At 48.8% G+C, this 107109-nt stretch overlaps 1 protein-coding gene and 1 pseudogene across 7 annotated transcripts; one reads left to right on the plus strand and one right to left on the minus strand.

Annotated features, from left to right (window-relative positions):
* Positions 1 to 15255: 15255 nt before the first annotated feature.
* LOC120364996 (keratin, type II cytoskeletal 8-like) lies at positions 15256 to 16768 on the minus strand (annotated as a pseudogene).
* Positions 16769 to 23450: 6682 nt separating this feature from the next.
* On the plus strand, positions 23451 to 104728 carry TSPAN11 (tetraspanin 11). 7 transcript variants are annotated; one of them, XM_039472371.2, is made up of 8 exons: positions 23451 to 23736; positions 58511 to 58605; positions 71560 to 71751; positions 86929 to 87003; positions 88225 to 88329; positions 91415 to 91573; positions 91947 to 92033; positions 92193 to 104728. In XM_039472371.2, the coding sequence occupies exons 2-8, from the start codon at positions 58522 to 58524 to the stop codon at positions 92229 to 92231; spliced, it is 741 nt and encodes a 246-aa protein (XP_039328305.1). In that variant the 5' UTR covers positions 23451 to 23736; positions 58511 to 58521; the 3' UTR covers positions 92232 to 104728. The 7 variants fall into 7 exon arrangements, with proteins under 7 accessions (XP_039328305.1, XP_039328306.1, XP_039328303.1 ...); XM_039472372.2 differs by having other exon boundaries at positions 95748 to 104728; XM_039472369.2 differs by having other exon boundaries at positions 100705 to 104728.
* The last annotated feature ends 2381 nt before the right edge of the window (positions 104729 to 107109 follow it).

Below are 107109 nucleotides of genomic sequence, written 5' to 3' on the forward strand. Positions count from 1 at the left end.
CTAATCTGTAAAATGGAAGCAATGAGAGTACCTGTCTCATAAAGGTGTTATAAAGATTAAAATCATAGAGGATGTAAATCATTAGCACGCTGTACCTCATAATAAACATACAATAAATATTAGCTATTGCTGAGAGATTATGAAAAATAAAAGCAGATAATTGAGAATTTGACATATGGTGTTCAACTGAGCCAGTCATGGCTTGGTCACTCCACTGGCTGACTTCGGAGTGAATAAAAATTTGTTTAAACCAATGGCTGTCGATGGGAAGTGGTATTACCTTCATGGGAAGTTTGAAAGAAGTTGTCATGGTGCCTAGAAAACTCCACCGGTGCTTAATAGTTGAGGGCCAGGGATGATAAATACCCTCCAGTGAGCAGGAGAATAAAGTGTCATCTAAAACACCAGAAGCAGCCTAATGAGAAATCCTGGATTCAGCTCTCCTTGGGATTCCATTCCTGTTTCCATTTCCCCGGCCAGATTGCTTCAGGTGTGGACATGGGCCTGTTTTGGCCAACAAGACATAAAAGCCTGTTGAGATTCTGAGGAAACTTTTCTTTGTGATTAAAAAAAAAAAAAAAAAATGCACAACCCCTACGAGGAGCACTTGGGGCCTCCGCGGCTGACTTGCAACCAGGAGGGGAAAGTCCAGAGCCACAGAGAACACCCAGAGCCCTGACATTCCTGAGACGCTGATGTAGCCAACCTTGGAGCTACCTACCTCCACGTATCTTGCAGGGCCAAAAAATTCATTTCTTTCAATATAATCAAACTTTAATCCAATTTAATCAATCATTTGCAGCCCAACACATTCTGAATAGTATATTTGGCCTAAAGAAGGTGGAAGAAAAAAAATCGTAAGATGAAAGCTTTAATCCCATCTGTTAGGGCTCTGCCCTCATGACTAATCACTTCTTTTTTTTTTTTTTTTTTTTTTTTTTTGAGATGGAGTTTCGTTCTTGTTAACCCAGGCTGGAGTGCAATGGCACGATCTCGGCTCACCGCAACCTCCGCCTCCTGGGTTCAGGCAATTCTCCTGCCTCAGCCTCCTGAGTAGCTGGGATTACAGGCACACGCCACCATGCCCAGCTAATTTTTTGTATTTTTAGTAGAGACGGGGTTTCACCATGTTGACCAGGCTGGTCTCGATCTCTTGACCTCGTGATCCACCCGCCTCGGCCTCCCAAAGTGCTGGGATTACAGCTTGAGCCACCGCGCCCGGCCGACTAACCACTTCTTAATGCCACCACATGGGGATACCAACACAGAAATTTTGACGGGACACAAACATTCAGCCCATAGCTGACTTGCATGCTAACAGCTACAAAGCACTGTTGGAAGAATCAAAGATCTAAATAATGCAGAGACATACTGTGTTTGTGGTTTAAATGACTCAACAGAGGAAAGATGCTCATTGTTCCTCAAATATACGTACAGGTTTAACACTATTCATCACAATCTCAGCAAGGTTTTTATAGATATCACTTATTTTAAAATTTACATGGCAAGACAAAGGAACTCGAATAGCTAACACAAATTTGAAATAGAGGAATAAAGCAAGTGGAATTAGTCTACTTGATTTCAAGACTTCTCGTTTTGAAATATATCGCTGCAGTGACCAAGACTGAATAGTATTGAAAGAGCGATAAGACACACAGCTCACTGCAACAGAATGAAGACCCCAGAAGTAGACTTGCACACATATGCATGAGTGATTTTTAGAAAAGGAATAGAAGCAATTGGATGCATAAAAGAGAACCTTTTCAACAAATGGTACTAGAGGAATTGGACGTTTACAGGGGGAAAATAGTTTGCCCTACTATTTATTCGGTATACAAAAATTAACTCAAAATATATCATGGACTTATGTACAACTATAAAAATTCTACAGAAAAGCACAGGAGAAAATCTTCATGATATAGGATTAGGCAAAGAGTTGTTAGACTTGACATCAAAGCATGGTCCATAAAAGGAAAATTCGATAAATTGGACTTCATCAAAATTTGAAACTTTTGCTCCATGAAAAACTCTGTCAAGACGATGAAAAACAATCCACAAATAGAAAGAAGTTACTTGTAAACCAAATATCTCACAAAGAATGAGTATTTGTAATATATAAGAATTCTTAAAACTCAGCAGTTAAAAAAATTAGAAAATAGGCAAAAAATAGAAACAAATATTTAATCAAAGAAGCTACACAGATGGTAAATAATATGAAAAGACATTCGACATCACTAGTGATTAGGGAAATGCACATTTAAACCATTAAGATATCATACACACTTAGCAGAGTGACTAACAGGTAGCTCTAATGAATGCAGCTGAGGACATAGAGAAGCTAGCTCTCTCATACACTGCTAATGAAAATTAAAATGGTACAGCCACTCTGTAAAACAATGGGGTGATTTCCCTAAAAACTAAATGTACAGCTGCCATATGACCCAGCAATTATACTCCTGGGCATTTATCCCAGAGTAATAAAAACTTAAGTTTACACAAAAACCTGTACACAGGGCCCGGCACAGTGGATCAGGCCTGTAATCCCAGCACTTTGGGAAGCCAAGGTGGGTGGATCATGAGGTCAGGAGTTTCAAGACCAGCCTGGCCAAGTTGGTGAAACCCCATCTGTACTAAAAATACAAAAAAATTAGCCCGGCATGGTGGTAGGTGCCTGTAATCCCAGCTACTCGAGACACTAAGGCAGAGAATTGCTTGAACCCAGGAGGTAGAGGTTGCAGAGAGCCAAGATCGTGCCATTGCACTCCAGCTTGGGCAACAGAATGAGACTCCATCCAAAAAAAGAAAATCTGTATACAGGTCAGGCATGGTGGCTCATGCCTGTAATCCCAGCACTTCAGGAAGCTGAGATGGAAGGATTGCTTGAACCCAGGATTCAAGTCCAGCCTCGGCAACATAGTAAGATCCCATCTCTATCGAAAAAAAATTTTTTTTTAAATTAGCCAGGTGTTATGGTGCATGCCTGGAGTCCCAGCTACTCAGGAGGCTGAGGTGGGAGGATCACTTGAGCCCAGCAGGTCAAGGCTGCAGTGAGCCATGATCTTGCCACTGCAAGCCTAGGTGACAGAGCAAAACCCTGTCTCAAACAAATAAACAAACCAAAAAACCCTGTACACAATTGTTTATAGCAGCTTTATGCATAAAAGCCAAAACCTGGAGACAGCCCTGATGTCCTTCAATGAGTGAATAGTTAAATAATCTATGGTACATCCATACAGTGCAATACTGTTGATACAGGCAACAACTTTTTTTTTTTTTTTGAGACAGAGTTTTCGCTCTTGTTACCCAGGCTGGAGTGCAGTGGCGCGATCTCGGCTCACCGCAACCTCCGCCTCCTGGGTTCAGGCAATTCTCCTGCCTCAGCCTCCTGAGTAGCTGGGATTACAGGCACACGCCACCATGCCCAGCTAATTTTTTGTATTTTTAGTAGAGACGGGGTTTCACCATGTTGACCAGGATGGTCTCGATCTCTCGACCTCGTGATCCACCAGCCTCGGCCTCCCAAAGTGCTGGGATTACAGGCTTGAGCCACCGTGCCCGGCCTAACAACTTCTTTAATCTCCAGAGAATTATGCTGAGTGAAACAAAGAAAGTCAATCCCAAAAGGTTACATACTGCATGATTCCATTTGTATAGCTTTCTTGAAATGACAAAATTATAGAAATGGAAAACAGATCCGTGGTTGCCAAGGGTAAAGAAGGGGGCTCGTAGGAAGAAGGGAAGTGGGCGTGGCTATAAAAGGGCAACAGTGATGGAAATGTCTTCTATCTTGAACACATCAATGTCGATATACTGGTTATGGTACCGTACTATAGTTTTATAAGATATTACCATTGAGGGAAACTGGGTAAAGGGTATGTGGAATCTCTTTGTAGTATTTCTTACAACTTCATGTGAACCTACATTCATTGCAAAATTAAAAGGTTAATTTCAAAAAACCCTGCACCACAATCAACAAGTCTGTGGAGCCATGCAGCCCAGAGCGGTGTGGCATGCACTTAGAAACAAAGGCAAAAACAGGCCCCTCCGGTGAATAAGAGGGAGGAAGCCAACAGCCCCACACGGGGTCGAGATAAATGTTCATTGATATTACATTTGCAGAAAGAAGAAAGGAAAGAATCACCATATGAGCTGATATACAAAAGAATCTTCTTTCAGCCTGAATCCATCTGAAGCCAGAGATTCTATTCAACCTGGCACACATTCAGATAGCAAGTCTGCCTGGTGCAGAAATCAGGCTCTCCTACTCACGCTGAGTAATTTGATCCATTTACTCCAAGTCAGCAGTTTGGACATATGTTTGCAATCTGAGGGCTTCCTGTGAGGTACACAGACCCATAATAACATTTTTTACGGGAACTTTCTGGTTTTGGATGCCAGGCCAGACTGGAGTTGGATTGAAGTCATGGTTGGATGTAAACAAGGGTTTTAAAGGTCAGTTCTCCAGCCAGCAGGCTGGACTGTGTGGACCTTGACGGTGGGTGGGGAAACTGTTCTCAATGGGTTTTCTCATAAAAAGATCATTTCTATGTGTTTCCTCATATCAGAGCAGAAAAACCCCACAGGACTTTTCCACTTTGCTTCTGCATCTGATGAGAGGCAGAGGAAGTGGCACAAAGCCAGTACCCCCAACCTTCGCCCCCAATTCTCCCAGTGCAGCCTTGAGAGAAATGCCAGCACCCTGGGTCCCACATTATGCAAAGCCACTGCCTCGCCTCCCAGCCCCTTGGAGAGCCACTGCGCCCCACCCACCCTGGCTTTTGCACAGGGCCAGTTTTACATAAATCACTCCTAAAGGAACAAATTATCTTCCCAATGTGCTCCTCAGGCATTTCAAGTGATTCTGTAAACCACACGTTAAAAAAGTAATGTTCTCATGTATTCATTTGACCAATACTCCATCGAACATGCCCCTACTGCTCTCAGTTTATTCTGCCAAACACAGGCATCCGGAAAAGCTCATTCTTCCTTACTCAACACTAACACCCTTTTAACAATTTAATCTCTTCCTCCTGCTGCAGGAAATAAAAACTCAGAGTTTGAAGGGAACACTCCCTTAAACTGTAGACACAAACACTGCCTCTGTCTGTGGCCTTTGATCAGGAGTCCTAAGCCCTCATGCCTCAGTCTCCAAAGGGCTGTCCTCAAAGACGAGGGGCAAAAGGAAGTTGACTAATTTGACAAGAGGCTCTTGACCAGGGATTCTTAACTCATCTGTGGCCTCTCCAGCCCCCCAAACTAGAAGTCTACAGGATTATGGGGAGAGTATGAATATGCACGTCTTCCACATATAAATAGATCTTTCTCATTTCCTATGTTTCTCTTCAACGAGGGATGGTGAAGGGCACAGACAAGGAAAACACAAAACAGATCAAGAAAGCAAACTGCCTAAATAAGTAAGAAACGTCGTGCCAGAACGGGTGATGAATTCTGAAGTCCTGGCTCCCGGCTCACAGGAATCAATCTCATGTCCCAGCGAGTTGCGGGGAGTGTCTTCCTGAGCAGGTGAATGGGGCAGTGGTGTGGCTGCTCATCACCGTTCATCGCCATACTGCGAAGGTCACATGCAAGACAGGAAAAGCCACAGAGCAGTTGAGCTGTGGGGCCAAGAACACTGAAGCTGGAGGTTCTCACTGTGGGCTCAGCTGTGTGATTATGTGCTAAGGCAAGCGCATTGTCCTTCTGTGCCTCAGTTTCCTCATTGACAGGATTCAAATGTTAATACCCATCTTAGGAAATGAGTGTGAGGAGTCAATGTTAGAAATGTGTTCTGCTGCAAGTAACAGAAAGCCCAACAACTATACCTAAACAAATTAGGAGTTTGTTGTTCTCACATCAGAAGTCTAAATGTAGGTATTCCAGGGCTCAGATACCTGTACAGTTTTCATTGATTCCAAAACACATTGTTTTTCACATTTGAACATCTTGGGAATCTGATTGTGTCTTAAACACAAGTCAAGTTATAGCTTAATTAAGAGTATTTTGTCTCTCCTAATGGTACTTCAGTACTGCTGTGTCTTATAATATTGCTTATATATGCAATGAAGACAGTATCGGGGGCTAGACTCTTTCTAGCATTCATCTCCAGCGTCCTTAGTCTGAGAACACCTTGCTGCATCCTCAAAACCTCGTAGTTGCAAAATAGCTGCTGCATCTCCAGGAATCACGTCCCTATTACAGGCAGGAGGGAGAGAGAAGTGGGAAGAATACAAAGGGTTTTCTCTTCTTGAAATTTTTTCTTTTAGTTGGAAAGAGATGCCCTCTCTACCAACTTTCACTTAACATATTATTGGACAGAGCTAAGCCACATGGCCAGCTACTGAGTGCTGGGAAGTTGAGAGTTTAGATTTCCAAGCTCTCTAAAAGAGGAAGGAAGGCAAGGGAGGAAGTAGGTGTTTGGTGCTGGTGAGCCCACCTATTGTGTCTGCCACAGTATTTAAAGTACCTAGCACAAGTCTCTGGCATGTATCAGATGTCAAGAGAGAGAAACCCTGTATTTACTACACACACACACACACACACACACACACACACACACACACGTGATTTGTTTTGGAGATGAGGGAAGCCGGCCCACCAAAAAACTTCATTTCTTGGAACACTACAATCAACACTCTGTAGGAATGCAAATGAGGTTTACCCAAGAAAGAGCGATAAACACACTTCTGCCCTTTTCAATTCTACAGAGCCGTTTCCATAGCCTCATGCACCAGAAGATTCTGGCACAACATAAATTAAAAAAACGGCTTTGCTTTTCTCACACGTGAAGTTTTTTTTTGTTTCCCTCCACCAAGCTGAGGTTATCGCTCCCTTCAGCTCTGCAGCAGCCAAAGCCCTGCAGCCCCTCTTGCCCCAGTGGGAAGCATTTACAAGCTGGCATCTGTGAGCAGGGGGTAAGCATTTCTATCTGCCAAAACTGCATCTCAGAGAAATTAGGAACACATTCAAGGTCATCCAATTGGTAAGTGAGGAGCCAAGACAAACTGAGGTCGCTCTGGTGCCAGTACCCTTCCTTGTACATTTCTTTGCCCCCGAAGGACTGCTTTCTGTTTAACTCTCAGTTTCAGGCCAAAAATGTCAGGCATCTCCCCAACATCAGGATCCCATGGCAGGGTTGTCATAGTGATGATAGAAAGTAGAGGCACTATAGGGTTTTCTCTGCCCCGCTGCTCCGGGATGAGCCTGGGGTCTACAAGCCGCCTTGGGACTCTCCAAAGACATCTGAGCAGCAGAGTGCATCTCTGGGGGCTCACCTAGGGACTCCAGGGACCGTGTGCTTCTTTCTACTCAATAGATGGGAGACACGGAGACTTTTGCCAAGAGAAGGCAATGCCCAAGGTCCTAACAGGACTGAGAGCCTGTGTGAGGGCCAGACCAAGGGCTTCATGCTGCCCTCTGTCTGGGACTGAGGGCTGCACTGGCTCCTGTTTTGTCCTTGATTAGAGATACCAGCTCTCAGGCTTCTCAGGATCACAGACAGTAGGGCTGAGCTTGGAGGCAATGGGTTGGGAGGGAGGGAGGGATACTGAGCTAAGACAGTGAGTCCTTGGGCAAGTGTTTAAAGAGCAGCAGGAGAAAGGAATGAAGTAGGGAAGTGGTGGAAGTGTGCAAAGAGCCACGGTCCTTGGCAGTTTTTGAGACTTCATCAGGGAGGCCTACCCCGACCTCATGATCTGAATGAGCCTCTACTTCATTATTTCCTCTGTTCCTTTCCACTGTAGCCCTCATTACAATTTTCTTTGTGTGGGTTTTTCTTGTTCATGTCTGTCTAGGCCACTAGACTCTAGAGTCCATGAAGGCAGGAAAGACATTGGTTGGTCATTTACCCAGAACCCAGCAGTGCCTGGAATATAGTAAGTGCTCAACAAATATGTGATGAGAAAATGCTTTTGAGGTTTGTTTCTCTTTTAAAATTCCTGATTCAGTTTGGACATTGATATGAACTGAAATATACGACCACTGAATAGCTGCAACTTTTGTCTGTGAGTACTCACCATTAGGTACAAGTTTAAAACAAATGTAATCTATTATAAAAAGTTTTTTGATCATCTGTGGGTTTTTTTAGTGCTGAGGCAGATAATAAAAGATTAGGCTGGGTGTCGTGGCTCACGCCTGCAATCTCAGCACTTCGGGAGCCCAAGGCAGGAGGATCACTTGAGCTCAGGAGTTTGAGACCAGCCTGGGCAACATGGCAAGACATTGTTTCTACAAAAAATAAAAGTAAGATTAATATATTTTCCAATAGACATGAGTTAATTAAAAGTACAAGATTATTTTTGATCTTATTATTTCTCATATTTACTTCACAGCATAATGATCAAGTCTGGCACATAATGATTTGTGGTCTGTCTTACTTTTGTGTAGAAAATGATGTTAAAGGGGTTTTCATTTTGCTTCTTTGACATGAGAACATAGGGTAGAAGGTATCTTTGAGCTTCATAACCCAAAACCCCCAGGCCCGCTACACACAGCCTCAGATGGTAGTGTTCCTACTGTGCTCAGGTGAAAGGCACCCCTGCAGTTGAGCAGTGTGCACCCTGCACAGCCCTGCAGGAGCAGCCTTGTGAAAACCCAAGCTTGACAGCTCATCTCCCTGTTTTTCGTCTTGCCCCTTTCTGTTCTTTCCATGACATCCAGAATGATCTTTTCAAAACTTAAGTGAGAGCCTGGGATTTGTCTCCTTAAAATCTTCCAGTGACCTCTCATTGTATTGAGAACAAAAACAAAACCCCTCTCCTGGCCCTCGGACCCCATGGAATCTGCCCTTCGCCTGTATCTCCTACCTGTTGCTTACCTCCCTCTCTCCTTTGCTCACTGAACACAGGTCCTCGGTTAGCCAAGTTCATACCTGACTCAGGGGCTTACACCTGTGTGCCTTCTGCCTGAACTGGGTCTCCTACCTGGCTTTCTAGCTTTGACTAATCTTCATTGGTGTATTAGTCTGCTTTCACACTGCTCTGGAAGAACTGCCTGAGACTGGGTAATTTATCAAGAAAATAGGTTTAATTGACTCACAGTTCTGCATGGGAAGCCTCAGGAAACTTAGTCATGGTAGAAGGCAAAAAAGCAGCAACGCACATCTTACATGGCAGCAGAAGAAAGAGAGCGAGATGGTGGTGAACCACCACACGCTTAAACCTCAGATCTCATGAGAACTCATTATAACAAGAAAAGCTCGAGGGAAACCACCCCCATGATCCAATCACCTCCCACCAGGTCCTTCCCTTTACACATGGGGATTACAATTTGAGATGAGGCTTGGGTGGGGACACAGAGCCAAACCATATCAACTGGCTATTTTCTTCTCATCACTCAGATCTCAGCTTAAATGTCACCCCAGGGGGGCTCTTCCCTGACCCTGATTCTGAAGTGCACTCCTCAGTCATCCTCCATGACACCTCTGTGTCTCTTCTTTCCACAGAACTCATCCCTATCTGAGATGTTCTTTTCTCTCTACATTTATTCACTCATTATCCGTGTGCTTCCCCAGACTTTCAGCTCAGTAAGAGCTGGGGCATTATCTTTGTTGTTCTTTGTTACAGTTCCAGTGCTGAGAACAGTGCCAGGCCCTTGGTAAGTGCTCTAGAAACATTTACTAAATGGAGGAATGAAAATCCACAAGAGGACTCGGTGGTTGTGGCTCCCCAGCCTGGCTTGCTGACCAACTGGGGGAGTCCATCTGAGAACTCAAGAACCAACAGGATGTGCTGGAAAGAGTCAAGAAGTCAAGAGGCCTGAGTCTCCTGCCTTTTCTTGACACAGCCGTTAGTCTCTTTCTCTCTCTCTCTCTCTCTCTCTCTTTCTCTCTGTCTCTCTCTCAGAACTTCCATTTCCTCATCCGTCTTGTGAGACATTTGGATTGGGAGGTCTCTGAGGTCAGAGGCTGCATATCTTTGGGGTGGCTAAGTCCCTAACTCACCCGAGCCACTGCAGGCCCTGAGCCTGGGACAGGGCCAGACCACACGCAGGCTTCCAAGAAGACACAGCTGCAAAGTCTGTGTGCTGGTCCCTTCCTCAAGGCCACAGAAACAGGTGCTTGAGACAAATTGAGGAACAGGATAGGAACTCTGTGGTTGAAGAATGTGTGGGTTTGGCGTCTGGGCACTGTATTCAACACTCAGCCCATTGTGAGTGAGTCTCCCACTGCCTCAGTTGTTGGCCTCCACTCTCAGCCTCTATCCCATCAGAGTCTGGCTGATATTCTGACTCTTTATTAACACAAACCCAGCAGTGCCCATGTGGTATTTCCAGACAGAGGCCTAGCTGGCGCTCAGCACTGCCAACCAGGGAGCAGATAGACCTTGCTGTTATTTCCTCTCCCAAACCCACCTGGGTTCAACTCTGCCATCTCTTAGGGTAGGATTAGGAAATAGCCAAAGAGCAGCTGGGGATAGGCAGGAAGAAAAACTGCCACAGAGCTGGATAAAAGGAAGGAGTAAGACACACACATAACCACAGGAGGGAGAAGGAGTTTCCAGAGGCTATTCAGCCAACATCTGACCATGAGCAGCCCCTCCCTCTCTAGGGATCAGTCTCCTGATTGTGAGATTAGACTAGTGACCTCTAAGGCATCTCCCAGCCCTAGAATTTTCCAGTTCTCAGTAAATGCTAATTTCTAAAGCTGTGCTCCTCACATATGTGCTATGTAGGAAATGGGGCAGGGAGAGAGACCACAGGAATTCCTGTCTGATAAGAGGAAACTGCATTGGTCAGCAGACTCCAGGCTTTCTTTCAACGACACCACGTTGTTAAAGGCTAATTGAGAGTTTAACATACTCCCAGGGAGTTTTGTGGACTTCAGCACAGATGCAAAGGATCCAGGGTTATGCATGATTCTTGGAGGCTGGGGATTAGGGGTTGGGGTGACAGCTATAATATTTACCATATCACACTAGTGTACTGGACACATTTAAGAGCCACTTAAATCTGCACCAGCAGACCAGATTGGAAAATGTACGTTAACAAGACTATAAACCAGGCCCAAATCATGTTGCACACCATCAGCAGAGTGTCTTGATGGTTTTATAATTTATTCTACATGTATTAAGTTATCTTATTGTCCAGCACTGTACCAAGTGCTACAGAAGTAAAGATGAAGAGAATCCAGCCCTTGCTCTCTAGCAGTTCCCAAAGAACCTGCTGTGGCATCCAGGTTTGCCCAAGCCAGAGCCCCCACCATTACTCCAAATGATACCTTTTGTGCAAATTTTAAAAAGGCCTGCCTTTGGGATGGATGCAGCCCTGGGTGCACACAGCCAGGTAAGCACATTAAACTGACCAATGGTTTCCCTTTTCCCCTCAACTGAGCACCCTGGTGCCGTCAACAATCTGTGAATTGATCCTGGTGATCACGGTGGGCTGCGAAACTTCAATTAATATCTGACATATTCCTTCATTCTAATGGGATATACATGTTAGCAGTGTCTGTCAAATGGAGCACAGACCCAAAAAAGTCATTATCGCAGTGGAGCGTGGGCACGTAAGTTGACTATGAGGTAAGAAATATAAAATCTGGAGCATAAAAAATCTAACGGAACAGAAAATCAGTATTAAAGAGAGACCAAATAATAGTGTGGTAACAGTTGGATGCTTTTACAGTTGCTTTGAAAAACCATTCATACCGTAATAGTAATTGCATTGCAATGATTCCTGACTTGTTTAGTGTGTTTTAGTATTTTAATGCTGTGACGTGCACACACACACACGCAAAGTTGGGAACCATCACGCTAGTGGTTATAGTGGAAAAGAAGTATATAAACAGGTTCTGTTCCATGAGTTCTTAGAGATATGAGACAAAAACGAGCCACTTAACTCTACCTAGAGACGCCAGGGAGGGCTTCCTAAAGGAAGTGATAACTCAAGCAAAATTTGAAGATTGTATAGGAATTCACCAAGCAGACAGGGTGGGAAAGGGCACTGTGAGCAGTGGAAACCACTTGGGCGCATGTGTGGAAGAAAGGACAGGTTGTGTGTACTGAACTGCAAGCTGTGATATGGACTGGAGAGGAAAGCATGAATCAGAGCATCAGGAGGTGAAGGTGGAGCCAGCACATAGAGTCCTAATGGATGTGGCTCTGGTCCTAATCCTTCCCACAAATTCAAACCTCCCACCATCGCCACCAATTCTGAAGTAAAGGTAAGAATTTTCCCAAGACACATATGATGTGTTTTCGCTTTGGGCTCAGCAAAATGCCACAAGCTTTAATCTTTTAACTTGGGTAGAAAAATGTATGACACTAGCTAGGTGTTTCGCAGAAATACCAAGGACCAGTACAAAATGAATACATGGAGCCTCTTTTTCAAAAATTATTAAGAATTTCAAGATAGCAACAGCAGAGCATTAAACGAAGTGCTCGGCCCCTCTAAGTGTGGGGCCTCGTGTAACTGCACAGATTACACACCCATATAGCAGGCCTTGTCTGTAGTTGAGGGCAACCAGGAAAAAAGAAGAAAGAAAGAGTTGGGTGGGGAGGAGATAGAAAGAAAGAGAGGAAGAGGGAGAGAGGAAGAGAGATTGAGATGCTAATTCTAGGCAGTCAAAACCTTTTTTTTTATATTGAACTTCCTATATTTTGTCCTCATAGTCTCCCTAGTAACAAGAAGGATCCACAGTAGAGCAACCGTCCACAACCACATAATTGATTTGAGTTCTTATGTCACTGAAAACTATTTTGCATGAATTCTTCATAGTGATACATCAGTGTTTAACATGAAAAGTGTCTTTTGTAAGGTGACTGGTTATGAGATAAATCTACAAAAACGTATGTCTCATGATAGATCAGGAGGTCAGAGTGCACACCAGCTTCTACATCTTCACCTACACAAAGCACCATGAAATAGCAGAAATTGTATTTTGAAAAAAAAAAAATAGATTTATAACATGGCTGGAAATCAAGGAAGAATGCTACCTGCAGACTAGAAATATTGAGTATGATTTTTTTTATAAAGACAGGACTGAATTGATTTTTAAAAAGAGAGAGAGAAGGAAAGAAAAAAAAAAAACAGCAAGCAAAAATGAGCAGGAAGAACTACACAAGGCAAGAATAGTTCCAGAGCTCACCAAGCTAAGAGTCATGAGATCCATGTGGGGAAGAGAGTCTGGGATCTCAGTGTTATCAGTTGAGTATTTCAGAATAGCTGAGCCAGTCAGGCCTGTCCCCTTCCAGGCCTCCACTAACATGGAGCCATTTGTAGACAGGGCATTTCCTCCTAGGCTCAAGCTGTTGTCACTGCACTCCGAAAGAGGAGTTCTGACTCAACAAATCTTGTGAGTAGGACCTCTGGTGCCATGGACTCCGGAGAGAGGTAGAGAATCCCTGCCATCAGGGTCATGCTATCTGCAGACCCCACCTGCATAGACACCTCCCCATAATTGCTGGGGAGGGCAACAGAAATTGGTATAGGCAATGGGGATTTCCATCTGAGTTGGGAAAAGCATTGTGGTTGGATATCAGAACCTCTGCCATAGCTAGTTTTCAGATATTTTTGAGATCTTCTCATGGTCAGGTGATTGATCAATTTATAAATATTGTGTGACTGAAAAGAACATAAAATCTGATAAGTCAAAATGTTTCTTTTTTATAATTATCCCATATTTGTTATTTGTGTTCATTTAAATCCTCTTCAGTGCTGTCCAATAAAAATACAATGAGAAACACGTTATTTCAAATTTTCTAGTAGCCACTTTAAAATAAGCAAAAATAAACTGATGAAATTAATTTTAATAGATCTATTCATTTTATGTTGCAATCTTTGTTAACTTTTATTTTAGGTTTGAGGATTCATGTGAAGGTATGTTACATACGTAAACTCATGTCGCAGGGGTTTGTTGTACAGATCATTTCATCACCCAGGAATCAAGCCCGGTACCCAATATTAATCTTTTCTGCTCCTCTGCCTCCTCCCAACCTCCACCCTCAAGTAGATCCCAGCATCTGTTGTTTCCTTCTTTGTGTTCATAAGTTCCCATAATTTTAATAGGTTTTATTTAACTCATATCTAAAGTATGATCTTTTCAAAATATAATCAATATTTAAAATATTAGAGCTAGTTTACTTTTTCATACCAAATCTTTGAAATTCAAGGTATGTTTTACACTTTATAGAACATTTCAACAGGGAAAGTGGACTAACTATATATGAAGTATCAAATAACCTAGTGACTATCAGCTATGCTATGTGGCCAGTGGCTACTATATTGGAAAGTGCGCCTCTCAATCCTTGGTTATTTTTCATCTACTTGTCGTATCATTTTTGCTTTATGCATTTTGCTATGCACGAAGGTTCGTGGGTGGACATGAACAAAATCAAAGGTCTTCTTTGGCCGGGCACAGTGGCTCACTCCTGTAGTCCCAGCACTTTGGGAGGCCAAGGCTGGTGGATGAGTTTAAGTCAGGAGTTCGAGGCCAGCTTGGTCAACAAGCAAAACCCCATCTCTACTAAAAATACAAAATTAGCTGGGCATGGTGGCATGCGCCTGTAATGCCAGCCACTTGGGAAGGTAAGGCAGGAGAATTGCTTGAACCTGGGAGGTGGAGGTTGCAGTGAGCTGAGAAAATATCACTGCACTCCAGCCTGGTGACAGAGCAAGACTCCATCTCTAAATAAATGAATAGTCTTCTTCGACCATTAATTCTTTTGGCTTTGGATTCATTTTATTTCATACTTATATCGGCACACCTACTTCTTGGTGCCAGCATTTCATTAGTTAATGTATTTTTTCCACTCCTTTATTTTGAAACTTTCTGTGTTGTTTTTGCATGTGTCCCTTTTAAGCAACATATAAATGCATTGGTTTTGTTATCCAGAGAGTTGCAGTCTTTTAACAGACACATTAACCAAATCATATTAATATAAAATATGGGCATATTTGGACTTATTTGTCCAGGTGCTTGTACTTTTTAGTTACTGTGTTTTCTTGCCTCTTTTATTTTTGTCATTTCTTGTTTTGTTGGATTAATCAAGGTTTTAGGTGTCCGGGTTTTTTTTTTTTTTTTTTTGACAGTTGTCCGAGCTAGCTGAGATTTTATTTTTATTTTGGACCAAAAAAAAAAAAAAATTGAATTGTTTTGCAGCTGGAGGCATGGGCAAGGGGGGGTCCCCAGGCAGTAAACTCCCGGCGGGTGGGCTGAGCATCGGGTGGGTGTCCTGTTCCCTGTGGTCCCCTGCACAGCGGCCTCCCTCCCGGGCTCTGGGGCAGCCTCAGGAGGGGCAGTCTGGGAGGGGCTGTTACAGCTGTTCACTTGGGCAGGACGTCAGAGGACTCGGACACCAGTCTCCCATCGTGGGTCTCAATCTTCTTCACAACCACAGCCTTGGTGGAGCTGGTGCGGCTGACGAAGCTGGAGCCCCCACCAGAGCCAAAGCTGGAGCCCAGGCTGTAGCTGAGGCCGGAGCTTGTGAGGACCCCATAGGCAGAGCTCAGACCACCTGCATAGCCGCTGGTGGTCTTCGTGCGGATGCTCATGTTCTGCATCCCGGACTCTAGCCGGCTCTCCTCGCCCTCCAGGAGCTTGAGGTAGGTGGCGATCTCGATGTCCAGGGCCAGTTTGACATTCATCAGCTCCTGGTAGTCACGCAGCTGCCGTGCCATGTCCTGCTTGGCATTCTGCAGGGCGTCCTCCAGCTGCTGCTGCTTGGCACGAGCATCCCTGAGTGCCCAGCCCCTGCGATGCTCAGCATCTATAATGGCGGCCTCCAGGGAAGCCCTCTGGCCTTTGAGGCCCTCGATCTCAGCCTGAAGCCGGCTGATGTTCCGGTTCATCTAGGAGATCTCAGTCTTTGTAAGCTGCAGGCCATCCCCGTGCTTCCCAGCCAGCATCTGCAGCTCCTGGTACTTGATCTGGTATACGCTCTCCGCCTCAGCCTGGCTGCGATTGGTGATCTCCTCGTACTGCGCCTTGATCTCAGCGGTGATGCTGCCCACGTCCAGGGAGCGGCTGTTGTCCATAGACAGCACCGCAGATGTGTCAGAGATCTCGGACTGCAGCTCCCGGATCTCCCCTTCATACAGCTGCCTGAGGAAGTTGATCTCATCAGTCAGTCCTTCCAGGCGAGACTCCAGCTCTACCTTGTTCATGTAAGCTTCATCCACATCCTTCTTGATGAGGACAAATTCATTCTCCATCACTGTACACTTATCGATCTCATCCTCCTACTTGCTCTTGAAGTCCTCCACCAGCCTCTGCATGTTGTCAACCTCCGCCTCCAGCTTCAGCTTCTCCTGGCCCAGATTCTCCAGCTGCCGCCTAAGGTTGTTGATGTAGCTCTCAAACATGTTGTCCATGTTGCTCCTAGCCCTCTTCTGCTGCTGCAGGAGGCTCCACTTAGTCTCCAGCATCTTGTTCTGCTGCTCCAGGAACCACACCTTGTCCATGAAGGAAGCAAACTTGTTGTTGAGGGTCTTGATCTGCTCCTTCTCCTGGGTACGCACGGCCTGGATGTTGGGGTCCATGTCCAGCTTAATGGGGTTCAGCAGGCTCTGGTTGATGGTGAGGGCGGTGATGCCTCCCATGCCCATGCTGCTGGCTCCAGCATAGCCTGCACCCAGGCCACCACGCGGTGATGCCTCCCATGCCCATGCTGCTGGTCCCAGCATAGCCTGCACCCAGGCCACCATGGAAGCCAGTGCTGCTCATTTGGGAGAAGCTCAAGGAGGTCAAGCAGGCACTGGGTGTGAAGAAGCAGCTGCTGAAGACCCCGGGGCCAGACGTGGACACATTGTAGGACTTCTGGGTCATCCTGATGGACATGGTGGAGGCAGGTGGGTTGAACCAGGGAGTGATTCCAGGAGGAGCGGAGAAGCTGTTTCTTGGACCTCCTTATTTCTTCTTTTATCAGTTTAACATTTACACATCCTACTTCTATTCTTCCAATAGTTACCATTAAGTTTTTTCAGCAGAGGAAGCAGATTGTTTTATCTGCAATGATGTGTGATTGTCACTTGATAACTACTTTATCTTGTCCATTTTTGGTTATTGTTACCCTTTAACTAATTTTAAGTTAAACATATATTTTCTCCCTGTGTAAAAACTAATACATTATAGGTTTGGTCAAATTTCTTTGACTGCATCCCCAATCCCAGTCTTTTCTCAAGAAGAACTATATTTAAGTTTAAAACATTATTTTTTATGTGTGTCTATATGTACATATACATACATATGCATCTGTACGTGTGTATGTGTGAATGTCTACACATACATACATATATGTCTACATGTATGTATGTGTATGTGTGAACATATCTATATGTGTGTGAGTGTGTGTGTACAGCTACCAAAAGAAATACTTTCTGTGACTCACTCTCTAGGAATTTGCCATAAATAATTGAGTAAGTAGGCAAGTATATACATGAAAGAATATTTCATAACAATATCATCAACATTTTTTAAAAATTAAAAACATCCCAGCTAGGCACGTGGCCCATGCCTGTAATCCCAGCACTTTGGGAGACCACAGTGGGTAGATCACCTGAGGTCAGGAGTTCGAGCCCAGCCTGGCCAACGTGGTGAAATCCCATCTCTACTAAAAAATACAAAAATTATCTGGGTGTGGTGGTGCATGTCTGTAACCCTATCTACTCAGGAGACTGAGGCAGGAGAATCAACTTGAACTTGGGAGGTGGAGGTTGCAGTGAGCCAAGATCATGCCACTGCACTCCAGCCTGGGCAACAGAGTGAGACTCAAAAAGAAAAAGGAAAGAAAATATTCTAAATATTCATTCATAGGATATTGGTTAAATAAATTGTGGTATACCCATATATAACATTTAATATGATGTATTATATTCTTAAATCTATTGACATAAAAAGCTGACTATAGTCTCAAATTTTAAAAAATCAGATTACAAACACATATTCACAAACACACGATTAAAAGATATTCACCAAAATACAATAATACAGTGATTTTTTTTTTTTTTTTTTTTTTTTTGAGACGGAGTTTCGCTCTTGTTACCCAGGCTGGAGTGCAATGGCACGATCTCGGCTCACCGCAACCTCCGCCTCCTGGGTTCAGGCAATTCTCCTGCCTCAGCCTCCCGAGTAGCTGGGATCACAGGCACGCGCCACCACGCCCAGCTAATTTTTCGTATTTTTAGTAGAGATGGGGTTTCACCACGTTGACCAGGATGGTCTCAATCTCTTGACCTCGTGATCCACCCGCCTCGGCCTCCCAAAGTGCTGGGATTATAGCCTTGAGCCACCGCGCCCGGCTACAGTGATTATTTCTGATAGGTAAGAGTTCAAGTGACTTTTTACTTTCTCATTAAATATTTTATACTGATCGAATTGTCTAAATGAGCATAGGTAGAAGTTAGTTACACTTCTGAAAATATTTTTTTAAAATGTAATCCCTTCTTTCCAAAAAATCTTACATAAAATCTTAAATAGAATAGTTGCTCCAGGAAAATTCATGATATTTATTCAAAGTGACCTTGGGTCCAGAGAACCTGCCTCCTTACAGAAGCAGGCTTTAGAAAGCTGTAAATAATTGTCATTTTATATGTTATTTATATATTTGCTCAGCTGTCTATACTTATGTTTTTTGTATACTAGATGTGCTTTTCTGTTTTGCCTTCACTAATGTTCTCCTGGGAAAGAACCAAGCTGTAAGTTCCTTCATGTAGAATGCCAAGAGAGCACAGACATTTGAGCAATGCTTTTGACACTGCTGATGAAGATCAATATTTCAAGCACTAATTAGTGCAACTAATGTTCTTGGTATGATTGGAAGTATGCCTGAAAACAGTTGAAAAACTTCTACTTGTAACATCTTTCTCGTGAGAATTATACCTGAGACTGTGAGGTTCAATTCCGTAGTCATTTCTTTACCTATTAAGCCCCAGGTATTATTGCAAAAATCAGCAGGCTCAGTCATCAAGTTCATAGCCAAATGCAGGCTGCATTAAAGATAAGCCTAGCTGATCAATATTTAACATCTGTTCATTCCCCAGTCCTTCCAGAAGAAAGACATGCTGAAAAATGGCTTTTTAGCTCTATTTTTCACATGGATAAAAAACCAAGGCTACTTTCTACTCTCTAACAGAGAAGAAAGAATCTTAAGAGGAGTTTCTCCCCATGTTAAAGATGGAGAAGCAGGCTGAGACTAGCTGTCTCTGATGTGTCCCCTGAGGGGAATGTTTTTATTAATGTCTCCAAGAACCTAGCTGTTCCCCCTCAGAATGGCTCAGTCGAGAGTTTATACAGCGTACTTATTAAGGCCATATCAGGACAGCAGCTTAACCAAGCATGAATGTCAGCCAGGCAGGAGTAGCTTCATTTCCTTGCAACCCTCCTAGGTTGTGACTAGAAATTGTTTTGAAAGACAAGCTTGTGCTCAGAGAATGGAGAAAAGCAAGTTTTACAGTTCCTGACCTATGATGATTTACTGTATAACCTGAATGCCAAGTTAATGTGCCATATATCCTGGGGATGCCAACAATAACAGATCATTCTCCTCACTGTCCTCTGTGTATGTGTGTGTGTGTGTGTGTGTGTGTGTGTGTGTGTGTGTGTAGCCATCCACAAAACAAGAAATGGTATTTTCTGTGACTCCATTTCTAGGAATTGATATAATACTGTTGCTGGGTAGAGAGGCTATCAGGCCCTGTGCTGGCATGGAGCAGGGTCTCACAAGATCTACACTGTATCACTAAGTAGCAATAGATGTAGGTCATTTCAGATAAAAAAAAAAAAAACAAAACAAAACAAAAAACAAAAAAAAACAAGGAAGTCTAAGTTTTGTTTTGTTTTTTTCTAAATTTCTAAAGGAGTCTCTACAAACTTTATCACTACTGCATCCACTGGCAGATCTCCCTATCAGACATAAAGGCAGGGAAATAGTGCCAGAGCATGACCTAAAAGCAGAAGCTGCCAGCTCCCAGCCAGGGACAGAAGATGAGCTACAGGCCTGGGGCTGTCTTTGTCAGTTTGTGTTGCTATAAAGAAATATCTGAGGCTGAGCAGTTTATAAAGAAAAAGGGTTTATTTGGCTCATGGTTCTACAGACTGTACGGGAAGTATGGTGATAACATCTGCTTCTGACAAGGGCCTCAGGAAGCTTCTACTTATGGGGGAGGGTGAAGAGGAGCCACATATGCAGATCACAAGTTGGGAGAGGTGGCAGAGAGTGTGGAGGAGATGCCAGGTTCTTTTCAACAACCAGTCCTCACGGGAACTAACTGCAAGAACACTCTCGAGAATGGCACCAAGCCATTGATGAGGGATCCACCCCCATGACTCGAACCCCTCCCACTAGCCCCTACCTCCAACACTGGGGAGCAAGTTTCAACATAAGACTTGGAGAGGGCAAACAAACCATATCCAAACCATAGCAGGGGCACAGGGGCATAGGCCTCCATTGGATTAAAACTCTCCTTTGAAGGATTTCACTTAGCCCCTTCCATTTTTTGTCCAAATAAGGGATTACTCTTCCCATTTTGCCAGTGCAGGAAATGAGACCCAGACTTTGCCACGTCCTAGGTTTGTGATTCAACCAATGCTCCATGCTCATGAGAAGCTGCTAAAATGGGACACTGTGCAAACAGGAGTTGTTCTGTACATTCTCACAGCTCCATCCAGTCTCTGCAGTACTCAACCTGGCAGATAAACCGCCTTCCTCATAAGACCCCAGAACAACAATCAAAATGGAATCTTTCCAACTCCTACCTCATCTTCCTCAAACTTTTTCTAATCCAAGCTGAATTCCTATCTCTGTTTTCATAGATGGTGGATTCTCAATCTTCCCCCTTACCTTCTTCAAGTATGTTTGGTGAAATAAGATGGAATAGGTTAGGATATTGTTAGTGGTGCAATTCTGGTAGAAGAGGTTCATTCCTTCATAAAAGGTGAGGACAAAAGAAAGCCAAATCAAAAGGTCTAGGAATTAGAATTCTAGACCTGTGTGGTCTGATAAGGTAGCCACTAGCCACACATGGCTACTGAGCACTTAAGATGTGCTACATGCAACTGAAGGGCAGGATTCTTTATTTCATTTAATTAACAAACAAATTTTAAAACTGACCATTGGATTAGATTGTTGGAAAGCCTAGGTATGTATGCAGCAACATAGGCTTGTAATTCTACTTCCCCAACCACAAATACTATGAAATCTAAATGCACATTGAATATTTCCAACGAAAAGGTAGTGTCTGAACTTAGATGTGCAATACACATAAAATATAACCAGAGTTGAAAGACTTAGTAGGAAAAAATGTAAAATAGCTTATTGTTAATTTTTCCTATTGACACATGTTGAAATGATATTTTAGATATACTGTATTAAATAAAATATATCATTACGATTGCTTCCACCTGTTTATATGCATTTTTTAAACGTGGCTCATGGAAAGTTTTTAATTACATATTATATTTCCACTGGTTCTCCACTCCAGATGTTTAATGTCACTGGGGATAGTGCTGGAGAGGGAATACCCTAGTCCAGAGCTTCATTCCTCACTCACCCTCTCCTACTGCTAGTCACTCCAGATCATTTTCCAATCCTCACCTTCCTCGGTTTTTATATTATTAATTATGGTGAATATTGACTTCCCCTCACCCTTACCCTCTTCCAGCAATCCTTCCCTCCTAAGGCCTACTCCAGTCTCCTCTCTTCCACCTGGCTTTTGAACATTCATATTCTATAGGAATAAGCTTCCTCTTCGCTCCCCTTTTCCCAGGCTCTTCCCTGCACACTACCTTCTCTGAGTCTTTCTGATCATCCTGTTTAAACTGCTCCGTTAGAGGTCAAGGGGAGCGGCATCCGGGCATGTGCTCATTCAGGCCTCCACTCCCACAGGCACTTGAGGGGTGGGTTTTACCTCCATTCCACCTTTTCTTTGTCTCCCGTGCCCTTTCTCAGTGCCCCCGTACCTTAGGTTGGATTTCTAGGAAACAGACTCTGCACGGAGATGAAGATCGGCACGTGGGAGGTCTCCTGGGAGGTGCTCTTGGGAACACCACCTTGGGAGAGTGAGGGAAGCAGGATTCGGCAGAACATACACTTGAACGGTGCTGCTTTCCACAGAGGCCTCCGCGGATCCCTTGGGAAGCTATGGAGCTGGGGTGGCCCTTCAGGACCCTCCCTAATGGAAGGAAAGAGATGAACCTTTGTATCCCCGCATCAACCAATTGGATCCAGATGCCTCCCCAACCCCGAAGGAGTGGCAACCTGGTTGATACAACCCATCACTCACATAGTTATCTTGAACTTGCCCAGAGATCTCCTAATTTCTAAATCTAAACCTGTTTTCTTTGGCGTCCTCCTCTTTGGTGTCCCTGCAGCTCGGGCCCCCATTGAACACCCCTCTTCTCCTGGGCCCTGTCACCCCGCAAAGTCCTGACCCTCCCTCATGGTTTCTCCTGATGGTTTCCGTTCCTTTCCTGGGCCTCCTCTCCATAGACCGAGGTTCTGTCTTCAGCCCCGTTCTCTCTACCTTTTCTACCCTCTCCTTCCACCTCTCGTGTCTGCCCACCTTCTTTCCAGACGATTCCAAAATTTGCAACTCTTGCCTCAGCCTCTCCCATGAACCCCAGAATCACCTTTCCAATTGCATTTGCTGGATATCTGTCCCTGGAAGAAGGTGGCTTCTTCTCCAGTCCAACTTGCCCCACACTAAACTCAGGCTCACATCACTCCAGGTTCTCTTCCAGGCTTACAGCCCGTGTGCTCCTCCCGCACCACGCGCAGCGAGCTCTGTAGATTCTCCTTTGCCGCAGCTTCCGCACTGATCCCCCAGTTAAGGTCTTCATCTCACGGGACTATTGCAATCATCTCCTTTCCGCGAGGCCCCTCTGCGAAGCTCTTCTCAGCAGCCAGCCCGGGTATTTAGAACACTGGTGCTCCAGGTGCAGTGGCTCCGTCAGCATTCCCTGCCTCCCGTGGCTTCCCTACTCTAACAACTTGCTAAATAGGTAGTCTTACTCACTGCAGCTGAGTTTCAAAAGAACTCTGTTGGATAAGCACGAGGCCCTTGTTACTTTGAGAAACACGTAATACATGCCCCACTGTTAGGGCCGGTCCAGTTAGAGCCAGCTTTGCACCGCCACCTAGGCACAGCAGGGACAGATGGCCTCTCCTCTCTGCTCTTCCTTTTAGCTTCAGAATAGAGAGACCTTGATTCTCCCCGGGGCCCAGAGAATGTAAAGCTGATGGTCGACAGGACTCCGAGAGGGACAGGGCAGTGATGGGGGTGGTGACGAAAGGGAATGGAGAGGCTCTCTCTTAGCAGACAGGCTTTGGGAACCCCCAAAGGCCAACCTCTCCCAGGGGCCAACAAACGTAGGCGGCAAGGAGACCTAAGCCGGGAGCTGAGGAGGGCGGGGATTTTCAAAGCCGCTCCGCTGCCCCCCGCAGGGATTCCCCGGGCAACCACACAGCTGCCTCGCACTCTTAATTCCCTCCGCGTGCTCTGAATCGCAGAAAGCCCAACTCCCAAACAAAGAGCCGGCAGCTCGCGTGCGGGGCTCCTGGGCGCGTCCTGCCGGCGGGGCTGGGAGAGCCGGCGCCGGTGCGTCGCGAGCGCGGGCGGGGGAGGCGCGAGGGCCGCAGGAAGCCTCCGTGGGCGCGGGGGCGCGGGCCGGGCTGTCCGCACGCTGACCTTCCCCGGCTGGGAGGGACGAGCACTGGCTGCCAGCGGTGGGCGGCTGGGCGGCCCCGGGAGCCTCTGCTCTCCGCCTTTCCAGGCGCTGCTCCCGTCGCCGCGTCCGGAGCCCCTGGCCGGGTAAGTGCCGACGCGCGCCGGGGGAGTGGGGGCGCCGCGGGAGAGGACTGGGGACCTGGCGAGGCGCCTCCGCTGCCCGCCCCGCCCGCGGTGCCGACCAAGATAGACTGTCCCGAGCTTCCCCTGGGCAGGCAGAGGGGAGCCGGCTGGGGATGAGAAGTGGAGGAGGCAGGAACGCCTCGGACGCTCGCGGGGCATGGGACACTCAGCGCGGCGCCCGTAACTACGCGCCTGTGTCTGCTTTCTGCACTTGTGCTTTGGGAGAGAGCTCTGGGCCTCTGCGGGCCTCGTGTCGTCCAGCGTGCCTGAGGTATGTCTGTCCTCTTGAAAATGTCATTCTTTGTCCACCCTAGCGGCCGCTCATGCGGACACCAAGATGACAGACCCAGCGTTGTCTTAGCAAGACGCTCACGGGGGCGGGGGACCTTGCCAGCGTATGCAGGGGTTAAGTGCTGGCAGCTGCTGTATCTGGTGCACCTGGCTTTCAGAGGGCCTGTCTGCCTGTGCAGGGGTGTCCCCATGTTCCCTGGGCATATCTGTGTATTTGTGACAACATGGCTCTGTAGGCCCTGTCACCTGTGTTTTTGTGCCCATCCTTGCACGTGCAGTTGGCCGGCTCCATGTGAAAAGAAGGTGTGGAAGGTTCTGGGGTATATCCTTTTCACCAGCGATATGTGCAGTGTGCACGTGTGTGAATTGGCAGGAAAGTCTGAAAGGGAGGCAGCCCAGTTGCCCTGGGCGGGACAGCTGTGTGTGCAGGAGGAGTAAATGTTCCAGAGGTCTCCAGTTGGTGGCAAGTAGTGGGAGGTGGGGAGAAGAGGCAGCTTCTGGAAAAACTCCTAAGTGCACTCTGGAGCATAGGGTGTGTGCCGGGCAGAGCGTAAGGAAGAGAATGAGGGTGGTATTAGGCCAAAGTGGGTAGTCTGTGTTCAGTTTGTGGGCAGCTGGATTGTAGTGGAAAGCAGCAGTTGAAGGCTGGAGACAGGTTTGAGTCAGCACTTAATGGTTGTCACTGGGTCAGTAGCATTGTTCCCTGGACAGGTAGGTCATCTGGGGTTCAGTTGCTTTGCGTGCAAAATGAGAGTAATAACCACTGGCCCACCAGTCTCCCAAGGGACTGAAGGTTCCAATTACTTAATGCCAGGGAAGTGCTTTGATGGTGGTTAGAACTCTTAAGGCGAGGGGCCCTACTGGCCCACAGGTGCCCGGTTGGTGGTCTGGCTAGTGCTTAGGTGGCCCAGAGCTGTTTGGTTTGTGGGTAGCAGGGGGAGGCATTTACATGCTGCTTCCCACAATATTCAGCACAATAGAAATTTTACACCCAACTTTGGACTCGTGTAAAATATGTACAGGCCTGTGTGATTCCCCATAGTTCCTGTGTGAATGCCTGCTGCAGAACGAGAGGAAAACTGGCTTTGATGTCTTTAAGTCTCCCTAGAATACCTTGAGTTTCCAGAGAGCCTTTCTCCAGATGAGCCCAGGCTGTTTATACTCACCAACTTGCTTTTATCTTTATGCTGCCAAATGAAGCGGGAAGGAGCACCCTCCACAGTTTGCAGTTTGCAGCCAGAGACAGGAGATAAAGAAGCTTTCTGGCCAGGCATGGTGACTCATGCCTGTAATCTAAGCACTTCGGAGGCCAAGGCAGATGGATTACCTGAGGTCGGGAGTTCAAGACCAGCCTGACCAACATGGTGAAACCTTGTCTTTTATTTAAAAAAAAAAAAAAAAAAAAAAAACTTTCTCAGCCAAGCTCACAGGTCTAGGCTGTCCACCACAGAGTTCTGTCTCTTGGGTTACAGCACCTTCAGACCCAGGGCCAACCCTGGACTGGGCTGAAGAAGGAGTGAGGGCATGCACAGGCAGGGTACGGTGGCTCACACCTGTAATCCCAGCACTTTGGGATGCCGAGGCAGGTAGATCAAGATGTCAAGACATCGAGACCATCCTGGCCAACATGGTAAAACCCCAACTTTACTAAAAATGCAAAAATTAGCTGGGCGTGGTGGCGTATACCTGTAGTCCCAGCTACTCAGGAGGCTGAGGCAAGAGAATTGCTTGAACCTGGGAGGCAGAGGTTGCAGTGAGCTGAAATCTCACCACTGCACTCAAGCCTGGTGACAGAGTAAGGCTCTGTCTCAAAAAAAAAAAAAAAAAAAAAATGTCGTATACAGACAGCACCGAATTCCAGGATGTGGTTGGGTGGTTTGTCCACCCTCGGATGTCACCTGTCACTGAGACTTCTTTGCATGTGGTAGCTGTGTAGTAATGTTCGTAAAGGGAAAGATCATTGGGTGGGGGATGCTGGCAACCCAAGTCAGGTCCCAGCTCAGCTCCCTGCCTGGAGAAGGTCACATCACCTCTCTGGGTCTGCTTCCTCTTTGGTCCAAATCAGGGCATCTTTCCAGATTATCATTCCAATTTCAACTGTGTTTTGCTTCCTCAGAGAGGCCTTTCCTGATCCCCCATCTAAAGTAGCCACCTCACAGCCATGATGACATCCTTGTTCCCTCGTAGCTCTTGCGACCTGTCTGAACTTAGCTCTGCCACATCCTACTACAACGTGAACTCACTGGAAGTGGGGCTGCCTTTGTGATGTTACCTGCTGGCTCCACCTAGAACACAGTAGATACTCAAGAGATATTATTGTGTGAACAAGTGAGTGAACAAATTAATAAGGGGGTGTGCATGTGTGTTTTTCTTTTTTTTTTTTTTTCTTTTTTTCTTTGAGACGGAGTTTTGCTCTTGTTACCCAGGCTGGAGTGCAGTGGCGCGATCTCGGCTCACCGCAACCTCCACCTCCTGGGTTCAGGCAATTCTCCTGCCTCAGCCTCCTGAGTAGCTGGGATTACAGGCACGCGCCACCATGTCCAGCTAATTTTTTGTATTTTTAGTAGAGACAGGGTTTCACCATGTTGACCAGGATGGTCTCGATCTCTTGACCTCGTGATCCACCCGCCTCGGCCTCCCAAAGTGCTGGGATTACAGGCTTGAGCCACCGCGCCTGGCTACATGTCTGTTTTTCAAATTGTACTCCCAGAAGCTTTCAAGGTCAAGAGCAAGATCCATTGGCAGGCCTCCAGGTCCCTCATACCAGCAGTTTGGGGTCAAATTAAATTAAATTACATGTCAGCTTCCAGATAGGATCTCCTTTGAAGAAAGGGCTCTCCCACTAAAATAAAACTAGAAAACCATTGCACTAGAAGACTTAGAGGGGTCTTTCAACTCCAAGTAAAAATAACAAACAGTACTGCAGTTGGAAGAAATGGACGCTTGGCCCTCAACGAGGATTATAGGCAGGATTCAGATGTGCAAAGTAGTTATTCCACAAGCCATTTCTGCTTAGCCATGGAATTCATCCTATGGCTTTTTTATTTATTTATTTATTTTTAATGACGTCTCACTCTGTTGCCAGGCTGGAGTACATAGTGCAATCTCAGCTCACTGCAACCTCCATGGCGCGCGCACGCGTGTGTGTGTGTGTGTGTGTGTGTGTGTGTGTGAGAGAGAGAGAGAGAGAGAGTGTGTCAATCTCAGTCACCAGGCTGGAGTACAGTGGTGCCATCTCAGCTCCTTGCAACCTCCATGGCCTCTGCGTGTGTGGGGTGAGGAGGGAGAAGGGAAGGAGGGAGGGAGGGGGAGTGGGACTCAGTCTTGGTCACCAGGCTGGAGTACTGTGGCGCTATCTTGGCTCACTAAAATCTCTGCCTTTCAGGTTCAAGTGATTCTCCTGCCTCAGCCTCCCGAGTAGCTGGGATTAGAGGTGTGCACCACCACACACAGCAAATTTTTGTATTTTTCGTAGAGACAGGGTTTCACCATGTTGGCCAGGATGGTCTCAATCTCTTGACCTCACCACCCTCCTCCGCCTCCCAAAGTGTTGGGAGTACAGGCATGAGCCACCACTCCCGGCCTCTTATGGCTGTTTTTATGCTGCTGGTTTAATTTCCTGAATTTTGGTCAGAGTTAATACAGAAATTTTGCTTACAACACAGCAGCAAGGGCTATGTGAGAACTCTGACCCATCTAGGTGTGAGACAGGTACTAGATAGGGAGGACACGGAACATCTGCAAGGTGGACCAGGTGTGCACCAGACATTTGAGAGCTACCTATCTGGGGTGACTCTGTTGTCATCCTCTGTTGAGGGTATTCCCAGACATACTGCCCCGACGTGCCTCATCCCCAGCAGATGCCCACTCAGCATTGTTTTTCTTGAGTAGTTGGTGTGCAGAGGAACTCTGGTCTCTGAGCGATTGCTGAGCCTAGAGAACAGCCACATGACAGAACCTGGCTGTATTTACACATGATGCCCCTGACCTGTATTTATAGCAGCCATGCTTCCTGGGCTTTCCAAGCTCTCCTCCACATGAAACAGTCTCTTGTGTTGCCATTCCCTAGAAATACACTGGGCAGCAGCAGCACAGCTGCTGTGTTCAACACCGTGCCTGGGTCTGGGGCACCGAATCTAGATTTACCACCCTTTTCTAAGCCCCGCAGGAGGAGCATTAGTGACCATACCCATGATGGAGGAAGTGGTGGTGTCCTGTTTGGTTGGCTTAGGTGGCTTGTTGAGGAGGGAGACTGGAGAGAAGAGTGGGCAGTAGAGAACTGGACCCTCCGTTCATTCCTTTTGTTGCTGCCCTTGCTTTGTGTAGATGCCCTGCTCTGACTCTGGTGGGTTTCTGGGTTCATAAGGTTTATACCCACAAGACAGCACTCCACAGGGTAGAGAGAGTTGGGGAGGGGCAGCAAATAGACACAGTACATGTGTGTTTTCCAAGTGCCTGCTGCGAGCTTTGAACCTCCAGGCCCTGACCTCTGAGCACTAGTTGCTGAGGGCATTAAACTCATTTCCAGGACGGACGAGAAAACAGCTGAGTGCGGACTAAGTGGCACTCACCCAAGCCCCAGCTGGAGCTCTGAGAGGGAACATTGTGCAGAGAGTGCAGGCAAAGGCTGCCCGCAGCAAGGGTGGCCAGAGAGCCCATGTCTGGGGCCAGATGGTTCAGGCACAGATCCTGGCTCTGCCCCTTCCTCTCCGTGTGACCTTCTGTGTGTTACGTGACCTTGTTAAGCTTCAATTTCCTCATCTGTAAATCGAGGAAATGACCTCAGCTCCTAGCAGGGTGCATGGATGCCTGCCTAAGCTGAACTCAGGAGAGGGGTACAGAGCACCCAGGTGTCTGATGACCACAGTGAATGGGTTTGAAAATGGGCTCATGGCAAGGAGGGGCCTTGAGCGGTCGGTGACTACTGTGGGACCTTGTCTGATGCTGGTCTCCCCTGTAGTAGTCAGGTCCGTGGCATCCTGCTGGGTAGGCCCCAGGCCAGCCAAGCACTCCCTTTCTCCCTGGGGTGCTTTTCCAGCTGGCCATGGGAGCTCCACTCACAGCTATGGAGAAGAAAGTGGCTGCATCCTGGCAGCTTCTCCCTCCTTCTCTCACTGTCCTGCACAGTGAACAAGCACATGGTCCTGCCCAGAGGCTTAAGGATCTTTGCCGTAAAATACCAAGAACTGGGGATGTTATAGAGGTTCAGGAAATGAGAATTGCTCTGATGGTTCCCTGGTCTGTTTTGAAGCAGGGAGTAAGGGACCCTCCCTAATGATAGTGTGGGATAAACACCCCAGTGGTTCTCAGCCGTCTCGACTTAGGTATTCATTCTTTTTTTTAAACATATACTTCATGTTTTGTCCACCAAACTTCAATATACATGAGAATTTGTTTATCTTAAAAAGATTAATAATCAAAGACCCTATAACAGATAGTTTGATTCCTTTCTGCGTGATAGATACCAGTTGAGGTCATTCGCTAGCAAATGCTAGTGTTTAAAAGGCTCAGAAGGAAAAAGGACAAAGGACAGAAGCAGACTGGTGTTGTCTAGTTTGTCTGAGGTCTGGAACAGTTAGCAAACATTTAATCACAGAGCTTGTGTGGTAGCTTCACTGAAGCCTTTTTGTCAGGTAGAAGTTCAGGTTTCTATAAGCATTCTTGAAATACTGTAAAGAGATTTCTCTCTCAGAGCTGCCTTTTGTAGATAAGCACTAGGGTTTTGACAATTGGAAACCATGGTCTTATATTCTGCTTTTAGAGTGCTAGGAAGGGTGTGGTGGCTCATGTGTGTAATCTCAGCACTTTGAGAGGTTGAGGCAGGCAGATCTGAGGTCAGGAGTTCAAGATCAGCCTGGCCAACATGGTGAAACCCCATCTCTTTTAAACATGAAACTTAGCTATGCGTGGTGGTGGGTGCCTGTAATCCCAGCTACTGGGGAGGTTGAGGCAGGAGAATCATTTGAACCCAGGAGATGGAGGTTGCAGTAAGCCAAGGTCACGAACCACTGCACTCCAGCCTGGGCGACAGAGCCAGACTTCGTCTCAAAATAAATTAATAAATAGAAGAATTGGAGTCCTCATCCTATTTGAGAATAGAATTATGTTTATTGACTTTTTATCCCTAGCAACTAATACAAAGCTTGGCAAACAGGAGTTCAATAAATGTTCATTAAATGGACATTTCAGGAAGGAGCTCAACAGTCATCACCGAGACTGTGCCTTGAGGAAAAGTTCCTCAACCAGAGCCAGATACGTAATTTGTGGGATCCAGGGCGAAATGAAAACATGGAACCCTAGCTCAAAACACGGGAAAAGATACCATTAAAGGTATCTATACCTCCATAAATACAAGTCCCTTCCCTTCTTCCATGATCTTTCTCTCAACTTGTCATGTGGTATTTTAATTTACTATTTAAGGATATTTAAAGAAAAATTAAAATTTTAAGTTATTAGCATGAATTTTACTGTTCATCCTTATGTTGTGCAATTCCAGTTTAAAAGACTATGAGCATTTAACGTGTAGAATCGGCAAACTACACAATTCCTATTTCATAGCTCACATATGCACATGTATTTTGTTCTTGTCAGAACAGTGGCATTGCTATGCTCAACTACTCATCAATGCACTCAACATTGCTAACTCAACTGCTTTTATGTCACTTCTGGATACCCAGACATTCTACCAACACTCTCTACCTTCAGCCTAATGTTAGGAAGGACTAAAAGGAAAAAGAACTATCCAAGGCTGTCTTTTCCGTCTATGTCACCATTTGCATGTAAGTAGTTGGTTATTGTGGGAAGTAACACAAGAAAGTATAGGACATGGCCAGGCACAGTGGTTCATGCCTGTAATCCCAGCACTGTGGGAGGTCAAGACAGGCAGATCACTTGAGGTGAAGAGTTGAAGACCAACTTGGCCAACATGGTGAAATACCATCTCTACTAAAAATACAGAAATTAGCCAGGGGTGGTGGTGTATGCCTATAATCCTAGCTATGCAGAAGGTTGAGACATGTTAATCACTTGAACCCAGGAGGCGGAGGTTGCAGTGAGCCATGATTGCACCATTGTGGTCCAGCCTGGGTGTCAGAGTAAGAGGAAGACTCTGTCTCAAAGAATAAAAAAATTTTAAAAGGCCAGGTCAGTGGCTCACACCTGTAATTCCAGCACGTTGGGAGGCTGAGGCAAGCAGATCACATGAGGCCAGGAGTTTGAGACCAGCCTGGCCAACATGGCAAAACCCTATCTCTACTAAAAATACAAAAATTAGCCAGGGCCAGATGTAGTGGGTCACCACGCCTAGCCTAGGACTCTAAAAAAAGACCCGTAATCACAGCACTTTGGGAGGCCAAGACAGGCAGATCACTTGAGGTCAGGATTTCAAGACCAACCTGGCCAACATAGTGAAATCCCATCTCTACTAAAAATATAGAAATTAGCCAGGCCTGGTGGTGTGCGCCTGCAATCCCAGCTACTTGCGAGGCTGACGCAGGAGAATCGCTTGAATCTGGGAGGCAGATGTTGCAGTGAGCTGAGATTATGCCACTGCACTTGAGCCTTTGCCACAGAGTGAAACTCCATCTCGGACAAAAAAAAATTAGCTGGGCGTGGTGGTACACGTCTGTAATCCCAGGTACTCAGGAGGCTGAGGCACGAGAATCACTTGAACCTGAGAGGTGGAGGTTGTGGTGAGCCAAGATCGTGCCACTGCACTCCAGCCTGAGTGATAGAGCCAGACTCCATCTAAAAAAAAAAAAAAAAAAAAAAAAAAAAAAGTATAGGATGTCATAGTGTTCCTTGTTTTTTCATGTTTCTTAGAATTTGTAACTTACTTTCTGCATATGAACCAAGTTCTGGTTCCAACCCAGAGCATGACATGCTTTCTCTGTCACAAGCAGATACCCTGCCTTTGAGGCTCTGAGCGCCCGTGCATTGCGGATCCCTAGAATTCTGTGCTCATGGGCATCATGAACTCTATATGCAATTCACACAGCAAGGAAGAATGGACACTCATGTGCATATCTCCATTCATGTTCGTGTCCCACTGTTCCATTGGACTTCACTTTCAAAACACGCGTTCAAAGATAGAATTATTAAGAATTTCAGCCAACAGCAGGGCATTAAACCAAGGGCAGGGCCCTTCCAAACATGAGGCCCTTTGAGTCTACACAGGTTGCACAGCCATGGAGCCTGCATGGCCTCAACCCTTGGCTTCCCTTTGGGGTCAAATTTTTGGATGGTGGCCCAGTTAGAACGATTCATTTCAACAGATGAGCCATTCGCAAGGCTTAGGCTTTCAGTTGTTTTTGTCTTTGGAAAATGGTAGACACTTCGTTTCTATATTCAGGTCTTCACTCTTCTGCTTTACATCATTTATGTTTTGTAAAAGCTTAGGTGGTTTACTAACAGGTGGTGTGTTTAAAAGGCTCAGAAAAGAAAATGATAGGAGTAGAGGTGGATATTGTCCATTTTGTCTGAGGTTTGGAACAGATTGAAAAGCAGAGAACTCCTAGGAATTCTTAGGACCATTCAAAGATACCTGCTCACTGTTCTAGGCTTGATCATTTTTATACCAAAGCTGAGCAGATAGGTTGAGATGAAGGAGGAAGGGAAAGAGTGGCTTAGTTGTGAAAGGAGTGTCCTTTGGTGTGGAAAGAAGAGAGGTACAATGAAGAGGACATGAGAAAGTGCCAGGTAACTCTACATTTTGGGATGTTTTTTGCACAGAGAGGCTTAGGGCAGCCAGGCCTTCCAGAAGAAACATCCTCCTCTGTATGGGAAGAGAGGGTGAGACAGGAAGTTAGGACTAGAAGCACTGGGAGGGAATGAAATGCTAGAAAGGCAGTTAACACTTTCCGACAGCGCTGAACAGACAGCTAAGGGCTTTTAACTTGGCTGGAAACCTGAAGTTCCTTGAAAGTACTAGGAAGCAAGACTAGTACAGTGAACTGCAAAAGATGAAGGGGTGCAAGGAAACCCCTCCTTGTCTTTTGTTAATGTACAAAGGAGAACTGGGTTAGGAAAGCAATGAGGAATAACAACAGTAAAAGTTTAACGGCAGCAGCCACATTTGCATTGGACCTTTAATTCCTTTAAATAGCTCTACATTCTGCCTTGGTTTTAATTTATTGTGTAAATAATGCTAATTGTGAGTGGCTATTTTCATCATTAAATTTGATAGATACGTGACTGGCTGATGCACATTCTCCAAGGGGCCCACAAACTGTTTCTACACGATGACCTGGAAGCTAAGAGTCATTTTTTAAAAACCTATTTAAAGATTTGAAACAAAAAGCAAAGAAAAATATGCCACAGAAACCATATATGGCTTGCAAAGCCTAAAATATTTACTAACTGGTCCTTTGCTCACTGCCCTCTAATCTCTCTACCCTCAACCTGGATGATCAACAGCTAAGTGAACCCAAAGCACTGAGGCTGCTGCCACTCTGGGTACCACCCTCTGAGATCCCAATTTAATTTGCCTGGGGTGCAGCCTGGGAATTTTTTTTTTATTATTAGGTGGTTCTAATGGACATCTGAGGTTGAAACGTGCTAGCTGAAGACAGTAGTTCCCTCAGTGAGGTGTGAGACCAACAGCATCCATGTGGCCCAGCTTGTTAGAAATGCAGAATCCCAGGCCCACCGCACACCTGCTGACTCAGAAACTCTTGGCTGGGGTCCAGCAAGAGTTCAGAGTGATTCTGAAGCATGTTGGATTTTGAGAACACTGCTTTAAGGCTTGGCCTTTCACACCTAAGCCTGCTCATGGCAGGCAAACCTCACAAATGGGTTAGGTTGAAAGCCTAGGAGGAAAGGCAGAAGCTGATGAGGGAGAACGGTAAGGCCTCGGGTCTCGGCCTGAAAATAACCACAACTGTTCCTTACACGAAACTGAAACCCTGGGATATGAAGTGAGCTGCAGGAACCCCAGCCAGGACTAGAAAAACACTGCAAACAACAATAATGAATTCCTCCCCCCCGCCAAAAAAAAAACCATGTATAATAATTGTAGCTTTGGGCCCTTTTTATTTTTTATTTTACTTTTATTTTATGGTCTTGAGACAAAGCCTTGCTGTGTTGCCCAGGCTGGAGTGCCCTGGCATGATCTCTGCTCACTGCAACCTCTACCTTACAGGTTCAGGCAATTCTCCTGTCTCAGCCTCCCGAGTAGCTGAGACTACAGGCGCATGCCACCACAGCCAGCTGATTTTCGTTTTTTGTGTTGTTTATATATTTTATTGTACTTTAGGTTCTGGGGTACATGTGAAGAACATGCAGGATTGTTGCATAGGTACATATATAGCAATGTGGTTTGCTGCCTCCATCCCCATCACCTATATCAGGCATTTCTCCCCAACTTGCTACCCCACACTGTCCCTCCCCTAGTCCACCCCAATAGACCTCAGTGTGTGATACTCCCCTCCCTGTGTCCTTGTGTTCCTATTGTTCAACACTTGCCTATGAGTGAGAACATGCAGTGTTTGATTTTCTGCTCTTGTGTCAGTTTGCTGAGAATAATGGTTTCCAGGTTCATCCATGTCCCTACAAAGGACACAAACTCATTGTTTTTTATGGCTGCATAGTATGACAGGTATATGTGCCACATTTTCCCTGTCCAGTCTATCATTGATGGGTATTTGGGTTGGTTCCAAGTCTTTGCTATTGTAAACAGTATTTCAATGAACATATGTGTGCATGTGTCTTTATAATAGATTTATAATCCTTTGGATATATACCCAGTAATGGGATTGCTGGATCAAATGGAAGTTCTGTTTCTAGGTCCTTGAGGAATTGCCACACTGTCTTCCACAATGGTTGAACTAATTTACATTCCCAACATTAGTGTAAAAGTGTTCCTATTTCTCCACATCCTCTCCAGCATCTGTTGTCTCCAGATTTTTTAATGATCACCATTCTAACTGGCATGAGATGGTATCTCAATGTAGTTTTGATTTGCATTTCTCTAATGACCAGTGATGAGTGTTTTTTTGTTTGTTGGCCTCATATATATCATCTTTTGTAAAGTGTCTGTTCGTATCCTTCACCCACTTTTGATGGTTTTTTTTCTTGTGAATCTGTTTTAGTTTGTAAATTCTGGATATAAGTCCTTTGTCAGATGGGTGGACTGCAAAAATTTTTTGCATTTTGTTGGTTGCTGGTTCACTCTGATTGTTTCTTTTGCTGTGCAGAAGCTCTGGAGTTTAATTGGATCCCATCTGTCTATTTTTGCTTTTGTTGCCAATGCTTTTGGTGTTTTAGTCATGAAGCCCTTGCCTATGCCTATGTCTTGAGTAGTTTTGTCTAGCTTTCTTCTAGGGTTTTTACGGTGTTAGGTCTTATGTTTAAGTCTTTAATCCATCTGGAGTTAATTTTAGTGTAAGGTGTCAGGAAGGGGTCCAGTTTCTGCTTTCTGCACATGGCTAGCCAGTTTTCCCAACACCATTTATTAAACAGAGAATCCTTTCTCCATTGCTTGTTTTTGTCAGGTTTGTCAAAGATCAGATTGCTGTAGATGTGTGGAATTTCCTCTGAGGCCTCTGTTCTGTTCCATTGGTCTATATCTCTGTTTTGGTACCCAGTATCATGCTGTTTTGATTACTGTAACCTTGTAGTATAGTTTGATGTCAGGTAGCATGATGCTTCCAGCTTTGTTCTTTTTGCTTAGAATTGACTTGGCTATACAGGCTCTCTTTTGGTTCCATATGAAGTTTAAGATGGTTTCTTCCAGTTCTGTGAAGAGGGTCATAGGTAGCTTGATGGGGATAGCATTGAATCTCTAAATTACTTTGGAAAGTATGGCCATTTTCATGATATTGATTCTTCCTAACCATCAGCATGGAGTGTTTTTCCATCTGTTTATGTCCTCCCTTATTTCTTTGAGCAGTGGTTTGTAGTTCTCCTTGAAGAGGTCCTTTACATCCTTTGCTGGTTGTATTCCTAAGTATTTTATTCTCTTTGTAGCAATTGTGAATGGCAGTTCATTCTTGATTTTGGCTCTCTTTAAGTCTCTTATTGGTGTATAGGAATGTTTGTGATTTCTGCACATTGATTTTGTATCCTGAGACTCTGCTGAAGTTGCTTATCATTTTCAGGAGATTTTGGGCTGAGACGATAGGATCTTCTAAATATGCAATCATGTCATCTGCAAATAGAGACAATTTGACTTCTTCCTTTCCTAACTGAATACCCTTTATTTCTTTTTCTTGACTGATTTCTCTGGCTAGAACTTCCAATACTATATTGAATAGGAGTGGTGAGAGAGGGCATCCTTGTCTAGTGCCAGATTTCAAAGGGAATGCTTCCAGTTTTTGCCCATTCAGTATGATATTGGCTGTGGATTTGTCATAAATAGCTTTTATTATTTTGAGATACATTCCGTTGATACCTAGTTTATTGAGAGTTTTTAGTATAAAGGACTGTTGAATTTTGTCAAAGGCCTTCTCTGCATCTACTGAGATAATCATGTGGTTTTTGTCTTTGGTTCTGTTTATGTGGTGGATTACATTTATAGACTTGCATATGTTGAACCAGCCTTGCATCGCCAGGATGAAGCCTACTTGATCATGATGGATAAGTTTTTTGATGTGTTGTTGCAGTAGGTTTGCCAGTATTTTATTGAAGACATTTGCATCTATCTTCATCATGGATACTGGCCTGAAGTTTTCTTTTCTTGTTGAGTCTCTGCCAGATTTTGGTATCAGGATGATGTTGGTCTCATAAAATAATTTGGGAAGGATTCCTTCTTTTTGGATTGTTTGGAATAGTTTCAGAAGGAGTGGTACCAGTTCCTCTTTGTATATCTGGTAGAATTCAGCTGTGAACCCATCTGGATGTGGGCTTTTTTTGGTTGCTAGGCTATTCATTGCTGTCTCAGTGTCAGCCCTTGTTATTGGTCTGTTCAGGGTTTTGACTTCTTCCTGGCTTAGGCTTGGGAGGGTGCAAGTGTCCAGGAATTTATCCATTTCTTTCAGGCTTACTGGTTTATGTGCATAGAGCTGTTTGTAATAATCTCTGATAATAGTTTGTATTTCTGTGGTATCTTTGGTGATATCCCCTTTATCTTTTTTTATTACATCTATTTGATTCTTCTTTCTTTTCTTTTTTTTTTTTTTTGAGACGGAGTTTCGCTCTTGTTACCCAGGCTGGAGTGCAATGGCGCGATCTCGGCTCACCGCAACCTCCGCCTCCTGGGTTCAGGCAATTCTCCTGCCTCAGCCTCCTGAGTAGCTGGGATTATAGGCACGTGCCACCATGCCCAGCTAATTTTTTGTATTTTTAGTAGAGACGGGGTTTCACCATGTTGACCAGGTTGGTCTCGATCTCTCGACCTTGTGATCCACCCGCCTCGGCCTCCCAAAGTGCTGGGATTACAGGCTTGAGCCATCGCGCCCGGCCTCTTCTTTCTTTTCTTATTAATCTGGCTAGTGGTCTGTTTTGTTGGCCTTTTGAAAAAAACAGGTCCTTGATTTATTGATTTTTTTTTAAGATTTTTTTTTTTTTTTTTTTTTTTTTTTTGGTCTCTCTCTCCTTCAGTTCTGCTCTGATTGTAGTTATTTCTTGTCCGCTGCTTGCTTTTGAGTGTTTTTGATCTTGCTTCTCTTTCAATTTTGATGATAGAGTGTCAATTTTCGATCTTTCCTTGCTTCCCATATGGCCATTTATTGCTACAAATTTTCCTCTAGACACTGCTTTAAATGTGTTCCAGAGATTCTGGTATGTTGTGTCTTTGTTCTCATTGGTTTTGAAGAACATCTTTATTTCTGCCTTTGTTTCATTATTTATCCAGTCAACATTCAAGAACCAGTTGTTCAGTTTCCATGAAGTTGTGTGGTTTTGAGTTAGTTTCTTAATCCCGAGTTCTAATTTGATTGCACTGTGGTCTGAGAGACCGTTTGTTATTATTTCTGTTCTTTTGCATTTGCTGAGGAGTGATTTATTTCTAATTATGTGATCAGTTTTAGAGTAGGTGTGATGTGTTGCTGAGAAGAATGTCTATTCTGTGGATCTGGGGTGGAGAGTTCTATAAATGTCTATTAGGTCTGCTTGGTCCAGATCTGAGTTCAAGTCCTGGATATCCTTGTTAATTTTCTGTCTTATTGATCTGTCTAATATTGACAGTGGAGTGTCTAACACTCTCCCACAATAATAGTGGGAGACCTTAAGTCTCTTTGTAGGTCGTTAAGAACTTGCTTTATGTACCTGGGTGCTCCTGTACTGGGTGTGTATATATTTAGGATCATTAGCTCTTCTTGTTGCATTGATCCTTCTACCATTATGTAATGCCCTTCGGTGTCTCTTTTGATCTTTGTTGTTTTAAAGTCTGTTTTATCAGAGACTAGGACTGCAACGTCTGCTTTTTTTTTTTTTTTCTCTCTCCATTTGCTTGGTAAATCTTCCTCCATCCCTTTATTTTGAGCCTATGTGTATCCTTGCATGCGAGATGGGTTTCCTGGATACAGCACACCAGTGGGTTTTGACTTTTTATCCAATTTGCCAGTCTGTGTCTTTTGATTGGAGCATTTAGCCTATTTACATTTAAGGTTAATACTGTTATGTGTGAATTTGATCCTGCCATTTTGATGCTAGCTGGTTGTTTTGCCCATTAGTTGATGCAGTTTCTTCATTCTGTCAATGGTCTTTACCATTTGGTACAGTGTTGGAGTGGCTGGTACTGGTTGTTCCTTTCTATGTTTCGTGCTTCTTTCAGGAGCTCTTGTAAGGCAGGCCTGATGGTGATGAAATCTCTCAGCAATTGCTTGTTTGTAAAGGATTTTATTTCTCCTTCTCTTATGAAGCTCAGTTTGGCCAGACATGAAATTCTAGGTTGAAAGTTCTTTTCTTTAAGGATGTTGAATATTGGCCCCCACTCTCTTCTGGCTTGTAGTGTTTCTGCCAAGAGATCTGCTGTGAGTCTGATGGACTTCCCTTTGTGGGTAACCCGACCTTTCTGGCTGCCCTTAGCATTTTTTCCTTCATTTCAACCTGGTGAATCTGATGATTATGTGTCTTGGGGTTGCTCTTCTTGAGGAATATCTTTGTGGTGGTCTTTGTATTTCCTGGACTTGAATATTGGCCTGCCCTGCTAAGTTGGTGGAGTTCTCCTGGATAATATCCTGAAGAGTGTTTTCCAGCTTGGATCCATTTTCTCTGTCACATTCAGTTACACCTATCAAATGTAGATTAGGTCTTTTCACATAATCCCATATTTCTTGGAGGCTTTGTTCATTTCTTTTTACTCTTTTCTCTCTACTCTTGCCTTCTCATTTTATTTCATTGAGCTGATCTTCAATATCTGATAGTCTTTCTTCTGCTTGGTCAATTTGGCTATTGAAACTTGTGTATGCTTTACGAAGTTCTCATGTGTTTTTCAGCTCCATCAATTCATTTATATTCTTCTCTGCATTATTTATGCTTGTTAGCATTTCATCAAACCTTTTTACAAGGTTCTTAGTTTCTTTGAATTGGGTTAGAACATGTGCTTTTAGCTCAGAGAAGTTTGTTATTACCTACTTTCTGAAGCCTGTTTCTGTCAGTTCATCATACTTGTTCTTCATCCAGCCTTGTTCCCTTGCTGGTGAGCAGTGGTGTCCCCTTGGAAGAGGAGAGGCATTCTGGTTTTGGGTGTTTTCATCCTTTTTGCACTGGTTTCTTCCCATCTTTGTAGATTTATCTACCTGAAAGTCTTGGTGACTTTCAGATGGAGTCTCTGAATGGATGAACTTTTTGTTGATGATGAAGTTATTTCTTTCTGTTTTTAGGTTTTCCTTCTAACAATCAGGCCCCTCTGCTGTTGCACTGCTGAGGTCCACTCCAGGCCCTGCTTGCCTGGGGATCAGCAGCTGCAGAACAGTAAGGGTTGCTGCCAGTTTCTTCTTCTGTCATCTTTGTCCCAGAAGGATACCTGCCAGATGTCAGCCTGAGCTCTCCTTTATGAGGTATCTTTTTGGATATATGGGGGTTAGGGAGCTGCTTGAGGAGACAAGTCTGTCCCTTATATTAGCTCAAGTGCTGAGCTGTGAGCTCAGTTGTTCCTTTCAGAGCTGCTGGGCAGGTTCATTTAAGTCTGCTGCAGCAGAACTCAGAACCACCTTTTTTTCCCAGGTGCGCTAGCCTGGGAAGGTGGGGCTTTATTTGTAACTTTCTGATATGCTGCTGCCTTTTTTCAGAGATGCCCTGCCCAGCAAGGAAGTAGAATAGTCACCGTCTACCAGCAGAGGCATTGCTGAGCTGCCATGGGCTCTGCTCAGCTGCTGTGTGAACTTCCTTGAGGTTTTGTTTACAGAGGTATACTTAGAACTGCCTCGGTAATGGTGGTCTGCCTCAGTAATAGTGGACTGCCTCTGTAAGGGTGGACTGCCTTGGTAATGGTGGACATCCTTGCCCCCCACAGAACTGGACTGTCCAGGGTCCAGGTGTGCTTGCTGTGAAACTCTCAGTTCAGAGCGTTTCAGATTGCTGGTCTTTGTGGGGGTGAGACTGGCCGAGCCAGATCACCTGGTTCCCTGTTTCAGCCCCCCTTTTTTCAGTTGAATGGGTGACTCTGTCTCGCAGGCATTCCAGGCACCAGTTGAAATGGTTGCCCACATTTGTGTGAGTCTTTTGTGCGGAGACCCACTGTGCCAGCTGAAACAGCCATGCTGGAGACTCATGGCACTTTTTCGCCTGGGCATCTCCTGGTCTGTGGGCAGTAAAAACTCGTTTGGAAGTAGTTGAGTGATGAGAAGAGGATGAGTGGTGATCACTCATCCTCTGCGTCCTTGCTGGGATCTGCACTCCAGAGCTGTTCCTATTCAACCATCTTGGATCGAATCTCTGTGGTTCCTCTTTTGTTCGCTCTCCAGAATTGTCTCACACTCCCATCCTTCCGTGGTCTTGGCCAGCAAAAGCAACTCAGTGGTGCAGATGGGCTCTGGGTATAGTGGACTTGGCAGGCTCTGAGGTGGTGACCGGTGGTGACGGAGAGCCTCGCCTACCGTGGCTGCCACTGGGGCTCCTGTTTCTGTCCTGACAGCAGGACTAGGCGTCTCCAATTCCAAGCTGCATCCCCCCATCTCTCTTTCTAAAAGAAAGAAATGTAATAGAAGTTATACTGAAGGCCTACCATGTGCCAGGCACTGTGTGAAGTGTTACATTATCTCCTATAATCATCACAACCCTATAAACTCAATGTTATAATCCCCATTTAATAATTGTGGATATTAAGTCATAGAGAGGTTAATGACCTTCCCCAAATCCCACAACTGATAAATGGAAGAGCTGAGATTCAAACCTAGGGAGGTCTGGCCTCAAAATTGATGGGGTTAGAAGTGGGGAACCCTGTTCATGGTTAATTATAATGTGACATTTCAATACATCTAAACGATTGAGCCTGTGAATGTCCAAAGCAATCATTCCTGGCTCTCCCAAGCCTTGTCCATTTTATTTTGTGCCCTGGGCACAACATGAGCCCACACCATACAAAGGTTGGATTGCTGATGTGCCCACCTTAGAAAGAATCTAAGGACCAGAGGCATACAGGGCAACCAGAGATAAAGACTTCATCCAGGTTGTCTAAAATGCAGTTGCCATCAACAGAGCTATGTCCTTAAATTCCTCCTCCTCCATTTTCAAAAGTATCAGTCAGAATGATGTGTCAATATTACATCTGACCATCTCCATCAATAATATTGAGGTATCCTTTTAGAGCTCCTTGTGTCTCCAAAGCATTGCATGTTTATTAGCTCCTGATGTCCTGGTATTTAATAACGCTCATGACTTTGTTACAGTCAGAGGCAAGGATACCTGAGAGACCAGGACTGCAGGGGTCAGCCCTGTGAGTCTACAGCTCCCCTACATCTGTAGCACTGAGCTGAGAACCAGAGATATAGATTTGAATCTCAGCACTTAAAAGACTTGTTAGACTTGAGAGTAGAGGGAGACATGACTTGCACCTTCTGGGCTCCCCAGCCAAAAGATGGGAGTGGACCGATTTCTACAGTTCCTTCCCCAGGTGGGACATGCAACCAGTTTTCAAAACCTTGGAAACAGGGGGAGCCATGAAGGTGGTGATGCTGTAACTAGGACATGAAGAGGGGGCCAATTAGGGCAATATCTAGGGTGTTCTGATGCCAAGTCCATTTCTACAACATCCCTCCTCAAGAACTCATGGAACTAAAGTTCTTCTTTTTTTTTTTATTGCATTTTAGGTTTTGGGGTACATGTGAAGAACAATGCAAGATTGTTGCATAGGTACACACATGGTAGTGTGGTTTTCTGCCTTCCATCCCCTCGCCTTTATCTGTCATTTCTCCCCATGCTATCTCTTCTCACCTCCCCACCCCCCGTCCCTCCCCCATTTTCCCCCAACGGGCCCCAGTGTGTAGTGCTCCCCTCCCTGTGTCCATGTGTTCTCATTGATCAACACCCGCCTATGAGTGAGAACATGCGGTGTTTGATTTTCTGCTCTTGTGTTAGTTTGCTGAGAATGATGGTTTCCAGGCTTTTTTTTTTTTTTTTTTTTTTGAAAGAATGAGGCGACAGTGTGGGGTTGTTGGTTAGTCGCCAGGTGAGGGCACAATATCCTTGCCCAGAAAGGTCAAGTATCTATTTAAAAGACAAGTATCTATTTATGCTTGGCTCTCTAGCAAGGAGAAAATTCTAATGCTTTCCAAAGGGATGTATAAGTCCCTAGAAAACATGTTTTCCAGACCTGAGATGGAGAGCTTAACAGGGAGCTTAGCAACTTCCAAGTGCTCTTCAATAAGTTATATCAGTTTCTGGACTTAAGACCTAGCAGATTTATGTCCAGGTACCCTAGTGAACATTAGAATTTAAATCTGGATGCAGGCGTCTTCTCTCCTTGCCCTCATTACAGATTTATCATCTAGGTGGTGTGGGAGAAGGCCAGCTAAGCCAGGAGCCCGGACACCTAGGATACATGGCTTCTAGCTCCAGCTCTGCTTCTAGTAGCATCCCTGGGGCTCCCTGGGGCTCGAGACTGTGCTGGGCATGTGGTCCTTCTCTTGAGAGTTGATAGTTCAGGCCTTATCTCTGCCTACCTAAAAAAGAAGGAAGGGTTGGACATCAGTGGTTCATAATCTATTTGTATGAGGGAGTCACAAACTCCTTTGGTGATCTACTAAAACCTGTGGAACTGCAGCACAGAGATGTTAAAAAATTATACAATTTCAGGGGCCCCCCAAGTCTTTTAGGCTTATTGCTATGCCATGGTATCCTGTTCCAGAAACAAGACAGCAACTATTTTTAAAGCAAATTAGAAATTGTTCAAATCCTCCTATCTGGGAAAGCAGATGAGATTTTAAGTCATTTGGCTTTTTAAATTCAATTCCTGACACCTGGAAGGGAATGATGCTGTCTTTCTGATTCCCAGTGGGCAGGTCTTAAATGTCCTTAAGCATGAAATGACGTGGTCCACGATGAAGGCTCTTGTGGGAGAGCCCCTCTTTCCACCCCACAGGCTGGACTCTCCTCCAGTCTGGCTGACCCCTGCCAGAGCCACAGGATGACAAACTGCCACCATCCCCTTGCTGGGCTGCAGCTGCTGCTCTGCTGGAGAGAGGCAGCCGCACATCCAGCCAGCACTGACTGAATGCAGGCACGGGCTAGGGCATCACAGTCACTTTCTGGATGATCCTTGCCCTCTAATTCCACTGGGCAGAGGAGGACACTGGCTCAGGCAGGCGAGGTGACCTGCCCAAGGTCCTACAGCCAATAAGAGTGACATTAATCTTAACCACCATGTATGTTGACAACCCAGCCTCCAAACCAGACATCAGAGGACCAGGCTCACATTTATGTTCCCCCTTCCAGTTCCCTCCTCTCAGCACTGGGGATGGAGAAGGAGGAAAACCGCCCCCTACCTGTGCCCAGAATGGTGCAGGAGCCCCTCCACTGAAGACCTCTTGCTGAAGCTCATGCGTGTCCTCTGCAGCATCCAACCAGAGTCATTGCCCACTACCTCTCAGAAATTGTCAAGTCAAGCACATAGTGGCTGCAGCTGTGGACCTGGGAGGGGCTGCTCTGGGAACCCTATCCAGTGGAAGTTATAGCAGTGTTGTTGAGGCCCCTGTGTCTTAGACTCTCGGTCCCCTGTGTCAAGCCTGATGGTGAGCTCTTGGTTCAGACTGAGTTGGGATCATTGTTGATTTGGGGGCCTGCGATGCCTCCCACATCCTCTAGACAGCCAGTTACCTCCCTTTGGGTCCCTCCCATATACCTGGGAATTCCGGGAGATACAATTCAAGTTGAGATTTGGATGGGGACACAGCCAAACCATATCACCTGGGCAGAGTATGGGGTCCAGAAGGTCTGGCTTCTTTCACTTAATGTGATTTTTTCAGGTTCATTCATGTTGTAGCACAGATCAGTACTTTGTTCTTGTTGATAGCTGAATAATATCCCATTGTATGTGTGTGCACCTTCTGCTTATCCATTCATCTGCTGATAGATATATGGTTTGTTTCCACTTTTGGGCTGTTGTGAATAGAGTTGCGTGAACATGCATGTAGAAGTCTTTGTTTGGACACCTATTTTCAACTCCTTTGGGTAATACTTAGGAGTGGAATTGCTAGATCATGTGGTGCTCTATGTTTAACCTACTGAGGACCTGCCAAATGGTCTTCCACAGTCCCACTCCTTTTTTGAGTACTCTCGCTGTCATGGGGAAGTGCCACCCTTCAGCATACCCTAACTCAGAAGGCAGGAGCCCCTGCTTACCAGCCAGGGTGGCCTGCTATGTGTGCCTCTCCAGGCTTTAGCTCTCTGTTTATTTGCACAAGCAACGGTAATAATAATGATACAGTGTGGGCAGTGCTCACATTACCTAAGGCACTCTTGGGATCCCCAATTCACAGATAGACAAATTCATTCAAGGACACGTTGCATTGTCTGAAATACAAACCCATGCTCTGCTCTACTGCCTCCACTGCCCTCCAGGAGCCTTCCTGACCCTCCCTGCTTGGAATAGTCTGGCAGATCCCCCACCCAGGTCCTGGTGCCTGCCCCCCAGGAACATGTCCTAGTTAGTTCCTGAGGTTGAGCTGCTTCAGCTTCTGTCACTGCCCAGGCTTCTCTGATTAGTGCCCAGCTCCTGTGTGATGACGAGAAGCACCACCACCCAGCCCTGCTCTGCACCCTGAGGACCCTGGGCTGTGGACTGGTGCCAGCTCTCTGCCCTCTCCAAGACAGCCCTGACACTTGTGGATTCACATTGTTGAGTATGCATGGATTTTGGAATACTTGGGGATCTTGGAACCAGTCCCCCGCATATACTGCGGGACAACTGCTGTTAGTAGCATGCCTGATGCATAGTACCTGATAAACAGTAGCCATGGTTACTCCTACTCACACAAAATACAGAGAGCCTTAGGTGATGTAGACATGTCTGAAACTACTGTGCCAGCAGTAAGTCTTGCAATCAGGCAGCATCTTTACCCAACCCAGTAAGGAAGATGGTCACTCAGTTTTATAGGTGAGAAGAACCGAGGCCCAAAGCCAAGGAGCAAGTTAGAAACAGATCTGGGACTAGAACTCAGGTCCTTGGGTGTAGATCTAGCCTCCCTTAAGTTGCAAGAGTGTTTGGGGCCTATTAAGAAGGGAAGGAATGTGTAGGGGTGACCCAAGCACCAAGACAGCTGTCAACCTTCTGGACTTAATGACCTCACTGGCCTTGCTGGGGTGGCAGAGGCCCTGCCTGTGTGCTGTGTCCTGGAACCCCACCCACAGGGCCCTCCAGTTGCAGCCCTGCCTGGGGTCACCTCTTCCCACCCCACCAAGGGTGCTCCTTTTGCTGCACCTTGCTGCTATGTTGAAAACAGATAAGGGGCTTCTCTCACTTTATAGCCCTTATAGTTGCCTTTTCCCCACTTCTTTTAAATGACTTTCCTGTTGGGATGAATCTACTTTGTTAAACTGAGGTCTTGGTTTTCTCTAAGTGGATTTTTTCATGGCCACCTGGGGACAGGGTCTCCCCTCACTATCATCTGAATAGAGTACACTAGCAGGCCGGTTGGGTTGAGGGTCAGAGGCCCTGAGACTACATCCCAGCCATCAGATTCAGGCTCTGGTTGATGCACTTTTACGGTTACCCAACCTTTTCCCATTGTCCTTTGTTGGGAAGTTCCTAGAGACTTGGGTCTAATCACTCCTTTACCCTTGTCTGGCACTGACGCTGTAAAATTGGAGTGCACACTGATCTTGCAAATTCTCCATCCCATTTGGTTGTCAAAGCCACCCTGCAAGGAGACAAAGCCAGCCCAGCATCATCTCCATCTTACAGAGGAGGAAAGGAGGCTCCTGGAGGTCACAGGATTTGTCTAGGGTCACACTGCTGTAGGTGGCAACTGGTAATCACACCCGAATCTTCAAAACCGCTGACTAATGGCTGTTTTCTGTTTGCTTCATCACTGATTTTTGTCACAAGCACTGAAGAAGTCCTCATTTCATAGGTCAGACTGCAGTTGTTGGTTTTTTTAAAAAGGATCTAGAAAAAACATGGCATGCATGTGGCATTGGAATATAAAAAAAGAAAAACCACACATAGCAAAGCATCCAGAGACTGTGTGTGTATGTATGCATCTAGGGAATAAAGACAAGACAAGCCACTTGCCTAATGACAGGAGCAAAGTCCTGACTAAGACATGGAATGCAATTTGTTACTTGCAAATGAAATAAAAAATAGTCATGTACTTAGGAAAACATGTCTCTCAGGGCATAGAGACAAAGAATTCTTAGTGCTAGAGTTTTAATTCGAGTTCTGCCTACAACACCATTCACATGGCTCTGCAGTTAGCAATATTGACCCTAAGTTTGTAAATTTGGCCCAAAAAAGTTGCCTGAATTCATTTACAGGCACACAATGAAGAAGGTGATAGAAAAGACCCGCGGTTGCTCAGAGACCCCAGTCCAGCCTGTGCCTCACTGCGGCACGGGCAGCCACTGGATCGCTTGGCCTCAGTCAAGGAGACGGAGGACTAGGGAGAAGGCGTGATTCCCTCCAGAGGGTTCTCCAAGCAGTTGGTTTCTTTGCAGTGGCAGCTGTCATGGAACTCCTGACTCAGGTTCCCTTAAGGGTCAAAGATCACTGACCCTGCTGCCTCCCACAACCCTGACTAGGGTCTCTGCCCTGTCTGGGTCTCCACTAACTGTTCTGTGCCCCTTTTCTCCTCTGTAAAAGGGGATAATTCCATCATGGGATTTTTTTTTTTTTTTTTGAGACGGAGTTTCGCTCGTTACCCAGGCTGGAGTGCAATGGCGCGATCTCGGCTCACCGCAACCTCCGCCTCCTGGGTTCAGGCAATTCTCCTGCCTCAGCCTCCTGAGTAGCTGGGATTACAGGCACACGCCACCATGCCTAGCTGATTTTTTTGTATTTTTAGTAGAGACGGGGTTTCACCATGTTGACCAGGATGGTCTCGAACTCTCGACCTCGTGATCCACCCGCCTCGGCCTCCCAAAGTGCTGGGATTACAGGCTTGAGCCACCGCGCCTGGCTCCATCATGGGATTATTTTAAGGATTAAATTAATTAATGTATATATACACTTGACTTTCTGCCTAGGATGTAGTTAGCATTTAGTAAATGTTTATGTTTGTAATTATTGTATCCGCTAATCAGAATCTTGTTGGTAGCTTCAGAAAGAACACTGGCCTGGGACACAGGAAACCAGGTCCTGCCCTGCCACTAATCTGCAGTGTGATTTTGGCCACAGTGTGATCTCCTGTTCCCCCACCCCAAACTCCACCAAACTGAGGCTCAGCTTCCTTGATTCTCAGACAAAAGGGCTGAGCTCAGGATCGTTTCAGATCCTTCCAGCTGCCCCATTCCAAGGGTCTGGGGAAGTCTCACTTCTCTGACTGCTTCAGAAAGATGGACAGTCAGTGTCCACTCTCTGGGAATGGAGCAGGAAAGTGAAGACTAAGAGAAATGGGCACCGAAGGACAAGGCTGTTGGCGTGGGGTGTGGAAATCCACCATGCAGGGGCTGTAACCAAGTTTCATCAGAGGCCTACATTAAGTTATAAATTAAACCACTTAGACTCTTTGGTCATCAAGGAAGCCTGACGTCTTGTTGGCCAAGAACTCAGAGGTAGAAACTGGCACTTATTTAACTGAAGTGGTGGGAACTGGGGACTGGCTTTCCTCCATAGCAGACACACTAGTTTTCTGGGGAGTTTTTGTTTTTTTTTTAATGACAGATAAAATTGTATGTATTTACCATGTACATCATGATTTTTTGAAGCATATATACATTGTGGAATGCCTAAGTGACATAGGTAGTACTTCATATAATTATTTTTGTAGCGATTTTAGTTATGTTGTACAATGGATCTCTTTAACTTATTCCTTTTGTCTAAAAATTCTGTACCCTTTGACCATCTCCCCAGCCCCTGGAAACCAACATCCTATTTCTATGGGGTCAACGGTTTTAGATTTCACATGTAAGATCATGTGTTGTCTTTCTCTGCCTGGCTTATTTCACTTAGCAGAAGCCACTTCTGTGTCTATATCCAAAGGAAGTGAAATCAGCATGTTAAAGAGATATCTGCACTATCATGTCCATGTCAGCACTGTTCACAGTAGCCAAGATATGGAATCAACCTAAGTGTCTGTCCCTCAGCAGATGAATGGATAAAGAGAATGTGTGTATACACGCCATCAAAGACAGTCTGGTCTTGTTTTAAAAGAGGAAATCCTGTTGCTTGTGATGACAGGATTGAACCTGGAGGACATTATTTACAGTGAAATAGGCCAGCTTTGTTTTTATTTTAGAAGCCCCAAGTTCCCCAGAAGCCCTCCCCTGAGTATGGGGTGCTCCCCACTTAGAGAGTCAGGGTCCCCCAACCTGAGCTTTTGCTAATGGCAGCAAACAGAAGACGTTGATGAGCTCCCAGGAGTAGAGAGTGTGGGGAAAGGGAGGGAAGTCACAACTAAGTGAGGCCAACCAGACTGTTCCAGGCCGTAACCCGACTTCCTGTTGCACAGGCCCGTGCCGCCCAGCCAGTCCTCCAGGCCTTTGCTCACACTGTCCCCTCAGCCTCGCAGCCCCTCCCTCCTCTTCTGCCCTCAGAAACCCTGCCTGTCCTCAAGGGCCAGATTAAATGCCCTTTCTTTTTGCCATCCCCCTGCCCCCACCACCCCTGTCTGGCACAATGAGTATTCCTCCCTCTGTGTTCATATTATCAACACAGGCCAGCATCTAGAAAGCACTCCCCAGTGTCTGGAAGTTGAAGTTCAGTGATTCTAAGTACCAGGCTTGGCATCTGCTGGGGACTCCATACATATTTGAGCATGTAAAGGATGCAGCTGACCCAGGGCCTGAAAATGCCTTGTATTTATGTATGATTTATAAAAACCAGCTCCCAAGCAATCCCCAACTCGCTGCCACCCATCACTATTAAAAGACTCAGCTCTGCCCCTCAGCCAACAGTTGTGGGCCCTCTGCTCCTGGGCTCTGGCCCTGGCTGGAGCCTTGCCCTGTTCACTGGGACTCCTGGCACATCTGGCCAGCCAGCTGGGCCCTTTCTACATGTCCCTTGTCTTCTCTGTTCTTTGAGCCTCATTCACTTAGCAAAGGGGGAATGCAGCCGAAGAGGCAATGATCCCCAAGTCTCACAGCCCATGACATTACACATCCGGCCTGATGAAAGTCGCCAAAATACATCACATCACCATCAAGGCATCTGCGGTTGCTTTTCTGAGATGTCCTATGGTGTGGGTCCTGCCCATGATATTAACGGCCCCCAGGGCCTGCCGACTGCCCCTGAATCCCAGCTTTGTTCTGCAGTCAGAACCTCAGCCTGGAAGAAGGCCTGCTGAGGCCCGTTACCAGGATATCTGGGAAATCCTTGACATTTCAACAGGAACTATGTCCTAAATGTGAGTTTCCATGAGAGGCCACGGCCACTCTTGTGCTCTGCCCCACTCAGTAAGTTTGCTTCAGATGTGAAGGATATTCTTGCACTGCAGGGTGGTGGACTTTGAGAACTGGAAGGGGTCTCGAAGAACACTGATTCAAAGTGTGGTCCCGAGACCAGCAGCATCGAGGGGCAGTGGCCAGCCATCCTGGTTTTCCAGGTTTAACACTCAACAGCACTACCATATTCCAAGAAATTCCTCTGCCCTGGGCAAATGGGGATCATTAGTCACCCTGCTGGGAGCAAATTCTCCAGGGTCTCACCCTGAACCTAGTGAATCAGAAACTTTGGGGGTGAGCCCAGCAATTTGTGTTTTTAACAAGCCCTCCAGGTAATTCTGAGACTTGCTCTGGAGAACCACTCTACTGATAGCTGGGAAAAGAAACACTCAGAGAAGACAGTAACATGCCTGACCTTCCACAGGCAGCAAGGAAGGGCAGAACCAGAGAAAGGGTCCTCCTGACTGCACTGTGCGGCTCAGCTGCCTCAGCTCAGCCAAGAGGCTGGTGGGGGTGGGGAGGGGTGTTACCCAAGTCAAACTCCATCAGCCTGCTAGGTGAATGTGGTACTGAAGAGGACTCAAATCACTTGCTGTGGTCCATGGGCACTGGTTGCTGCTCTGGGGTTCTGAGAGGGTGGGGACGGCCACCTTCAGAGAGGATGGGATCACTCCGAGCCCTGAAGCATTTGGACAGGCAGAGAGGAACAGGTGTTTGATTCAGATCACAGCATGAATGAAAGCCTGGAGGGTGAGGCAGCAGGGCCTTTCAGAGGCCAAAGAAAAGACTAGCTTCATGGAAGTGGGGGGCCTGGGGATGTGAGGATACTGTCCCTCTCCCTTGTCCTCCTAGGCTTGTCGTGATTCTGTGTCCAGTGCTGATTACCACCCCTGGGTGGGAGTCTCTGCATTGCCTGCCCCCCAATGTCCAGCTTTTGTCCCTTAGGGACACCTCCTCTCGTGGGTTCAAGAAACCCAGTTCCTGTGAACAGAAATAACCCACTTTGGAAGGCCAGTCTGCTTCCCGGAAATCAGAAGACACTCTTCAAAGCTCAGTGAAAAGAATTTCAGGGGATTATCCAAAGCCCAGGTCCCTCCATTCACTGGCAGGAGCAGGTAAGCCCGCCTCAAATGGCATGTTTGCTTCTCTCCAGGGGCTACTGCAGCCATTACAATGCTCGTGTACCACTTTCTAGGCAGAGAAAAGCTGTGGGGTGCAACAAGGTCCTAGAGAGTGTGTTCATTAGGACAGCTAGAAGGAGGGCTGCGAGTGGTTGCTAGAAATAATAGCTTCTCCCCCCCGCCCTCCTTCAGCCCTGTCCCGTTTCCCTGGAGGCAGCAGAGCTGAGTGGGCTTTGGAGCCTGTCCCAGTGCACTAGGCATGCCTCAGCCTCCCTTCCTTACAACACAAAAGTGCTTCTGTGTTAGTCCATTTTCACACTGCTGATAAAAACATACCTGAGACTGGGAGGAAAAAGAGGTTTAATTGGACTTACAGTTCAGCGTGGCTGGGGAGGCTTCAGAATCATGGCGGGAGGCAAAAGGCACTTCCTACATGGTGGTGGCAAGAGAAAAAGAGAAGCAAAAGCAGAAGCCCCTGATAAACCCATCAGATCTTGTGAGACTCATTCACTATCATGAGAGTAGTGTGCGAAAGTCCAGTCCCCATGATTCAATTACCTCCTCCGGGTCCCTCCCAAAACACATGGGAATTCTGGGAGATACCATACAAGTTGAGATTTGGGTGGGGACACAGCCAAACCTTATCATTCTGCTCCTGGCCACTTCAACTCTCATGTCCCCACATTTCAAAACCAATCATGCCTTCCCCGCCACCCCCCAAAGCCTTAACTCATTTCAGCATTAACCCAAAAAGTCCACAATCCAAAGTTTTATCTGAGACAAGGCAAGCCCCTTTCACCTATGAGCCTGTAAAATCAAAAGTGAGATGGTTACTTCCTAGATACAGTGGTGGTACAGGTATCAGGTAAATACAGCCATTTCAAATGAGAGAAATTGGCCAAAACAAAGGGGTTATAAGCCCCATGCAAGTCCAAAATCCAGAGGGGCAGTTAAATCTTAAAACTCCAAAGTGATCTCCTTTGACTCCAGGTCTCACATCCAGGTCACGCTGATGCAAGAGGTGGGCTCCCATGGTCTTGGGCAGCTCTGCACCTGTGGCTTTTCAGAGTACAGCCTCTCTCCCAGCTATTTTCACAGGCTGGCATTGTCTGCGGCTTTTCCAGGTGCACGGTGCAAGCTGTCAGTGGATCTACCATTCTGGGGGCTGGAGGACAGTAGCCCTCTTCTCACAGCTCCACTAGGCAGTGCTCTAGTGCGGACTCTGTGTTGGGGCTCCAACCCCACACTTCCCTTCCACACTGCCCTAGCAGAGATTCTCCATGAGAGCCCTACCCTTGTAGCGAACTTTTGCCTGGGCATCCAGCTATTTTTATATATCTTCTGAAATCTAGCCAGAGGTTCCCAAACCTCAATTCTTGACTTCTGTGCACCTACAGGCTCAATACCACATGGAAGCTCCCAAGGCTAGGGGTTTCCACCCTCTGAAGCCACAGCCCGAGCTGTATGTTGGCCTCTTTCACTCACAGATGGAGCAGCTGAGACACAGGGCACCAAGTCCCTAGGCTGCACATAGCACGGGAACCATGGAACCATCCCACAAAACCACTTTTTCCTCCTAGACCTCTGGCCTGTGATGGGAGGGGCTGCCATGAAGACCTCTGACACGATCTGGAGATATTTTCCCCATTGTCTTGGGGATTCACATTTGGCTTCTCATTACTTATGCAAATTTGTGCAGCTGGCTTGGATTTCTCCTCAGAAAAGGAAACATTGTCGGACTGCAAATTTTCCAAACTCTTATGCTCTGCTTCCCTTATAAAACTGAATGCCTTTAACAGAACCCAAGTCACCTCGAATGCTTTGCTGCTTAAAAATGTCTTCTGCCAGATACGTACCCTAAATCATCTCTCTCAAGTTCAGAGTTTCACAAATCTCTAGAACAGGAGCAAAATGCTGCCAGTCTCTTGGCTAAAACATAAGAGTCACCTTTGCTCAAGTTCCTCATCTCCATCTGAGACCACCTCAGCCTGGACTATATTGTTCATATCACTATCAGCAGTTTTGTCAAAGCCATTCAGCAAATCTCTAGGAAGTTCCAAAGTTTCCCACACTTTCCTACCTTCTTCTGAGCCCTCCAAACTGTTCCAGCCTCTGCCTATTACCCAGTTCCAAAGTCGCTTTCACATTTTCTGGTATCTTTTCAGCAATGCCCCACTCTGCTAGTACCAATACTGTATTAGTCCATTTTCACAGTGATAAAGACGTGTCTGAGACTGGGAAGAAAAAGAGGTTTAATTGGACTTACAGTTCCACATGGCTGGGAGGCCTCAGAATTGGGACGGGAGGCAAAAGGTACTTCTTAATGGTGGCAGCAAGAGAAAATAAGAAAGATGCAAAAGCAGAAACCCCTGATAAAACCACCAGATCTCGTGAGAATAATACGGGAAAGACCAGTCCCCATGATTCAATTACCTCCCCCTGGGTTCCTCCCACAACATATGGAAATTCTGGAAGATACAATTGAACTTGAGATTTGGGTGGGGACACAGCCAAACCGTATCAGCTTCCTTTCCCAGGCCTCCTAGCTGCTTCCCTCCTGACCTTGTCATTTAAAAATATCCATCACCATGGGGCACAGTGGCTCATACCTGTAATCCCAGCACTTTGGGAGGCTGAGGCAGATGGATCACAAGGTTAAGAGTTCAAGACGAGACTGGCCAATATGGTGAAACCCCCACTCTACTAAAAATACAAAAATTAGCTGGCCATGGTGGCGGGTGCCTGTAGTCTCAGCTACTCGGGAGGCTGAGGTTGCAGTGAGGCCAGATCACACCACTGCACTCCAGCATGGAAGACAGAGTGAGATTGTCTTTTAAAAAATCCACTGCCGGGCCTCATTGTCTCATTTCCTCCCACCTAATGGTGCATCCCTAACCCCCAACCCGTCCTCCATGGATGCAAGTGAGCCTTGCTAGTCCTCGTGTGACTGAGACCTCTTGGCAGCAGGTGGCACTGTGGACCTCCCTGGCTTCCAGGACCCCGCACTCCCCTGGTTCTCCTCCTGCCTTCTCCCTTGCACATCATTTTGCTGCCTTGTTTCTTCTTCCTCCACTGGCTCTCTTTTTAGCGAGCAGGGCTCCTCAATCTTTCCTCCCCTGCCTCTTAACTCACACACTCTGCCTGCCTGATGGGACCTCCCCTCTATGCTGTTCAAGCATCTGTCCCCTACTCTCCATTCCCCCCACCCAATTCTCTTTCTAGAACTTAAGCAACACCATCCTGGGGTTAGCATCACCATCCTGGGGTTGGCATCACCTTCAGGATGTGAATCCAAGTCCCCAAGCTTGGTGTGTAAGGTCGCTTTTGACTTGACCCCCTACATACCCTTCAGTTCACTCCATTCATCCTCTGTACTAGTGGCCTCCAGAGTGGAGACAGACAGTACACAGGTACAGGGAGGACTTACTAGAATCCCTATTCCTTATTTTTATCTTTAAAAAAATGCAGAATTAAAATTTGAATATCCACTGGGCATGGTGGCTCACGCCTGTAATCCCACCACTTTGGGAGGCCAAGGCAGGCAGATCATGAAGGCAGGAGATTGAGACCATCCTGGCTAACACAGTGAAACCCCGTTTCTACTAAAAATACAAAAAAATTAGTGCGGTATGGTGGCACGTGCCGGTAGTCCCAGCTACTCGGGATGCTGAGGCAGGAGAATCACTTGAACCTGGGAGGCAGAGGCTGCAGTGAGCCAAGATCATGCCACTGCATTCCACTCCAGCCTGGGCAACAGAGCGAGACTCCATCTCAAAAAAACAAAAACAAAAACACCTGAATATCTGCAATATAGGTTAACAATAGTATATGAATAAAATTTATCAAGAAATTAGGGGAGCTGTACAGTCAGATTTGCTTGGCAACCATTGCACAGCATCACCTCTGGTCCTATTGTGTAAGACCTGCCGTGCCCTGGCATGGGATGCTCTCACACACCTTAGTGCCCAGTGCTTCCTCTGCTGTATCCCAATGATGATAGGTGTGAGCAATAGCATATCAAAACGTGTACTACAAAGAACCTACAAGTTGTCTTTCTCTCACGTAAACTCAGTCTGGAGGTAAGCAGCTCAGAAATGATATGGCAGTTCTAAAATCATCTGAGATCCAGAGTCCTTAAACTTATTGACCTGCCCCTTTCAATCCATGGTTTCCAGCTCATGGCCCAGGATGGCTGCTTGAGCTCCAGCCATAACATCAGCATTCCAACCAACAGAAAGGGTGAAGAGAGACATGTCCCCCCCACATACATTAAGGATTACCTCTGATTATTACAGATAAAGAATGACATTAATGATTAAGAGTTTAATCCAAGGGGACAGAAGGCAGCAAACCACACTGCCATGTGTGTACCTATGCAACAATCTTGTATGTTCTTCACATGTACCCCAAAACCTAAAATGCAATAAAAAAATAAAAGTTTAATCCACTGGAATATCACAACCCCAAATTTCTTTGCACCGTATAAAATATCTGCAAAATATGTGAGGCAAAAATTAACAGTATTAAATGATAGATAAATTCACCATCATAGTGAGAGTCTGTAACATACCTTTTTCAATAGCCAACAGAACAAGTCAGTCAGGATATAGAAGATGTAAAAAGTAATCAGCAAATTTGATCTAATTAACACATACAGAATTCTATACCCTAGAATGACAGGATTCTCATTCTTTTCAAATGCATGTGAAACATGTCAAAAAATTATGCTTCCAAGAAGTTTTCTATACCACTTCTTATATACCATTTACTGGCCAGTGAATCCTGGCTAGACCTAGCAGCAAAGGAGGCTGGGAGATGTCTGTTCCAGGTGACTAAGTATCTAACTAAAATGGAGAGGTTCCATTCCTAAAGAAAAATGAGAGAACAGATATTAGGGAACCAGCAGTCTCTGGTCCCTCCCCTTCCTCCTTTGCCCTGGCAAGCCTGGTCCTGTGAGTACTGCACAGTGGGTAAAAACTTGAGCACAGATGCAGAGATTATTTATTCAACTCTGGCTTTATTACTGACTTGCTGTGAGTTTGGATGAATTATTTAACTTGTCTAAACCTCAGTTATATTATGAAATGGGAATCACCCTATTTCCATAGGGGTATTAGGAAGATGGACTAAAATAATGCTTGTAAAGCATATTGTAAAACATAGTGTTCCATAAATACTAGCTATACAGAGAGGTTAAATAACTTGCCCACGTTCCCACAGCCAGTAAAATGGCAAGGCTGGCTTTCACATCCAGTCATCTGGCTGTAGGCTGGTGCTGACGCTTCTTTGGGGCCTCTGCCACCCCCAGCACAGGACCCCAACCCACGGTGTTGGGGGAAAGCAGCACTGAACGGTGGGGAATAGGAACCTCAACTACAGATTAGCCGTGGGACCTTAGAAAAGGCATTTTTAAATGTGCATCTTAAATATGCAAGTTTCCTCATTCTTTCTGCAGAAGAGTGAATTAAGGAATCCCAAAGGTTTCCCCTGACATTTTGTGGTTCTGTCTTCCCTACCATCGGTGGCTGAAATTTTACCATTAGAACGATTTCTTTTCCTTAAGCCCTGTCTTTTGCCTGAAGTTTTTTTTTTTTTTTTAATACAATTTTCCTTTAGAGAGCAGGGCCCTGACTGTGGTTGGAGTGAGTGAATCAGGCCCCTTTGCCACAAATAGAAGGTTCTGGGGCAGAAGTGCAGGGGCCCTGGCTGGAAGGGATGTGCACAGCAGGAGAAACTGCAGCCCAGAGCTGCCAGACCCCACAAACTCTGCCGCTCGCTAAAGGCCTGGCCCAGGACACCCTCTTGTCAGGACGAATGACGGCGAAATCACTCCGGTTAGATCCCCTGGCCGACCCCATCCACAGCCATTTCTTACAGCCTTCCATTTTTTTCTCCTATATCCTTGAAAACTAAATTGAAGAAGAGTGAGTTTTGTCTTTTTTTAATGAGAAAACTAACAGTCTTAAATTACCTTCTTCAAAGTCTGCAAATAGAAATCACAAATAAGTCAGCCACATGGCTCAGTGAGCCCATGTGCTTGAAATAAGAGGCAGAGCAACGGCTCAGAGGAAATAATTGGGGCATGGCCCAGCACCAGCCCAGGCAGCAACAACAGGATGAAAGGAGGGTCCAATTGCGGGTTGGAAATAATGGAAGAAGAGATGGAAATGCTAAACTCCCCAGCCCAGCATGTGTGTCTTCTCTGCAGGCTCAGCAGCCATGGTCCGTGGTAAGACTGAATCGGACAGCTGGCTGAGCGTCTCCCTGAATAAGCATAAACCATGTCTCTGCTTATGGTTCTGAAATAAAAGAGGTTCCCAAAATGGGGGTGATTTATTAAAGAGCGACTACTCTCAGTGTGAGTATCCAGATGCCCAGGGGCATATGTAGCTCAAGAAGAGGAGGAAATCACAAAGCTTCAGATTTTCTGAGGTTAAGACTGAGAAGCAAACAGGATTACCAGGCACAGTAGGCCCTGCCTTTATCGTCACCATTGATGTCATACTTCCCAGAGAGTCCATCAGGGGACGTCAGGACAAGAGACAGCATGGTGCTGGGGTAGAGGCGGGAGCTTTAGGACTGGAGTCTTAGGCTCTAGCCCCAGTTCTATGACATGTAATAATAGCTAACACTGATTGAACACATACTTCATGCCAAGGACTATGCTAAACACTTCACGTAGATTGTTTCATTGATCTCCAAAACAACCCTATATGTATCATCATCCCCATTTACAGATGAGAATGCTGAAGGATAGAGGTCACATAACGCCCTAAGTATCACACATCTTTTGACAGATCAGGGTATGAACCCAGGGAGTCAGACTCCAGAAGCTCTTGTACTTCTTCCTGCCATACCACCAGGTGTGGCTGGGCCTGCTTCCTCATCTGGAAAGTCAAGCTGCAGCAGCCAGGTCGGGTGGCCTGGGTGATCATTGGGACCCTTTCCAGCACAGGTGTTCTGCTCTGGGGCTTATGCCACACCTGTGGATGCAGAGTCCTGTTCAAATGATGCAGAGTGCAAGTTTCCTATGCAAAGTAGTGATGCTGAACGTGTGTGTGTGTGTGTAGGACAGGTATGCTTGTGTCCTGCAACCCTGAGGAGACTGGAAAAGAGATTAAGAACACAGTAAGACCCATGCAAAGTCTGTGGGTGACTAGGTCAGATCTTTGTCAAGAGGACAAAACTGACATCCAAAGGTCTGGAAGATTCTGCCCCAATTCACCTCCATTTGGTGTCCTTTGCAATTCCCTGATCTTTGCTCCATGTTGCACACATATAGCCTCAAAGCCCCCAACAGATAGGCTAATGAGCCCTTTGACGGGAGCCTTGCCAAGGTGCTCTGGCTCCAGGAAGGACGAGGTGGTTTTTAGTGATTTCCTGGCCCAGCCTATGTGTCTTCTCTACAGGCCCAGCAGCCATGGCCCACTTTAAGACTGAGCAGGATGACTGGCTGATCGTCTACCTGAAGTATTTACTCTTTGTCTTCAACTTCTTCTTCTGGGTAAGTGAATTCTGCACACACATCCCCTTCCCCAGGCACTGAATGAGTCAAGCCATCTTTTGTTTTTTGTGTCACCACTCTGAGGTTGATATCTTCCAAATCAAAAATCAACCATGAGTGAACTCGTCCCACTTTAAAGCAAATACGTACATTTGCTACTGAGAAGAAAAGAATTGGGTCTGCAGGTTGGCATGGAGCTCGTACCACATGGCATCTGAATAGATGCACAAACCTAACAATAAGCTTTGTGTTCTAGCCCTGCTGTGCAAAGGGTCCAGTTCTTTCTTCCCCACTAACTTGTCGCACCCATGCCTTTCGGAAAATGTGACTGCCTGAAATGATGACTGGAGTCCATTCACCTCTCATGGTTAATATTCTCCAGGCCCCGGGCAGAGAAACAGAAGTCCTGGGGGCTCTGACTACCACTGCCTGTGATGAAAATGATCTCTATGGTAACTCCCCTCAGGAGCCTGCCTGGGTGAGGTCTTCCAGAGGGGTGTCTGTCCCCTTGAAGCAATCATCCAGATAATTGGGAGCAGAATACTATCAGTTCCCACAAATAGACACTGGAATGTATATATTTGTTATTAGAGTCTCACTAAATTCGAGAAGGTAGAAGAGTGCCACGAGTGCAGGCTTTGCAGGCAGCTGGACCCGTGCTCTGCTGACTACTAATGGCACAGCCTTGGGCAACTTAAGTTCAAGGAAACTGTTTCCCCAGCTACAACTCAATGATAATTTCTAGCCTGTTGCAACTGATAATTTCTAGCCTGTTGCAGTTGCATTCAATAAATGCAGTATTTTGAATACATTAGATGTCAAATGCCTCAAAATGCCCCCAAATCAACCTATGATAAGGCAGAGCTGGGCTTCCTGCTTCCATGGTAAGGGAGAAGTCTTTCTGAGTCTTGGAAGCATCTCAGAAAGGCAAATGCAAAAGTGGGACATGTCTGAGTTTTCAGTCTTTCTTGCAGTGGCCTGCTTAGGATTGGAAAGTACCATAACATGAGAGGTTAGGATGGGTAGACATGGCAAGGCAAGAGTTTTGAAAAGTCTTGGAGAATAGACCAGTCAAGATGCTATCTATTAAAAAGTTGGGTAGTCTGCTATTTGTTTAAATGTTGTTTGCAAAGTTCCTGAAAGGAATAATAAAATAATTTGTCACTTTTATCTTCCTGGGCAAGAGTTTCCTGGAATAGTGAAGTCGTGATTATGAAGCTGGTGCGATAATAAAGCTGTGTTGATATGGACAGTAAACTGTGTGGTAGAGATGGTTTCCATTCTGAGACACAAATCCAGTGGATGATTAGGATTCTTGCTAAGCAAGCATTTCTGTTTAAGAATATTTGTTTCCTGGGGAGGATCCAAGATGGCCAAATAGAAACAGCTTCGAGTGCAGTTCCCAGCAAGAACAACACAGAGGGTGAGTGCCCCATCATATTTCCAAACAAATTTTCACTGCTCATAGACAAGGAGATTCCTGGGCCGAAAATCACCAGTTCAGCACAGTGGTTTCAGATGCTGCCAGGTTGGCGCACAGAAACTCACACAAATCTGGGCAGGCATTTCAACTGGTGCCTGGATGCCTGGGAGACAGAGCCACCCATTCAACTGAAAGGGAGGGGGCAGAGACAGGGATCTGGCTCAGCAGGTACCACCCCCGCAAAAAAAGCAATCTGAAACGCTCTGGATTGAGTTTTGCAGCAAGCGCAGCTGGACCCAGGACGGTCAAGCTCAGTGCAGGGAAGGGCGACCACCACTACCAAGGCAGTTCACACAGCAGCTGGGCAGTGCCTGCACCAGCTCAGCAGCTCCCTGCTGGCAGACTGTCACTAGACTACTCCATGTGGTGCAGGGCATATATGAAAAAAGGCAGCAGCATGACAGGAACTTATAAAGACAACCTTCCTAGGACAGAGCACCTGGGAAAAGAGGCAGTTATGATTTCTGCTATGGCAGACTTAAGAGTACCTGCCTAGCATCTCTCCATGGAACAACAGAGCCCACAGCTCAGCACTTGAGCTCCTATAAGGGACAGACTGTCTCCTCAAGCAGCTCCCCAACCCCCGTATACCCAAAGAGACACTTCATAAAGGAGAGCTAGAGCCAAAATCTGGCAGGTACCCTTCTGGGACAAAGATAACAGAAGAAGAAACCGGCAGCAACCCTTACTGTTCTGCAGCACCCGTAGGTGATCCCCAGGCAAGCAGGGTCTGGAGTGGAACTCCAGCAGTCCTACAGCAGGGTGGCCTGATTGTTAGAAGGAAAACTAAAAAAAAAAAAGAAATAACTTCATCATCAACAAAAAGGATGTCTACTCAGAGACCTCATCTGAAAGTCACCAACTACAAAGACCACAGGTAGATAAATCCACAAAGATGGGAAGAAACCAGTGCAAAAAGGATGAAAATACCCAAAACCAAATACCTCTCCTCTGCTAAGGGATCACAACTCCTCACCAGCTAGAGATCAAAGATGGATGGAGAATGAATCTGATAAATTGACAAACAGGCTTCAGAAAGTGGGTAGTAACAGACTTCTCAGAGCTAAAAGAACATGTGCCTAAACCAATGCAAAGAAACTAAGAACCTTGAAAAAAGGTTAGATGAGATGCTAACTAGAATAAACAGCTTAGATAAGAATATAAATGACTTGATGGAGCTGAAAAATATAGCACGAGAACTTCACAAAGCATACACAAGTTTCAATAGTCAAATTGACCAAGCAGAAGAAAGGATATCAGAGATGGAAGATCAACTCAATGAAATAAAACAAGAAGGCAGGAATAGGAAGAAAAAAAAAGTGAAAAGAAATGAACAAAGCCTCCAAGAAATATGGGATTATGTGAAAAGACCTAATCTATGTTTGATAGGTGTACCTGAATGTGACGGAGAGAATGAATCCAAGCTGGAAAACACTCTTCAGGATATCCAGGAGAACTCCCCCAACCTAGCAAGCCAGGCCACCATTCAAGTCCAGGAAATACAGAGAACACCACAAAGATATTCCTTAAGAAGAGCAACCCCAAGGCACATAATCGTCAAATTCACCAGGGTTGAAATGAAGGAAAAAATGCTAAGGGCAGCTAGAGAGAAAGGTTGGGTTACCCACAAAGGGAAGCCCATCAGACTCACAGCAGGTCTCTTGGTAGAAACCCTACACCAGAAAAGAGTGGGGGCCAATATACAATATCCTTAAAGAAAACAACTTTCAACCTAGAATTACAGATCTAGCCAAACTAAGCTTCATAAGCAAAGGAGAAATAAAATCCTTTATAAACAAGCAATTGCTGAGAGATTTTGTCACTACCAGGCCTGCCTTACAAGAACTCCTGAAAGAAGCAGTAAACATAGGAATAACCAAGTACCAGCCACTCCAAAAACATACCAAATGGTAAAGACCATCGACACAATGAAAAATGCATCAACTAAAGAACAAAACATCCAGCTAGCATCAAAATGGTAGGATCAAATTCACACATAACAGTATTAACCTTAAATGTAAATGGGCTAAATGCTCCAATCAAAAGACACAGAATGGCAAATTGGATAAAAAGTCAAGACCCATTGATGTGCTGTATTCAGGAAACCCATCTCACACACAAGGACACACATAGGCTCAAAATAAAGGGACAGAGGAAGATTTATCAAGCCAATAGAGAAAAAAAGCAGGAGTTGCAATCCTATAAAATGTACTTTAAACCAACAAAGATCAAAAGAAACAAAGAGGAACATTACATAATGGTAAAAGGATGAATGCATCAAGAAGAGCTAATGATCTTAAATATATATGCACCCAATACAGGAGCACCCAGATACGTAAGGCAAGTTCTTAATGACTTATAAAAAGACTTAGACTCCCACACAATAATAGTGGGAGACTTTAACACCCTGTTGTCAATATTAGACAGATCAACGAGACAGAAAATTAACAAGGATATCCAGGACTTGAACTCAGATCTGGACCAAGCAAACCTAATAGACATTTACAGAACTCTCCATCCCAGATCCACAGAATAGACATTCTTCTCAGCACCACATTACACCTACTCTAAAATTGACCACATTATTGGAAGTAAATCACTCCTCAGCAAATGCAAAGAATGGAAATCATAACAGTCTCTCAGACAAAAGTACAAGCAAATTAGAACTCAGGATTAAGAAACCAACTCAGAACTGCACAACTTCATGGAAACTGAACAACTGGCTCTTGAATGTTAACTGGATAAACAATGAAATGAAGACAAATAAAGATGTTATTTGAAACCAATGAGAACCAAGACACAATGTACCAGAATCTCTGGTACACATTTAAAGCAGTGTCTAGAGGGCAATTTATAGCAATAAATGCCCACATGAGAAGCAAAGAAAGATCTAAAATCGACACCTGATTATCAAAATTGAAAGAGCTAGAGGAGCAAGATCAAGAAACTCAAAAGCTAGCAGAAGACAAGAAATAACTAAGGTCAGAGCAGAACTGAAGGAAATAGACACAAAAAAAACTTTCAAAAAATTAGTAAATCCAGGAGCTGGTTTTTTGAAAAGATCCACTAGCCAGACTGATAAGAGAAGAATCAAATAGATGCAATAAAAAACGATAAAGGGGATATCACCACAGATTCCACAGAAATACAAACTACAATCAGAGAGTACTACAAACAACTCTGCACATAAACCAGTAAACCTGGAAGAAATGGATAAATTCCTGAACACTTGCACCCTCCCAAGCCTAAACTAGGAAGAAATCAAAATGCTGAATAGACCAGTAACAAGGGCTGAAGTTGAGGCAGTAATTTATAACCTACCAACCAAAGAAAGCCAAGATCCACATGGCTTCACAGCTGAATTCTACCAGACATACAAAGAGAACTGGTACCACTCCTTCTGAAACTATTCCAAACAATGCAAAAAGAGGGAATCCTTCCTAGATCATTTTATAAGACCAACATCATCCTGATACCAAAACCCAGCGGAGACTCAACAAGAAAAGAAAACTTCAGGCCAATATCCATGATGAACATAGATGCAAAAATCTTCAATAAAATACTGGCAAACTGAATGCAATAGCACGTCAAAATGCTTATCCATCACAATCAGGTAGGCTTCATCCTTGGGATGCAAGGCTGGTTCAACATACGCAAGTCTATAAACGTAATCTACCACATAACAGAACCAAAGACAAAAACCACATGATTATCTCAATAGATGCAGAGGCAGCCTTTGACAAAATTCAACAGTCCTTTATGCTAAAAACTCTCAATAAAGTAGGTATCAATGGAATGTATCTCGAAATAATAAAAGCTATATACAACAAACACACAGCCAATATTATGCTGAATGGACAAAAACTGGAAGCATTCCCTTTGAAATCTGGCACTAGACAAGGATGCCCTCTCTCACCACTCCTATTCAATATAGTACGGTAAGTTCTAGCCAGAGCAATCAGGCAAGAAAAAGAAATAAAGGATATTCAGTTAGGAAAGGAGGAAGTCAAATTGTCTCTATTTGCAGACAGCATGATTGTATATTTAGAAGACCCCATCATCTCAGCCCAAAATCTCCTGAAACTGATAAGCAAATTCAGCACAGTCTCAGGACACAAAGCCAATGTGCAGAAATCACAAGCTTTCCTATATACCAATAACAGACTTAAAGAGAGCCAAATCAAGAATGAACTGCAATTGACAATTGCTACAAAAAGAATGAAATACCTAAGAATACAACTAAGAAAGGATGTAAAGGACCCCTTCAAGGAGAACTACAAACCACTGCTAAAGGAAATAAGGGAGGACACAAACAGATGGAAAAACATTCCATGCTCATCCTTAGGAATAATCAGTATCATGAAAATGGCCACACATCCCGAAGTAATTTATAGGTTCAGTGCTATCCCCATCAAGCTACCTATGACCCTCTTCACAGAACTGGAAAAAACCACCTTAACCTTCATATAGAACCAAAAGAGCCTGCATTGCCAAGTCAGTTCTAAACAAAAAGAACAAAGCTGGAAGCATCATGCTACCTGACATCAAACTGTACTACAAGTCTACAGTAATCAAAACAGCATGGTACTGATACAAAAACAGAGATATATGCCAGTGGAACAGAACAGAGGCCTCGGAGGAAATGCCATGCATCTACAGCAATCTGATCTTTGACAAACCTGACAAAAACAAGCAATGGAGAAAGGATTCTCTGTTTAATAAATGGTGTTGGGAAAACTGGCTAGCCATGTGCAGAAAGCAGAAACTGGACCCCTTCCTGACACCTTACAGTAAAATTAACTCCAGATGGATTAAAGATTTAAGACCTAACACCATAAAAACCCTAGAAGAAAACCTAGGCAAAACCATTCAGGACATAGGCATAGGCAAGGACTTCATGACTAAAACACCAAAAGTATTGGCAACAAAAGTGAAAATAGACAAATGAGATCTAATTAAACTCCAGAGGTTCTGCACAGCAAAAGAAACAATTGTTAGAGTGAATCAGCAACAAATAGAATGGGAAGAAAATTTTGCAATCTACCCATCTGACAAAGGGCTAATATCCAGAATCTACAAAGAACTAAAAGAGATTTACAAGAAAAAAACAAACCCATTCAAAAGTGGGCAAAGGATATGAACACTTTTTAAAAGAAGACATATACGAGGCCAAGAAACATATGAAAAAATGCTCATCATCATTGGTCATTAGAGAAATGCAAATAAAAACCACATTGAGATACCACCTCATGCCAGTTAGAATGGCGATCATTAAAAAATCTGGAGACAACAGATGCTGGAGAGGATGTGGAGAAATAGGAACAGTTTTACACTATTGGTGGGAGTGTAAATTAGTTCAACCATTGTGGACGACAGTGTGGTACTTCCTCAAGGACCTAGAAATAGAAATTCCATTTGACCCAGCAATCCCATTACTGGGTACATATCCAAAGGATTATAAATCATTCTATTATAAAAACACATGCACATATATGTTCATTGCGGCACTGTTTACAATAGCAAACACCTGGAACCAACCCAAATGCTCATCGATGATAGACTGGACAAGGAAAATGTGGCACAAATACACCATGGAATACTATGCAGCCATAAAAATGATGAGTTTATATCCTTTGTAGGGACATGGATGAAGCTGGAAACCATCATTCTCAGCAAACTGACACAAGAACAGAAAATCAAACACTGTATGTTCTCACTCATAGGCGGCTGCTGAACAGTGAGAATACATGAACACAGGGAGAGGAGCATCACACACTGGGGGGATTAGGGGAGGGACAGCGGGGGGTAGGGAGTTGGGGAGGGATAACATGGTGAGAAATGCCAGATATAGGTGACAGGGATGGAGGCAGCAAATCACATTGTCATGTACGTACCTGTACAACAATCCTGCATGTTCTGTACATGTACCTCAGAACCTAAAGTGCAATAAAATATATTTTAAAAACGGATGAACGAGGTTTAATCAAGAGGCTAAAATAGGAGGCACATAAGATAGCCAATAAAATAAATAGGATGTGATGAGGGTAATTATGGAACCATGTACAAGACACAGATCTGGGACAGAGGACAGAACGGTTTGCTGGGAGAGGGGGCAGAGTCAGCTCTAAGGAGGTTTCTTCTGGGCTCTGAGATGGGTTTGGAAGATGAACAGGTGATCTCACGTTCTCTCCCAGCTCCACCACTCAATAAGACTCATGATTTCGCTCTTGTTTTAGGGGTAAATGGGACTGGGGAAGGCAGCAGAGGAGTAGTATTCTAATTTATATTATCAAGGGCTAGTTAAAACCAGAGAGCCAAAAACAAGGATGCCTCCAGGTGGAGAATGGCCCTTAGCATGACAAGCTTATCCTTGAAGAGTCCATAAACCAAGGCAGCAGGAGCATGGGCAGGAAGGAAGGGGATAGGGCAGGAGCCAGGACAACTTGAATCCCAATAAAGGAGGATCCTCTGGGCAGGGGAGTTCTCCACCCTCAGTGAGGAGGAGCCCATGGTTCAGGAGGTGGGAAATGCACAAGGAGACGGTCAGTGCACGGGCTGATAGTAGACTCTGCATCTGCTGGCCAGCTGCTACATGCCAGGCCCCACACCGGACTGAATCGCCTTCCAGGCTGAACAGGAGCTCACTCATGGGAACCACACTCATCATCTGTGCTCCTCCTCCCTGCTCAGTCTCATACATGGCACCATCACCCACCCACTCCAGACCCCGCAGGGTCCCTATAGACTCCGCCTTCTCTCAGCAACAACCGTGTGACCATTCCCCTCTGCCCTCCAACCTGTCTCCATCTCCCGCCACACTGCCCACCTGGATTCCCCACCGTGGTCAGCTCCCAGCTTCTGCTCTGCCACAGGCTGAGACATCCCCATCTGCTCCCATGCCCAGGGCACCAAGCCCAAACTCTCGCATGGCCTCAGGGCTCTTACAGTCTGGCCTTAACCTGACTTTTTGGCATCATATTTGCTACTTTCTTTACCCCACACCTGGGTTTTAATCACTTTGAACTAAGTAGTTGTTTTTTCTTGAAAATAGTGTGGTTACCTAATAACTCGGGCACTGTTAGCAGAGTGGTAAACAGGGTGAACTCCTGGGTGCAGCGCAGTGTCCAGTCCAAGCCCCTCTGTTTATTGGCTGTGTGGATTTCGATAAGTGAAGCGGTCCTGTGGGCCTCAGGGAGGCTCGCTCTCATCCCTGCCCACCTTTCTCACATTGTTCTCTCTGCCCTCCCTCTTCTGTTGAACTCCTACACACCCTCTAAAGCCCATTTTGAGATTGTGAGTGTGGCACCTGCTCTGACTGCCCTGGGCAGGTGAGTTCAACCCTCTCCTACATGTCTGTGGTGCTGCTCACCTCACAGCAGCCCTCGGCCCTGGGGGGTGGGGATCTCCCCTCACTCCCCTAAGAATGCGGCCCAGCACCCGGCAGCCGCCCCAGTAAGTGTGGAACTTGGTGGATGGGGCTCTGTAGAGGGCTGTGGAAATGGCATCTGCTCCCCCACCTGCCTCTGACTGCTGAGCTTCTGGGGCAACAGCTGGTGTTTCTCTTTCCTGCTTTATGGTTGTTTTGATTTTAAAGGGGCAGTCTACAAAGTCCCAGCAGTCCCAGAGGGGAATGGGCTTTCTCTCTGGATCATTAGGAAGAGGCGCCTGGAAAGGCTGGGGTTGGACCCTAAGGATCTTAAGGCTAGACTGATGCTTGGTTATTCTCATTCTTTCAACCAGTACCCACTGTGCACCTGCTACAGTGACGTCAGGCTCTTGGGCTGTCATGGGACCCATACTGCCACTGTCCCTGCCCCAATATCTGACTTAGTCAGGGTCTTTAGTCACCAGGGTGACTTCTGCTCTGAAGAAGAGAATGGGTCTAATTTGGGGAGCAAACACAGCATGAAGGCTCAGGGAGAGGACTGGGAGACTAGGTCTGAACAAGGCTCAGTTTCTTTTAAAGAACAGCTTCCCACTCCCACATCAGAAGAATCAGCTGAACCCTGGGCTGCAGCCCCAGTAGAGCACAGCTCAGCCCTATTCCCACAGGCAGGCAGGGTGGATGGCACCCCTGTCCCACGCCCAAGCAACCAAGCTCTCCAGGAGGGCACACAGTGGGCATCAGGCGCTGCTGCTCACTTTCCTCATGAACGAACTTCTCCGAGTGCCAGGCATGCATTTCTCAGGCTAATGCTTCACCCCGTCGTCTTTCTTTCCTATGAATAGAAAGTTCCTAAAATTACACAGCAGGGGTAACCTGCTCCACCCCTCCCAGCCAGCTCAGCTTGCAGCCTCGTTGCCTGGCTTCACCCTTTGCAGGACTTGCTGGCTAGTTGGCCACAGGCTATGACTTTGAAAAATGTAGTTATTGCCCAGGCAGTGGCTCACGCTTGTAATCGCAGCACTTTGGGAGGCCGAGGCGGATGGATCACCCGAGGTCAGGAGTTCAAGACCAGCCTGGCCAACTTGGTGAAACCCCGTTTCTACTAAAAATACAAAAATTAGCCAGAGGTGGTGGTGCACGCCCCTAATCCCAGCTACTCAGAAGGCTGAGGTGGGAGAAATGCTTGACCGAGGAGGGAGAAATGCTTGACCTGGGAGGTGGAAGTTGAAGCAAGCTGAGATCACACCACTGTACTCCAGGCTGGGCAACAGTGCGAGAAAAAATAAAAGAAAAATGTAGTTATTACCCCCGTGGAAAATTACACCCATTTCTGTAAAGAGCCAAATACTGTTGAATCAACTGTATGCCAATGGCTTCTGAGTAGCTCACTGGAATCAGATCTCTCTCTGTCCCATCAGTCCCTCTTCCTGCTCTCTGCTGACGTAGGCAGTTTCCAGGTGACTTGAGTGACAGCTTTGAGCCCCTGGTTCAGAACCATTTGCCGGAGGTGCTTTGGCAGAAACTTGACCCTCGGTACTAACATGGACAGTTTAACCATGTGGAAGGGACCTCAGAGGTATTCCCATCCAGTGCCCCTAGTGTACAGATGAAGAAACTGAGGCTTAGAGGGGCTGCTTTCTGTCCCCCAGTCATGTGGTTAGTCAGGGGCACCGGCAGAACTAGAACCCAGGTTGCCGACTTCTGCCCTCCCGTGAGTCCCTCTGGTGACCATCCAACAGTGAGCAGCGTTAATTTTCTGATCCAGAGGAAAGCTTGTTTTCTAAAGAGCTGACCATGTCCCAAGCAGGAGGCCCCCCGAATGACTGAAACCTTCTCATTCCTTACCTAAGGACATAACACTCTGGGAGAGAGTTGGAGGCCCTCAAAACATTAGATCCACAGGGAAAAGTACTCAAAGGGATTCCCAGTGGTTAGAGGTTGGAAACCACTGGTCTAATACAACTCCCTTATTTGAGAGATGAAGAAGCTGAGGTCCAGAGAGGTTAAAAGACCACGTTTAGGTCACCCGCTAGTTATACAAAGTTAGGACCCTCACCTAAGCCTTCCAGACATGCTGTAGGGGGAAGAAAGAATTCTTTACAGGATATTTGGCTACAAACCCTCATTTTACACAATTTTGTTGACCCAAACTCAGGAAATCCCTCACTGGTCAGGAGGTTGTATGAGGTAACCTATACCCACAGAGAATTTTAAAGCCTATTGTATTCTAGGATTTCACTGAATCTAAGATATCATCAGTGGTACAATACATTACTGTTTTTTGTACCACTAAGAAAAACTACTGCCAAGTATAACTGTAAAATACTATCAGTCATAAGATACATCCCAATTTTAGAGATGTTAAAATGTGAGGGAAAAAATGTGTGCATCATGGCATTAAAGAAATCTGTATGGTAGCTGCTCCCATTCTGTTTGCCATAGCCCTGATGGTGTCCTTCCACCTGGTGGAGGTGCCAGTGGAGGTAAAATGGCACTTTGAAGAAATAGCATCTACTAAAGATGCCGAAGTAGCGGAGCAGGCCCAGCCCAGTCTGTGGGAACTAAGACAGGTGGCAGAGAAGGCGGAGGACTTGAGCCCCAGCTGGGGAGTGAGATGATGAGGGCATCAGTGGAGTGGGATCTGGGGACAGAGTCCTGGATTTGTTCTCAGGATATGTAGGTTTGAGTCTCAATTCTGAAACTCTAATGGTGTCATCTTGGGTACATTCTGATTCTCTTCAAGCCTCAATTTCCTCATCTGCAAAAGACAATGTGCCCTGCCACCCTGCCCCATACTCACAGAGCTGTTGCCCAGCTCAGAAGAGAAAATGGTAAATACATGTCCACTTGCTCAACAGATGTCTGTGACTGCCCAGAACAGAGAACTAAGAAATGACAGGGTAGGTTGTGTGGAGTCTTCCTGGGGCAGATGGGGAGCTCCTCTCAGTGACAAGGCTCAGGGAGGCATGGACAGAGCCCAGGGCACTTCTCTAGCTTTGAGCACACCCAGGACCCCTTGAGGAAGCACCTGACATCCATCAAAGGAAAGAGACCCATCCTTAAATGGGGACAGGGAGACTAGCGGGCAGAAGGCCATCTTCCCAGGAGCAGAAGGCAGAGAGGGTCAGGAGTCCTGGGGTCATGTACCCAAATCCTGGGCAAACACTCTAGTACTTCCCATCTGGTACCCTGAAGATTCTGTGCGTGTGTACATACACACACATTATGCCCTGCTGGGTCTAAGAGTCACAGAAAGAGTTACTTGGCTTCATTGCAAATAGAGCCAGGCAAGTCGAGCCATCTCTGCTATATTTCCCAAGCACTCCAGTTTCTAAGGAGGCATCCCCCCATCTGCAAATCAGGAGTGTCCTATCCCTGCCCCCTTCTCAGGACCAAAGGGAATCAGACAGCAAAAAATTTCTCTTCCTGCAGTCCAGGCAGCTCCAGCCTGTCAAGCCGCCTGGCTCTTTGATCATAGAGGCAGTGTGACTGAGTGGGCAGGCCCTGGGCTCAGAGTTCTCGTCCTGCCTCTACCCCTGCCCCCAACTACAGGCAAGACCTTGGACAATTTACCTTTCCTCCGTGGGTCTGTTTCTTCCTCTGTAGAATAGGGATAAAAAGCCCAGCTCTGCTTCCCCAATTGGCAAACATAAGGTTTAAACAAGGGGTGTTGCTCAAACCAGCCCCACTGAGGAAGTAGGGCAGGGGGAGGAAGTGCACTGAGTGGGGAGGAGCCGGGGGTGGCAGGAGCTGGGGTGGTGAAGAGCTGGGAGGTGAAGGGTCTCAGATATGTTGGTCAACCCTGAAACTGCTGTCCTCTCCCCGGCCTCATACGCAATAGGCCACCACGGTAAAAAGCACTGAATTCACAGACCTGGACTCAAAACCTGGCTCTTCAGGTTGCTTACCTTGAACAAGTCTCCTAACCTCTCTCAGCCTCAGTTTCCTCATCTATAAAATTGGGTAACCATGCCATTGACTGAATGAGCCAGTGCAGGAGAAGACCCTGGCACCCTGTGGGCACTGAATGGCAGCTGCCAAGGCCCCCGCCAGCTCCCTGCTCTAACTCGGTGGTGTCCTGCAGGTCGGGGGAGCAGCCGTCCTGGCTGTGGGCGTCTGGACCCTGGTGGAGAAGAGTGGCTACCTCAGCGTCCTGGCCTCCAGCACCTTTGCCGCCTCCGCCTACATCCTCATCTTCGCGGGCGCACTTGTCATGGCCACCGGCTTCCTCGGCTTCGGTGCCATCCTCCGGGAGCAGAAGGGCTGCCTCTCCACGGTCAGTGCCTGCCCCATGCTCTACAGGGAGGGGGAGCCCTGCACCACCCAGTTGGCTTCCCAGCAAGCGAGAGGGACCCCAGCCCTGGAATGAGAGGGGCTGAGGCTGTGGGAGAGCCAGAGACGGGGTGGCGGCTCCTGTTTGCTGTGGTCTCCAGGTTCTTAGACCTAAGCAAGCAGGGCCCTCTGGGTCACGGCAGCAGCAGCTCCTTCCCCACACCTCCATCTCCATCTCCATCTCCATCTCCTCCCACTCTCCTTCGGCCCCTTCCTCCATTTCTTCATCTCCTCTTCTTCCTGCTCCACTCCTTCTCCTTCCTCTACCTACCCTTCCCCTCCTCCTTATCCCTTTTCCTTCTCCTCCTCCTACTTCCGCCTCCCCACTGCTCCCCTCCTCCCTCCTCCTCCTCCTCCTAGATTTTATTATGGCTGCTTTCAAAGATATGCACAAATAAAGAGGGCTTTTCATGAAGCTCTGTCTTCCCGTCACCCAGAGCTCAACACTTACCATCTCAGAGCCAGTCCTGATTCTGGCCACACCCTCACCTGCCCACTTCCTAACCCCAGGGGGATTCTGAAACAGTCCCCGACAGCCTGTCATCTGTCAGTGTTTCAGTGTGTACCTCTAAAACTTAAGGACCCTCTTTTAGAAAACATAACATTACCATTATCACACTTTAAAACTGTTAAGTCATTCCTTAATATCATAAAATAACCAGGAAGTTTCACATCTTCCCAGTTGACCCACAAACCATTGTTGTTGTATTTACGTTTGAGTTAGAATCTAAATTAGGCTTATGTGTTCCCACGGGTTGATTTGTCTCCTAAAGTGAAGGCCCCCAGAGTATGGGTTTTGAGCTCTTTTCTAGCAGGTGGGACAGGTGTGCTGAGAGCCAGTCACGCCACCAGCTACCCCTACATGGGGCCTACCGTGAGGATTTCCAGCAGGGTGATGCAGTCGGTCAGCCGAGGCCCTTGAGAGCCACGTGGCACATCCCAGATCTGACTGACGTATCTGGACAAAGGCATGTGATGTGACTCAGTAAAACCAGGCGTGTGGCGCAGCCTGGGGGTGTTCCCTCTGTGTGGCACTGACCAGCCCTTATGGGGTCTAAGGCTTACGGGGACCAGTACAGTTGGGCCCAGAGAGAGAGACCCTTCCCTCTGCAGTGTTGGCAAGCCTGTCTGTCCTGGCCGGCTCTGCACCCCGTAGCAAGCAGGGCCTTCAGCTTGGCCTCAGGCTTCAGGCTGAGCCTCTGGCCCTGAACCCGGAGGTCTGCCCATGAGCAGGCTGTTGAGCCGTGTGCTCTTACCTGCCTCCTTCCGTCGGGTCATCTTGTTGAGGGAGGACAAGACTAACCTCTGGACAACACAAGAAGGAATTCAGAAGCCCTCACCAAGCGCCTTCCTTCTGACCTAGAGCCATCCATCCTGGTTCTGTGGAGTCAGTAAAGGCCAGTGGTCCCGCTGCAGCACTGGGAAACAGGCCCTGCGTTCCTCCCCAAGCCCAATTAGGACACAAATGACCACCATTCTCTAGAGCCACCTTGCTCTATCCTCGCTACAGCAACCTGCAAAGTCCTGGTAATCTCAACTGTGCGGAGCAAGCACTGTGCTCAACATTCCTGCACATCAACTCATTCAGTCTGTGCCCCGCCCCAGAGAGCAGCAACTTTTTTGAGACAGAGCCTCATTCTGTCACCTAGGCTGGAGTGCAGTGGCACAATCTCGGCTCACTACAACTTCCACCTCCCAGGTTCAAGCAATTCTGTGCCTCAGCCTCCTGAGGGGCTGAGATTATAGGTGCTTGCCACCACGCCCAGCTAACTTTTTTGTATTTTTAGTAGAGACAGGGTTTCACCATGTTGGCCAAGTTGGTCTCGAATTCCTGACCTCATGATCCACCTGCCTCAGCCTCCGAAAGTGCTGTGATTACAGGCATGAGCCGCTGCGCCCAGCCCAGCAACTCTTATTATGTGTATGGACGGGGAGGAAACTGAGAGCAGAGGTGGGCGAAGCAATTTGACCAGAGTCACCTGGCAGTTGTGTTCCTTTAGGTGATGGTCAGTCAGGTGTGGCCATAGAGGGGTCACAGGAGAGGCACAGGACAGCAGAGTTTATCAGACTCTCAGGTCCTAGACCTTGCTTGTCCAACCCGTGGCCCATGCAGCCCAGGATGGCTTTGAATGCAGCCCAACACAAATCTGTAAACTTTCTCAAAACGTTGAGATTTTGGGGGGATTTTTTTTTTTTAGCTCATGAGCTATCATTAGTATATTTTATGTGTGGCCTAGGGAAGCCAAAAGATCAGACACCCCTGTCCTAGATAGATTCACTGCACACCCCACTGGGCGGGGGGAGGGGGGCGAGCCAAAGACCAGGGCTCTACCAAGCAGGCAGGGCACAGGGAGTGGGTGAGACCCTTTCACTGGGGGTCATGGTGGAGCCATAAGAAAAGGCAGGAGAGTCCACTGGTGCATTTGAATTTCACTGGGTCACAGGGGAGGGTAGCAAGGGGAACTTGTAGCAGTGCCAGCCCTATCACACTGGTGCACCTGGTCACCCCAGCAGGTGCACACAGCCCACATATACAGGGATGTGGAGGCAGCAGGAAAATGCAAAGTTTTAAAATGCATGATACACACTGCTGATGAGCAGCATGTGGTCTGCTTCCAAGCCCACACTCAGACCCACCACACTCTTCTGTGTCCAAAGAGGTCATATTCACCCCCATTCTCCAGTTAAGGAAACTGGCTGAGATATAGAGCAAGTAATGGCTGGAGCTGGACTGTGTGTTGCAGTCCGTTGGAATCACCTCCAAGAGTCTGCTTCCCTGGGGAGGCCAAGCCTGTTGGGAGGCAGAGGGACCAGAGGCCAAGGGGGAGGATGTGTGCAGGGCACACCCCGCTCTCCATCTCTGCAGAGCTCTTCCTGGAGCGGTAGCTTTCAGAGGTCTGGCTGGTCACAAGGGAGGGCTCCCTGCGGCACCTAGCTCAGAACCCTAAGGCAGGATCAAGGGCGTGTTGGGGGGACCCTAGAAGCCTCAGGCATCCAAGTGCCTCCTTGCTCCCATTATAGTAAGGAAAGAGCAGCACACCTGGGTCAGAGCATATTCAGTTTAGAAGGGAACTTGAGGATCAGAGTTCAGTGCTCCATTCAAAGGTTACCAGCTGAAAGACACTGGCTGGATGAGTGGGTGGGTCACCCAGGCATTAGTGGGAGACACTCAGATTTATCAGATGTTTTGGAGAAGAGTGTAATCATAGGAGCTCTTAGCCTTGGTCATCTCAAAGGCCAGATGGGAAGCCTAAGCTTTAGCACCTGACCACACTGTGCTCTCCAAGCCACTGAACACAGCCTCCCATTCCTTGCTTCCTCTTACACCATCCATTCATGAAATCTGTCCTGCCATCCAGGCTGATCCATGAAGAATGAGTCTTTGGCCTCTGCCTCTCAACCTGACTGTCACTTAGTCTGGATGAACTGCCCAGAGGGAACCAAGCCCTGTGCCGGGGCGTGCAGGAGGGATGTGGAGAGGCAGTGAGGGCGGTGAAGGCCAGGGCCTTGTGTTTGCCTAAAGGCTGGGCTGGGCACCTCTTACCATACCCTTCTGCACTTCGGGGCGTCAGCAGTGAGCCTTGTCATCCCTCTGGGGCTTGAGGCATGGCTGGGGCACAGCAGCTGTTGGACAGGATGGTGCAAGATTCCCTGCTTCTTTTCAGTTCCACTTTACCCCCTTCTATAGAGACCTGCCTGTGTTCACTCCCATCCCACACAGAACTGATGATCTCTCTAGTCTAAGTCACTAAACAGACACATCAGGGAGGCAACAGCTTGAAACTCTGGTCAGGAAAAAAGTGTGCATGCACACACACATTCATGCGCACACATGCCTATGCACACACACATGCGCTCAGCCACCAACACAGGACTGTGGAGACAGGCATCTCTGCAGGGCGCTAGCAAACAGCAAACTCCATGGCCAAGAATCTGCTTTCTTTGCTTTCTCTGCCCCTCTGTGAAAGAACCCATGACGGAACCGGCCCAAGGACAGAGCAGGAGGTAAAGCAGGAGATCCTGACTAATCCACATCCCGGCACAGCAGCCCCTGAAGCATCAAGCACTTGATTGTTTAAACCAAGAAGGTTAACCTATTACCTTTCTTGCGCTCACATAGTAGGACTGTTTAAACCCAGGCTCCCGTTTAGAGTCCAGTGGTGTGGTTAAGGCAGTGTAAAAGTGCTGTAGGGCTCTTAGCAGTTCCTTCTCGGTTTCAGTTTGTCCCCTCCATGTCTAACTTCCATTTAAAATCTTGAATCAGCTGACAGGTGAGGGAAGCTCCAACGGAGAAGGGCAGTGAGTCTATCACTAGACAAAGCGGTCCCAGAGGAGAGGGAAAGGTGAAAGACCAGGCATCTGAATGATGTGCATCTACCTTGAATCAGGAGTCGGGGAGGAGTTACCAAGGAATGACCCAGAAGGGGACCATCCGGCTTCCACTCAGGCACAACGTCTGTCCTGGCACAACCCTTCCTCCTAGCTCATCTGCAGCACCTCAGGGTCACTTTCCAAGAAGGAAGTGGCCGTCAGGGACAGAAATAGCACATCCCTGCTGGTACCGAAATGATGATCAGCTTGATATTGGAAATCTGCTGAGCAGGGACAAGAACGGGGCTTAAATTATTCACACCAGATCTTGTTTAGCAAAGACTGCATGAGAGAGATAATTCAGGCCATCTGAGCCTAAGGCCAATGACCAGGACAGAGGCCACCTACATCAAAAGAGAGGGATCTTTTTAGAGTTTTGAATAGGGGCCCTGAAAACTTTTATATTTTAAGCCAAATGAAGATCATGGTGGATGATTCAGACTAAACTGGGTCTTTATTGGGGGTTCTTTTCTATTTAGGGAATGGATTAAAAAGTAAAAAGTTAAAAAAACCAATTTCTGAAAACAAGGGGATCCAGCATTGCCTTACCTCCATCAAATAGGCCAAGACTTGGTCAACCAGGGCACTAAGGTCCACAATCAAAGGCGAAAATATCTGGGCTTGGGCTCAGAAGCTGGTTTTCGCGTAGCTTGCTCAGCTTGCTCTGGGACCTGGGGCAAGTCACTCAGCCTCTGCCTGCCTCCTCGTGTTGCCGTTTTATACAGGCTGATGTGAGGATAATGAAGTTGTATTGTCAGGTCTTAGGAAGCGAGTCACCACATTATAAAAAGAAGGTAAAAATGTGGCTCTAATGAACATTCATATCACCACTGCCATCACCATGACCAAGCTCCCTGAAGAAGGAACCTAAATAAATAAGGGTTATTCTGAGTCCTGTGGCTCCTGGGGCCCTGCAGCCTGAGTTGGGCCACATCCTCTGAAGTCTGGTGCTGGTGGGAAGTTCAGGGTGGGGTGAATTGGACTGTGTCCTCCCTGGCCCATTTTCTTACCTGCCCGGTCTGTCGTGTTGTTCCACCAGCCACTGAGCTCCAGGGTGGGCCTTGCCTCGTCCATTTGATGGCTCTTTAACCTTTGAGTCAGCTGCCCCCACCATGCAGTAGAAGGGAGCATTCTACGGCCAAGGCTTGGGGAGCCCCATCCCCTCTCCAGCATAAGCCTTTCCTCATCCACCATGGCTTATGCAGTGCAGGCAGGAAATGGACCAGGTGGCCTCAGAACCCTGAAGGCTCCTTGGGAAGCAGGATACAAACATCCCTAAGAGCTGGCCACTCAAGAGACTCATAAGGTCTGTGTGGACATCCACCCATCTCGGGCTGCAGCAGGTGTGCCTGATCACCGCAATCCAGCAGCATTTTCTCCACGGGGTGGTTCTATGGCCAATTAGCTTCCACCACCACCTTCCTCCAATTTTCTGCAATGGATGCTCCATATTGCATTGATGGGACTGCCTAATTCATCAACATCCACAAGTATTTCTAGCACATTCCTGGCATGTCCTGCTCTGCTGGACAGAAGGCAGGGTGAGAAGGAAAGGAGGGAAAAAGGGACTCTGACCCAGTCCTAGGCTTAGAGTCTAATGAGGAACACGAGGTGCCTGTATTAAAAGGCAAAGGGCCACGTAGGTGATTTAAATTTGTATCGGATTCGGTCAGAGGCTCTGAGCTCTCTGGGCTTTCTCTAACTTCCAGGCTTCCCTGTTCCCTGGAGCCTGCTGTCTCCTCCTCGTCCTTGGGAGCCTTCCCTTTCTACCCATAGCCAGTCTTGTCCTAGAATTAATTACCACTGCTAGGGACCCATCTCCAGCCCTGTCCTGGGGTCCCTGCCACTGCCCTTTGTCCTACCCTTGCCCCTTGCACAGGTGCCTGCAGGCAGTACTGTCTCTCCCACAGCCTGCAAGAGCACAGCCAGAGGGAAAGTCTGGGTCCTTCCAGGGTGCGGGGAGGAGGTGGCAATTGGTCACTTTCCTCATGCCTGAATCCACTGGACACCTGCATCCTGAGTTCCCTGGGCCGTGTCTCCCTATGGGGGCTCTGGCCCTCATTTCCCCAGCCAGCTGGCCAGGCCCTGCTGCCCACTCTGGGTGCTGCTCTCGCTCAGCCTGTTCAGACTGGGCTCTCGGTAATCCTGGCTTGAAGCCTAGTAGATGCCTGTCTCTGGCTTGCAGTTCTGGAACTGTGTTCTCCCACTAGGACCCTCTCCACCCCCCGGAACACACACAGTGTGATCCCCTTAGACCCCCAACATTTGGGCTGGGACACTGAAGGGCTCATTTTCTTGATGTGCCTCTAGAAGACTTGCTGCCTCCCTGAGACCCAGCTTTTTTCCCTCCCTGCCTCTTCCAGCTGCTCTCACTCTGCCCACCAGCTCTCTTCACCCCCGCCCTGGCCCCCTTTTCTGCTCCAAGAACCACATGTCAGTGTTGGACATTGGCCAGAGCACACGCTTGAACCCTCACTGTACAGCCATTCCAGGTGGAATGGCTGAATACCAACTGCCGGCATGGTTGCAGCTGGATGACCCAGGCGTTGAGCCCTGGGCTGGGGCCAGGAGGGGTAGATGTTACCTCCATCCGTGTAACAGTGACAGGAGTGGCTGAAGGCTCCCAAATCCACATCTTCTCTTCTCTGCACAAACGGGCGGGCAGCTGCACCTCAGAGCTGACTGCAGTTAATGGTTAATTGCCAGAAAACAATTCACCCTGAGATTATTGCCGCTGAAACAGCTGGCTTCACTTTTCCAGTTTGGCGGTGGTTCCGAGCTCCCTGACCCTCCCTCTGGCTTCCTCTGTAATCTTCTCACACACACAGCCAGCTGGGAGCCTCAGGCTGGGCGCTCCTCCCTGCAACTTAACCTTGGCAGCGTCTTGGGTTTTCTTTGGCTGTTGCCACCCTGTTCTGAGAATAGCTAGTACCTCCCTCTCATCCCAACCTGCCTGGACTGCCTTGACTGTCTGGCTGTGGCTTGGCAGGAAGCTTCACAAATCCTGACTATCTCTATGCAGAATGGTTGGACATACAGAAAAGGAATGCTTCAGTGAAGCCCCCTTCTTTGTGGCAGAATTAATCCAATGGAGAAATTTTGAAATTCCAAATTTTATAAAGTTCTTCAAACTTACCTTAGAGACGCTAAGCTGCCCTGTCTCTTATGCACCAGTGAATCTGCCCCCAAAATCTCTATCTGGGGCTCAGCTTGCCCCCACATGATGTAAGTCCAACGAAACACTCAATTTCTGGCAGGGGGCATGGTGGCTCATGCTTATAACCCTAGCCTTTTGGAGGCCAGGCTGGGAGGATTGCTTGAGGCCAGGAGTTCAAGACCAGCCTGAGCAACATGGTGAGACCCCATCTTACGAAAAAAAAATTTTTTTTAATTAGCCAGGCATGGCAGTATTCACCTGTAGTCCCAGCTACTTAGGAGATAGGATGATCACTTGAGCCCAGGAGTTTGAGACTACAGTGAGCCGTGATTGTACCACTGCACTCTAGCCAGGGTGGCAAAGTAAGACCCTATCGCAAAAAAAAAAAAAAAAAAAAGGGCTCAATTTTTTTTTTTTTTTTTTTTTTTTTTTTGAGACGGAGTTTTGCTCTTGTTACCCAGGCTGGAGTGCAATGGCACGATCTCGGCTCACTGCAACCTCCGCCTCCTGGGTTCAAGCAATTCTCCTGCCTCAGCCTCCTGAGTAGCTGGGACTACAGGCACGCGCCACCATGCCCAGCTAATTTTTTGTATTTTTAGTAGAGACGGGGTTTCACCACGTTGACCAGGATGGTCTCGATCTCTCGACCTCGTGATCCACCCGCCTCGGCCTCCCAAAGTGCTGGGATTACAGGCTTGAGCCACCGCGCCCGGCAAAGGACTCAATTTTTAATCACTCACCTTAATGTCACAGTGAAATATTTCTGCATATTTCCTGCGATGCCTCATGCTAAAAAAAAAAAAAAAAAAAAAAAAAAAAAATTGGTTTGGTTCAGAGAGTGCTATGCTGTTCTAGCTTCACTTCGGATCTGTAGTTTTAGAAAGTATCTAATTTTGCTTCTAGTTCAAACTGTCCCATTAAAGAATTAATGGGAAATAAAATCACTTTGGTACAGGGGGAAAGATGAATGTTTGGATCTCATTCTATGCTTAACACGCTACCCTACTTTGGCATATTTTGAAATGGGATAGTTCTTACTGAGGGCTCTGGGGCAGATGCTACAGGAGCTTTCTTTGGAATTCTCATTATCTGTTTCCATCAGACCAGGCATAGGGAGTCGCTTTTGGAAGGACTGACAACCCTGGATCTGCAGGGGCAGACCAGTCACAGAAACCACAGTGGGGCTGGAGATCAGTGGGGAAGGTTCAGTCACATCAAGGGCATAGGAGCCATGAAGGCAGAACGAGATACAGATCAGAGCCAGGAGGGCTAGCAGGGATCAGCCTCTACACAGGCCCAGGGGGCAAGATAAGCAGAGAGGCGCCAGAGTCAGAGGGAGGCTCAGAAACAAGGATGCTAGCAATGAGACCATGCTCAGAAACTTCTGGCTCAGGGAGGGCTGCATGAAGGCTGTGCCTAAGCTGAGTGTGGGTGGCTGAGCAGCCGATAAATAGAACACAGATGGGGTCGTGGCAGGGAATTCCAGACAGGAGGAACAGCGAGAGCAAAAGGCACAGAGGCTGGAGGCTTCGCTGTGCACAGCTCTGTGTGCACACACAGGAGTGTTTCACAGGCCTGTACAACAGTGACTAGCTTCTGAGGTAAGAGCAGATGGGGTTGAATAAAGTGAAGGGCAGAGGGGGCAGAGACAGGCACTAGAATCCGTGGTCATGAACCTAGGATGGACCACGGGGTGGAGGAGCAGGGAGAAGCAGGCAAAAGATGCCCTTGTGCCATTCTTGACAAAGAGGAAGGCCAGCTGCCTTGGGGAGGGACCACTGGGAACATCTCTTGCCTGCCCCAGTGGTGCCCAGGGCAGCTAGAAGGGGACTGACCACAGGGCAGTGATGGATGCTTACGCACCGAGGTAGGGCTTCCCTCTATTCCCTCTGTCTTCACCTACTCATGCCTCACCTCTCCTGATACCCTGTCCTTTGCGGGGGAGCACTGACACTCTTGTGTTCACCTGAAGCAGACCTAGCCTAAAATGCTGGATCCACCCTAAGCAAGCCCAGTGAGCGCATCCGTCCAGCCCGCCTCCATTTAGTGGGGACGGCACCACACAGCAGGCCCGAGCACAGGTGCTGTTCCCCACTCACCGCGTACTTGCTGTGTGACCTCCAGCAAGCTACTTAGCTTCTCTAGGCTCCTGTCCTCATCTGTGAAGCGAGGCTGATGCTCGTGCCCACGTGGCAATGTGATGAGCAATGCTTAGTACTCACCTCCGAGGGTGGAACAGACATGCTTGCGAGAGGGGCTGGCACGTGGAGAGCTTGTACACGTGGGCTGTTACTGCTGCATGTGGGAACCATGTGCCAGGCTGCACAGATGAGTAAGGCCCTGCCTCTGCCAAGGAAGGGCTGGTTTTGTTGCTTTTGCTGGAAGGGATGCCTGTCTATTGCTTCCACTACAGAAAACCTGCATGCCCTCTGCTCCTCTACTAAGTTTTGAGAAGCAAGGCCAGCCCACCCTGAGTTGGGGTATTGCCTCCTAAGCCATGGGCCGGTGATTCTGGGGGCTCCCTGCAGAGAATTCTGGGCTGTGTTGGTGGAGGGTGGGCCCTCCCTGGCACAGTGAGCTGGGAAAACAGGATAGCATGAGGTCCAGTGAATTCTAACTACATGGAAATATGGGCTATCTGAGAATTTATTATTACTGAGTTTTGTATACTAATTCAAAAAACACCAAACCCAACTTAAAGACAGCAAAGAGTATTTCCAGAACCTTCTTCATGCTTCCTGGAGTCAACCCCTTACACAAACCTTATGGCATCACACCCCTTATCAGCTCATTGAGGCAACTGGAGGAATCCACGGCTGCTTCAGAAAACAGATGGTCCCTAAGGAAGCATTCAGAACTCTTGGGATATGCCTGGCCTCATGGAATTCCAGCCCCTGGGTCCCATGGGGATGTGAGCTGAAGCAATATGGGCTTCCCTGATCCTTCCTTGTGTCGAGGCCAGCAGCCTCCTGCCTCCTGCCCTCCCAGGCAGGTACAGTGCTACACAAGCTTCTATCCATGTTTGTTTCCAGCTCTTCGGGAGCTAGGTAACATTCCTTGGGGATGGGTGCAGTGGCTCACAGCTGTAATCCCAGCACTTTGGGAGGCCAAGGCAGGCAGATCACCTGAGTTCAGGAGTTCAAGACCAGCCTGACCGTCATGGTGAAACCTCATCTCTACTAAAAATACAAAAAATTAACCGAGCGTGGTGGCAGGCACCTGTAATCCCAACTACTCAGAAGACTGAGGCAGGAGAATTGCTTGAACTCGGGAGGCGGAGGTTGCCCCCAAGATCATGCCATTGCACTCCAGCCTGGGCAACAAGAGTGAAACATAAGCAAATCAAGTCTCAGCATCAGCCTGAGAACCTGAAGGTAAATGTGTGACCCAGGATTTTGCAACCTCGGCACTACTGGCATTTTGGGCCAGATCATTCTTCACTGCAGGAGACTGCCCTGCGCCCAGTGGGAGGCTTAGCATCCAGGCCTTGACCCTCTAGATTCTCCTTTTGCCAGATACCCACTGGGTGCAAAATTGTGCCAGGCTGAGGACCACTGGTGCAAATTTAACTACGGTAATTGTTCTGTGCTACTCTCAGATCAGAAAAGGATGAAGCTACTGTCCCCAGCATGGGGCTGGCATGCTCCAGCTGGTTCCTGCTGTCTTATAGGTATACTCTGTTAGAAAGTACACTGCTGCGTCTTAATCAGGGGATGTCTGCCAAGCACGTGTCTAGCCCCAGCACCATACCAGGCACTGTGGAGGAGCCAGAAGCAACCTCAGATGCAGTCCCTGTTCCCTCGAAGCTCATAGTTCTAGGGGACAGAGTGGTAACACCTGTAGCAAAAGTGCTGCTACAGAGCAGAGAGGAAAGTTGTGTCTCTCGTGCAGTGATGACCTTCACAGAGGAACCGCACAGCAGGCAGGGGAGGGACAGAGAGGTGAAGCCCAGTCCAGCTGAGGAGAGAAGACGCAAAGCAGAGAGTGCAGGTGTCAGGAGACAGCAGACACGCGCAGCAGGCATTCCGACGGCAGGGAGTGGCAGGTGCTCCCGCCCAAGGATGGCCTGGTGGAGCCATGACTGAGCCAAGCCAGGTATGGAAGGACAGGTAGGCCCCTGCATTCCAGGCAGAGGGACAGGCAGGGCAAAGGCCTGAAGGCTGGACGCTCGGCCTGTGTGAAGAGAACTGTGTGTAGCAATGCCAGGAACACTTCGCAGCTTTGCACACAGAGCCAGCGTGGGCTACAGGGGCCCTGAGATGATCCCGCCAGACCCAGGGAGTCAGGAAAGCCTGGGTAAAGTGGCAGGGCAGGGGTGAGGGGTCTGTCAGAGCCCATGACCTCCCCCAGCTGAAGCACTAGCATCTTGATGATCTGGGCCAGTCTCACCTGCCTCCTGGGTCCGTCACACACCTGCCCAGGTGAGGCACATACCTGCAGCCTCCCTGCTGTGGAAGCTGCTGCCTGGAGCCAGCACCTGTGCCCACCAGCACCCAGCCTTAGTCCCCTCGAAGCCCCAGGCCAGCCCTCACTCCCCTCCCAGGCACCTTTACACACTCAAGCTGGAGCGGGCTATCCCCACAATCCACCGCCCCTGCCGAGCCCCCTCCCCTCCTCCCGACCACTCCAGCAGGTCAGAGCCTGTTTGATGCCTCCGAACAGGCCTGTAGGATAGCATGTACTGCCTTAGCCAGCCACTAAACCAAGGGGCAAAGTTCAGTATCTCTGCCTGCCCATCCTCCCCGTTCCCCACCCTGCCTTTAATAGCAACTGGGGCAGTGACTTACCCCAAGAAGCGGCATGACACGGCCAGCTATCCAGGAGTATCCTGTGGGCCTGACTCAGCCCACGGTGGCGATGGAGAGAAGGAAGATGTTGAGATGCCAGGATGGGCCCTCCTAGCTGCCAGCAGCCTGGGTGTTCCTGTCAGTTAGGGGCGCTCCATCACCTCTTCCTCCCATGCCCCAGTGGGCTCTAGGATTGACTAGCATCAGTCCCTTCAGGTCCTGTGCAGTGGGAGGGAGTTGGCCTCAGCATCGTAGTTGGGGGTGGTGGAGGGAAGTTTGGAGTAGGCAGGAGGGGCACGCATGTCAGAGAGGAGCTGCAGGGCCCAGCAGCGTGTGGCAGGGGAGGGCCTTCTGGGTGGGGTCAGGGTGAACGTGTAGCCATGTTTTGTCTGATGGGCCGAGCGGCTCACAGGGGGACCACACCTGGCATGGGCTGGCTGTGCCTGCCACTGGCTGACAAGGACCACACCCCACATGCTGTGCTACCTGGAGCTCTGGGAAGGCAGGAGGCGGGTCAGATCACTGGAAAGCACATTTCCCCTCTTGTTCGGTCCTCGTTGGCCCTAAAGTTTGCATCCTACCTGAGGGGACCAGAGAAGGCTGAAATCCAGCCCATGCAATTCTTGCTGAGCCACATTTTTCTAATTTGCACCAAAGCGTTAGCAGCCACCCAGCTAGAGCCAGCATGTGGTAGAGCCTGGACCCGACCCAAGTTCACAGACATTTCCCCCAGCCTTCCTTAGTGTCAGGCCCTGCTTCCCAGAGGCTCCTCAAGCAGAGGGACCATCCACAGACCCTCACTTCAGCCTCCTGCCTCAGCTTACCCTGTATGCCACTCAGTACCGCACACAGACCCAGGGCCCTGGCCTGGGGCCCTCCTCCATCCACACTCCCCACCAGGGAGTGGAAAGTCCGTAGGGCGGAGGGAATGTGCCCTTGTGGAATCTGCACCTCCCTTCCCCACTTCCTGACCTCCTAGCGGGGACCCAGGAGCTTGAGTTCTCTGTCCAGAAGACCTGCGCCTGCATACAGCACCTGCAAGCATGTCCTGAGGCTGACTAGACCCCTGGCACGTGTGCCTCTAGCCTGCACCTCACCCAGCCCTCTTCACACCCCTGGCCAACAGGCATCTGACCCTGGGGAGGGGCGGACAGGGCTCTCGGCTGGAGGTTTTCCTTGGTGCAGCGAAGAGCCTGAGGTAGGAAACGAAGGGGCAGGAACCTTGCTTTTGTGCTCTTGGCCCAGGCCCCATAAACGATGGGGCTAGGCCTGACGCTGTTATTCTGAGACTGGAAAGTCTCCCTGTGTCCCTGGCTCTGGGAGACTATAGGACACAACAAAATTGTAATGAGGAGGCGGGCAATTCACTTCTTTTGAAAGGAAGCCTTGCTCTCAGGCCACAGTTCTCTCCCTGTGAAAAGAAATGGCCCCTCCCCTGTATTCCTTAATCCCTGCCCATGCCAGGCTCACTGCTGAGTGGTGCAGGAGATGGTTGGGCGAGGCCCATGGGCCCAGGAATAAGCATTCCCCCTTAAATGCCCAGCAGCCCCTGTCTGCCCTGGACACCACCACCACCCACCACCATATCCCTCCTGCCCACACTCCTTTGCCTGCTGAGTGAGCCCTAGGGTCTCAGTCTCACCCACAGGCTGAGTCTTCCTTAGAATCCAGCCATCCCAGGGACCATGGGTAGCTGCCCTGCTGTGGCCGGGTGGGCAGGCAGTGCTGGGGCAGCCCGGGTCGGAGGTGCTCATGAGTCGGGCTGAGCTTCCCCACAGTGGGGCCAATTTGGATCAGCAGTGCTCCTCCTCTCGTCTCTTCCCTTGTCCCTGCCTGGGAGCTCTGTGGCTGCCTGTAGCCGGCTTCATCCCTGCTCTTCCAGGGTGGGGAGAAAGGGAGGCCCAACGTGCCTTCTAGACCTGTTGCTCCTGCAAGCAGAGTTGGTCGGGCAGGGTCCCAGGAGCCTCCCTGACTGTGCAAGCCAGTGGGGGACTGAGAAGGAAGCACGGCCCGCGTCCTCCTACAGGTCACACTTGAGTGCAGGGCCGGGAAGCCAGCAGCAGCAGCAGGGCTGTGAGTAGGGGAGCAGAAATGAGAACCCCTGCAGGGGCATGAGGGACGGGAAATGGGCATTGGGGCTGAAAGACAACACAGGAATCGCCTGCCTTCCCTGGACCTCTGATTGCCTTTTTTGTGAGGCTCGGTTGCTGCAGTCCACCCTGGTCCCTGCACTCCAGCTACATGAGCATTCTCTACTCCCTGAAGGCAAATGCCCCATGCTTCCTGCAGGCTCCAGGCTTTTCACTTGTTCTCCCTTCTTCCTAGAATGTGCTTCCCTCCTTCACTTAGCAAATGCCTGTTCAGTCCTTAAAGATGTTACTTAGGTGTCACTACCTCCAGGAAGCCTTCTCTGACTGCCCACCCTACCAGGAGCCTCCCACCATTTCTAGAGCGTACCCCATAGTTGCATTTGTAACACAGCATTGCAATCACTTGTCTGTCTTCCCAACATCAATAACTTTGAGAGCAATAGTCGTCTTACACTACCTGGCATCTGGCATATAGCAGGTATTTAATACCTGTTGGGTGGGTGGATGCATTACTGAATTGTCGGCAGACCAAAGAGGGAAGGGGTAAGTGGGGAACTTGGTGCCGGCAGCCAGTGAGGCTGGTACAGCCAGGAGGAAGATGGTATGGATGATAGGGGTCCCGGCAGGTATCTCTACCGCCCCCACCACCGTAGGGAAACATCTGTCACAGCAGCGTACCAATCCCAGTGGTGACCCTCCTCTCTCCTTGCTCCTAGTATTTCTGCCTGCTGCTCATCATCTTCCTGGTTGAGCTGGTGGCGGGGGTCTTGGCCCATGTGTATTACCAGAGGGTAAGTGACATTTCCTCCTCCTGCATCCTCTGTCAGTGCCCTGAAGAAGCAGTGTGGGTAGGGAGGTTTGCATTGTGATGAGGGAAGCTGAGGCAGGCACAGGGGTGGTCCTGTTTCCCAGGCCTCGGCAATCCCCCTACACATCTGCATCCCAGCTGCTGGTCCCCGCTCCAGCAATTCTGTGCTGCATCTGTTGATGCTGATGTCTTCCACATGGGAGCTGGGGACGGGGGTTTCCCATGGGACATTGGCTCATCCTTCTCCCCTTCCAAGGATGGTTTAGAGGATGAATCCATCTGTCAGAGACATCCAAGAAGAAAGGCCTGGGCCAGGATCACATGCCAGACCCTGAGCAGGATCAGGCCTTGCCTGCCTGGCTTGGACAGGACGGAGTGAGTCCCATTCACTCCCACCCTTGAGCCCTCTGAATCGGAGATTTGAGGTCCTGACTGGGGTAATGTTTGGCCGGTAGAAACAGTACAACCCTGCTGGTTTTTCAAGCCAGTGCTGGCATAATGCCCACAGGGTAACAATTATAATTTTTTTTTTCTTTGAGATGGAGTCTTGCTCTGTCTCCCAGGCTAGAGTGCAGTGGCGCAATCTCAGTTCACTGAAACCTCTGCCCCCTGGGTTCAAGCGATTCTCCTGCCTCAGCCTCCTGAGTAACTGGGATTGTAGGCGCCTGTCGCTGCGCCCACCTATTTTTTTGTATTTTTTAGTAGAGACGGGGTTTGCCATGTTGGCCAGGCTGGTCTCGAACTCCTGCCCTCAGGTGATCCACCTGCCTCAGCCTCCCAAAATGCTGGGATTACAGGCATGAGCCACCACACCCAGCCCAATTATAAATATTTTCAGTGTCATCTCATGATCACAGTTAAGATCAACAGACATTTTAAAGCACCCTATGTCTGGCCTCACCACCGCCACCCACCTGCTTCTGGATGTGACCCTTTACCTGAGCCGTCTCCCCAGCCTCTCAGCTCTGCCCATCACACCTCTGCCCTAAAGAGGGGCCTGGTTTTTGCAACCTCCTCTCCGTGGCCATCTTCTGCACTGTCTCTGGCTGATGGTCCCTTCCACTGCTGAGAAACCTCTGCATCACTGCAGCCTCTGCAGTCCACAGTGTTCTCGGATTAGCTGGGGAGGTTTGGGAGTGGGCCTGGTGCCAGGGCGGGGTGGGGCTGGTCCCATTGATGGCGCCTTCACTCCCACCCTCCCCAGCTGAGTGACGAACTAAAGCAGCACTTGAACCGGACTCTGACCAAGAACTACGGGCAGCTGGGAGCCACGCAGATCACCGCCTCAGTAGACCGGCTCCAGCAGGATGTAAGCCATGCCCCACATGGCCTTGAAGGCCAGGCCCACATGGGTTCAAACACTGACTCTGTTCTTTCCTGTCTGTGTGACCCTAGGCAAGTTACTTTTCCTCTCTGAGCTTCAGATGTCACATCCTAAAAATGAAGCCTCTTTAGGGCATATGAGCATTAAATATGATTACATCTGTAGCTGTCCCCACCCGCCATGAAAAGTACCCGGTTCCTCTCCTTCCCGACCACCTCCTCCAGACCCCACCCCTGCTGCCTTCCCATTCTGGGGCCTCTGGGGCCGGAAAGCTGTCTGTACCAGGAGAACTCTATCTCCTGCCAGGATCTGGCCCAGGAAGCTCCTCTCTAGCCTGCTTCCATCCGTGGGGCTGCCTTCCTCATTCCTTGGGGAGCTAGCTGCTGCGGTTCCGTAAGAGTAAGCTGTAACCAGCAGAGGAATTTCAGTTACGCTGTCCCAAAACCTTCCAGTGCAAGCCGTCAGGCAGAATGCTGGGGGACAGAAAGGTCTTCTCCTTTCCAAGAAGAGTCGCAGCAAATCCCTCCAGGGACACCCACTGGCCTGACCAGACACAGGGGACACAAGCAAATGAACCTCAGAGCTGTCCTGTCCAATACGGCAGCCACCACCACCCACATGTGGCTGTTTCCAGCTCGGTTAAATATAACATTCAATTCCTCAGTCCCAACAACTGCATTTCCAGTGCTCATTAGCCCACGTGTCCAGTGAGCTCCGATTGGACAGCACAGATAGATGTAGGATGCTGCCTTCACTGCGGAACGTTCTCCTGGACGGCACTGCTTGGGATCCAGAAGTGTTCATGTCAGAAAATTCAAGGCAGCACCCCCTGCCCACTCTGGTCCCCGTTCTCTCTGCCACCCCACTCCTCACCCCCACTCCCTAGACCTGAGGCCTTGATCTTGCCCCCCGGGAACATCAGGCAAGTAGAGGAAGTAGAAGTGCCAAGCTCTGAGTCCCAGGGGCATCATGGCTCAGCTAGAAGGCCCCTCCCATCTCTCCAAGACTCTGGCCCAGCTCCCAATGGGGGCTGCATGGAGGAGTCTCTTCTCTGAAATAGCGGCCTGCGACCCGCATGTACACGCAAGTGCATGCCCACAGGCACACTCCCACCCATGGGCTCAGCTCAGGACCAAGGTGAAGCAGCACACACTCCTGGTCAGCCTTGCGCAAAACTAAGTGTGCACTCCACCCGCTGGGCCTCACCCGTGAGGAACTGTGCTGGAAAAAGAGGAACAGGTCAGGATCCCTGCCTTTGGAGAAGCTGGACACACAGCAGTCAGTGCAAGGCTGGACCTCAGAAGAGAGAGCAGGGGAGGTGGGGAGGCCCCCATGGAGCAGAGGTGGGGTTTGATTAAGTGAAGAGGATGGGAGTGGCAGGTCAGGGCTAGGGGCAGATGAGGAAAGGCAGAGCTAAGAGCGGAGGCTGGGTCGCTGATGAAGACCTTCAGGGCGTCTGTGCATGCAGAAACGGCCCTCATATAGGGCAGGAACACTTAGAACCCCAAGCCACGTCTCAGCCAGGAGACCAAGCCCCGAGATAGCAGTGGCTGCAGAGCCAGGGCCAGCATCGTGCCCTCCAGCAGTGCCACGTGGATGTAAATGACAGAGACACACGACGCTGTATGCACACAATGGTGATGGTGGAAGTAAGCGTCTCTCCTTCACCACTGACGGGGCGGCAGGCTCTCTTCTAAGTGCTTTATGTAAATCACCTCTTTCAGTCCTCACAACAGCCTGGCATGGGGGTACTTTTGTTGTCCACACTTTACAAATGACACAGCCATCCGGCGGCACCAGCACAGATGGGCAGAGTCACGTGGAATGCGCAGTTCCCCTGTGACTCCTTGCGAGTCTCTGCGCTGTCTGTGTGCCGTCAGGCTCTCCTCAACTCCTGGGGCCCCTGTTCACCCGTGGCTCTCTCCTGGCTCTGGACAGAGCACTAACCCCCCATTACCTCCTACTGCATGACAGTGGATGCTGAGCTACCCAAGACTAGGCCCCATGCCTTACTCAGGGTTCTTCACTCCAGGCACATAGCAGCTGCCCAGCAAACTCTTGTGAGTCGATCTAAACATACCTCTACCCCTCGCATCCCCAGACACATACCAGCGACAGCCTCACAGCAGCCTGTTCTGTCCTGTGCAGGGGCTTTGAATCTCAGTGCCACAACTGGGAAAGGCAAGAAGCAACCAGTGTCCGCTGTCTTGGAATCATTTTACAACGGGCTGGCACTTCCCTGCTCTGGAGTGGTGCAGACGGCCCCAGGTCTTAGCACTCACGACAGCCCCTCTGATTGACCCTGGTCTGCCAGTGCCATGGGCTGACTGGGGCTCTGAGACGTCAGAGCCTGAATAGGGGCCTGGGAGCCTCTAGCCAGGCGGGATCCCTGTCCCCGTGTCCTGACTCCTGAGTGGCCAGGAAACTCCCCCACCTTGTGGTTTTACCCCCACCCTGGGCTCTGTCACCCAGTGGTACACAGCCTCACTCTCTGGGGACCCACCTTGCAGACCCGCCCTGCCCCCAAGGCACCCAGCATAGTCTCCTTAAAGGACTTGTGTGGCTAAAAAGCCTCACACCTGTAATCCCAGCACTTTGGGAGGCCAAGGCAGGCAGATCACGAGGTCCACAGATTGAGACCATCCTGGTCAACATGGTGAAACTCCGTCTCTACTAAAAATACAAAAATTAGCCAGGTGTGGTAGCATGTGCCTGTAATCCCAGCTACTTGGGAGGCTGAGGCAGGAGAATCGCTTGAACCCAGGAGGCAGAGGTTGCAGTGAGCTAAGATTGCACCACTGCACTCCAGCCTGGGTGACAAAGCGAGACTATGTCTCAGAAAAAAAAAAAAAGCTGGCAAGCAGGTGTCCTCTGCAGTTTAGCACTGAGTCTACGAGTGTTAGAGCGACCTGCTGTCTGCTCAAAGCAAGGGAAGGGAAAACACATGATACAAATACTAACCATGGTTCAGGCAGACAAACAGGGGTTGGGTTAGTATTTCAATAATGTATCCTGTGGCCCTGGAACCCTATACAGGCCTCTCACCTCCAGCCTCTGCCTCTGCCTCCAGTTCAAGTGCTGCGGAAGCAACAGCTCAGCCGACTGGCAGCGCAGCACGTACATCCTGTCGCGGGAGGCCGAGGGCCGCCGGGTGCCCGACAGCTGCTGCAAGACAGTGGTGGTGCGCTGCGGCCGGCGGGCCCACCCCTCCAACATCTATAAGGTGGAGGTGAGCATTCAAGCTCAAGCTGGGGGTGACAAGAGGGCCCCAGCCTGGCCGTTCAGGAGCCCCTGAAAGGCTGGGTCGGGCAGATGGGTGTGGGAAAAGCAGGACACACGTGCTCCTTGGCCATGAGCCCACAGTGCCTGGAGCTTTCCAGGGTCTCTACAAAGCCCTGGGACAAGTGACTCGTACTGGAGAGTCTAGGACACCACGGCATGCCCCTGGGGCCACTCAAGTAGCCTCTGACCAATTCAAGGTTGGGTCCAGCCCATGAGTCCTCTGGCCTGTCCTCAGCGTCTGCTGCAGTGACAGCCCTCCCTTCCTCCCCGCCCATCCTCGCTCCTGGCCCATGGCCGCGTCACCTGCCCATCTCTTACAGGGAGGCTGCCTCACCAAGCTGGAGCAGTTCCTGGCTGACCACCTGCTGCTCATGGGGGCGGTGGGTGTCGGGGTGGCCTGCCTGCAGGTGAGTTGCAGTGCGGGGACTGGCAGGGTGGAAGGGCTCGGAACCCCCCACCTCATTGACAGAGGTCTTCAGTAACTGCCTGGGCTGAGATAACTGACCCTTTGCACACCTGCGCTCTACCCTGCTCTCTTCTTCTCTCCCCTTCCCTCTGCAACTAAGGCTGAATCCCACGGTCAGTCTCTCCCCCAGAGAACATGAAGGAAGACACCTGGGGACAACACGAACTTGTCAGGAACAGGGACCTGGGAGGGAGGAGTGTGAGTGTGGGCTCAGGCATGTGCATGCACCCTGTGTGCACACAGGGGTGAGTGTGCAAGCCATCTGTGCCACATGCATCGCATGCATCTGGGTCCATGTGGTTGGGGTTGTATGCACATATATGTGCTCAGGGTGCTTGTGCATGTGTGTGTGTGTGTGCACGTATCTGCATTCATTCCTTTGTGTGTGTGTGTATGTGTGATTGTATGTGTGTGTAGAGTCAGTCCTCCAGGTCCATGGGTTCTGCATCGTGAATTCAACCAACTGTAGATCAAAAATATTCCCAAAAAATGGACGACCGCATTTGTCTGCACTCAACAACCTTGTCATCATTCCCTGAGCAATGCAATATACCAGCTATTTACATAGCATTTATACTGTATGAGGTATTACAAGCAGACTAAAGATGAGCGAAAGTATAATATATGGGAGGATGTGCATAGGTTATATGCAAATATTGCACCATTTTATGTCAGGAACTTGAGCACCCATGGATTTTGGTGTCCAGGACAGTGACTCTGTGTGTGTGTGTGCACATGCACTCACCCAGCTGTCTCCCTGAGGATGAGCAATGCCTTTAGTTCCCGTTTCTCCCTGTACTCTCCCCACTGGCTGCCACCAGAGGAAATCAGGGTGACTCTCTCAGGTTGCGCTAGTCAAGAATCCGAAGGAGGGGAGCCAGGAGGGACTCATCAGCAGCAAGGGCCCCTGCAGTCCCCACCTCATGGGCACTCCTGCTTCAGCTCAGCAGGAGCTGAGTGTGGGCTGTCCTAGAGTCTTGCTGTCTTGCACAGCCCCTCCCACTCCAGGGCTGGGCACCGTCTGGACAAGGGGAGGATCAGAGGCTTTGGGTCCAGCCCTGGCTCTGCTCCTGTGTAACCGTGAGCTACTTAACTTCCCTGTCCACTGACTTCTTCATCTGCAAACTGTGGGCCATTTCCCCAGCTCTTAAGGTCTGAGAACAAGGCGACGCCCATGACCCACTTACCAAGCACCTGGCAGGTAGGAAGGCCTCCAGAAATGGAAGCCATCTTTCTCCAGTTTTCTGTAGACTTCAGAGGATTTCTGATTCTTTCTCTCATTGGGTCCACACAACAACCTGAGATGCAGGCCAGACAAGGAGTAGTGAGTACTGTTTGCTTTTTTTTTTTTTTTTTGAGACAGTCTCGCACTGTTGCCCAGGCTGGAATACAGTGATATAATCTCGGCTCACTGCAACCTCTGCCTCCCGGGTTCAAGCAATTCTCCTGCCTCAGCCTCCCAAGTAGCTGGGATTATAGGTGTGCACCACCATGCCGGCTAATTTTGTATTCTTCGTAGAGGCTGAGGTTTTACCCTGTTGGCCACGATGGTCTCAAACTATGCCCACCTTGGTCTCTCAAAGTGCTGGGATTGCGGGCATGAGCCATGGTGCCAGCTGCTCTTCACATTCTACAAATCAGAAAGTTGAGACCCAGAGAGGTGACTTACCCAGGGTCCCACACCCTGAACCGGCACCCAGGTCTCCCGGCTTTGGCCCTTTGCTTTCCCAGACTCCCTACCATGACATAGAGGTCTGTGAGAAAGAGAAGCAGGGGACAGTGGCCTTGGCTGGCTTGGAGAAACCGCCACTGCAGGGTCCTTGGAGACCATGGAGCCACCTACCCACATCGTCTGTGGGCCTGGAGCCCAGCTGCAGAATAACACACGGGGAGGAGGGTCTGTCGCCTCTGGAGGGACACCCATCTTGGTTCTGCCACCTATAGCTGTGTGACCTGGGGCCAGTTCTTTCATCTCTGAGCCTCAGTTACTCATTTGTAAATGGAGCTAGTTACACCTCATCTGGTGGCTTGTGATGGGAATTAGCAACCTCCATGTAAATCACTTGGCTCACTGCTAAGCAGATAGCAGGTGTTTGATAAGTCATACCCATAATCTTTATGTTTCTGCATAAGCACCTTGTCTCAAAAAAAAAAAAAAAAAAAAAAAAAAAAAAAAAAAAACCTGTAGTTGCTCCTTGGCCAGGCCAGCCTTCTCCCCTTCGTGCCCACTCACCTGCAGGGCCAGGGAGCCCAGGTGGCATTAGCGTTGCCCCACTTTTGCACTTCCCCAGGGCAGGACTTCTGTCCCGTGTGCTGAACCCCACAGGAGTCGCCACTGGGAACAGGGGAAGGGACGCTCAGCAGCACAGGGCAGCTGAAGTTTCCAGAAGCCTGTTGCTCCAGGTGCTAGGGGCCTGCTCCGCATGGACACCTACCAGGCCTAGGCCACTCTGTCCATTTCTTCCTCACCTCTCTGGCCTCGAGAGCCTGTAAAAGCTGCAGACAAAGGCAGCGGGGCCAAGGGCAGGGCGTGGGGCTACAGATGCCGGGAGCCGACGGTCACGGTAGACTGCGTGGCTATGTAGGTCTGATGTTGAAGAAGTCAGGTCGTTGAGCAGTGGACCTGCAGCCCTGCCACGCCTCCTGCCCACTAACAGCCCCCACCATGCGTTCTGTGTTCCTTCGCCGTTGTTGTGGAACGGCTTTTGGTGGCTCTGGATCTCTTGCCCAGTTTTCTCCTCTGGGACCCACCGAGCCAGCCCTGCAGCAGCCAAGCCTCGGGTTAGAGCTCCCTCTGCCAGCCGACGCTGGGCACTACACTGCTTAGTCCCTGATGAGCCAGAAGCCATGAGAAAGGGCTCATACCAGTCTCTTCCCCAGGGTCATAGTTTCCCTCTCAGAGAGCGGACACCAGGCATTTATCTCCCCTACCTACCCAGCCTGGCACTTCCAAGACCCCAAGGCTGGGGACATATCACCCCAAGATGGTGTCTTCATGTTCCCAGCTCCCAGCTACTGCAAGAAATCTTGCTTGGGAGTTACAGGGCGTGATTTCTAAACATAGCTCCACCTCTTGCTGTGTGACCTCAGGGAAATCACATTCCCTCTCTGAGCCCGTAGTGTCCTTACCTGTAAAATGGACAGATTGGATATTTGTGAGCCTTTTTTAAGCAGCAGCATCCTCTTTTCAATAGGAGTCTCACATAGAGCCCAGTACATGAAGTATAGGAGGTGGAGCTGTTCCAGGCAGGGACAAACCTAGCATGATGGCCTCTGCTTACTGCTCCCCTTGGTGGCCCTGAGCTACACTAGGAGTTTCTGGTACAGCTTGAAAGCTGTATGTTAGGCTGCAGCTGGAGCCTCCAGGACCACAGACAATGTGGGTAGGTGGCACCATGGTCTCCAAGGACCCTGCACTGGAAGTCTTTCCGAGCCAGCCAAGGCCACCGTCCCCTGCTTCTCTTTCCCACAGTCCTCTGTGTTGTGGTAGGGAGGTTGGGAAAGCAAAGGACCCAAGCCAGAGGACCAGTTCAGGGTGTGGGACCCCGGGTAAGTCACCTCTCTGGGTCTCAACTTTCTGATTTGTAAAATGTGGAGAACAGCTGGGTGCCATTTCTGGGGAACCTTCTGGATCTCACGTGCTATGATTTTTCAGTAAGATTCCCATCTCAGGAACCAATGACCTTGAGACTGATGTCCTGCAGCACCTGGAGTGTTAGAGCAGATGAATGTTTAGTGAAGGCAGCACACCTGGATTCCAGCCAGGCATTTGGCAATGCGTCACTTGTTGCCTCGAGGACGTGTGGACCAGGCACTTGCATGCTCTGGAGAAATCAGGGCAGGCTGGATGACAACGCTGTGAGAGGGAGAGGAGAGAGCTCACGCCAGCCTGGCAACAGGTCTCCAGGAGTGAGCCATGGCCTTCAGCCTCAGGCCTGTCTCTTCAACACTTTTCTTGGTGATCTCAACAAAGACCCAGGAAGCACGCTAAACTATTTACATAGCATGTCTGGTCTGTTGCATGATAAAGCCAGCATTGATAAAAGAGCTTGTTGGACACGAAGACGTGCTGAAACGAAGCGTAAAACATTTAACAGAGTTTAAGTCCTTGCATTTGAGCTTTGTTTTGTTTTGCATTTAAGCCTGTAACAGAGTGGGGGCATCTGCCTGAGTTACAGGATAGGGCGCTGCCCACAGAAATGTGGCCTGGAGCTGCACTGGTGGAAATCGTGGACAGAGCCGGGGGCAGCGCTGCCGGCTCAGACCACCCTCCAGGTGGGACCAGACCCCCGCAGAGCCCCCAGGGAGGGGTCATCAACCTTGGTGGCACATTGGGATTGCCTGATGAGCTTTAAACCACCCCAGGCCTGGGCTGCCCGCAGCAAAATGAAACAAAACGGTCTGGGGCTGGCACCCGGGCATCCATGTCTTCGTGAAGCTCTCTAGTAATTCCACTGTGCGGCCAGAGGCAGAGGGAGTGGCAAGGGGTGTGTGGGGCCGGGAAGTCAGATGTGCAAGAGGGCAGGAGATGGGGAGCAGACGCAGCACCCTCATGGTCTCGAAACACCCAAGGCAGCCATGTGGGGAAGGGAGGGACGTCCTGGGAGGTTCCAGAGGACAGAAGGGAAACATTCTTCAAGGAGACACATTGGAGAAGTTTTGAACAACTGGAATTGCTAAACAGTGGCCCCTGCAGAGTACTACACTCTCTGTGGCTGCAGGCTGGGGCAGAGGCTGGGGGCCGGCACTTGATCCGCAGAGACCCCTCCACGCAGAGGTTCTGCATTTTGGGAGTGCGCCTATCTCTTCAGCAGGGGCCCCTCAGGCTCCTCACTCACCTCAGTCATGGAACAGCACCCAAAGGCAGTTTCAGACCTGGGCAGGTTCATCGCAGTGCTGAGGTACTCCCTGCCCCCCGCCAGTCAGACTATGCCGCCTGAAAACCTTACGGACTACCTGGACCAGTGCCGGTGGCCCTGGCTGAATGCTAGAATGGAATTAAATAATACATATAATTCTATTATACAATTATTCACTAGAATAAAATACCATTGTATTCTATAATAGAATAAAATACCATTGCAGCCAGGTGCACTGGCTCATGCCTGCAATCCCAGCACTTTGGGAGGCTGAGGCGATCAGATCACAAGGTCAGGAGATCAAGACCATCCTGGCTAACACAGTGAAACCTCGTCTCTACTGAAAATGCAAAACATTAGCCAGGTGTGGTGGCACAGGCCTGTAATCCCAGCTACTCGGGAGGCTAAGGCAGGAGAGTTGCTTGAACCCAGGAGATGGAGGTTGCAGTGAGCCAAGATTGTGCCCCTGCACTCCAGCCTGGGTGACAGAGCAAGACTCCATCTCAAAAAAAAAAAAAAAAAAAAAAAACCATTGCTCCAGACTCCCCACCACAAACTGGCTCAGATTGTCTGGGCTGAGGTCTGTGCACATGTATTTTTAAGCCCCCTAGGTGGGTCAAATGTGCATTTGGGGTTCAGAGCCCCTGGGCTCATCTTATTCATGCACATTTGAGGACCTCAAGCCCCATCACAAAGTCACCTGCTGAAGGTGACACAGCTGCTGTGGCAGAGTGGCCAGGCCTCCAGCTCACAGGCCTGCTTCCTCCGCACCAGCTTCCCCTCTTGTGGGTGGACTCTGGAGGCACTCCACTTTGAGGTAACTTTAGAAGCTAATTTCTAGAATATTCTAGCTGGGGAACATTTTACCAAAAGTGTCACAGTAGCCCAGCCCTTTTCCTGCGGCCCTCCTCACATCAGCGTCCTGGGAGCCTCCGCCCACAGAGCCTGCAGAGGAGGCTGAGGGGCCCATGCTTGTGTTTACTTTGGTGCAGAGCTGCCATGTGCTAGGTGCCGTGGCCAGTGCCGGGGCCCCATTGCAGGCCGGGTGCCATCTCTTCTCCCAGGGAGCTTTTGCTTGAAGGAAAGGGACAGATAAGTGTGTGGCACTCACAGTGCAGTGCTAGGTGTTAGCAGGAGCGCTGGGGTTTAGGAAGCAAACATCAGTGGCCCTAACCAGTCACAGGAGGCCAGGGAGGGCTTCCTGGAGGAAGTGCCATCTCATTCAGTCCTAAAGGAGCCCAATAGGAAGTGACAGAGGGGAACACCAGGGTGAGGGAATAGCATGTGCAAGCCCCAGCTTGCAGGCGGGGTGAGGAGCGGGGGCTTTATCCTGAGGGCGGCAGGGAACCACTGCCTGGCCTCTCAAAGGATTGGGGTGCTGGAAGGACCGGGTGCTGTACTGTTGGTACCTGTTATTCTAGTTTTTAAAGAATCTCGCTAAGGAAGACCCTAGACCAGTGTAGAAACCAGATGTTTTCCTATCGGTGGAGGGGGGTTGAGGCTGAGAGGGAGATAACCGTACCCAAGCTCACACAGGCCATCGGTGCAGCATCAAATAGAACCCAGCCCACCTCCAACATGCTCACCTTGCACGATGGAAACAGTCTCAGAGCAGAGAAAACTCACAAGACAGTCAAGACTGGGGCCGGCAGGTCATTAAAAGGGAAAGCAAGCAATCATCTCGGAAGGACTCCCCAGAAGCTCCCTGGCCCTCCCTTCATGCTCTCTGCTGACAGCCAGGTGCTGACTCAGAAGCCTCAGAGGAAGCTGAAGGCACACGGCCTCCCTGTTAAAAATGTCCTATATGTAGCCAAGTGCCACACACATGCAGCTGCCAGAAGACAGCACCAGATACCGTGCAGGCTGGGCCCGAAAGCCCACCCCGCCACGTCTGCCACCTCCAGCGCCTGCAGTTAGCTGGCATGATGTTGTCTCTGCGCGCCCCCTGCTGGAGCCACCCGCGCTGGTTTCTCAGTGTCCTCTGTCAGGAGGGAGACGGCGCTTATTCTGGAACCAGACTGGTGGGCATCCTGTATCCCTCCACATGCGTCCGCGTGGGTGTGTGCGTGTGGGTGGGTGGGTGTGCGCGCATGTGCACGCAGTGATGAGGGTGTGACCCACTCACCTCTCCCCCTTGCTGTGCCTGTCCTGGGAGGCTCCCTGGGAACACCCAGCTCATACAGGAGCCTGTCTGCCGGAGAGCGTGGGCCTTCCCTCCCCCAGCAGGACATGTACATTGCAGGTGGTACAGACATGGTTTCCAGCATAAATCTGTGCCGGCCAAACAGCTCCCTCTGGCCTCCCGCTTAGCACAGATTAGAAAGATCTGGAAAACCCCACAGGAAAATCATCAATCCACGAGGCAGGGACAGGGAAAGAGAACGTGCTGCACCACACCTGCATGGGTGGAACAGCACGACCACCGCCTGCTTAAAGCTAGCGGGAGATGAGATAACCTCCTAAGCCGCCTGAGGCCCCAGGTGAATTGACACTACATCTGCAGGCTGAAAGCAGCGTTCATGCCCCACGCTGTCCTCCAGGTTGGGAGGGATGGAGAGGAAGAAGGCGGGGAAGAGGATAGGCACCTTCCGCACTTCCTCCCCCAGCTAGCCCGCCAGAGGCTGGGTACAGGACACACGCATCTACCCCAGCCTGCTCGCCTCCCGCTGGGTAGAACTCCAACTGCATCCAGGTTTGCACCGGCAAGGTCAGGGCAGCAGCAGCAGCTGCTAGGAAAGTCAGGACACCATCTCAATACTTAGGGGAGCCACCTTCACCCCAGGTCCCACAGATAGTCACGCGGCTGCTGCAGCCCAGTGCCCCTCTCCTGTGTGCAGACAGCCGAGATCCAAAACCATGTCATCGTCATCATCAGGATCATAATCACAACACCCTCAATGCATCCTTGGGTGGGAGGGAGGAGAAGAAGAGTAGGAAGGTGGCAGAGGAGAGCCCATGACGGACAAGGTGAGAGAACAAAGCTCCTCCACGTTCTGGAAGTGGGAAAAGTGAGAAGGGGTATGTGGGCTGATCCTCCCAGGCCTGCATGTGCTTTGGACTGGATGCTCCAGCCCCTCCGTGTTCAGCCTGCAGATACCAACAGAAGGGCTGGCAGACAGGACTCTCGGGGCCTGGGCGTGTTGCTGCATTCTATGCTGATTGATCTACACTGACCGACAGGGTGACAGCTCAAGGGGCTCCTCCCAGAGTCTGTTTCTCCCACGGCTCCTGTACGCCAGCCAAAGCATCGAAGATGGACCTGAGTTTATCTCTGGAGTCCAAGGACAGCAAAACACAGGCAGACTCTTTCCTAGAGAGACAGTCTGCTTCAGACAGTTCTGATGAGGGAGCGGAAACATTACTCTTAGGGTCTGATTAAATCAGGCCATCTCTGGAGAAGATGGAGGATCACAGACAGCAGCAGTGACCGGGAGCTTGCTAGGAATGCAGACTTTCAGGCTGCCACCAGGCCTGCAGACTTGGAATAAGGAGGTCCCCAGGTGACGCATGCCCACGAAAGGGTGGAAGCCCTGCTCTTGGAGAGTAGCTGGCAGACTGTGGTTTCCCCATGCGCGCCATCCCCTGGGAGCTTGTCAGAAATGCAGAAACTCAGGCCCAGCCCTTTGAGCAGGAATCTGCCCTTTGTCCAGGCCCCAGGGATTCCAGTGAGCAGCACTGCTCCAGGGCCCTGAGGGCCGGCAGCTTCCAGGAGTTCTGATTTCTCTTTGCTCCTCTGCTCTCTCCACCCGGCAGATCTGCGGGATGGTTCTCACCTGCTGCTTGCACCGGAGACTCCAGCGGCATTTTTACTGATGGCCAACCACCTCTTCTTCCAACTGCCCTGCAGGAGGACGGGTGGCCACTTGCCATCCGCAAGGCCTGCAGAGTTAGCACCAGTTCCACTAGGGCCATAGATGCCCCCTCCTCTGTGCCCAGCATCTACAAATCCACCAAGTGCCTGAGACTATAGCTTCTACTGTGCCCACCTAGGCAGGGACCCTCAGACCCCTCTCCTCCACTTCTGAGCTCCCATGGCCAGATCCTGGGCAGGAGACAGCCAGAGTCCCACACCGGGCACAGGGACACCGTGGACTAGGAGAGGTTGACAGTTGGGCTCTTTGCTCCCTCCCAGCTCTTGAACCTGGAACAATGGGCAGAAAATCCAGGTCCCCTGGGTTTTCAGCACAGGATTCCCCCACCCATGCTCAAAAGCCCTGACCTTGCTGATTCTGGAAAATGCATGGGGTGGGGCAGGGAGGGCTGGCGTTTCCCCCAGAAGACCTTGCTCTTTGACCTGCCCACTGTCCACACTGCCTCACCTGGAAAGCCATATCCTGCTGGCCTCACTCCTTCCTGCAGGGTCTGGGAGTGGGGAGGCCTGGGTAGGGCAGCCACAGGCTGGGCGGAGCTGCCCTGGCAGGGAGCAGGGGTAAGGTGGCCACCCCAGCACATGCTGCACTAGGAGCAGAGCCCTGTGCCTGCCTAGCAACCTTCCAGGGAGAAACCCCCTGGGGAGACCCTGGCTCCAAGCCCTGGCCTCTAGGGACATGCCCACCAGAGGGATCTCCTGTTCTGGGGCCTGATTCTCAGGAACATCAGGTTTTTAAACCATCTTTAGCACCTAATGCTGGTGGGTGTCAAGCATTTCCTGGAGTGGACCAACTCACAACCCTTCAAAGTCGGAGCCCCTGAGAAAGGGCAGCTCTGAGGAGAGGGGATCTGCCTGAGCCTTGCCTCTCCTGGGGCCCTCTCCTCACCCCGTGGCCACCAGAGCTCTGCTTCCCTCCCACCTGTCCCGGAGTGAACAGAGCTTCTGCCTCGGGTTCTCTCTTGCATCACGAAATTCAGCAGGGAATTTTTCAGCAAGAACGTTCCCCAGTGCTAAGGGAGAGCAGAAAGCAAAGCCTAGAAAATAGAGTATGCATGCTGGCAGTTTTCCAGAGAACAGGTATCAACTCGTACGACACCCATAGGGACCCCCCCAAAATGACTGTTACAAGGGGGCAGCCCATTACACTAAAACCCCTCGCCTGGCTTCCACCCAGGGCAGGACCCTCTTTCGTGCCCCCTACTAAGGGGGCCACCTTGTTGTGCTACAACCGAGGCGGAGAGAGGCCCCAGCTCGTCTCCCCACTTGATCCAGCTCGCACCGTGATGAGCACGTTGCTGACCTAGGCCAGTCCTGGGGGAAGGGTGCTCTCTCTCCCATACATAGGAGTGGCCTCAAGGCCACCCAGTGCTGACCCCAACAAGGCCCGGAACTGCATCCTCAGCACAGCAAGTACCCACGTGGACGGAGGGAAGCCCAGCCGTGGGGCCGGTTGCCTCCTTTTCTCTGGGTATTCTCCAGTGGCTTCTTGGAGGCTAGGCTGGTTTATCTCCCCTGCCTAAAAGACCCTGGAGTTGCTGATGCAAATTCTTTAAAAGGAAGACAAGATGTCCCAGACTGCAGGAGGCCAAGAGAAACGGTGTAGCGCATGATTAGCTTTGCCGCCCTCCCACCTCCTGGGAGTCGCGCAGGTAATCAGAGATCAACTGTGACTCCCAAGCTCTCTGAAGGGCTAGATCACAACAGATAAGTCTTATTACAGAGGGAGAGTGGAGAGAGAGAGAGGGTACTAGGCTACAGCCATGTTCTTCCTGGCGGGGCATCGGGGGAGGCAGCAGTGGGCAGGGGGTGCTGGGGCCTTATCTGTCTGCCCTGGTGAGGAAGAGAGACAGATGGCAGGCAAGTGCCCTGTGCACAGCCTGTCACTGAGGGCAGGCCCAGGAGAGCTGCCCCATCTGCCACAGCCCCATGTGATGGTTGGGCCGACCTGATTGGGGCAGGCTTAGCTGCTTCCTGCCTTGTGTCATCCAGCCAGACTGCCACTTGGAGGATGGCTGGTCCAAGCTGCAGACAGCGGCAGAACCACCCAGGGCTTCTTGGAAATCTGACCACCTCGTCCATGCCAACAGCCTGGGAGATGAGAGAAGGTTAGAGGAAGCGGAGGCTCAGGATAGGGCAGGTTCTGCCTGGGAGTGCCCAGCAGCTGGAGTCCAGAGTCAAGGATGCGGTCCCGAGCAGGGCGTGCCCCTCCTGCTGTCAAGGGCATAGATCTGGGCCCAGGTCAGTTCCTCCCATGCCCCTGCTTGGAGGCTGTCAGTCTTGAGAGACAGAAGACATGCCTGTGGAACGTCACCATCAGTCCTGTACAGGCGAAAGGCCCCTGCACACCGGGGACCCAGGAAAGCGGCATCAGGTGCTGGGATGCCACCCAGCTGGCACGGGCACGTCCTCGCCCTGCACACACCATGCTGCCCTTTCCTAAGCTCGCAGGGGCAGACACCAAGAGAGAAGGGCACGTCCGCAGGTCCCCCCGGGTGACCTGCTTCAGGACGGGAGGCAGGGAGGAAACGCGGCCTTGGCTGAGGGGATGGGATGCGTGTGCCCATTCTCTTTCTCCCTCCTGCTTCCCTGGTACCCTAACCCCATCTCCAGGAGCCCCTCAGGCAGATAAGTGAGGAGTGTGTCCGGGGATTTTTTGTGTTTATCGGGGGCCTGCTGTGCACTTAGAATCTGTCATCATACTTATCTTGCAGTTACCCCAGTAAGAGGGTGACTTCTCCCATTTTATAAATGAGGAAATTAAGGCTGGGCAAAGTTAAGACTTGCTTGTCAGTGGTAATGGCTGTTGTCTTGCCACCCCTATCCAGGGAGAAGGAAGGAAAGCTGGGCCAGGAGCCCCTCTCCTCAGTGTCCCCCAGTTTTCCATCTCTGTAATGAGACATTGGGCTGTCATTAAGGAGCAAAGTGTCACTCAGGGGGCACTGTCACATAGCAGCCACCACCATACCTCCTTCACATGTGCTGAGGGTTCAGAAGCCTGGCTTGTTCAGGCTGACAGCTGGGCCCCCAGGTGCAGGGGCTCAGGCAGCGGGCAGGAGCCCAAGGGGCCAAGGCTCATGACAGCCACCCAGCCCATCACCCCAGGTGCCAACAATGACCCCAAAGTGAGAGCAGAGACTGTCCCTCAGCCCTCAGAGCGTTCGTGCAGGGTATGGAATCTCATGTCCACATGGAGATCTCCCCTTAGGTCACACCCACTCCCAGAGCCACCCTGGGCAGGGAGGGGCACACTGGGGGTGTGTTGACCACCTCCCCTCCAGGTGAGGCCCTTCTCTGCCTTGTTTCTAACCCCTGCACGGCGCATCTGCTGTTGCTGGGGCCCTGGGGTGGACCCTGTGTGATTTCTGTCAAGGAGCTTGTGCTACGCACAGCCAGAGGGTCCAGCATGGCCCTGTGGGGTGTGGGGGGAATATGGGAGGTCACTGTGATGTGGCTCGGGGCCCTCCTGCCCCAGGTTTGGTTTCAGAATCTGCTACTTGGGCCCTGCTTCGGGGTCTTGAGGCTGGAGACGTGAGATGGAACAGCCACTGTCATCACCGCCCACCCTGCCACCACCTAGAAAACATTCTTGATGTACTGGCCACTCTGGGCCTGAGTCTTTTGCATGGCTGCTGTGCCAGGCTCACATCCGCTGAGGGTGCAGTGACCAAGCGTCTAAACCGTCATTCTCCAACTTGGCTGAGCATCAGAATCACCTGGAAGGGCTTTTCCAAACAGATTGCTGGCCCTACCCCCTGAGTTTCTCATCAGGAGGGGCAGGGCCAACATTTGCATTTCTAACAAGTTCCCTGGAGCTGCAGTTGCTGGCCCTGGAACCACACTTTGAGAACCACTGCTTTAGACCAAACCCCAAAGGAAGATGCAGCCACCCTCCTTTGTATGTCACAGCGCTCAGGGTTCACAAGCCCCTCAGGTTCTCCAGCTGAGCTCCACCTGCAGCAGCTGAGAGTCCCAACTCATTCCACCCCTGGGGGTTGGGAGTGAAGCGGGTCACCATGGTCAGCTCACTGCCTGCCAGGAAGGCCTCTCTGCAGTGCATCTGTGCAGGGCCTGCTCTTCCTAGAGGACTCTCAGATGGTCTGTGATCTTGGCCAGGAGACCAGGCGCCTGGGTCCCTTCCTGGAAGGGGACAAGTTACACACCCCAGCCCAGCTCTCCCACCACCTTCTACGTGCCTTGGGAGAACCTGCTGCGTTTTGGCTGCTCCCTTCCCTTATTTCAGCCGTGCCCAGCCCTGCTTAGAAACCTGAGGCCTGCTCCCCATGCCCTGCCCTGTGCAAGTGCCAGGCCTCATTCCAGGTAGCCTGATGTTGGTGAGGCCAGATGGGCTCCTGGAACCAGCTGGCCCATGGACGTGGGTCATCACAGTATTCTAGAAACAGAGATGATGCCTTAACCTAGTGCCTACAGAGAAATTGTTCTCCTTGTAAACATACCCCTGTCCTTAGCTGATCTCAGTGGAAGCCCAGCTTCGTGTGCTAGGGGACATGATAATGATAATAAAGGAATTGCATCTAGCACTACCTTCTGTTGATGTTTTTTCTCCTCTGCAAGGAACTCCCAGGCCATCAGTTCATCAAATGTACCACGACCCACTGCTACATCGTGAAGCTGCTATGTTAGCCATGGCTCCCCTATGAGGGGACCATTGGCCACATTGGATAGGGTCATGCTTACCCTTCTTTTGTCAGCCCTCATCACTGATGTGTTTGAACTGACTACTCCCGTTCACAAGCGTTATTAGCGGCTGGCTGCAACGGAGAGCCAGGCTCAAATACGTGTTCTTAAATTGTGCTCCTCTTCAGGCTTTCTCCCTTCGGTCAGTCCATGTTTTCATACCATCTAACCTTGATGCGCCACCAGCATCTGTTCATGAGCCTGCGGTGAGCTCCACCCCCTGCAGGTGCCGCCTCTGCTTGGCTGCAGCAGATGCAGAGCGTGGCAAGAAGTCAGGAGCAAGGGGGCTCTGTCTGGGGAGACACACGCTCCTGCCCCCAAGACCATCTCACTCACTGTGACAGGGTTTCTCCACCGTGCACCACCTAGCTGATTTGTCCTCATCCCCAGACCTGGAGGTGGACACGTTTTCATTGCAAATGCAGAAAGATGGGTCTTTGCTGAGGGGACTAGTTGCCCAGTCCAGAGCTAAAAGGAAGTACATGTTTTTGTCTTCTATGATATAAAATGCTCATATTATTTCATTCACTATTCTGTCTAGAAACCTTGCTTGAAAGGTAATGTATTCATCTGTATTCGCACTGCTAAAATGAACTACCTGAGAGTGGGTAATTTATAAAGAGAAGAGGTGTCATTGACTCACAGTTCCACAGGCTTAAGAGGAAGCATGGCTGGGAGGCCTCAGGACGCTTACAATCATGGCAGATGGCAAAGGGGAAGCAGGCACCTTCTTCACATGGCGGCAGTAGAGACAGAGAGTGAGTGGGGAGGTGCCACACACTTTTAAACAACCAGATCTCATGAGAACTCCCCATCACGAGAACAAGGGGGAAGTCTGCCCCCATGAGCCCATCGCCTCCGACCAGGCCCCTGCCTCAACACTGGGAATTACAATTTGACATTTAGGGGACACAGAGCCAAACCGTATCAGGCGGTGAGAAGCCTGAAGAGCACTCAGGTAGTCTGGGCTCAGGGGGATCCCCAGACAGAGGGATGGGGATGGTCAGGGAGGCAGCTGAGGGCCAACCCACACAGCTGCTGTGAACCCAACAAGTCCCTGCCATTTGCGATGTAAGCTCATTGATCTACGCAGGGAGGTCCCCAGGCAGGAACCCATTTTGCAGGGGAGCTCCAGCCACTCTGCTGTGTCGGCAGGGCCTCTTTGGTCAAGGTCCAGTTGTTCACTGAACAGTTGTAGCAGTGGCCTTCTGACTGATTGGATGTTGGACAGGGGAATGGAGCCAGCCTAGGGCATGCTCACGGTCATCTGTCCCACTGGAGTGGGTGGCCTGCTCCCCTCCACCATCACTATGAGTGTGTGTGTGCGCGTGCACGTACAAATCATCCAACACAAATATACCAAGGAGAGACAAGTCCCCTCCAGGCCCTTTCCTGCTGCAAACAGGCAGCACTGTTACTGGTTTACAACTGCTGCCTACACAGCCCCAACAGCCAACAAGGGCCTTGTCAGCCAGGCAGACAGCACGATGCCATTGCTGAAGCTGTGCCTTCGGTGGCTGCTGGCTGGCCTGCCAGCTGCCGCTACTTCCCAGCAAGTGCTGATGCCTCATGTCAGCCCCAAGGACCACATT

This window comes from Saimiri boliviensis, chromosome 7 (assembly GCF_048565385.1).
Source record: "Saimiri boliviensis isolate mSaiBol1 chromosome 7, mSaiBol1.pri, whole genome shotgun sequence".
Classification (NCBI taxonomy): domain Eukaryota; kingdom Metazoa; phylum Chordata; class Mammalia; order Primates; family Cebidae; genus Saimiri; species Saimiri boliviensis.

Bases quoted from the DNA above. Each gene is read 5' to 3' on its own strand.
- TSPAN11 (XM_074403020.1), top strand. From the start codon at position 58,522: ATGGCCCACTTTAAGACTGAGCAGGATGACTGGCTGATCGTCTACCTG. The intron at 58,606-71,559 runs GTAAGTGAATTC...GGTGTCCTGCAG, and splicing joins TCTTCAACTTCTTCTTCTGG to GTCGGGGGAGCAGCCGTCCT. The intron at 71,752-86,928 runs GTCAGTGCCTGC...CCTTGCTCCTAG, and splicing joins AGAAGGGCTGCCTCTCCACG to TATTTCTGCCTGCTGCTCAT.